The 144,179-nt window shown below is 41.9% G+C and overlaps 3 protein-coding genes across 14 annotated transcripts; 1 reads left to right on the forward strand and 2 right to left on the reverse strand.

Moving 5' to 3' along the window:
- Positions 1 to 1,436: 1,436 nt before the first annotated feature.
- Positions 1,437 to 73,867, forward strand: CCDC158 (coiled-coil domain containing 158). 12 transcript variants are annotated; one of them, XM_079769730.1, is made up of 25 exons: positions 1,437 to 1,550; positions 7,785 to 7,827; positions 14,208 to 14,347; positions 16,668 to 16,885; positions 18,188 to 18,297; positions 18,411 to 18,738; positions 19,094 to 19,170; positions 20,242 to 20,352; positions 23,015 to 23,129; positions 28,736 to 28,855; positions 30,296 to 30,493; positions 31,594 to 32,076; positions 34,913 to 35,102; positions 37,717 to 37,869; positions 40,981 to 41,093; positions 47,487 to 47,645; positions 49,965 to 50,057; positions 51,093 to 51,212; positions 58,161 to 58,321; positions 60,826 to 60,885; positions 61,735 to 61,794; positions 67,184 to 67,251; positions 70,109 to 70,267; positions 71,495 to 71,594; positions 73,633 to 73,867. In XM_079769730.1, exons 3-25 carry the CDS (start codon positions 14,281 to 14,283, stop codon positions 73,751 to 73,753), a joined length of 3,384 nt encoding a protein of 1,127 aa, XP_079625856.1. In that variant the 5' UTR covers positions 1,437 to 1,550; positions 7,785 to 7,827; positions 14,208 to 14,280; the 3' UTR covers positions 73,754 to 73,867. The 12 variants fall into 12 exon arrangements, 10 of the variants coding, with proteins under 10 accessions (XP_079625856.1, XP_079625858.1, XP_079625860.1 ...); XM_079769732.1 differs by having other exon boundaries at positions 58,161 to 58,315; XM_079769734.1 differs by having other exon boundaries at positions 71,487 to 71,594; positions 73,633 to 73,843.
- Positions 73,868 to 78,153: 4,286 nt separating this feature from the next.
- On the reverse strand, positions 78,154 to 82,420 carry STBD1 (starch binding domain 1; the record flags this gene model as incomplete). Its single annotated transcript, XM_079776059.1, has 2 exons — positions 78,154 to 79,962; positions 82,231 to 82,420. 2 exons carry the CDS (start codon positions 82,418 to 82,420, stop codon positions 79,118 to 79,120), a joined length of 1,035 nt encoding a protein of 344 aa, XP_079632185.1. The 3' UTR covers positions 78,154 to 79,117.
- Positions 82,421 to 93,511: 11,091 nt separating this feature from the next.
- FAM47E (family with sequence similarity 47 member E) lies at positions 93,512 to 118,974 on the reverse strand (the record flags this gene model as incomplete). The annotated part of the gene is made up of 8 exons (XM_079773651.1): positions 118,860 to 118,974; positions 115,889 to 116,258; positions 113,060 to 113,244; positions 110,789 to 110,999; positions 108,611 to 108,796; positions 103,236 to 103,385; positions 96,605 to 96,682; positions 93,512 to 93,577 (listed from the first exon to the last, which is right to left on the reverse strand). Exons 1-8 carry the CDS (start codon positions 118,925 to 118,927, stop codon positions 93,512 to 93,514), a joined length of 1,314 nt encoding a protein of 437 aa, XP_079629777.1. The 5' UTR covers positions 118,928 to 118,974.
- Positions 118,975 to 144,179: the final 25,205 nt, after the last annotated feature.

The following is a 144,179-nucleotide window of genomic DNA, read 5'->3' on the forward strand; positions in this document are numbered from 1 at the left end:
TTTGCTAGTTGCAACTGAAAAAGTTCTGCGTAATACACAATGACACCCGTCATGTCGTGGTTCTTTCTGGTTTCAGAGAAAGTTTCGGGAAGCTAGTGCTGACTCGCTGATACAGTTTTGAATCTTTTCTTTCTACTGCTTCCCTGCTTCCTTTTGCCTCTAACTTAGATTTACTACCACTTTCTTAATCAAATTCGTCCTTTCATGACAATCGATCGAACACAGCTCACAACTCTACTTTTTGTCTCTATATGAAACATTTCCACTGTTGGCGATTGAGTTCGTGTTGTTCTGTTACTGTGAATATGGCTCCAGGGCAGAAAAATATTTCAATCATATTGACTCTCCCATTGTCTGGCATGCCTGTACCACTCTTTTAAATGTCATTTGCCTAATCATTGTTTTGGCATCTTAGAAATTATGCATCACTCAATTTGTTAACATCACTTAAGGAAAAGTTAATGTGTTCTATTCAAAATTCTCACTTCTTGATTTGCATTTTTTATAGTAATCCCTAGCATTCTTCTCTTTGTCTTTGCTACCACTTTAAATATGATTTTTAACTTCCTGAATTTTTTTACTGCCTCTGAATTTAATGTTTCAAAGAATGAAAATGTCACTGGATTACATCTGAAAAAAGTTATAGTGACATCTAGTGGATCTTCTGACTAACTAAACAATCATTAAAGTAATCGTAGACAATAAATTATGAAATTGTAGGTTTGAAAGGTTATTTAGTTTTCGTAGAAAGTCTCAGAACCATCCTAAATAGACAAAAATCTACCTCATTTTAAAGTTTGCATAATCTCTCTAGGCAACCTCTCAGATGCAAAAAGAACAATCTCGTTATGTGTCTCCTTCTTAAGATTGAGGAAAATGCCCAGCAGCATAATGTGAATTCTGTGCACCTGAAATGGTCAAAGGGGGATTGGAGGAGCGGGTGGAGGAAGTGTCAGAGGTGAGGCCAGGTGAAGGCCGGACGGGCAGCGCCAAGGCTGGGCTTCACTCCGGGAGCAGAGCGACAGGGACCGGTGCAGGTTGGGAAGAATTTGGGAAGCTCCTTTGGGGAACAACTTCGAGAACGGCCTGGGGCGTGCGGGTGGCGAGCGCGAGGAGGCGAGGAGGCTGTAGCAAAAGTGAGAGGCCTTGCGGGGCACAGAGTCCGAGAGGAGCCCGAATCCTGGGTCGCTTCTGGGCAGAGCTGCCCGGATTGGAGGCCGGGTGGGTGCAGGCACAGGGCTCCCGGGGGCGGGGGGGCGGGACTGGCACTCGGTTGCCCCGGCGACGGCGTCTGGAGGGCGGAGCGCCTCCCGTACCGCCCCCCCCCTCTCTTCTAGGGGCCCAACTGCCGCCCGCGCGGGGGTGGGCGGGGCGCCGGGGAGGGCGGGGTGGGCGGGGCAGAGCCCAGCGCCCCCGCGGCCGAGGAGGAGCCGACCCCGCCGCCGCCGCCGCCGCCGCCGCCGCCGCCCGGTGGACGCAGGTGCGGCCGCCGCGCCCGCCGCGCCCCCGCGCGGCTGCGCCGGTCTCTTAGGATGAGGTGTTGGTTGCAGGTACAGAGGCCGCCTCGGCCCGGGGACCGGGCGAGGGGCGGGGCCTCCGGAGGAGCCGGAGCAGCGCGTCTGCCTTTGTGAACCGCCCAGACCTTGGTGTTTGTGGATTTACCGGAAGGTTGTTTTCGGGGCTCGCAGGACGCCCCGGGGGCAGTGGCTGTAACTCTGGGACCACCCGGCCATGTGCAAAGTATTCGATTTGGGGGCGGGGGCTGGGGGGAGGGAGAAAGAAACCGCGGATCCAGGCACAACATTGCCGTCCCCTCCTGTTCCTGCCCAGCCCCCGGCGGGTGGGGAGGACGTGGAGATGAGGAGGAATGTCCCCCACCCCTCGTCCCATCTGGGATTGTCGTGAGGGCTGTGCAGGGGCCCCGGAGCGCCCCCCTAAGGGACGCTGAGAGCCTGGCTCGGCCCTGTTGTCAGCACCCATCAGAAATGAGTCCACCCTTTTAACAGAACTCTGCTCCCAGTCCTCGCCCAGGCTGGACCTGGTTTTGTTGCTGTACAGGAAGGTCGGGGGAAAGTAGAGGAGAATAAGGGGGGGCTATTTCTCTGGGGGTTTTGACCGGCAACCACTTCTTACTTTGCCTGCACCTTCCACGTGTCCCAGAGACCAATGAGGCGGGGCTGTTTCTCTGCGTGTAAAGTTGGGGCTGGGGGTGGGGGTGGGGGTGGAGAGTGGTGGGAGAGGCCTGGTCCTCCCAGCTCTGTACTATCGATTCCAGGAGGGAGACTACAGATCTTGTCATAACGTTGCTGCCGTCTGTTTTTAATCTTATACAATTCTCTATCTGTGTTGTAGATAAAATGGTTTTTATGCCATAGAGACATTATTATACTCCCAAAATAAAACGAGGGCAGAAATCAACAATTTATTCTGTATGTGCGAAGCCCTTACTATTTCACAAAGAGGACTCAATGACGTCCTGTATGTTTGGGTCACTCACTTTAAAACTCCACAATTTATTAAATAGGACTGCTTATGAACTGCCTGTTCCCAAACTAGATGGCCCCATATTATATGATACTAGTGACCTGGTGCACAAAATCGTGCACGTTAAAAGGGGATTAATTAGAGGAAATAAATTAATATTGGTATTTGCCCTTTCTCTATAATAGAAGTGTCAGAGATGAAACAAAAATTAGTAAAATGTATATGAAAACCTTCCTCCTGTCAGAGTCTGGGGCGCACCACAGGACCCAGAGTCAAATCCCCGCCCACTCACATGCACCTCAAAATCACGTGAGACCCAGACCCGGCCAGCCCCCTCCCCACATTGGGCTAGATCCAGACCCGGCCAGTCCCATACTTGTCAAGCCCTGCCAGGCAGGGGGCGTAGCCTCAGGTCCCCTGGCCCAGCGCCAGGATGGGGGATATGGCCTGAGGTCCCCCAGCCCAGACCGGTGCGGGGGGTATGCCTTGAGGTCCTCCATCAAGCCCTGCCAGGTAGGGGACATGGCCTGAGATTCCCTGTCAAGCCCCGCTGGGTGGGGGGCATGGCCTGAGGTCCCCCAGCCTGGTGCTGGGGCGTGGGGAGCAGCCTGAGGTCCCCTAGCCCAGCACCAGGATGGGAAGCGCACCTTGAGGTCCCCCGTCAAGCCCCACCGGGTGGGGGGGCGTGGCCTCAGGTCCCCTGGCCTGGCACTGGGGGTGGGGGGGGGGTACAGCCTGTGGTCCCCTAGCCTGACACCAGGGCAGGGGGCACGGCCTGAGGTCCCTTGTCAAGCCCCACAGGGCGGGGGAGGGCGTAACCTTAGGTCCCTGCTGCTTGTTAAGGCTCCTTATGGGAACTTTGCCTCAGCTGTGGGTGCAGCCATCTTTGTGACAGAGTGATGGTCAATTAGCATATTCCTTTTTTATTAGATAGGATAGTAGGCTGAATAAGGGCCAAAAACATCAGGACCTAAGTTCTGGAAACTGTAATGTTATGAGGAAAAGAAGTCTGCATGTATGATTAAGTCAAAGATCGTGACATGCGGAGATTATCCTGGGTTACCTGGGTGGGCTCACAATGCAAGCACAAGTGTTCTTATAAGTGAGGGGCAGAGGGAGATTTGATAGAAGAGGAGAATACAGTGACCACAGAGGCAGAGATTAGAATGATGAGGCCCCAAATCGAGTAATGCCCGCAGCCAGCAGAAGCTGGAAGAGGAAATAAGTGGATTTCCTAGAGCCCTGCCACCACCTTGACTGCGGCCCTGTGAGGCTGATTCTGGCCTTCTGAACTGTAAGAGAATAAGTGGCTATTGTTTTAAGCCACCAAGCTCGTGGCAGTTAGTCACAGCAATTACAGCATGACCAAATACATATGGTCATGCTTATAAGTCACATAGAATCAATCCTGTATTGATGAATATTTTAAAGCCCTCCAGCTGGGGCAGTGACAGGTTTGATAATGGAGAACACTAAATATTTTCTTAAGTCCTGTGAACCAGAAGGAAAAAATATGAACAAGGAATTTGGTAAGGAGAAAATAAATTAGGTGCTTAGGAAAGAGGTAGTCTGGCTCTTAAAGTAAAATTTTAAAGTTTCAAATGTATTTCTATTAATAGATCACTGTATTTGCCCTGGTTTAGAGAATAAAGGTACAAAGTGACTTAGGCTTGGTCCTTCGCTGAGACATTATTGGAAGCCTTCGTACCAAGAGTTGCAGACACCTGGGGATTGAGTCCAGGCCTGGGGAAAAGAGGCCAAGCCAAAGTGCTTCCATGAGGGGGGTGTTAACATCTGGCTAATAGCAACCTCTGGGCATCTTGAAATGAAGACACTGTGGAGTTATCAGAGTGCACAGAGAAATCAGTGTTTCGGTTTAAGTGATTGATTTCTGGGACGCAGGCTGCTAATTTGCACCCCTGCTTTTGCCCCACAAACATCACAAAGAGAAGCCAATTCAATTCCTTCTTGAACTGCTTTCTTGAGGTATAATTTATATACCATAAAATTCACCAATTTTAAGTATAACAGCCAATGAATTTTAGTAAATTTACAGAGTTTTGCAATCATTACCACAATTCAGTTTAAAACATTTCCATCATCCAAAAAAGCCCCTATGCCCATTTTACAGTCAATCCCCATTCCCACCCCCAGTTCCAATCCACTTTGAATCACTGGACTACTTCAGAATTAAGTTTTAGTCCTGCTGGGCTACTCCAATGGCCTTATTACTCGCCTCTTCTTCTCAGTATATTGTCCACCCAGCTGCTGGAGGATTATATGCCCCTGATTAAAATGCTCCAATGGCTTGCCATCGCAATGAGAATAAACCCTGAAATTCTTAGTTTGGCTTTTTAAAGCCCCTGTGAGCTCTACCCTCTACCCATCTCCCCAGCAACTTCTCAGGATAATTTCGGGAAGGAAGTGATAAGCACAGCATTGCTTTGGGTGTGGTACACAGTTGGCTATCCATAAGTAGGCCTCTCATCCTCCCTTGACTACATGCAGCCTCCTTCCTCATCCGTCAGTGAACACTGAGCCCTTTTTATCCCAGCACCTTTGCATCTGGTATTTCCTCTTAGGATCTTCCCCGATCCTCTGTAGGGCTGACTCCGTTTAGTCATTCAGCTCAAATGTCACCTCTTCATAAATCCTTCCCTGACCTACCCTAAGTAGTTTCAACTTCATCTCTCTGTATATCGTGTTATTCTCCTCATTGCACTTAACCATTCTCCAAAATTATATTTTGATTTGTTTCTTTAGTGTCTCTCTTTCTCCATTAAACTGTAAGATTCATGAGGGTAGAAACTTGTTCTTGATCTTAGACAGCTCTATCTCTAGTATTCCTAGAAGCACTAATCATAGCAGTACAGTAAAGCATTGTAAAGCATCAAAATGCCAACAACAGTAATTAATAATTATTGAATGCTGACTGTGTGCCAGGCCCCGTGCCAAGTGGCTTGTATATGAATGATTTAATTGAAGTTTACTGCGTTTGATGTGGGAAGAGTAAGGGGAGCACATCCTCCAAATATTAAATGTCCTCCTCTACATTGAATTATTTTTTTCAGAGACATTGGATAGTTTTCATTCTCTTATTATTAGGACTAGAGGCCCAATGCACAAAATTCGTGAAAGGGCCTTGGCCCCCACCATAGCGGCGCCTCTGCCTTGGCCCCCGCCCACTGCGGCTTTGTCCAGAAGGAAGGATGTCTGGAAGGACATCCGGTCTAATTAGCATATTATACTTTTATTATTATAGATACTTATTTTAAAGACTAGATCAATGTATATTGCCATTAGTAATCTATTATTAAACCTCATTTTCTACATCCCTAAAAACTAAACTGTGGAGGATTTTGCTAAGAAGAAAGACTTTAGCAGAGTCTTAAAAGAGCAGGACATGCTGAGGACACAGCAAGTAGACCTTGATTGGGGCATAGGATATGTCTGAATGGAGATGAAGTTGGGAGGTTGTTAGGCCTGATTATAAAGGGTTTTGAGTGCTAGTCTTAGTTCACACCTTAATCTTTGAGCAAGATAGGACAAAATGGCTCTGATTTTAAAGGGAACTCTTAAAGATTGTGAGGAAGTGAAGCTATAAAGATCATTTTGAGGTATTTTATAAGGTCTGGCAAGAGTTTACTAAAGCATGAAAGAATACCAAAGGACCAAAATGAACTAAATAGCATATTCCAGGGTTTGTTCCTTATGATTTATGCGCACACTTAATTCTTCTTTGCTGAGTTAAAAGATATTACAGAGATAGACTCAACAGAGTATGGCTACTAATTGGATATGGAGTTTGAGTAGATGAAGAATAGATAAAGAGCCCTAGCTGGTTTGGCTCAGTGGATAGAGCATCGGCCTTCAGACTGAAGAGTCCCAGGTTCGATTCTGGACAAGGGCACATGCTTGGGTTGTGGACTCGATCCCCACTCGGGGGTGTGCAGGAGGCAGCCCATCAATGATTCTCTCTCATCATTGATGTTTCAATCTCTATCCCTCTCTGAAATCAATAAAAATATATTTTAAAAAAAAGATACTGAAATGTCCAACTTGGGAAATTAGTTTTATGGTGTTATCATCTGAGAACAGCCTAGAAAGCAGGTTAGATGGGAATGTGAAGAGACCAGAATGGTATAAGATGAATTTAAGATGGCTGTAAACATATATGCAGAGGTATTAAAGGAACATATATTCATTAAAATTTTTCTAAAGCCAGTTATTATTTTTTAAACAAATAGCATGAAACTTAATGGAAGCAGTGGAATTGTCTCTATCTGGCTTTGTTGTTGACTGAAATCACCTGTGAGACATCATCATATTTTTTAGTCATCTTTTTGCTAAATGTTTTCCATAGTAAATTATAGAATGTCCAAATTGGAGAAGATTTTAGAGATCTTCTAGTCCAGTGGTCGGCAAACTCATTGGCTCGCGAGCCACAGTTTGCCTACCACTGTTCTAGTCCAACACTTTGCCCTAGAGAGGACAGCCAGTGACAGTTGTCATCCCAACAGATGCTCATCTACCCTCAGCTCAAACACCTCACAAGCCTCACGAGGCGCTCTAGTTTTCAGAATATCCATCTCTGTCCTGACCTAGAATCTACTTCCCTTTACTTTTAATCATTAGTCCTAATTCTGCACATAGAATATTGACTCTGATTTTTTCAATGTGGCAACTGTTCACGTAGATTCCACTGAGATATTCCAAAAATCCTAGTTGTTTATCATTTCAGCTCCACTTCTTAAACTTTATAGACCTATTTCTAACCCGCTCACAGAGGTTCCTCTACCTAGTAACTTTTCTAACCAAGCACAAGATCTGTTGCCTGGTCAGCGCATCTCCAAAAAATAAAAGCAGGTCAGATGACATTTACGTGGTTATTTAAGTCAGTTTGGACTGTACCTGGAGAAAGATCAGGTTTGGGAATATACATATGAAAAAGGGGACCATGTGCCTACAGGTTTACTTGTGTTATCTTAATAATGCCAATAAGATCTGTACCAACAAAATTAGATTACACCAACAGGGAGCATATAATTGAACATGTTCTGTTGTGTAAACATAGCCTAGATAAGTGCCAAAAAATATACTTTCATAAACAAAATAAGCCCAAAGGAAAAAAATTTAAAGATTTTTATTGCTGTTGTTGTATATATGTGTTTTGGGTGTTGTCAAGATCTTAAGTGTTGAAAATGAACTTGTGAATTGAAATTTTTGAAAATAATAAATTTCAGCTAATTAAATATTATATATTAATAATCATATTTTAAAATACTTTGGGTTTTTTTCAGGTATTAATAGGATAAGTGAAAATAAGAATATCCAGATATTAAGGTATCTCTTGTTTTATTTTTATATTTAAGAATTGTGAACATATACAACTGATATACTTTATTATATATACTTAATCTGTTTTAGAAACTAAAGCCTTGAATTTGATGAATGCCTAGGCTGGAATATCTAAGATAAAGCCACAAGGGCTATATCTGTGATTTTCAAACTCTGCTCAGTGGAGCCTTCTGTATTCCATTATGGTGTCTTGGCATAGAGGAGTGTGTGTAGTTGGGACTCTAAAGATTTAAATAAAGACTTCTGCCTAAAAAAGTTTGAAAAAGACAACTTTAATCTTATTTAGTAATGGTGGAAATTGAGGCTCAGAGATATGAAAAGATTTGCCCGTGCTGTCACAGTTAACCAATGACAGAATTAAGTTTCCTGATTCGAAGTTCTGTACTTCTTCTGTTCTGCCTCCCTCCAAGATGGTATTGGTATTGTGTACTGATGAAGTATGATCTTAAATAGCTTAATTCTATATTGCATTATAATAGTTCCTGTGTTTACTCAATGCATTCTAAATCCACTTTCTTTTCTATTAGTAGAACTATATGAAACTTACATCTTCTTTATAGATAAATAGAAAGATATAGCCATTTATTATGGAAATGAGTTAGTATACTATTGTTATTCATGTTTTACTGTCCTATTATGTGGTACTATATACTTATTGATTGAAGTAAGGACAATATTAAGGCTGCTCATGAGTTATCTCAGTTAACTCTTATTCTTTTTAGTTATACACTCTTTATCTCCATCTTATAGTCTTATGGAGGTTAAATATTGTTTTCAAGGTCACACAGCTAGTGGATCACAGAGCTAGGATTTGAACCCTAACAGTCAATGACAACATCTAGAGAGAAAGAATGCGATTGAGAAAGCAGACACTAAAATCAATGTGAAGTTAATAAGCAATTAACATTAACTCAAGCAGTGAAGTGATGTTCATTAATGTTCTTGCATTTATGAGATATGTAGTATTGGGATCAATCTTGGGGAACTTTAGAATTTCCTAAGGAAAATACACCTGCAGACTGGTTCTATGAGATTATGGATCAATGTTATAAAATCCCAATAGGGTGAGAATGCAGACTGGTGCAGCCACTGTGGAGAACAGTATGGAGTTCCCTCAAAAAACTAAAAATGGGACTCCCATTTGACCCAGTGATCCCACTTCTAGGAATATATCCCAAGAAACCAGAAACATCAGTCAGAAATGATATATGCATCCCTGTGTTCATAGCGGCACAATTTGCCATAGCTAAGATTTGGAAGCTGCCTAAGTGCCCAACAGCAGATGAGTGGATTAAAAAACTTCGGTACATCTACACAATGGAATACTACGTTGCGGTAAAAAAGAAGGAATTCTTGCCATTTGCAACAGCATGGATGGAACTGGAGAGCATTATGCCAAGTGTGAGATAAGCCAGTCAGAGAAAGATAAATATCACATGATCTCCCTCATTTATGGAAAATAATGAACAACATAAACTGATGAACAAAAACAGATCCAGAGACAGATCAGACCGTCAAACCTCAGAGGGAAGGTAGGGGAGGGTGGGGGTAAAGGGGAGAAATCAACCAAAGGACTTGTATGCATGCATATAAGCCTAACCAATGGACACAGACAACAGGGGGGTGAGGGCATGAGTGGGGGGATTGAGGGTCAATGGGGAAATAAGGACACATATGTAATACCTTAATAAAGTAAAATAAAAATATCTCCAAAAATAGAAAAAAAAAATCCCAATAGGGGATAACCACACAGCCACCTTGGTCTTTTGGGAGTCAGGAAAAGGCTTCTCTGGAAGGTAGAATGGTTTGGCATTCTATGGGCTTGAGTCATTAGTTGATTAACATAACGCACATTATAAGTAATCTGTACCCAATCAAAATAGAGCATAGATTCTAAATCAACTTACTATAGAGACAGTGACATTCTATCACGGTCAGGGGAGCGGTCCACCTTGAGTAGTCATAAGAAATCAGGGTGAGGACTGTTCACATTAGGGAAAGGATAGCCACACAGCCACCTTGGTCTTTTGGAAGCCAGGAGAAGGGGTAAGAACCCAGGAGATACTTTAAAGCCCTTTAACTCAACTGTATAACAAAAACGAAAGTCTGTACATCGTTTTCCTCCAAAAGTCCTCTTGTTGTGGTCTGCGGTTTCTAAGGTCTTTTCTGCAACATTCCAATAGAATAACCAAGGTAGAATCTTTACCTAGCTATTACTTGTCAGAAATATAAGGCTCCTTTCACTGGGAATCTGGTCACAATTTAAAATCAGGCAGGATTGTTCATAATTAATCTTGGGCATTACCAGAAGAGGCCAAGATCTCATCTTTGTACTTTACTCAGAGATTTAAATCAAATACATGTAAATTCATGTTATGATCCCCATTACAACAAGTATAGCATTTTAACAATTTATGATTTATTGAGGCTAAAAACTTCCTTTTACCGGAAATCCTTAATAATTTAATAAGACTTATGCCTGAAATCAGGCATAATGTTTTAGTTCTTAAAGTGTAATGAAAGTAGAGGAACGCTAAATGATTTGACCAAACTGAGGATATGGTCAATCTAAAATAGTGAAAATCCGAATTCAAGTATTTTTAAAAGACAGATTTCCTATTGTAAAGTTCATAAAATAACAAGTGGCATTGGCAAGTAGAAGTACTAAGCATTTTCTTTACAAATAAATGTTTTGTAATTATTGTTTAAGTAACTAAATCTAAGCTTTCTTCTTTAAACTATTAATTTTCCAAGAAAAATATTTCCCTCTGAAGGTCTGCTACTCTTCAATGGCCTGCTGCCTATGAGTGGATACTGAATTAATGAGTTGATTTCATTCATCATCTTATGCCAAAGTAAATAAATGTGGTTTCCATCTCAGGATATTCTAAAGTCAAAACTTCTCCTTTCTTCTTTTCTCTCTTTTCCAACTACTAGTTCCAGTTCTGCTTATCTTGCTCATAGGTTCTGTTTCATGCTTGATACCAAAAAACTTTAGTATTAAGCAGCGTGGATTAGGGTATGATTGCCCAACACTGGCTATATGATTCTGCCTGTCCTCATTCCTTCATGCTTTTGATCTATCTGTAATTTGTGATAATAACATTACTCAGTAATTTGAATTGTCTTAGTGTTTTTCATCATCCTGAAGAATCCCCAAATGCATCATTTTAGTGGGTAAATAAAAGTATACAGTATACATTCATGATAAAACTTGTTTAAATGAGGGTTTTTTCCCAAATAACAATCTCTTCTATTTAGAACATTTAAGTTGCCTAGCAATCTTGACTAACATTATTATAATTCTTGACGGAATGTCTCCATACCTACTACTTATTTGCTAAAATTGATAGTATGGAACATATTAAGGAAGAATTTATCTAATTGTAGTTTTGGCAGATTGCATCTCAGTAATCAAAAGGGAGAAACTGTGAGTGAAATAAAAAGGAATTCTGTTCAATAAAATTCCCTTCGGCTCACAGGTTTTAAAAAAAACTTTTAACACTATGCTTACAATTATGTATTAATGTAAAAATGATAAGCAGTATGTTATATGTGATGTTCCTCTCTCCGTCACTTTGATGGTTTATGTATATATTTTGTGTTGTTTTCTTTTTTTTTTAAGAATCAGGATTCTGATTCATTCCTTTTATCTATTTTTCTGTTTTCTACCTCATTAATTTCTGCTCTTATCTTTATTGTTTCCTAGCATGTGCTTTCTTTTGTTTTACTTTTAATCTACCTTTTTGTGTTAGAAATTTAAATCACTTATTTTCATTCTTTAATTTTTAAAATAGAAATTTAAGGCTAGAAACTTTCCTCTTTTCACTACTTTAATGTTTCTCAGGTTCTGATGTGTAGGTTTTCATTGGCATTATTTTTCAGAAATTCTTTAATTTCTGATCTTATCACACAATTTATGTTTTCTGTAAGTGGTTGTGTTATATCGGACAATTATAAGTAATATCTTGATTACAGAATGTGCCTTTTAACTTGAAGTGCCCTTTGTCTTATGTACTGTCCTTTGGCTTGAAGACTTCTTGGTCTGGAATCAGGATTTTAATCCATGCTTTCTTATTTTTTTCATTTATCTGGCAAATCTTTATCTATCACTGTACTAATATCAGTGCCTTTTAAGTATCCTTTTGTGTACAATATAGAGTTGAAATTTTTAAAGAATCTATTTGAAAATCCTTTTATTTGAATTGGCAAGTTAAGTTTCTTCATGTTTATTGACATGTCTGTTATATATGGCCTAAATTCTGTCATATTATCTTTCTCTAAAAGCAATAAATTAAAAAGAAATACCGTAAAACTTGTCATATTATTATTACATTATTATTTTGTGTGTAATTACTGTATTCTATTTGCAGTATTTATTTTGTGTTTCTTCCTTATTTTTTCTTTTTAAAATTCTTTTGCCACCTGAGAAGTTTTTTTTTTATTCTAGTGATTACCTTTGCAGTAATATTTTTTTAAAATATATTTTATTGATTTTTTACAGAGAGGAGGAGAGTTAGAAACACCGATCAGCTGCCTCCGTGTCATCAGAAATGGCTACACGTGTCAGTGCTGACATGCGTGTCATAGGTTCACCATCACTGTTCTAGGTTGATTTTTCCTAGTATGAAAAATGTGTAAATTCAGGTCTTCCTTTATTTCTAGGGAACTTTCTTTGTTTATAGTTTTAAATAGTAGTTCTGTGTCATGGTTTTGATTTTCTTCTTCAGGGACACCAATTATGCTCACTCTCCTTTGCTTATCTTTCATTTCATTCACTTCTTCTCTCACCCATTGTATTTATTTGTCTTAGTTCTCATTCTCTTGGTTGTTTTCCTGATTTTCTTCATGCCTTTATTAACTTCTTATTACAATCCGTCCTCTCTCGTGTACTTTGTTATTTGGTGTTCATTTCTAATATAATTTTGTCCTTTTCTACTTTGTTTCATGACTTCAACCAGCTCTCATTTAATTTCTTTATGTTTGCTTGCTAGTTTTATTTGTTTCTTATTCATTTCTCTTGTTAAGTTTTACATTTTGATTCAAAGGTGATTTTTTATATCCCTAAATGCTTGTTTGAGAATATTTAGTTCAGTTTGGATTGTTGTGTTACTTTTCTTTGAATTCATGTTTGATGGTGGGGCAGCAAGTAGGTGGGGAGGTGAGGACAACTTTTAATCAGCAGAAAAGATTTTATTAGCATATTCTTATATTTTGTAGTAGTTTTGTATGGATGGGGTCTGCTTTTGTCTATTTCTGTTCATTTTGTGAACAGGATTCCTAGTTTGAGAGTGCCTTCTTCCGGGCAGTTTCTTTTATGGATGGTGATGGTGGAATGGGAGGGGTAGAAGGAGAGTTGGCATATCTTGCTTTCTTTTTGTATGTGATGGAATTTCCCCCTCATTTCCTCCTTTCCCTTTCTACCATGTCTCCAGTGGAGATCACCTCTTCTCTCCAGATCTGATTCTCCCCCTGAAACACTGCTTCTCTGAGGCTGCGGTTTCTGGTCCCTGCACACTTTCAAGCCCTAAGGCATAGCCAGGGCTATGGACTTCAAGTTCCAGCTTTTGCTTAGTGTCTTGGCTTTTTTTATTCACTTTCTTTTGTCTGTGCTTCTTCTCAGCCCTCTGCTCCCCTCTGCTCCTTTTGAGCCTCTCCTCTCCCATCCTCCATACCCACAGGCTTGCAGTGCTGGTAGGCAGACTGTGGGAGAAACTTTGGGAAATAATTTTCCTTTGCTTGCAGATAATTTGAAGGTTATGGTATTCCCTGTCTTCTAGAGATACTGAAGGGGTCCATGTGGTTTTATTTATTTGTTCCCTTTTTTGATTTTATGGTTGTTTTAAGAAAATTAGGGGGAGCTTTGGAATCAGACCACCACCATTGTTGCCAAACTCAGACGTCCCCTCTTGGCCTAATCTAAAATTATGAGCACTATTTGATATCAAAGAAGTTTTTCAGTTTATAATTTTCTGGTTTGTGACTTTTTTTTTTTTTACTAATTTGTGACTTTTTTTTACTAAGGAGATATTTTCTTCCATTATTTGATAATGTAACTTTATGAAAGAGACTTGAGAGAAAAACCTCTGTTCCCAACTAGAGTTTTAATTATTATAATAACTAAAGTATTAGGGTGTTGTTGTTTTTTTAGGTTTTCTTTAATAATCCTGTTAGCCATCAAAATCAACACTTTTTACAATAAGATTCTATTCATTTTTTAATTTTATATAATACAATTTTTGTATAAATATTTTCCTGGTGAAAAATTATTACTAAATTTCAAATGTGAACAAAGTCAATTCCGCTTCAATAAATATTTTCACATTATACCTTATCAACAAATATTGAATCCCTGTCTTTTATAGATAAGAACTAAAAGAACCTAACAGGGAAGCATTCATATTTCAAGATCTCTAAGAAGAGGCAGCAATATTTAATATGGAAAAAAAACCTTGTGAATCACATAATGAAGATTTATCAAGTAGTGGCATCGCATCCAATGGAGGTATATGTTCTTTATAAAACAAAGTGGGAAAAATAGAATTAAGCAGTTTCGTATTCATTCAAGCTACTGCTTTTAGTATGCTTAACTGTTCGGCACAGACCTTGGCCATGAATGTTTTTCATATTGTTTATAAGTCTACTTTTTGAGAAATTGTTTACTCTTTTAAAATAGAATATCTTTTTTTTTTAGCATATGTTAACATTACTTTTTTGGCTTAGAAATTGTTTTCATGTTGAGGTACTTCAACACAGTCCATGTTTCCCTAAACACCTTCTCTTCCTTCATCGACTCTTAAGGCAGAATTCTGTATCATTTTGACTTCTTTTCTCTTACCAACCCTCACAGCCAGTCAGTTACTAAGTCTTGTTCCTTCTATTCACAGAAATGTATCTCAGATTCTGATGTGTAGTGTTTTCATTGGTATTATTTTTCAGAAATTCTTTAATTTCTGTTCATATAACACAATTTATGTTATATCTAAATGGTTGTTATAGCAGACAATTAGAAGTAAAATCTTTTTAAAAATATATTTTTTATGGATTCTAGAGAGGAAGGGAGAGGGAGGGAGAGATAGAAACATCAGTGATGAGAGAGAATCATTGATTGGCTGCCTCCTGCACACGCCCTACTGGGGATCAAGCCCACAACCCAGGCATGTGCCCTTGACCAGAATCAAACTTGGGCACCTTCAGTCCACAGGCTGATGTTCTATCCACTGAGCAAAACTGGCTAAGGATAGAAGTAATATATTGTGGAATGTGCCTTTTAACTTTAAGTGCGCTTTGTCTTATTTAATACTAGAGGCCTGGTGCATGGATTTGTGCACCATTGGGGTCCCTCAGCCTGGCCTGCAGGGATCAGTCTGACATCCCCCAAGGGGGATTGCAAAAGGGTGCAGGCCAGGCTGAGGGAATCTACTGGTGCACAAATCCCTGCACCGGGCCTCTAGTATGCATGTAAAATCTTTGGTTAATCTCTTCCCGCTCTCCCCCTTCCCACCTTCCCTCTGAGATTTATCAGTCTGTTTCCATGCCTGTGCATTGAGAATCTGCTCCCTGGTGGCCAGTGCATGTCATAGTTACTGGTTGAATGGTCGAATGGTTGGCCGGTTGCTTAGGCTTTTATATATATAGATTCTTTGGTCTGGAAATAATTGTCCATGGTTCTTGGCACCATTCTTTGGACTGCTGGGTCTGACTTTGAGTCTGTCCTTTTGCATGAAAGGTAGCATAAATTTTCAGCTGACTGCTTTTCTCAGCCTGCTTATGGAATGGCCTCTTACCGTCACTCACTGTCTCTGTCCCTTAGTGCAAGCCAGCAGTGTGTCTTGAATATAATTCTCTAAAACCTCTATGGGTCTTCTGTGAATATTCCTGGGTTTCACTCTTTTGGTTTTTCCTTTAACTCATTGGTATTTCCTTAGAGCACTCTTCTTGATCCTCTTCCCTTTTCACTCTATATACTATCCCTAGATGATCCTGTTGACACCAAGGATTTGCTAGAATTCATATGCTGATAATTCCCAAATCCCAATTTCTGAAGCAAAAATTCACTCCTGAACTTCAGGTCCATGTTCAGTATTTGCAAACCAAACATCCTCATTGGATGTTGATGAAGCCCAAAACCCAAGAGAAATACTTGACACTTTCCTCTCTTTTACTTTTCACATGTATTTCTCAAATCCATGCTTTTGTTTCTATCACCACTGCCTCTCCTTTAGGGCACACTCTTGCTATTTCTTGCCTGCATCATTGAAAGCCTTTTCCCATGTGGATTCTCTAACTTCAGTTTTATCCCAATCAATGCATTCTCCACACCAAAGCCAGAAAACTTTTTCAAAACACAGATCTACTTATATTGACCCCCTACTTTCAAATCATTTAAGGATTCCTCAGAGCTTTCAAGATGAATCCAAACTCCCTGGTATGACCCCACAAGGCCTTCATGATCTGTCCTACATTTTCATTTTAATACCTGGCCACTACTTTCCTTTCACCTGGAATATGCCATGCTGTCTTAAGTCTCCTTGCCAATAATTATGGTGCTCCCACTATCTGGAATGCCCTACCTTCTCTTGTCCTCCAGACAAGGCTCATTCAGCTCACGCATCACTTGATCACCATCAGGTAAAACTCCCTCCTTCCTGATCTGCTCCTCCTCCTTTTTACCATGTGCTCCTCTCTCAGAGGTACTTTCACTTGTCTATTTGCCTCAGGAGACCTTGAGCTCCTTCAAAGTACAGTAAGGGAATCACCTAGGATAATGATTGCCACAAAATGATTTTAGTAATAAGTTAATTAATTAATTCTTTAATATTTAGGTTCTTCAAGTCCATTTTTTATGTCACCTATACGTGGTACAATAATTGAAAACACATCAGCACCTGGGATTGTGACACAAATTCCCTTTTTCCCTAAATATGAAGTAGAACCTGATCCTCACAGGAAAGTCATCCCTTACCCTGGAAAAGAACACATCGAACGTGTTTTGGAGGAATATTCACATCAAGTCAAAGATTTGCAGAAAAGACTAAATGAAGTGAGTTGCAATCTTTTCTTTCAGTACCTGAAGCCCGTTTGGGAAGATAGTGAGGCAAAATGCCTTGGAATAGAACCTAAACTTTCTAGAAGAAAAACTTACTGGATTTATTGGTTAAACTTGCTAATTAGGCCTATGCCTTCTATTTCAGTATTAAAGGTTGGATTGATGAAAAGTCTACATACTAACTTCTGGGAATATATCCTAAAAACTTAAAACACTAATTCGAAAGAATATATCCACCCCTATGTTCGTAGCAGCATTGTATACAGTAGCCAAGATCTGGAAATAATCCAAGTGCCCATCAGTAGATGAGTGGATAAAAAAGCTGTGGTATAGCCCTAGCTGGGTGTCTGTCAGTTGGAGTATCATCCCATACACCAAAAAGTTGTGGGTTTGATTTCTGGTCAGAGCACATACCTCGGTTGCAGGTTTGATCCCCATCAGGGCACATATGGGAGGCAACCAATTGATGTTTCTCTCTCCCATTTATCTCTCTTTCTTGTTCTCTCCCTCCCCCCCTCCTCTCTTTCTTCCTCCCTTCTCCTCTCTCTAAAATCAATAAAAACATATCCTCTGTGATGATTAAAAAGAAAAGTTGTGGTATATTTACACAATGGAATACTACATGGCTGTAAAAAAGAAGGAAATTTTACCCTTGGGGACAGCATAGATGGATCTGGGGAGTATTGTACTAAGTGAAATAAGCCAGTCAGAGAAAGACAAATACTATATTACCTCACTTATATGTGGAATCTAAAGAACAAAATAAACTGACAAACAAAATAGAAACAGAGGCATGGATATATCTAGAACAGACTGAAAGATGTCAGAGGGGAGTGGGTCTGGGTAGTGGTGGGTAAAGTGTGTGTGTGTGTGTGTGAGAGAGAGAGAAATGGGGGCATCTGTAATAGTGTCAACAATAAAAATAAAGTTAAAAATTAATAATATATAGATTTTGGAAATTACTAAATTTGGCCTATAGTCTTCATATGTTCCTCTAATGAAGACTAATTTAACAATAATCAGATGATGTATTATAAAATTGTATACCTGAAACCTATATAATTTTATTAACCAACTAGAGGCCCGATGCACAAAATTTGTGCAAGGGGCTTGGCTCTCGCAGCTGCGGCAGCTTGCCTCAGCCCTCGCAGCCCTGGCTTTGTCCTGAAGGTCATCCGGAAGGTCGTTCGGCTGTCCGGTCTAATTAGCATATTATGCTTTTATTATTATAAATGATACCCCAATAAATTTAATTAAAAAGAAAAGACTAATTTGCATGGCATTTTATTTTTTCAGAGCAATGAATTGCATGAGAAACAGAAGTTTTACTTAAGGCAGTCAGTCATTGATTTACAAACAAAACTTCAAGAGATGCAAATGGAGAGAGATGCCATGGTGGACATCAGGTTGGGATCTGTTACCTGAAATTATTTTAGAGCTTTACTCTTTGTAGTATATTACTACTTGTGTGATTATGAATTTTATCAATATTATTTTTTCTCTTTTATTTATTTTATAGACGAAGGGAGAGTCAGTCCCAGGAGGATTTAAGAAATCAGCTTCAAAATACAGTTCATGAACTTGAAGCTGCTAGAAGCCTTAAGGAGGACATGCTGAATGATAGCAACACACAGATAGAGCAGCTAAGAAAGATGATGCTTAGTCATGAGGGAGTGCTTCATGAAATCCGATCAATCCTAGTTGACTTTGAACAAGCCTCAGGCAAGAAAATATATGAACACGACAGCCTGTCTACTATCCACTTCCGCAACATGGGCTCAGCTATTAGTAAAATCCTAAGAGAATTAGACACAGAGATTTCTTATCTTAAAGGGAGGATATTTCCAGTAAGTGGTGAGAACACTACTTCAATTTTATATTAAAATTTATTAAGACAATAGTATTAGGCATGTAATTTTTTAAATTCTTAAAAGTAAGTTCTCATTTTTGTACTCTAAAATAATGGAGTTGCTTCCACAATGAACTCTTATAATAAAGGGAACTAGCTTGATTGACCTGTAAAGCTTCATGAGAGTATAGCCAAAGTAAAAGATCGAATAACATACAGTGACAGAATGTATCCAGTTTAAGTATTACTTCTATTTGCATCTTTTTAAAGCATTCCGTCAGTTGAAAAATCTTTAAATTTTCCAAGCTTTAGACTTACTGGTTTCTAAATCCATATCTCCTTTTTATAACCAGGTAGAGGATCAGCTTGAAGCACTGAAATCTGAATCACAGAACAAAATAGAACTACTTCTTCAACAACATCAAGATAGGTAAGTGCCTGACTGAGCTAGAAAGTCACAGGGAAACTGAACAACAAGTCTCCAATCTCTCATCAGTAATTGCAAAATCTAAAAAACTCTGAAACACAGAAATTTATTTTTCATAGGTTTGTGGTGAATTGTTAAAGAAAAAAATTATTCTGATACTTGTTAAAACAGTAGGGAAGGCCCAGCCAGCATGGCTCAGTAGTTGAACATCAACCTATGAACCAGGAGGTCACGGTTCGATTCCTGGCCAAGGCTTATGCCCGGGTTGCAGGCTCAATCCCCAGTGTGGATCCTGTAGGAGGCAGCCAATCAATGATTCTCTCTCCCTCTCCCTTCTTCTCTGAAATCAATAAAAATATATTTTAAAAAATCCAAACACAACACAAAACAGTAGGGAAGATTTTATTCAAAACTATTGAAATAGGAGTTTGCATTAAAGAGATCAGGCTCAGCTGCTAGAACAAGGACAAGCCAGGATTCATAGCAAGAAGCAGGGTGAGGGAGTCATTGGGTGGAAGTTGCCAAGAGGATACATCAAGGGTGAGGGGATTCTCACTAAAGTAACTTAGCAAGATTCTTACTAAGGCCAGGCATATTAAGGAGGTGGAGGGAGGCGGGAAGGCCTAGTTAAGAAGCGGGCTCAGAGGAGCCTGACTAAAGTTTGGTCAAGGAGAAAGCCTTTGTCACTCATTTGTTGGCAAATCTGACCTGAGCTAATGTAAAGCTTTTTATCGCCTTTATGATTTAGTGAATATTTTAAAGCCTGTTATTGCATTAGAAATATGTTTAGCCTATAGGACACTTCCCTAGACCTCTCTGGGGATGTCATATAATATATAGTCCTTATAATTTATTACCTTTTGTAAAATTTTTTAAAATTCTGAATTCCAAAACCTAGTTGGTCCCCAAAAGATTTAGATAAAGGACTCTATATCTAACTTAGACACTGGTAATAAAAAGAGCAGCATATTCAAAACCAAAACAAAATTTGAGAGTACTGAAAATTATTTGCATAATTTACACGCATAACCTTCTGTATCATATAGCAATCACCACTTTTTTTTTTTTTTACAGGATTGAGCAGTTAATAAGTGAACATGAAATAGAAATAACAGGACTCACTGAGAAAGCTAGCAGTGCTCGAAGTCAAGCCAATAGTATCCAAAGTCAACTGGAAATCATTCAGTATGTGTGTGCTAGGGGTTTGAAATTGAGTCATAATCTTCATTTTAAGTTTATTTTCTGCTTTGAGTTGTTTTTAAAATTGCTTAATAATTGATTTCACAAGAAAGTAAAACTTTTATAACGTTTAAATGAATAGAAACGATACTTAACATACAGGTAATGTTATATGACCATATCAGGGGTATTATTATAAATATTTGGACCTTTTGGGATTGGATGTTTTAAATATTGTTCATATTGTAACTGACAGTATAAAACAAATACATGTGTGTATAAATATATATAAATAAAAAGTATGTATATGCATATAAATAATTTTATAATTTGAGCTTATGTGTTGAAACTTTATATGGACATTTTCAATTATACACAAACATAAAGAGAGAATAGTTTCATGAACTCCCATCTACACATCACATAGCTTTAATAGTTAACATTTTTTAGCTTTTTTTTCTTAATTTTAACTTTAATTTTTTAACTATTTATTGTTGAGAGTTTTACAGATGTCCCCTCCCTTTCCCCTCCCCATTTACCCCCTTCACCTGGATGCCACCCCACCCCAGGCCTTCACCACCCTATTTATTGTCTGTGTCATGGGTAATACATATATGCATATAAATTATTTAGTTAATCTCTTCCTGCTCCCCTCCCTTTCCCCTTCCCTCTGAGATTCATCAATCTGTTTCCATGCCTCTGGTTCTATTTTATTCATCAGTTTATTTTGTTCATTAGATTCCTTGTTCATTTATTTTTATTTTTTAGACTCAATTGCTGATAGATATGTATTTACTGCCATTTTATTGTTCATATTTTTTATTCCTTCTCCTCCTCCTCCTCCTCCTCCTCCTCCTCCTCCTCCTCCTCCTCCTCCTCCTCCTTCTCCTCCTCCTTCTCCTCCTCCTTCTCCTTCTCCTTCTCCTTCTCCTTCTCCTTCTCCTTCTCCTTCTCCTTCTCCTTCTCCTTCTCCTTCTCCTTCTCCTTCTCCTTCTCCTTCTCCTTCTCCTTCTCCTTCTCCTTCTTCTCCTTCTCTAAGAAGACCCTTTAACATTTCATGTAATAATGGTTTGGTGGTGATGAACTCCTTTAGCTTTTTCTTGTCTGTGAAGCTCTTTATCTGACCTTCAATTCTAAATGATAGCTTTGCTGGGTAGAGTAATCTTGGTTATAGGTCCTGGCTTTTCATCACTTTGAATATTTATTGCCACTCCCTTCTTGCCTGCAAAGTTTCTGTTGAGAAATCAACTGACATTCATATGTGCACTCCCTTATAAGTAACTAACTGCTTTTCTCTTGTTGCTTTTAAGATTCTCTCTTTGTCTTTAACCTTTAGTATTTTAATTATGATGTGTCTTGGTGTGGGTCTCTAGGTTCATCTTGTTTGGGACTCTGTGCTTCCTGGACTTGTATGTCTGTTTCTTTCACCAGATAGGGGAAGTTTGCTGTCATTATTTTTCAAATAGGTTTTCAGTTTCTTGTCCCTCTCTTCTCCTTCTGGCACCCCCATGATGTGAATGTTGGTACATTTGAAGTTGTCCCAGAAGCTCCTTACACTTTCTTCAGATTTTTGGATTCTTTTTTTTATTTTTGCTGTCCTGAGTGGGTATTTTTTGCTTCCTTTTATTCCAAATGCTGATTTGATTCTTGGCATCCTCTACTTTATTGTTGATTCCCTGAAAATTATTCTTCATTTAAGTTAGTGTATATCTTCTGACTGGTCCTTTTTTATGTTGTTGAAGTTCTCACTAAGTTCCTTGAAGTTCTCATTAAGTTTCTTGAGCATCCTTATAACCATTGTTTTGAACTCTATATCTGGTAGTTTGCTTGCTTCTGTTTCACTTAGTTCTTTTTCTGGAGATTTCTTCTCTTCTTTCATTTGCAACATGATTCTTTGTCTCTGCATTTTGGCTGCTTTCCTGTGTTTGTTTCTTTGTATTATGTATAGCTGCTATGTCTCTTGGAATTGGCAGAGTGGCCTTGTGTTGTAGATGTCTTATAGAACCCAGTGGCTCAGCCTCCTGTCACCTGAGATGGGCAGTCTAGGAGTACCCCTTTGTGGGCTGTGTGTACTGTTTTGTTGTAGTTGAGTCTTGATTGTTGTTGGCATCACTGGGAGGGATTGATCCCTAGGCCAATCAGCTGTGTAGGCCAACTCAATTACATGGAAGAGTTGATGTGCAGGAGATGTCTCTATGGAACAGGACTTACTTCAATTGGGCTGGGACCCCTTGTTCCTTATGGGAGGCCTCTGCAGCCAAGATATCCCTCCCAATTAAAAAAAATGCCACAAGTGGGTTTCAGAACAGCCTGTTCTGTGCCTCCACCCCTCCTATCAGTCTCAATGCAGCTTCATTAATTCTCTAGTTGTAGGGCTTCCATTCCGCCAGATTTCAGGTGGTTCTGAAGGCTGGTTGTTCTGTGGTTTAGCTGAAATTTTGATGTGGTTGTTGGAGGTTGCGAGTACTGCATTTACCACCATCTTGGCCCTCCCCCTATCAATGCATTTTTGAGCTTTAAAGAAGCAATTTTGGAAAACAAAGATGATCAGCTTAGTAATGCCATATAAAATAGCTAGTGGAAGTATCTAAAATCTAGAGTGTGCTTAGGTATCACACTTATTCTTAGTTTGCTCTTTGATTTTATTCCCCCTGTAAACCCTTCTTAGAGAACAAGCAAGAAACCAAAATTCAATGTATATGCGTCAACTCAGCGAACTGGAATCTACTGTTTCTCAGCTCCGTTCTGAATTAAGGGAAGCCAAAAGGATGTATGAAGACAAGGTGAGTTTAGATTTTGCCTCTCTGCTTCCAGAGGTTATTATACACATAATCAATTATATAGTGTTGATAGTTTATTTTTAAATGTGGAATCAAAGTAATCATTTCAAATTAAAAATACTTTATAAGATGGATGCCAATTAATTTTTATTTTAATTGTTTGCTCACATTAATTCATCTTAGAAAAATGTTTTTGCATACTCTAAGTAAGTTTTCTAAAAAATAAATTAAGACTAAGGCCCTTTTATTTGCTTTTACAAGGCTTAGGTTTGTCATATGCTGGTTCAGTACCAGCTGCTCTCCTCCTACCACTCTGTACTTTAGGGGCTACCTCCTCTCTTACTTTAACTCCTACGTATTCATCACTGTGCGGTTAGAAGACTGAATTAACTTTAATATTAGTCTAAATAAAAAATAACTAGGAAGTTAATTCTTCATCTCTCTTTATATAATTCCTCTTAAAACCAGATATTCATTAATGTTTTACTTATTTATTGATTTTTCTTCCTTTTTTTCATTGATGTTTTATATTGTTGTTCTCTCTCACGTTTCATAGCTAAAGAGAAGTGTTCATTATCATTATCAACCATTTTCTAGATCTTAGGTTTTTATTAGTTTCAAGCATTTATAACACAGTAGAGACTCTATAAAACAATCAGAAAGCTGCCATTCAGAGAAGCACGTGTTCTTTTTTCCTGTGAGAAGGGTGACCAAATACATACCTGTTTGCCTGGGACAGTCCCAATTTACACCTGCTATCCCAGTGTCCTGGGTTGTGAATTCCACCTTTGTCTCCAAAGTGTCCCAGTTTAGAAGATACATTCCATATATAGTCATCCTACCTATAAGATAACATATAGTTATAACCATCACTTTTAGCAATTTCTCACACCCTAGGTTATTGGGAAAATATAGAGTATAAGGAAGATGCCAGATTTCCTTTATAAAATTAACCCAATTCTACAGGATAATAGTTCAAGAAAAAAAAAATCTTCTTATGGGAAGAGGCAATTTAATATTGTAGCACTGATTATTCCACCATTTGCCTTCTTTTGAGCACCCTTCATTTAATTACCACTGTCACCCCTGTGCTGGCCACAGGAGGGGGCTGTTTCTCCTAGTTTCTCTGATTCAAGCATGTAATAGAAGATCTTGACCTTAATTTCCAATGGCACAGCTAAAATAAGAATGGAACATTTAGATATGACTTTATTAAAGTCTAAACAATAAAGAATAATATGAAACTATATAATCTCAGTTATGAGATTTGGATCCTCTAGATGAGGGCGGCACATTGGCAGAACTGAGCGCTGACAATATGACAGCTAGGGAGGAATTAGGATCCTTGTTGTGTTATATCCAGTACAATAGCTGTTATTTATCACTACTCAAGTCATTTTGAACAGATTAAATGTTCATTGTTTATTGACAAATGAAACCCTTTGAAAAGTCATGAAGTATTAAATAAAACTCTTTTTTTCTCTTACATGATTTGAAATTGCTGTAGCTTTCCATTGTAATGTCTCTTGAAGAAAGTATCCCTTCATAAGCTAATATGCATACAGACTGATACATAACATCATGCTGCTCAATTCCAAAATGGGCATGGTGGAAACTTTTAGTAGATACTAAAATATACATCTAAATAATCCAAAAATAGTTTCTGAGTTTTTATAAACATCTCTTTGGCATTATAAAAGCAAGCATAAACATCCAGATAAATGATGGGATGAACTTGTATGAATGTTTTGAGGTCATATAGACACAAACATGATATTAGAATTATTGTCTTATTTTGTTCTAATGTAAACAGAAATTTTGACAATCTTAAACAGTCAACGTTAATAGAAATAAGGGGGCATATCTGATTAATTAATTTAACACAGACCACTGGGATTTATAATGCAGCATTTTGAATCTAATTTAGTTGGCACCTAATTGATGGGTAACTCGAGTTTCTTAATAGTAACTGCCTTTAGACAGGGAACACTGAGATGGTTATCCTGTTATGTTCACAGAGATTGGAACATATTCTGGCCTGAGAGGCATTAGTGCATGGTATAACTGAGCTAAGAAGATCAAACAACTTAGCAATAAGATTGCATTTGGGGGTCATGAAAAATGTCATTGTTATAAACTGTTTTTGTTATAATGAATTGAATATAGAATCTAAAAAACACAGATTCTTCTGTTTAATTTATTTTCATGTACCTTGACTTTACATACTAAAGCCTATTAAAACTTTAAAATCTATTTTATTTTTCACTGCTTCATTGCACATTTTAGTATATACTGTCCCAATAACAACAAAGAAAAAAAGCATCAAATAAAATGATACATAAAAGTTGTGATTAAAAGTGAGACTTGTTGAAAAAGAAATTTATAAGTGTGTGTAGATATTATATATCAATATATTTTATGAGAAGCAGTATTAGCATTTTTTCCTGAGGCCATATTCCTTCAGATAAAAAGTATTTATCATTTTAAAAAATTGATGACGTGACGGGTCTGAACAAAACTTTTCCAACTAGAATGCATAAATTATGAGAAAACTTGTTTAGGAGGACATTGTTTCTCTTCAGATTAATGAAAGTATTTTCATATTGATAAAAGTAGAAATTATGTTTTGAAAAAAATTTTAGACATAGCTTTTGTAGCTTACAAAAGTGTTTTACTGTAATGCTTTTTTCTATTCTTCTCTTTCTATTTTAGGAGAGCCTCCAGAATTCCCCTTTACGAATTTGGACCAGTAGAAGCTGTCACTATTGGCTCTGTAGATTTGGCTTTACTCTTAACTTTCGCTTTTTTACAACAAAAATATCTCATAATCTTGATTATAAGCTGATTTTTCCTACTTTGGAAGCATTTGGGGCTGAATTTCATACTCAAAAAGCGAAGATTTAGTAGCACTGGCTGGAGCTGTATACTGGGCAGGAAGATTCTGTGCAAACCTCTTTGCATAGTTCTGCCAATGCACCTCATGCTGACTGCAGCACCCCTTATTATCCCAAATCTGTGTTGTTTTGAGCACAGAAAACAAAAGATCCAATTCAATATGATTGGTAATATCTCTAAAATCACTGAACTATTAGAATGAGACCCCAGTACTTATTGGCCAGTGATCAAAAACTAAGAGATTAATAGATGGTGAAAAGGAAAACCAGTGCTGCTATTTAAAAAGAAAAGAAGAAAAAAAACCTTTATTACATCTCAGATGTCAGTATTTATTATGGACATTTTAAAAGGCTTGCTTTATAGTGTTGTTGTTTTTTTTACAGCTGTTTGTATCAGCTCAGCTGCTACATCAATGGTTTTCCCTTTCACTCTCCATTCTTCTTTTTGATTGATTTATTAATATAAATATTTTTATTCTAAAAAGTGAAAGGTAAAAGCAGAGCTATAGCAGCTGAGTCAGTACTGACAACTACCAAAAGTTCCTGCAGGGGTCTGGAGGAACTGCCGATACTTAACCTTAGACGGAAAGATAAGGCTTGGCTCTTTTAGTTTTGGTCTCATACATTTTATCATCTGGCTTGATGTTATCAAATGGTCATCCAAATATTTTTTTAAATGAAAACAGACATAAAATAACAAGTTTTAATTTAAGCTTTTAAAGCACATACACGTACAAATACTGTGCTCAATGATAGAAAGGGTTTTGTGCCAGGCTAGCTATGAGTGGAAAATGGTTTAGTCATATAAGTAACTTTTCAAGTCGAAAGTGTTCTTATTAAACTTATAGCTCAAAATATGGTTTCTTTGATTGTATTTTGTTCCCAAAGATAGATGGGAAATATAGAATTTTAGCTATATCAATACTGTTCTTCTCATGTGAAGAAGTATTTAGAAGAAGAATTGAAAGGAATATGAAAGATCAGGAATATCTTTTCAAATTATAGATGAAAAAAATTGAGACTCAAAGAGGTTATGTGACAGAACCTGGATCAGAACTTAAGATGTTTGACTCTTAGCCTGATCACATTGACTCTCTGATCACATCTGTTGACCCAAAGTAAAAGCTAGTGTTTTTTTCCCTAAGTATTCCTAGAACCTGTATTAAGTGTGTGCTAACTTAGTCTTTCCTAATAATAATAGAATTGAGGAGATTATATAAACTGGTATTATTCACTCATTTTCCTTAGGAGGCTATTTGTGCTACAGAGGTTGAGTTGTGGGGCTTTTTTCTATATATGCCCCATAGGAGCACAAGGGTGAAAGTACTTTATAGGATTATTAGAATCTATCAACACGTTTCTATCCATAGCCTAATATTTTATATATACCTAATTCTTGTGAAATACTTTTTATATATAACATACAACCAAAGTTAAAACAAAATTTTAAAATATATCCAATGTAAATATTAAAATTTACATTCCAATTCCTATAGGCTGTGATACTACTCTGTAGGAAAATGTGAAACTGTTTGATAATCCTATATTAGTACTTTCTTAAGTCATATATATATGTGTGTGTGTGTGTGTGTGTAGATAAAGAAATATAACTTCTGTGTATGCATACTCATTTATCAATGACATAGTTACATTATGTGTGTATAATATGATTAATAAGTATGTGTAGAATTAATAAATGAAGATCTTAAATGAACCTAGTCTAGGTAAAAGTAGTCATTAAGAAAAAGTTAGTCTTGCTCATATGTTCTCTAAGAAGGTTTAATCACAGTGCACCATCCAAACCCATCAGTAAGTTTTATTCTTGACATAGAAGTTTTGGAAACCTGTTGAATAGATGCCTTAGAAGTAAGAAGAAACATATGCTAGTAGTATTAGTGCAGACATGAAAGATGTCTTATCGCTGGAAAGTAGATGATGAAATAGTATTGTAGTATCACATTAAAGATTAGCTAACATTACATAACACTAAGTAGCAACATGTTCTTATCAGTTTAATATCTCAGTATCAAAATTATGAATTTCTGTGGCTCAACTAAAATCTAAGCTGAGCCTCCATCCTCTGAGATCTTAACCTCTTAGCCTACAGGCTGTTAACAGTGATGAGCCTTCCAGCAGGTCATAGAAATTCATGGTCCACAGATCAAACAGCTGCCCTGTCTGTGTGGAAAAAATACACCTGTAACAACCCTTTAAAATTAGTGTTTATCTCATTTTATAAAGAAAATTAGGATGGGAATATATAATATGTGTACAAATATATTAATATAGTATATAAAATCACCCTTTCATAATAGAGTGACTATATAATAATGACAGTAACTAAAAACTTGTTGCCATTTGTTATTTTATATTCAAATCCTTTTATTACTGACACGCTGATTTCTGCAGCAAAATAATTCTTCTAACTATAATACATTTTATTTATGTAGGCTTGATGTATTTATGCCACATCAAGCTTCCTTAAATAGCAAATGATAGAATACCTATTCACAGAAGCTAAATTTTGAATGTTTCATTTGGCTAATTTTATTTGGCCAAATTCTACATAGATCTTAAGTTTAGAAAACTTTGCAAACCATATCACAATAAAGTTTTGTTTTTGCCCCCTAAATAATATTCGCTTTCCGAATGCTCTATTTGTTTTGTGTTGCCCACTGACGTCGTCAGAGTGCTTGATTTGTGCTTCCCTCTCAGATAGAAGAGCTGGAGAAGCAGCTGGTCCTTGCCAACTCAGAGCTCACTGAAGCGCGGACGGAGCGCGACCAGTTCAGTCAGGAATCTGGGAATTTGGACGACCAACTTCAAAAGCTGTTGGTGAGATTATGCTCTAAAATATCACTGACATTAATTCTGGGAAGGTTTTCACCAAAATATTTCACAAAACTAGTTTCATTTATAAAATTACAATTTTCACAAAATATTTGTGCATACATATAAAATTATTCAAGTTTTGCATGTAAAATATAATATTCTACATTTTACCTTTTTCTTCTTAAGTAGAACTGTCATGGCTTAAATGTTAAGTGAAGCTGATCTTCAAAGAACCATAGTTTTCAACTAGATACTACATTCTGCTAAACTGAAGTAGTGTTAAGTGTTCATTTTAAAGCAAAATAACATTTAAAACACATACAAATTATGTATATAGAAAATTTGAATGGAAATTTAGGTTAACTGTTTTTTAAAGAACGAAAAGGGAACTCTGATCATTGTAAACCAGCCTCTGTTAGAGGTTCTGTAGGCTGAGAAATTGGGGAGAAGGAAATGTTTGGTACCCCTTTGTGTGATCCAGCGGGACAGTAGAATACAGTTCTCTCTTACTCGCCAACCCCTTTCTAGGGAACAGTGCTCTCCGCTGGTAGCTCCATTCTTCTTAGGCTGACACGGGACTTGAGCATCACCAAAGGTAGAGCTGGCAACTGTGTGTGCAAAGCTCCAGACCTGGGGATGATCTTTCTCTTCTTTCCCTCCTATTGCCTGTTTCCAATCCTTTCTTTATATACACCCAGCGCTCCAAGCAAATTCCCCTCCAGTCCCTTCTTCCTAATCTCTGCATCTCCAAACTGTCCCCAAGGTCCAGATCAAAGCATTTTGATCTCCTTAGTGATTTCTCTCAGCTAGTCCTTAGCTCTGTCTCTAATGAAAAACCACTTGCAGTTATTTGTGTCTCTTATCTTTCTCTTTGGGTGATAAGTCCTTTAGGAGCTATGAGTCCTTGTTTCTCCTACTCTGTTGAGTTTTTGCTAACAGTAGATAACACTCTATAGAAGGTATTTTTGTTAGTAACTGAAGAGGGAGGTAATTCTATTCACAGCCCAACTGCTATTCCAATCCTAGTACAGGACACTAGTCTGCATTTCTGAATCAGTAATCCAAATTACTATTGCTATTCCCTCAACCTTTTAAACATTTACTTATTACAGGAACACACTTGATGTGAAACATAATATCTTTGTTAGAAAATTCAAAACTTAAAAACAGATAACTTTAAAAATCTACTGTGTTTTCCTTTAAATTACATATTATTTGGGGTCCAGTACATTGAGATTTACTTGTAATGCTAAAAATTACAAGTAAGCAAAATATCAATTTATTTTTCTAGGAAATGTTCATAATCTAGCTATTAAAAAGGAATCTAATTCCAAAATCAAAGTATTCTCAAATCACATAAAAACTCCAAAGATGACATAAGGAACATAGAGTTTTATTTTTATTATTTGCTACTAAGGGGTAAACACACCTCACTTCTTACAGGCTGATCTCCATAAGCGAGAGAAGGAGCTGAGTCTGGAGAAGGAGCAGAACAAGCGTCTGTGGGACCGGGACACCGGCAACAGCATCACCATTGACCACCTGCGGCGGGAGCTGGACGACAGGAACATGGAGGTGCAGCGCCTGGAAGCCCTCCTCAAGGCCATGAAGAGCGAGTGTCAGGGCCAGATGGAACGGCAGGTCAGGCAGGACACGGGACAGCTTCTCCAAATGGTCTCTCGGGGGTGAGGGGAGGATGTATTTTATGTCTCATTGGTAAAGCTTTAAAAAACACACACACATGTATGGGCCTAAAATAGCTCTAAAGTAGAGCTGTGGCTTCTATGAGCAATATTTTTGACCACTTATTAAATTTAAAATGCTAAGCTTTTTCTCATTTTTGTCCATTGTTGAGTAATGAAACTCCCGTCCAGTTGCCTCTTTCACCTAGAATTTGGTACCCTAATAACTGCTTATTTCAGAAAAGCATCAAACGATAGGGAGAATTAGGAACCGCCGAGTGGAAGGTTTCTAGGAGAAACCTCTGGTTTTGTTTTTACTTTTCTCCATGCGGATTGAGACTGAGCCACACACAGGACGGTGCACTCCAGGTCAGTGCACGGTGGGGAGATATGGGGCACTCTGCTAGGAGTGTGGCCCCTCAGCACCGGGAGGACATGGTTCCATTGCCACTTACTGCCACAGAGACATAAAAAGCACCCACAGATGTAACCTGCCCGAATGTGACAGCAAACCAAGGGGCCAGCCTTAGCTGAGACCCAGCAAAGCCATCTTCCTATGGCCTGGCCCAGTCTGGGAAAGAAGAAAGATGAAAGAAGCGATTAGAATTTAGAATCTTACTCTTTTCCTAACAAGGACCCGAGAATGTGAATGTATGTTGGATAAAAGCTATTCACTTTTCCCTAAGAGGTGGAATTAAAGAGCAGATTGATGGGAAATAGAAAAGGCAGTTATCTACAATCCTACCACGCTTCCCCCTGTTGCCAGTGTTAACTTAATTTAAATTGGTACGGAAAACATCCTCAGAGGGCTCTTCCTAAGATCCCCACACTAGAAAACCATTTTGGAGGAACATTAATATTTAATTAAGGCCTCTCCACCTTGGTCTAATTAATACATGTCAGTCTATGATCTATATGGAGTTCTGAGAGCAAAATGATTTGAGTTGGTCTAAGTAATTATTATCCGATGAATGATTTTAAGTTAACTTGTTATATCTCTTGAGGTTACCACTGCCTATCTGCCCAAATCCATGAAATTCTTTTTTCTTTAACAATCAGATGGCAGCAATTCAAGGAAAGAACGAAAGCCTAGAAAAAGTGTCCTCCTTGACCGCTCAGCTTGAATCCACCAAGGAGATGCTCCGCAAAGTCGTAGAAGAGTTGACAGCCAAGAAAATGACCCTGGAGAGCTCCGAGAGGACCGTGTCGGACTTGACCGCTTCCCTCCAGGAAAAAGAGAGAGCCATTGAGGCCACCAATGCGGAGATCACCAAGCTGCGCTCCCGGGTCGACCTGAAGCTGCAGGAGCTGCAGCACCTGAAGAATGAAGGGGATCACCTCAGAAACGTGCAGGCGGAGTGCGAGGCCCTCAGGCTCCAGATGGCCGAAAAGGACAAGGTGATCGAGATTTTGCGACAACAGATCGAAAACATGACGCAGCTGGTGGGCCAGCATGGACGAACTGCCGGTGCCATGCAAGTAGAAAAAGCTCAGCTTGAGAAAGAGATTAATGATCGGAGGCTGGAACTACAGGAATTCAAGGTCTGTAGAGTTTTTTTGTGGTGTAGCTTCTGAAATACCTTTCCCCCATGAATAAGTCTGACCTAATTTACTGAAAAAGGGGTTTTGTAAAGACAGTGTGTAGACACTGAAATTGTTTGAAATTATTTGTGTCTATTTGCATCTGTGTGTTTTTTGTGAGAAAGGAGCCATACTTTCATTAGATTGCAAACAGAGTGGACCAGTAATGTTTCAGAACTACCCATACAAAAGAAAAAATTCTTCTTGAAGCTTTTCCTGATCCCACAGTTTAATGTGTGTTTTTTCCCTTTTCAGACAGACCTAAATGTGAACCACATCTCCCACCACTCAGTAACTGGAAAACACTGGACTGTTTACTGAATCTGTAAAACAAAACAAAAACAAAACAACAAAACCCCAATAACCTTACTGGGTTACTTGCGGCTTAAATGAGAAATTTTATATCAAACACTTAGCTTAGTTCCTGACCTGTAGAAGATGTTCAGGAAATATTAGTTCCCTTCGCCTGTTCCATTCTCTGTCTAAATCTTATTTCACTTTGCTTGTACCCATTATAACCTGGATCGCTTTCTATACTATACTGCACTGTGTGTGTGTTTAAATAGCAGTGTCTCCTCTTCCCTGTAAGACTCAGACTTCTTCAAGCAGGTACACATCTTATTCATCTTTGTACACCTGCCCCATGTCTTTGTGCCTTTCACCCAACAGATACTCAGTAAATAGTTATCAAAATTTTAAATTATTGAGTGAATTTTTTAAAAATTTGATTTTCTAAGTTTTGTATCATCTGTATCTCTACCTTGGTAACTAATAGGAGACAAATCAAATACCATTAATTCTTTTTCCTTTTACCGTTATTGAGATGTAATTGACTTGCAGCACTGTATAAGTTTACGGTGTACAGCATAATGACTTGACTTACATTTATTGTGCAATGATTGCAACAGTGAATTTAATTAACATTTATCATCTCATAGATACCAAAAAGGAAAGAAAACAATGTTTTTCTCCTTGTGCTGAGACTTTTAGGATCTAACATCTTAGCAATTTTCAAATACACCATACAGCAGTGTTAACTATAGTCACCATGCTGTACATTATATCCCCAGTACTTATTTATCCTGTAACTGGAAGTTTGTACCATTGGACCCTACTTTCACCCAGTCCCCCTAATCACAAATCTCATATAAACTTTATTTTATTTTTATTTTTTTTAATATATTTTATTGATTTTTTACAGAGAGGAAGGGAGAGGGATAGAGAGTCAGATACATCGATGGGAGAGAAACATCGATCAGCTGCCTCCTGCATACCCCCTACTGGGGATGTGCCCGCAACCAAGGTCTATGCCCTTGACCAGAATCGAACCCGGGACCTTTCAGTCTGCAGACCGACGCTCTATCCACTGAGCCAAACCAGTCAAGGCACAAATCTCACATAAACTTTAGGTGCCGGAGTTTCCTTATTCTAAAAATAAGGCCAACTATAGATTATTATCTATCTTATGGAGATATACAAGTTTATTGCATTAAAATTAGAATTTTCTAATGTTAAGCTTTTACTTAATTATATCATAAGAACTTTTTAAATGGCCAAACTCACCATGAAAGAAACTTTTAAAGGCATCTTAATGGTTAACCCTTACAATGAAAACTTTAGAATAGGTTTACAGGACATATTAGAGGAAAAAAGATTATTATTCCACCTTCTTATTAAAGAAAATAGATGAATTTCTGGTATTGTTAATAGTACAAACAAATGGAAGAATCCTAGTGAGTCTTACACTTTAAAAAATAAATCAATTTAATCTTTACAAAAACCTTATGAGGTAGGCACATTATTATCCGATTTTACAGATGAGGAAACTGAGACATGGAGACATTAAGTAACTTGCCTGTGAGCAACACTACCTTGGGATTTTATCCTGTGCAGTATAAGAGTGAATATGACAGGTATCCCTCAGAGATATTATGGGTTTGGTTCCAGACTACCACAGTGAAGTATCACAATGAAGCAAGCTGTAATCTTATTGCTGGTGTAATCTTATCTTCAATTTGTAAAAAACACAAAATCTATGAAGCACAATAAAGTAAAGTGCAATAAAATGAGGTATGCCTGATTATATTTAAGGCCAACAGGCCTTAATTTGAAGGGACAATATGATGACCAAAAGAGTAAGTTTAAAAAAAAGTTAAGTATAATCAAAGAAAAAAATACACCCACACTTTTATATCTATACCTATATCAATATTTGGAGAAATATGCACCAAACAGTAGAAATTCTTTTGACAAAAATAATTTTATTTTAAAATGGCATTTGTTTAGAAGCTTCTAGGCTGCCTCTGTTCACTTGAAATGTAATGTGAACCACATATATGATTTTAAAGTTTCTAGTAGACATGCAAAAAGAAACAGGTGAAATTAATAACATATTTTACTTAATATATCCACAACATGGTGATATTTTTATATTGCAATCAATATAACAAATGAAGATATTTTACATTTTTTAAAAATGTAAAGCCTTTGAAATCTGGAATATTTTACATTTATAGCACATCTCCACTTAGATTAGCTACATTTTAAGTACACAGTAGTCACATGTGGCTAGTGGCACAACTACATGCTGAATTGACAACTAAGGTTAAAAGGTAAAATATTGCTTTTTTCCCCCCACTTACTCTATTGATACTTTATAATAAAACACAAATTTAATGTCCTGGGAAATAGTGAAAAGCCATTTATATATATAGGATATTAAAACAATGTGTTATAACTATATATGTACATAATTTTAATTTCTTACTCTACCCATTGTATTTATTACTATATTTAGATTTTAAAAGATAAAAAAGATTCAAAGATACGAGAGCTGGAGGCCAGAGTGAGTGACCTGGAGCTGGAAAAGGTGAAGCTGGTGAATGCAGGCTCTGAGCGGCTCCGTGCAGTGAAGGACATCAAACAGGAGAGAGATCAGTTATTAAACGAGGTGAAATCTAGTAGGAATGACTTAAACAGCCTTACAGGTATGTCACTTCAGTTCAAATTCTGCTAAAAACAAAAACAAACAAACAAACAAAAACTCTATCAGTGAAGTCCAATGTAGACACTAGGACTATTGCAAAAGAATAGTTCCTCATCCACGCGACAAATGTGGATTAATTATGAGGCCTCAGTGGAGGATTTTCATTGCCTGAAATCTGATACTTCTCCTTGAAGAGCTTTCATATCTTGCACTTACTAACTGTACTTTTTAGTCAGCCCTCAGAGTACATAAAATTCTTTGCTGAATTTCCAAGAGAAGGGTGAAGGAAGTGGAAACCTTGAGTTCTTTGAGTCACATATCTTGATTAGAGGTTTAATGATGTAGCAATATGTGTAAACAAACTTATGCAAATTTTATGAAAGGAAAAATCCAAGGCTTTAAATTTAAAAATGAAATACTTCTTGTTCACAATTAGTATGGTAGAGGCATAATTTGCTTCACACACAGGCACACCACACAAACATATCACTAACACACCATACATACACACACAGAGTCAATGGTTCCTGAGCATTTACTAAGCCAAATACTGAGAGAGGCCTTATAAGCACAACAGTGAGGCTCCCAGATAGTTGGTAGTCAGACTATATGGAATGGGTTACAGTACAGTGGCTGGGGCACATTGGGTGTGTGCTGCGTGCAGATGCAGAAGAGAGCAGAGAATCAGCCTCCTTCAGGAGGTGTCATCTGTGTAGGTTTGAAGAGGGAAAAGGAAATTGGCAGGTGAAAAAGAGATGGGAGGACAATCCAAACAGAGAGAACCTTACGGGCAAAGCCATGAAGGCATGAAATAACATAATGTGACCTCAGAAGTATTTGTTGGAGTAAAAAGCCTGAAGGAATGAGGACTAAGAAATGAGGCAGAATAAATAGGCAGAGCCAGACAATGTGGAGCCAGCAAAGGGGACTAAGTAAGAGATTGTTGTCATCAAATTTACATTTTAGAAGAAGAGTGTCAGCAGTAAATACAGAAAGGCAAGACTAAAGGGACAGGGGCCAACCAGTCAAAGAGGATTTTTCGAGTTCCCAGAGTTCCCGGGAAAATATGATGAGAACTTGACCTAAGGCAATGGCAGTAAGAATGAGAGAAGGAAGAATTCAGAATATTTTGGGAGATTGAAATCAACAATACTTAGTGATTGGAGGGGTTGTGTATGGGTTCAGGTTTTAAGTTTGAATTATTGGGAAAACAATGATACCAACAACTGAGAGAGGGAAACTGGAAGGAGGGTCAAGTTTGTGGGCAGGAGGGTGAGATGCAGTCAGTAGGAGACAAGTTCCAGGACATCCACATGGAAATGTCTGGGTAGACAGATCTCACCAAAGAGGTCTTGGCTCTGTCTGTTTCCTATATATGTAAATCTATTGATGATATATAAATATCCTATATAATAAAAAGCTAATATGCAAATAGAACAAACGGCGGAACAATCAGTCTCTATGACATGCACTGACCACCAGGGGGCAAATGCTCAATGCAGGAGCTGCCCCCTGGTGATCAGTGTGCTCCCACAGAGGGAGTGCTGCTTAGCCAGAAGCCAGGCTCACGGCTGGCCAGTGCAGCAGAGGTGACGAGAGCCTCTCCCACCTCCACAGCAGCGCTAAGGATGTCTGACTGACGGCTTAGGCCCTCTCCCAGTGGGGAATGGGCCTAAGCTGTCAGTTGGACATCCTCTGAGGGCTCCCAGACTGCGAGAGGGTGCAGGCCGGGCTGAGGGACCCCTCCCCCCCAGGTGCATGAATTTTGTGCACTGGGCCTCTAGTATAAATATAAATAGGTAGTTTAGTGTATGTGTGTATTCTTGTATTTGAATGACGAATGCATGCCAGGTATTTTGATAGTTACTGGAGATGAAAATTCAGATAAGACACATGATAATTTCAGGTTACTTATTGTGTCATGGAGATCTATCTACCTACAGATGATGGTTAAATCTATTGTAGTGAGTATGATAACCCCCCAAAAAAGGTATAAGGTGAAACAGATGTGAGTCAGTTACACAGGTAGGAGAAAAGCAGTGAATAATAAGTGGGTAGAGGAGGAGGATCCACCAAAGCAATTTTAAAGAGTCAGATACCTGCAATTGTGTGTGTACATACATTTAATGTCTGCAACAAATCACAATATAACTAAATGAAGTCTCTTACAGCTCTAAAATTATGTAATCACTAGAGGCCCAGTGCACGAAATTTGTGCAGTCAAGGGTGGGCATGTCGCTCAGCCCAGCCTGCAGCTTCTCCAAGTCTGGGAGCCCTCAGGGGATGTCCTACTGATGGCTTAGGCTCACTCCAACAGTCAGACATCCTTAGCACTGCTGTGGAGGCGGGAGAGGTTCCTGTCACTGCCGCTGAACTTACCAGCCATGAGCCTGGCTCAGGGCTTCTGGCTGAGCGGCACTCCTCCTGTGGGAGGCAGCTCCTGCATTGAGCGTCTGCACCCCGGTGGTCAGCGCATGTCATAGTGACCAGTTGTTCCACTGTTCAGTCGATTTGTATATTGGCCTTTTATTATATAGGATTAGTTACAAGTAAAATATACTTCATAACAATGGGATAGGAAAAAAGTAACTATTATTGACTATCATGTTCTACAGAGGACTACGAAGTCTTAAAAAGGAATTTTCGAAACAAAAGTGAAGAAATGGAAACTACTACAAATAAGCTGAAAATGCAATTAAAATCTGCACAGTCTGAACTAGAACAAACAAGAAATACATTGAAATCAATGGAAGGATCTGATGGTCATGGTATGCTCTATTCAATTTTTTTTTTAATTCCACTGATCTAGATTTATTAAAAACACAAACCTGGATACATTGCCTGTCATCTCTTCATGTGCCATGTGATGTGAGAGAGATAGCAACAGGTATCAATGATGGGTGCTATAGAGCAGTAGTTTTTACTCGTTTTTTTTGGGAGGGAGGGGAATTTTCATGTGCTTATGTACCTGAATCTTTCCCTGTAGTTATTTCAATAATTTCTAGCAGACTTCCATGCTTATAAATGCCAATTAATTGTTTTTAAGGCTGTGTTGATATAAATACAAGTTACTGGTAATTTTCATTCAACCCCTTATTTTTCATGTGTTCATTATCTATAAACTATATATCTGTGGCTAATTGTCAATTCCTGGGAAGGAGCCCTGGAATTGAACTGCTAGGATGAGGGGTCCTTCTCACCACTTCGACCTGTTCCCTTTTTACCTTACTGCCCATATTAGTTCAGAGAGAGAAGTTTACTGTTTCATATCATTCATATTTTTGGTTTGGCTGTATTAGCTGACAATAAAAATAAATATTTATCTAAGTAAAGTCTACATTCTTCCATTTCTCAATATTTTTAATGGCAAAAGATTTATTTTTGTGCTTGCTTCAGCAGCACATAGGCTAGAATTGGAACGACACAGAGAAGATTAGCATGGCGCCTGCACAAAGACGGCACACACATTTTTGAATTGTTCCATATTTAGTGTGGTTCTCAGAGGCTCAGCTCTTTCTTTGCTGGTTCACATCAAGAAAATGGCGGGGTTTGGAGAGGTCACTCAGGAGGCCCATTTGGGGTCTGTCCCCTCTGCCAAGATAGAGTCCCTGCCTCGGGGCCCTCAGGCATCTCCACAAGGGCCTCTGTCACATTATAATTACTAAATTAACCAGGTAATCTTGAATTTGTATTCAAATGCCTATTTTCATTGATTAAAATTATCTTAAAATATAAAAGATTTATATAAGAAAATTACCTTTGAAAGCCAACCATGGTCCACTTAATCAGACCAGAATTATTTATAGTGGTAAACCAATGATGTCAGACTTTTTATCTATTAGCATATCACTCTACTGTGCCTCTGATAACCCTGTTTTTGACAGGTTAGCTATAGGAACTATATTCATTAGCATTCTTGTTTTTAAAGAATACTTGTTCCTTTTTCTTTTTAATCTCTAAGCTATAACTGGACCTGACTCAAAGCAGTGGCATTTTCAAACCTCTCTCCTCAGTTGACTATAGCGAGCCTGTGTTTGAATTTCCAAGCAAGGAGGAGCTTTATATAAATTTTCAGTGGCCTGCCATATTCTAAGTATTCAGTGCCTATTACCTGTACAAAACATTCTCATTCTGTCACCAGTTTTACTAAATTATCACATATATGCTTATGCTGCCAACTTAACTATTGAAAGAATAGTGAATTCCAAGCACATAACAATAACCATGGGAATAAAAATGAATCGTTTGTGATATCATTGGAATCTTTTATTTTTAAAAAATATATTTTATTGATTTTTTACAGAGAGGAAGGGAGAGGGATAAAGAGTTAGAAACATTGATGAGAGAGAAACATCGATCAGCTGCCTCCTGCACATTCCCTACTGGGTATGTGCCAGCAACCAAGGTACATGCCCTTGACCGGAATCGAACCTGGGACCTTTGAGTCCACAGGCTGATGCTTTATCCACTGAGCTAAACTGGTTAGGGATCACTGGAATCTTTTAACCTTTTGCACTCCTATGTCGAGTGTGACTTGACACGGTTAGCATCGGTAGCAGGAATCGAGAAAAAAGCAAGTGAGTGCAAAGGGTTAAAAGATCACTAACAGTAGATGTCTTATGTGGTATTTGAAATCTGAGTTTCTAGAAAAATTATTTTAGTAAAAATATTATATATATTATTTATTATTTAACTATATATTTTATGTATGTGTTTCCTATATGTGTAAGTGTGCCTCACTAAGCATGGCCATGGGTGAACCTGAGGGTGGGGGGAAGGTGAAGGATCAGAAAAGACAGACAAGGAAATACAGCTGGGGCTGGGTGGATCTCTAGTGCCTGGATAAGGACACAGAGAGACCCAGCCTGCAAACCGAAACTTTATTTTATGGTCAGAGCACACAAAGCAAAACAAGGGAAGAGGTCAACATGTTTACAATGTTCTTGTGAGTTTCACTTTGTTTTGGCAGCACTTGCTGCACCTCCCATAGCCCATTGGCTACCTAGGAAGGAGCTAGGGATGACTATAAGGTTAAGCTTAATTATGCTAGGAGGGCTCTGCCCTCCACGCTGGAACTTGTTTGTGGTCCTGCCACAGGTCAGTCCAAGGCTTGACCCTATAGCCACTCCCTACGTCTACGTATGAATTTGGTCAGTATTATTTATTACCATTGGAGATATGGCAAATTATAATTGTCAATGAAATTAATACCAGTAACAAGGAAATCACAAAATATTATACACACGCGCGCACACACACACACACACACACACACACACACACGAGGCCCAGTGCACAAAATTCATGTACTGGGTGCAGGGAGGGGGGTGATTCTCAGCCCAGCCTGTGCCCGCTCACAGTCCAGGACCCCAGGGGGATCGGGCCTAGGCCAGCAGACATCCCTATTGCAGTCCAGTGCTCTCACAGTCTGGGACCCCTCACTCCTTACCACCCACCTACAGCGGAGGCAGGAAAGGCTCCTGCCACCACCGCTGCGCTCACCAGCCGTCAGCCTGGCTTCTAGCTGAGCAGCGTTCCCCCTGTGGGAGCACACTGACCACCAGTGGGCAGCTCCTGCATTGAGTGTCTGCCCCCTGGTGGTCAGTGCGTGTCATAGCTACTGGTCGTTCCGCTGGTCATTCTGCCATTCATTCAATTTGCATATTAGGGTTTTATTATATAGGATACACACACACACACATATAGTTTAAAACCGAGTAATTGCTGAAAATTGTTATACCTCAATGTTGTGAAACTGTCCAGGTGCCTTGGAGAATCTTACTTGTCACCTTCCCATAGTGTTTAACCTTCTCATTATAGTAGCCTCTCAAAATTGAGAAACTTAAAACTAAGACAGAGTTTCCTTTCTTTTTTCCCAGCTATGAAAGTGGCAATGGGGATGCAAAAGCAAATCACAGCTAAAAGAGGTCAGATAGATGCCCTTCAGAGCAAGATACAATTTTTGGAAGAGGCAATGACAAATGCAAATAAGGTAAGTCCCTGCCCTTGGGATGGGGGAAGCCAACATGTTCACTCATTAATATACTAGAAAACAGAATAAGACAGAGCAGAGACTAAAAAGTACAGTGGAGAAGAGAAAAGAGGTTACTTCTGACTGAGAAAGTGAGGAAAAAGTTCCTGAAGGAACCAGATCTCAAAGGAGCTAGATAAGTGCAGGAAATGGGCAAAAGGACATTCCTGATAGAGACAGGAATGATTATAAACAAAGCACCATTCTGTTGTAATGCAGCATGTGTTCCTAAAATTACTGTGCTATACAAACTGTGCGAGGAAAACCACAGGGCTTATGGAAACAATGGGATGAGAAGCACCACACTGACAAATTTAATCAGTGACACACAAAAAATAGGAACCTAATGAAAATGGTAGCACAGTATTACACATATTCAATAGTAATACATAAATACTACAGCAGCCATGGCCCCTTTCCTTAAAAAAATACCAGAAGTTTCCTTGTAGAAGTGTGCATCAGAGGGTAGCAGCTTATGAGTTACTATGAAGGGGTAGAAGGTAGCTTCTCTATAATACCTGATGTGCTTGGATGTGGCTCATAACACGGGGTAAACGGAGGTAGCTTATAGATAGTTGTTTGAACAGTGCATGTATGCTCTTTGTATATTCCTATGCAGATTTGTTTAGCTGGGTGCAGTTTTCTGCATTGATCTAATATTTCTCATAAATGAAGCTTCACATAAGTAAATGAATGTGAAATTTGTGTTATGCTCAAATGTTTCCTGATAATACCACACTTTGGAACAAATTTACATTTTTAACAGAAGAGTTAGAACTGACTGTAATGGAGGTGAGAATATCAAGAGCATAAGTAGAAAATAATAAGTGCAACTCAAGTAATTGTTTTCCCCCTACCTAAAACAAGCTGTTGAAATACTTTTTCAGAATGAGGCTAAATATTAACAAACTAGAGGCTTACTGCACAAATTTGTGCATGGGTGGGGTCTGGCCGGCCTGGCCCCAATCAGGGCAGATTGGGGCCAGGCCTGTCAGGAGGAGGAGACAGCAGGAAGTTGGCCATCCGCCCCGCCCCAATTGGGCCTGATCAGGGCTGGGCTGGCTCGGGGGGGGTGGGGGGAGAGGGGAGGGCCGCAGGAGGTTGGCCGGCTGGCCCCATCCCCTGATCGTGCCAGTTTGCTGGCCACAGTGGGCATCATAGCGACTGGTCATTCCAGTCATTACGGCGTTCTGGTTGCTGGTTTTATATATATATATATATATATATATATATATATATATATATATATATATATATATATATATATATATACATACATATATATATATATATATAATATATATATATATATATATATGTAAACATTTCTTTGTTCTTTACCACTTTTTCTCCCCCCTTTTTTTCATCTCACATTTTTTCTTTCTTCATCCATTACTTGCCTATTTGAAACCTGAAGCAGTGCTATGCTCATCCTCCCTGAGGGTACTTAGGGCATTTAGAGCTACTGCCAGAGATGCCTGCCCCGGCTAAAGGAAAGCATTCATCAAAAGTCCCTTCAGAAGGAAAGGAGGCAGCATGTAAAATAAATTCCCCTTTCTTTTTGAAACCTTTTCTGCTTGACTAATCAGAAAAGGAATAATTATTTGCATTTAAAATGTGTATTATAGTGGTGGTATGGTCTGTCTTATTTACATTAAACATTTTCTCTATGAAAAACATATTTAAAGAAATATAGACTCAGTAAGTTGAGGTCTGTGTTTTAACTTGGCTACTATGCATTTCTTTTTGTCTACCTATTCCATGATGGTTTTTAAAGGAATGAACTAATTTTAATGAAATTTTGTTGAATACCAGAGTATACACTGAGTGGCCAGATTATTATGATCTCTGAACGCATAATAATCTGGCCACTCAGTGTGTGTGTGTGTTTGTGTGTAGTTATATATATATTAGAGGGCCTGGTACATGAATTCATGCATGGGTGGGGTCCGGCCAGCCTGGCCAGGGGGAGGGGACATGGGCGGTTGGCCAGCCTGCCTGCTGGTTGAACTCCTGGTCGAGGGGACAATTTGCATATTAGCCTTTTATTATATAAGATATACACTGAGCGGCCAGATTATTATGTGTTCAGAAATCATAATAATCTGTCCACTCAGTGTATAAGTATATCAGTAAGCGATATATGTATATCAGTAAGCTCATTCTCATCACTGGATTTGAGGGCAGGAACTGTGTGTCCCATTTCTTTTTATGTTGGAGGGCCTTGTGAAATGAATAGTCAACCTTGAAGCAAAATAGAAACACATAGCTTTCAAATAAATGCATCTTCTTTAAATCTCTTCTGCATTTTAAACAAGTTTCAATAAAATTTGGTATATGGTTACTCAATCTCAAATCACTATATACTTTCTTTTTATGACAACATAATAATTACATATTTTGTGAGTTGTATCAAGGATTTATTAAGCCTAGAAAAAATAATAATACCAGTAGTGATAAAAATGAGATAGTACATGGTAACATAATTCTAGCAGTTCCCAACTCTAAATTAGAAATAATTAAGTGATATATAAATTCAACTGTATTTCAGATCTTTATGTAATCCTATATAATAAAACCCTAATATGCAAATCGACTGAAGGGCAGAATGACCGGTTGCTATGATGCTCACTGACCACCAGGGGGCAGACGCTCAATGCAGGAGCTGCCCCCAGGTGGCCAGTGTGCTCCCACAGGGGGAGCACTGCTCATCCAGAAGTAAGGCGAGTGCAGCTGTGGTGGCGGGAGCCTCTGCCGCCTTCGCTGCAGGCGGGCGGTAAGGAGTGAGGGGTCCCAAACTGCGAGAGCCCCAGACTGTGAGAGGGATGTCTGACTGCTGGCTTAGACCTACTCTTCCCAGTGATCGAGAGGTGGACATCCCCCGAGGGGTCCCGGACTGCGAGAGGGCACAGGCTAGGCTGAGGGACCACCCCCCCCCAAAGTGCATGAATTTCATGCATCAGGCCTCTAGTAGTTTTATATTTTCTTTTTTTATATATATTAAGACATTTAATTTATTTATTTTAAATTTAAATTCTTTGTTTAAAGTATTACATATGTCTCCTTTTTCCCCATTAACCTTTCCCCAGCCACTCCCACCCCCCAGCATATGCCCTCACCCTCCTACTGTCGGTGTCCATTGATTAGGCTTATATGCATGCAGTCCTTTGGTTGATATCTTACCTCCCCCCCCACCCTCCCCTATCTTCCCTCTGAGGTTTGACAGTCTGTTTGATGCTTCTGTGTCTCTAAATCTATTTCTGTTCACTACACTATATTCCACAAATGAGTGAGATCATGTGATATTAATCTTTCTCCAAATGGCTTATTTCGCTTAGCGTAATGCTCTCCATGTCCATCCATGCTATTGCAAATGGTAAGAGTTCTTTCTTTTTTACAGCAGCATAGTATTCCATTGTGTAGATGTACCACAGATTTTTAATTCACTCATCTGCTGATGGGCACTTAGGCTGTTTCCAAATCTTAGCTATTGTAAATTGTGCTGCTATGAACACAGGGGTGCATGTATCCTTTCTGATTGGTGTTTCTGATTTCTTGGGATATATTCCTAGAAGTGGGATTACTGGGTCAAATGGGAGTTCCATTTTTAATTTTTTGAGGAAACTCCATACTGTTTTCCACAGTGGCTGCACCAGTCTGCATTCCCACCAGCAGTCCACAAGGGTTCCTTTTTCTCTGCATCCTCACCAGCACTTGTTCTTTGTTGATTGGTTGATGATAGCCATTCTGACAGGTGTGAAATGGTACCTCATTGTCGTTTTGATTTGCATCTCTCAAATGATTAGTGACTTAGAGCATGTTTTCATTATGTCTCTCGGCCTTCTGTATGTCCTCTTTCGAAAAGTGTCTATTTAGGTCTTTGCCCATTTTTTGATTGGATTTTTTATCTTCCTTTTGTTAAGCTGTATGAGTTCCCTATGAATTTTGGAGATTAAACCCTTATCAGAGATAACATTGGCAAATATGTTCTTCCATGCAGTGGGCTTTCTTGTTGTTTTGTTGATGGTTTCTTTTGCTGTGCAGAAGCTTTTTATTTTGATGTAGTCCCATTTATTTACTTTCTCTTTAGCTTCCATTGCCCTAGGAGCTGTATTGGTGAAGATACTGCTTCAGCATATGTCTGAGATTTTGCTGCCTGTGGATTCCTCTAAGATTTTTATGGTTTCCTGTCATATGTTTAAGTCCTTTATCCATTTTGAGTTTATTTTTGTGTATGGTGTAAGTTGGTGGTCTAGTTTCATTTTTTTACATGTATCTGTCCAATTTTCCCAACACCATTTATTGAAGAGACTGTCTTGACTCCATTGTATGTTCTTGCCTCCTTTGTCAAATATTAATTGAGCATAGTGGTTTGGGTCGATTTCTGGGTTCTCTATTCTATTCCATTGGTCTATATGTCTGTTCTTGTGCCAGTACCAGGCTGTTTTAAGAACAGTGGCTTTGTAATACAGCTTGATATCTGGTATTGAGATCCCTCCTACTTTGTTCTTCTTTCTCAGGATTGCTGAAGCTATTTGGGGTCTTTTTTCATTCCAGATGAATTTTTGGAGAGTTCTTTCAAGGTCTGTGAAATATGCCGTTAGTATTTTAATGTGGGTTGCATTGAATCTGTATATTGCTTTGGGTAGTATAGACATTTTAATGATGTCGATTCTACCAATCCATGAACACGGTATATTCTTCCATTTGTTTATGTCTTCCTCTATCTCTTTTTCCAATGTCCTGTAGTTTTCTGAGTACAGGTCTTTTACCTCCTTAGTTAAGTTTATTCCTAGGTATCTTAATTTTTTTGTTGCAATGGTAAATGGGATTGTTTTTTTAGTTTCTCTTTCTGGGGGTTCATTATTGGTGTATAAAAAAGCCATAGATTTCTGGTTGTTAATTTTGTATCCTGCTACATTGACAAATTCATTTATTAAGTCTAGTAGTTTTTTGATGGAGTCTTTAGAGTTTACTATGTACAATATCATGTCATCTGCGAATAATGACAATTTTACTTCTTCTTTTCCAATTTGGATGCCTTTTATTTCTTATTCTTGTCTGATCGCTGTGGCTAGCACTTCCAGTACTATGTCGTACAGGAGCGGTGAGAGTGGGCATCCCTGTCTTGTTCCTGCTCTTAGGGGAAATGGCTTTAGTTTTTCCCATTGACTATGATGTTGGCTATAGGTTTGTCAAATAGGGCTTTTATTATGTTGAGGAATGATCCCTCTATTCCCACTTTGCTGAGAGTTTTTATCTAGAAAGGGTGTTGGACTTTGTCAAATGCTTTTTCTGCATTAATTGATATGATTATGTGATTTTTGTCTCTCAATTTGTTTATGTGATGTATAATGTTTATTGATTTGCAGATATTGTACCAGCCTTGCATCCCCAGAATAAATCCCACTTGGTCATGGTGTATGATCTATCTAATGTAATTCTGGATCCCATTTGCTAGAATTTTGTTGAGCATTTTAGCATCTATGTTTGTCAGGGATATTGGCCTGTAATTCTTTCTTTGTAGTGTCTTTATCTGGTTTGGGGATTAGGGTAATACTGACTTCATAGAATGAGCTTGGAAATGTGCCTTCCTCTTGAATTTTTTGGAATAGTCTGAGGATAGGTTTTAGTTCTTCTTTGAATGTTTGGTAAAACTCCCCTGTGAAGCCATGGGGACCAGGGCTTTTGTTTGCTAGAATTTTTTTTTTTATTACTGCTTCAATTTTATCAGTAGTTATTAGTCTATTTAGGTTTTTGGATTTTTCCTGATTGAGTTTTGGAAGATTGTGGTTTTCTAGGAATGTGTCCATTTCGTCTAGGTTGTCCAATTTGTTGGAGTAGAGTTATTCGTAGTATTTTTTTTTACAATCCTTTGTATGCCTGTGGGGTCAGTTGTTACTTCACCTCTTTCATTTCTGATTTTGTTTATTTGGGTCCTCTCTCTTTGTTTCTTTGTGAGCCTGGCTAGAGTTTCATCAATCTTGTTTATCCTTTCAAAGAACCAGCTCTTGGTTTTATTGATCTTTTATATATATTTTTTGTCTCTATGTTGTTTATTTCTGTTCTGATTCCTATTATTTCCTTCCTTCTGCTTACTCTGGGCTTTTCTTGTTGCTCTCTTTCTAATTCTTTAAGTTGTAGGGTAGATAATTTATTGCCATTATTTTCTTGTTTTTTGAGATAGTCCTGTAGAGCTATGAACTTCCCTCTCAGGACTGCTTTCACTGTGTCCCATAGATTTTGGATTGTTGTGTTTTCATTGTCAGTTGTGTTTCTAGTTTTATATTTTCATCACATCTCAGCATCTACATCAGTATGTTATTGCTGATATTTTTCTCCTCTTAATTATAGGAAAAACATTTTCTAAAAGAAGAAAAGAATAAATTAAGCCAGGAATTGAGTACTGTTGCAACAGAGAAAAACAAGATGGCTGGAGAACTAGAAGTCCTGAGGTCTCAGGAACGTCGTTTAAAAGAAAAGGTTGCAAATATGGAAGTTGCTCTTGATAAGGTAGTTATTTACTAAATATATAAAGTCATCATCTACTAAGTAGCTATTAACTAAGTAGAATTGTTCTGAATGAACACTCCATGTTGATAGGAACCAAATCTGTATTATAGCTCAATCACCTAGCAAACTGAAAAAAAAGAACATCCTATAGAGAAGACTCTTCTGAGGTTTAAGAATACAGTAATATACAGTTATAGAGGGACTCAGCCTCCCCATCCAGAGACACATTTGTTGTGGGGCAGTGAATCAGCCACAAGTAACAACATTTCACAGACTAGTTAAATTGGCATTCTTCAAGAGCAAGGCACCTGGCTTCGAATTCAACATGGTGGAGAAGTCAGATCCTGAGCTCACCTCCTCTCACTGACACCAAAACTACAACTATGTATGGAACAGCTATCTCTGAGATAACCTGAAAACTGGCAGAACAGATTTTCTATAATTATGGATATAAAGAAAAAGCCACATTGAAATGGGGAAGAGGGGTAAGACTAAGTTTAGTCAGGACCTACCCTAACCCCCATTCCCCATGCAGTGACTCACAAGTGGGAGGGATATCACAACTGCAGAGGTCATCCCCAAAGAGTGAGGGGGTCTGAGTAGCCTGGGGGACCTGCACCACAAAGAGGAGTCGCTATAACATCTGGCTTTGAAAACTGTCAGGGCTTACGTCTGGGAGAGACAAAGGGCTAGAGGAAACCCAGATTGTGCTCTTTCTGAGTCCCGGGACAGAGGTAACAGTTAGAAAAGCACCTAGGTCATACATGAAGGTGATACATTGACTAATTTGAGGGTGTGTGCTGAAGGGACAGGGATCTGTTGGATCTCCTGAGTCAGAGGTGGGAGATGTGGGTGGGGGATGAAGGGAAAGCAAAGGTGAGAGACATAAGTAAAGTTAGAGTGTCGAAAAAATTAAAGGGAAGATATCCTGCAACTTCTAGGAAATCTCCACCAATGGAGCAAAGAAAAAAAAAAAGACCTCTATTTTTCTGTGAGCACCAAACCAAACTGGGTTGGGGTCTCAAACAATTCGCTCATATGATTGCAAAGACAGACAGAAACTCCTGGATTGGAGAGCACTCCCCTGAAGGCTCCCAGATTGGAGAGGGTGCAGGTCGGGCTGAGGGACCCCCCCCCCCCCCCCATGCACGAATCTTTGTGCACTGGGCCCCTAGTATCACAATAACTTTGTACAGTGACCGATGGATAGTGTACTTTTTGTGGTGATCACTTGGTAAGGAGTATAAATGTATAATCTCACTATGTTGTACACCTGAAACTAATATAATATCGTATGTCAACTATACTTTAATTAAAAGAGCTTTACATTTCAGGAAAAAAAGAATACAGTTATAATGTGTACTTTTTACAAAATTATCTTTTTCAAGCTAGCACAATCATAGAAGTAAGGTATAAGATGTAAGATGCTCCTGGTGTCCTTAGTGAACTGAATAAATAAAATGTCTCCAATCTAACCACCAAAAAATGACTTGAACACTAGGTAGAAAACAGTCAGTTAATATAATATCCATAAAATGAGAAAGTAATGCTAATATCTGGTACTTTGTGGGTTCCAGAAGATGGAAGTAGAAAACTCAGTGTAAATAAGAGGATCTATGACACTATTAATAATTTTCCTGTCACCTGAGAACACTGGAAGGCTAAAAATTTTCCCAAACTAGTCCTTGATTCTTAATAAATCAGAGCTTTCATGGTTAGATAAAATGATGTGTGATCTTTTTATCTATGCCAACTTTGATCTTAAAACATGATCTGTTGATTCAATTAATTTCAGTTGTGGTTATTTTATTTGAATTGTTTTTACATTGTTAGAGTCATTTGCTCATTTTATTCTTAGTGCATTCATTTTTTGGAGTGCCCTCCACATACTAAATGCTATGTAAGTGCTGGGGATACAGAGGAGAAAGACATGGCCTCCAGTTCTCTGTTAACTGGATTATACAGATAAAAAGATAAATACAGTGTGCTAAGAGTGGGGACATTTCCTTGAAGAGATGGCAGCTCTGCATTTATAGGTTAACTAGAGGCCTGGTACATGGATTTGTGCACATTGAAAAGAATTTAATTAGAAGAAATATTTTAGAGGCTGGGGAGGGACCACAGGAGGGCTCCAGGGCATGTCCGGCCTGTCTCACCCAGTCCCAATCGGAGTGTCTGCCCTCTGGTGGTCAGTGTGCATCATAACGGCTGGTCACATGGTTGAACAAACAGTCAGACACTTAGCATATTAGACCTTTATTATATAGGATAACATAAAATTGCATGGAGGATAAACTGTATGTGATTGCTTGATTGTAGGCATCTTTGCAGTTTGCAGAATGTCAAGATATAATACAACGTCAGGAACAAGAATCTGTGCGTCTGAAACTTCAACACACTCTCGATGTAAAAGTAAGGTCTTTTTTTTCATCATAGATAGTAGGGTAAGCAAAATAATGCCTTTGTTTGATATACTTATATTTTATTTATTACCTTAGATACATTATAGGACTGGCCCTACAATCCAGGATGTAAATGACATAATATGCAGAGAATTTTGAATTGAGAAAAATTTCATGTAAAAATATATCTCTAGTTATGACATTTTTAATTATTAGATTTTAGATTTATGTAGACTAGATGAATGGAAATGTTTTCTTCACTATTTGATGTTTTCTCTGGGGAAAAGAAAGATGAAATATTTAGTGGGATTAATGTTAACATTTATGTGTACTTTCAACATTATCTGATACTAGCAATTATAAAACCTGTACATACCTTGTTACATGCTGTACCTCCCCTTTTCATATATAGTAACAAATTGAAGCATCATGCTTGATGGTAAGCTCATAATAAAAGTGGCTGCCTTGGCGATACCTGAGGGAGAGTTTGCATACCGAAGAGTCAAGCAAGTGCAAAGGCCCAGAGTGCAAGTGTGTTTGGCCTGTTTGGAGAATAGCAAAAATGATGTAATTGTCATGCCTAGGACATTGCTCTTTAAAAACAGTACATTTTCCACTGACATATCTGTCTATTTTCTAAGTATATTTTAAAGTTGCAGACTTACTTTAAAGTCTCAGTAGTGGATACTTTCACAGCTAGAACACTCCTGCTGTAGAGGATCTTTCTCAGTATTATGCCAACACTAGTGTGGAGTCTTTGGCAAAATTTGGGAACCAATGTAGTGGCATAACATGCTAGGTGTGTCTTCATATCTGGAAAGCTTTTATCAATCAGAAATGTGAAGGCATCTTCCTAAGCACATGCTTAATCTTCGAAGGGTAACTTAGACACCCAGAATCATCATGCTTAATACAGTACTTTGGTTTATAACTTTGTAGAAGTTCAACATGTAAGACTGAAATTGTGTTTGAAAAAATACATTTTGATTTCACAATTCAAATTGTAGTTGACAGTTATTTTGTTCACATCTGTGTTTTTCCCCAGGAACTTCAGGGCCCTGGGTACACCTCAAATCCTTCTGTGAAACCACGTCTTCTGCAGTCCTCTGCCCGTTCTCACTCTAATATGCCGTCTTCTCAGTCTACGGCCAGCTTCCTGTCTCATGTAAGGACTGGTCCTACAATCCATGATGCAAATGACATAATATATAGAGAATTTTAAATTGAGAGAATTTCATGTAAAACTGTATCTATAGTTATGGTATTTTTAATTACTAGATTTTAGATTTATGTAGACTAGAGGAATGAAAATGTTTTCTTCACTATTTGATGCTTTCTCTGGGAAAAATAAATATGAAATAGTCAGAGGGATTCATTTTAACAATAATTGTTAAAGTAAGTTATTTAATAGCCTTTTGTTCAATCACAGGGATTTCCAGATTACAAAGCAAATTTTGAGATAGCTAAAATAAGCATCACTTCAAATGCCAAAGGCAAATTACTGGCATATTTAATACTCTACCAAGATGAAAATTATTCATAAACTACATGTGAACTTATAATCATAAAATATTAAGAACTTTGGAAATAGTTTAGTATAACCTTTTGTACTTTTAAAGCTCAGGGGGAAAATATGTGCAGTAAAATTTAGGAATATTCCTTTTTAAAAATATATATTTATGGAGCCACTAGTTCCCTGCAACCTGTATTCAGCTCCACCTCTAACAAAATGAGACTTATTCCATAAGTACACATGAAAATCAATTTCATTAATTAACAGTCTTATTGTATGTACTAGAGGCCCGGTGCACGGAAATTCGTGCACTGGGAGGTGGGGTCCCTCAGCCTGCCCTGCCCCCTCTCACAGTCCAGGAGCCCTCAGGGGATGTCCTACTGACGGTTTAGGCCCGCTCCCGCAGTCTGGCCTCCCTCTGCAGGAGGCGACCGGGCTGATCAGGGGAAGGCACCACCCCCATCACACAGCTGCTGCTGCCACTGCCGGCCGTGGTGGCTGCGAGGCCTGAGCCCTGGGCCTTGCAGCCGCTGGGGCTCAAGGCTGCTGTGAGCCCCAGGCCTCACAACTGCTGTGGCTTTGTCCAGAAGACGTCCGCCCTAATAAGCATAATACCCTATTATTAGTATAGATAACAACAATATCACCAGTGACCTACCAGTTATTCTACCTGAGCCATTTAAATGAGTATATATTCTGTGAAATGACTAAAAGTTGAAGTGGACTCTTCTCACACACTTAAGATGTGTGTACTGAAAAATAAGCAATCACACAGCAAATAATAGAACAGTCCATCAAACAATTGAATAATAATTTATTATTATTTTTTGGGGGGAGAGATAGAAATATTGCTGTGAAAGAGAAACATCAATTGGCTACCTATGGGAATCACATTAGCAACCTTTTAGTGCATGGGACGATACCCAACCAACTGAGCCACACTGGCCAGAGCTAGAATAATCCTATATAATAAAGAGGGAATATGCTAATTGACTTGCACACCATCTCAAAGATGGATGCGCCCACAGCAGAGGCAGGGTTCCCATAACACAAGATGGCTGCACCCACAGTGGAGGGAGGGGTTCCTGTAACCAGTGATCAGCAGGTACCTGAGGCTGCATGGCACCGGGCCAGGGCAGGGGACCTGAGGCTGTGCCCCCCACCCAGCGGGGCTTGACGGGGGACCTCAAGGCATGCCCCCTGCCCTCGTGCCGGGCCGGGGGACCTCAGGCTGCGCCCTTTTCCCCGGGCTGGGGGACCTGAGGCTGTGCCCCTCCCTCCCCACCCCCACCCCCCGCGCTAGCCCAGGGGACCTCAGACCACGCCCCCTGCCTGGCAGGGCTTGACAGGGGACTTCAGGCCATGCCCCACGCCCCGGTTCTGGGCCAGGGGACCTGAGGCTGCACCCCCTGTCTGGCGCAGCTTGATGGGGGTGGGGCCAGCCGGGTCTGGATCTCACCCAATGGGGGTGGGGCTGGCCAGGTCTGGGTCTCACGCAATTGCGGGAACTGGACTCTGGGTCCCGCAGTGTGCCCCGGACTCTGACAGGAGGAAGATTTTCATATATATTTTACTAATTTTCTTTCATCTCTGATACTTCTATTATAGAGAAAGGGCAAATAGCAATATTAAAATATTTTCTCTAATTAATTCCCCTTTAATGTGCATGAATTTCGTGCACTGGGCCACTAGTAATATTAATATTAGAGGTTAAGCATGTTCTTCTCTCTGAAGACTAAACTTGGAGATGGGCAAAGGAAGGGCAGGAGACTGCTGCTTTTTGTTTTAGGTGATTCTTATAAAAGCCTTTTACCTTTAAAACTATGTACATGTTATACTAATAAAAATTTATTTAGACCCTTCTCTCCAAAAAAACCACACAAATCAAACAACAACAAAGAATATCTGACCAGGAGTCATTGGGACCTTGGAAAGCTGGTTAAATATGTTGTGCCTTGCTCTTTTCATCTCTAATGAGGAGTCTGGACTAGATCTCTAGGGTCATCTAGAAAGATTAGCTCTGAAGTTCCATGACTTTTCATTACCCTAAACCAATATTGTAGATTTTGCCCAGCCATTTAATATATAGACTCTACTTGATTGTAAAGAATCTCATCTATCACTGAAAAAGTACCAGTCATATATCTATTAAAGTAAACTTTTAAATAAGAGTTCTAACAGCAAAAATAAACTATATTTTCTAAATGGACTGTCAAGCATTCTATATACAATTAATTCCTTCTCTTAAGAAATATAGTATATAATTTTACAAAATAAAAGTAACATACATTCTTTGTTTTGCTCATTAATGTGTCTGCCTCAAGCACCTAGAACAGTATCTGGGCACATAATAGGTGTTCAGTACATACATTGTTCACATCTGGATCAGCTGCTTTCTACGCTTGCTGCACGGTGGGCTTTTTGGATTTTCTTCTACCAAAATCCAGGGAATTCCTTTTACCTTTTTTTTTCTGGTGTTCCCCGTCCCCACCTTTTTAGGTTTAATTACCTTCTTGGTTTATTTATATCTTTGTTTTCATTGAGTATACAATGCAGTGGCTTCCTCTGAAAGGGTTATTTCATTCTCTATATTTTAAAACTTTGTATGTCTGAGAAATACCTTTATTTTTCATTTATATTTGATGTCAAAATTTTGTTGCTGTTGTGCCACTTTTATTCCAGAGCCTTTATCCCTAGGATTCATTTCCGATTGTTTATAGTGGGGAAGGGGTCCGTTTTATCTTCATTGTGTTGGGTCCTTAGCAGATTCTTGTTTTCTTTTGCTCTCAGATATCTTCTTGTATCATTTCTCTGATCATTTTCTTCCTTCATTTTCTCAGTTATTTCTTTCTGGAGTTTCTATTAGTCACCTATTGGAACTCTTACATTGATTCTCCAATCTTCTTTAATTTTGACTCCATTTTCCATCTCCTCATCTTTTATTCTCATCTTTTGGGAAATTTCTTTAACTCTATTCCAAACAACTATTGAAATTTTTTCTGATTTTTATATATTCTTTTAATTTCCAGGAGCCCTTTTTGTTCTTTAAATCTCTTTATATAGTTTTATGATATTTTCTCGTTTCTGTTTAAGAATATTAACTTCAGTTTTTCAGTAATTTCTCTGTTGCCTGAATTAGTCATGTTTCTTCAAATTTATTTTTTTCTGTTTGTTTTGATGTCTGCCTTTCATGTTAGAGACTTTTCTTCGATTTTTGGAGACCACTGGCTGTCCTTTCCTATTTAAGATGAAGGCCCTAAAAGCTTATTAAAATAGCTCTTTGAAAGTTGATAGGATTTGTCAACTAGTAGATGGTTAGGTATTCCTTTTTTATTGAGGGGCCCCAAAATTATCTATAGGTATGTTTTTGTTTTTGTTTTTCTTGGTCTTGTCAATTCCCCAATCCATCTGCCAGCATTCTGAGAAGTGAGCGGGACAGGGAGTATGGGCTGTCTGTCTATTATGCAACCTTACTTAATGCTCATATTTTCAGTTTGCAGCCTTGTTCCTGCTATGCCAGATATCCCTTTGAAGCTTCAAGTCCTTTAGTCAACCTCACCCAGAGATTAAGCCTCTGAATTCACTTAGGGGAAACGAATGAGTAATTACCTAATTATATGGGGAGGTCATTTGGGATTCTAACAGCTTCTCCCATAGACTTTTACCCAATCCTTCTATTTTGCTACTCTCTCTTACCTTGGTCTTCAGGAACACAAGACCTCTACTTTCTGAGCCTTTCTAGAATACTTCCAATCAGAGCAGGTTGCTTCTTGTTGGCTACTTCTGTGCTGGTACTTTAAATTTTAGCTTTATTTGTTCCGATAAATCAGTTATGAAATGATCCACTTGCTTTCCATCCCCCAACTTTTGTTATCATTACTCATCTAATATTACCTCTCCTTTTCCTCTTTATCCTTGTTAATCCCTTTAGTGTCTTTTAGTGGGCTTTAGATAGAGCAGAAATAAATGCCAAGTTTATCTTTAGAAGTAGAATCTTACTGTTTGCATTGCTCTGCATTGTCCCTTCATTTATCTTATGTCCTTTTAGTCTTCTTGTTCCATGATTCTAATAGTAGCTGAGATTGACTGAACACCAGCCACTGTGCAAAGTACTTTCTGTAGATTATCTAATTTATTCCTCAGAACTACCCACAAGAGTGAGTGCTGATTATTCTACCTATTTTACAGATGAAGAAACTTGGCTGTTGGAGAAGCCAGGTGACTTACAGAGTTCACACACCGAAAACACAGTTGTGCCAAGATTTAACCAAGACAGCCTGAGCCTAGAGCCTGTGTTCTTAATTTCTGCTTCTCTATACTACCCCACCGAATGCTGTTTATTAAAAAAATAATTTAAATAAATGATGGTATAGATACTGTATCTAAAATACTGTATTGCATTAGGTTTTTGTGAAGGAAGATTATGCCATTTTAGAGCCTCAAAGGCTTCTAAAATTATCCAGTTGATTCTCCCTGTGCTATAGGTGAGAAAATGGGAGAACCAGAAAATGTATATTATGTGATTTGGTCTAACCTCAAACACCTGCATATGTTTGTATGTGTTATAGTGTATATATGTACATACAAATACACATGTGATTGGTAGGTTGACATCAAAGTATTTCATATTAACATTTAGATAAAAGCAATTTTAGCATATAAAAAGAGACTATTTCCAGGATAGTATAATTTTATTTCTATATCAGATTCTATACACATACACTATAATTTGTACTAGGTGGGCTTGATCTTTGTCACTGAAGTACCCATGATGTGGGCAAGATTTTTAGTAACACTTTATAACTTTTGTTTCGTACTCACTCATTCCTAATATATAGTATAAATAATATATATATACATTCTAAAAATATATTTATATTTCATTTTTATTACAGTCTTCTAACAGGAATACAAGCATAAGAGATGGATTTGGGTCAGACATTCTCAAAATAGAATAATCTAATTCAAACTGAATGAGATCAAGCTTTTATTTTTAGCTTTTACATTTATCTTCTATCTTTGGAGAATGGAGATAAGACCAGTTGAGAAGCAAACAATCTCCCTAGACGTTTCTTATTTCACATCATAACCATAAACTTGCTTGTAATGACTCAAGGCCATTAAAGAAAACAGCATTTGGAGGAGATGAAGATGTATTAAAGATCTAATTTTAGGAATTATTTTGGAACAAAGTCTAACATACAATGTAACAGAAAACTAATCAAAACACAAAATAAACCTTAAGTTTAACAACAACAGTATAAGCTTATATTCTTACTTTGAAACCTAAAGCTTGTAGAAGTTTTAGCCTGAAAATGTATGGCCTCTAGAAATAGCCTCAATGTGTATTCTAAGGGTCAGAGGACTGGGGTGGGAAGGAACAGGAGTCTTGGATGGTCTCCAGTAGTTTCAGGAAGAGCTTATGCTTAGTTATTTCTTTACCAGCCTGACTGGAGTCATATTTAAAGAATGTTTTAGAACTGTCCATTTCCTAACTATTTTCTAATTTTAAAAAGTATATTTTGCTTGTATTAGAAATCAAAATATGCCCCATGTAGATTAAATAGTAAAGTATTAAAAATGAATCAATAAAAGAATTGCAAGATACACAAACATTAAAAGGGGAGATTCACAATTTTGACTAAATAAAGCTTAAATCACAAAACCACAATAAACAAAATTAGAAAGGAATCACAACCTAGAAAAATATTTCCAATAAATAAAGAGTTCCTATCACCCTGGCTGGATGGCTTGATTGGTTTGGAGCATCGTCCCATACACCAGGAAGTTTGCAGATTCGACTTTTGATCAGGGCATATAACTAGGTTTCAGGTTTAATCCCTGTCAGGGAGCATACAGGAGGCAACCAATTCAATCTCAATCTCTCTCTCTCTCTCTCTCTCTCTCTCTCTCTCTCTCTCTCTCTCTCTCTCTCTCTCTCTCTGTCTTTTCTTTTCCTCTATCTCTAAAATAAATTTTAAAAACTTAGTTCAACCCTAAAAACAGTATTGAAATTATTTTGCCTGAATGTTGCTAATATTTAATGACATTGTCTGATGTTCATACTACACTGTTTAAATTAAAAAATAAAAAAGGTTTTGACCTAGTTGGTTTGGCTCAGTGGATAGAGCATCAGCCTACAGACTGAAGGGTCCCTGGTTCAATTCCAGTCAAGGGCATATGCCCGGGGTTGCGGGCTTGTTCCCCAGTAGGGGGCGTGCTGGAGGCAGCCAATCAATGATTCTCTCTCTTTGATGTTTCTATCTCTCTCCTCTTTGAAATCAATAAAAATATATTTTAAAAAATAAAATAAAAAGGTTTAAAAGTGTATAATTGGCTCCTATGCATATATTCTAATTTATAAATATGTGTGCATATATGTATAAATAAGTATACACACATTTTTAAGTTGGATATGGCCCTATGTTGATGATTGATTATTTCTGACTATCAAGATTACTGATGATTTTTGTTTTCCTCTTCTCCATAATTTCTATTTACCAGTTGAATTAATTTTATAATAAGAAATAACAGCATACAAATCTGGAAAAAAAAAACAAAACCCAGAGTGTCTTTGTTGTGTACATTGCTTTATTGCAGCACTCTATGAAACCTAACGCCCTGAAGGAGGACCCCACCAGGGACCTGAAACAGCTTCTACAGGAGCTGAGAAGTGTGATCAACGAGGAGCCCGCTGTGCCTGTGGGCAAGGCCGAGGAGGACGGGAGAGTGCCATCCCTGGGAGTCGCGTTTGGGTCTGTGTAAGACCGAGTGTGCTTCAGGGTGGGGAAGCTCCTTTCCCAGTGGTTTGCCATCAAGTTGTCTGTACTATTCTCTAGGACAGTGATTTTCGACCTGTGTGCCACAAGAATTTTTAAAATGTGCAATCGGACTATTTAGTCAGGGGCACTGACCTCTTTTCCCTTAGTTTGTCAAATAGAAAAATGACAACAGCCAACAGCAATAGCCATCTGGTGTGAATGAATCAAAATTATATCTAATTTTTGTCAGATTGGTAAAAATTTAAAAATATTTTTTGGTGTGCCGCAGAATTTTAATAATTAGTTTATGTGTGCCATCAGATGAAAAAGGTTGAAAATCACTGTCTAGGAGGTTGAGGTTTAAATAATTTTCAAGTGTATTTGACATTACTAGGGATAGCAATATGAAAGTGGAGGAGTTAAACAAAAGTAAAATAACTTGACATAGAAAATAATATAGTTACTCTATTCAAAAAGTAATCAGGGTGAGGCGTTACCCAAAGTTACATTTCTATGTAAATTTATAGTTCCCAACAGATTTCACATCCATAATCATTTTTAAAAAATATATTTTATTGATTTTTTTAAAAATATATATTTTATTGAATTTTCAGAGAGAGGAAGGGAGAGGGACAGAGAGCCAGAAACATCAATGAGAGAGAAACATCGATCAGCTGCCTCCTGCACGCCCCCCACCAGGGATGTGCCCGCAACCAATGTACATGCCCTTGACCGGAATCGAACCCGGGACCTTCCAGTCTGCAGACCGACGCTCTATCCACTGAGCCAAACCAGTTACGGCTATTTTATTGATTTTTTTACAGAGAGGAAGAGAGAGCGATAGAGAGTTAGAAACATCGATGAGAGAAACAACCATCAGCTGCCTCCTGCACACCTCCTATTGGGGATGTGCCTGCAACCAAGGTTCATGCCCTTGACCAGAATCGAACCTGGGACCTTTTAATCAGCAGGCCAACGCTCTATCCACTGAGCTTAACCGGTTAGGGCCACATCCATAATCTTATTTGATTTTCTCAACTGTTTGAGACAACACTAGGCAGTATTTATTTTACAAATGAGAAAAACACATGTTTCAAAAGGTTGACTTGTCTACAGCCACATAGGTGAAGCTAAAACTAGCACCTTGGGAACTATATACCTCTCCAGGTATAAGCCAATAGCAAAGGCCTTGGTTCCCTAGGTATTCATGCCAATGACTTTTATCAAATTAATAACAATTCAGATCCAAAAAGGATTCAACCACTTTATGAACCCTTTCTTATACATACCTACAGAAATAATGAGATTTTCATATTATTTTCAGACTGTTTTAAAATTTTACTGGGTATTGTTATTAGATTAACTGAAAGCATTTTAATATGGTATATACTATATTTTTAGTATTATAATACTAATTTTATGTGAGCTGTTAGTACAACAACATTATTGCCATAGTCATTTTCTGGTTATATGACAAATATCTAAAAGTAATACTTTCTGAAGTAATATTTATATATAAACAATCTCCAATTTCTTAATATGTCCAATTAGAATATATTAACCAGAAGTAGCAAAATATTAGCTGGATTTTCCTAACTTTTCTACTAATATTATTATTTTAATTATTGATTTCAGAGAGGAAGGTAAAAGGAGAGAGAGATAGAAACATCAATGATGGGAGAGAATCATTGATCGGTTGCCTCCTGCACGCCCCTCACTGAGGATTGAGCCCACAACGTGGGCATGTGCCCTTGATTGGAATCAAACTGTGACCTCCTGGTTCCTAGATTGACACTCAACCACTATGCCACACTGGCCGGGCTAATTACTATTATGAATAGTAATAGTAAAATGTTAGTAGTAACAGACAGTTACCTAGGATAGCATTGTATACTCTGAATCACACATTAAAAACATTCTATTGGCCACTCCATCAAAGAATACTTACTTGTGCAGAGCACTGTTATTTTTGTTATAACTCTTCAATATACCTTCTAAGCCAGGGCAGATTATTAAGCTCATTTAACAAATGAATAAATTTAGGAATAGACTGAGTTGCTTCCTTCTAGGAAGCAAAGAGGCAAAGCCAGGAGTAAAAGTCAGAGCCCCTGGCACCCAGCACTCATCATTCCACAAGGTTGCCATGATTTCCCTGGTGGGGTTTTCATCACTTCAGCCATTGTAAGCTTGACTATATTATACTGTATTGAATATGAATATACTTGGTCCCTGCCCTTAGAGAATTTATGTTCGTTTGCTGTAATCCGACAAATGACCTTTTCATCAAAGCATAAACTCTGTCTAAAACTTTTAAGAAAGAGTCCATGGGATGAAAAAGCATTTTTGAGTTGATGAACTTTGCAAATTTTGTTTGGAAGCCTAAAATCTACTGTTGTGCCTTGAAGAAAAGTTAAATACATATGAGCAATGATTATTCTAAAAATACATGGAATCTGGAAATTGTTCTTTGTATAATTAACTGAGAGTTATATTTATCTATACAGAGATGATAGAGTAAGAGATTGCATTACTGAATCAAGCCTGAGATTAGAGATGTGCCATAGGTAAGAAGAATCTGAGATTCTGAATTTAGATAATTTTCTAAGAATTTTATATGTGACTAGGTAATTTGGGAATTCTGTTTGTATAGTTTACATGGAAATTGATGGGCATTTTGAGCTCATTGAAAGAAAGCTGTTACATAGTTTAACTGAAACTAAAAAGGGATTTCAATTAAATATACTACAGTAATTTACTTTCTAGAAATCATTTAATAGGCATGCTTTTGCTTATTTTAATTTTTGCTACTGTTCACCATGTAGCAAAACTTGTGTGCCACATATTTACAATGGCTTACATCACTTTTGAGAGGAAGGCAGTCTGGAAGTAAATGATAGCAATCTCAATATAGGATTATAAGAACCTCACTGAAAACAATCCTATTTTTGTCAATTATTGATGGCTGAATTTTTAAGTGGAATCATAAAAAGAGCATAAGGAAATGAAATCCATGACCCCTAATTAAAGACAACTTCTGAGAAATGACTTTAGCCATAAAAGAAAAAAAGGCTAATATTAATTTGTTACTCATTTTAGACACAGGCCATTGCTTGCAGATTTTCCGCAATTCCTCACTTTCTGCTGCACTAAGTACATGATCCCTCAGGCTGACATTTAAGCATCTCCCTGTCACCAGCCTGCTTAATCCAGACAGGCTACTCCTGATTCCCATTTCTTTTTGTCTCCAACTTTTTCTCCATACTCTTTCCTCCACCTAGAAAAGCCAGTGCCCCAGTCTCATTCTTTTGAGTCTGTACTTGTCTAAAAGCAATGTTCAGAGGAAGAATTTTATTTTATTGCCAAGTTAAAATAACATCGTATAGTCTTTAATTTCCCCATCCCTCTTCCAACAGAAGCCACAACTCATTAAGGGACTCCACCGAAGGCAGCAAATCAAGTGAGACATTCAGCAGGTAAGAAATGATCTGACCAGCCCTGACTTTCAGAATATCCTCTTTACTACTTTTCATTCATTAACTCAGGAGATCACTAACTGCCATGACGTGCCACACTCTGTGCTAGGTCCTGAGACTGACAGTGAGCAAGACAGACAGGGGCCCTGTCCTCAAGTTGCTTAAAATCTAAGGTCTGTTTATTGACTGACTGCCTGGGAAAAAGTTTACTTTTTCTATAAAAAATAGAGATATCAGAGCCCTTTTATATTATAAGAATATTAAAATGAACCCTACTGTTTCATTTCCAGTTGAACAGAGGCTCATTCATTGCCGTATCTTCGGCACCAAGCACCTGCCACATAGTAGCCATTCAGTAAATATTTGTTTAGTGAATAAATTAAGACATAAATATTTTCTTATTGTCCCTGCTACTTGATTGCCAGGGCTGACCGGCAGACCCTGAACGACGGAAGAATGATGACTCTGACACGTTTCTGTGAAAGAGAGGCTCAGGGACTGCTTAGCTATCGCCACCAAGTAGTCCTGTTCGCCTGTCTCCTTTGGCTTTTATTGTAACAACAGTTTGAACTAAAATTAATTATTAGATACTATTAGCAGGGTAAGCATTCTTGATAAAACACATGCGTCCTTTAAGCAAGGATGTTTTAAGTGTAAACATAAAGATTCTAGTAAAATACCTGGGGTGTCGAACTTGTTTGGAAAAGTCAAGGTGTAGGGGCTGCCACCTTTGGCAAGGTCCCCCAGAGGCCCCCGACCTTTCGGAGAATCCTCCTTACAGACATTCCAACCAAGTCCCATGCTTCCCCACACTTGATCAATATACAATGAACTTGAATCTTTCTAAGTATATCTTTCTGTTAACCTAAAGGAAATGAGATTTGATTTTACTTCTCACCTGGGTGTGTAACACTGCATTGTTCCTATTAATAATATCTGCAGCTATCTATTGCATATTTTTATATTTTGGGGCTATTTCAGACTTACTACATTAAGTCTACCTAACCTATGACATAGGCATTATTATCCCCAGGTATAGGTTAGTAATGAAGACTCAGATTGCTTAAGCAACTTGCCAAGATCATGCAGCTTATAAACAGTAGAGTCACTTTTGAACTCAGGTCTAGCAGGCGCCTGAGCTCCGGGAACCTGGACTGAGCTGCCAGGGAAAGAGCCTAATCCTGGGCATGGGCACAGAGGGCTGCTTCCCTGAGCTAAGTAAAGCTCTGCTGTAGTTTTTCCAAGACTAGAACAATCTGCTTCCTGCAGCAGCGATGTGTTTGTAAAGAAGAGAGAATGGTGAGGAAAAGACGGGCCCTAGTCCCTTCCAGTGTTCAAATGGGAAGAAGTGATTTTTAAGTATTTAACAGAAGCTCTGAAAAGTATGATGCATAACTAGAAAATTAGAACTGCATTATAATGCTCCATGCTATGGCAAATGGGCCATGTTTTAAACTCACAAATAAGTGAGAAAGAATATCACAATTGCTGTTTACCTCAGCATTTCACTGTAGGTGCAGCACCTTTTCTTTAATCAACATCTTATAGTAATGTTTCTTAATCTAGAAACTTCTATAGCCATATAAACTAAATCAATACATTCCACATACCCAGACCAGAGTAGAATAAAAAAGAAATAAGTAACTCTCGTATTTGTGCTTGAATTAATCTGACTGAGAGCAACATCTCTCAGAAGTTTGGTGGAGAGTTGACTTTTCTTATAATTTAAATAGAGGCCTGGTGCATGAATTCGTGCACAGGTGGGGTTCCTTGGCCTGGCCTGTGATCAGGGCTGATTGGGGGCTGATTGGGGGCTGATTGGGGCTGATCGGGGCTGGCTGGCCAAGGGATGGGGGTGCTATGGCAGGTTGGCCTGCCGCGGGAGTTTGGCTGTGGGAGCTCACTGCATGAGAATCTGCCCCCTGTTGGTCAGTGCACATCATAGCAACTGGTCAACCCGTCCTTTGGTCAACTGGTCATAATGGTCACTTGGGCTTTTATATATATAGATAAGCAACATTATAAGAAGGTTTCTAATATAGGCTTCATAATATCTAGCTCCCTTTTTCACATTTCCATGTGGATGTTTTAATAAATGAAACATAATGACCCAAAGACTATAATACTATTTAATAAAAGCCTAATATGCTAAGCATCTGGTTGACCAGTCATCCATTCAGCCAATCAAAGTGTAATATGCTAATGATATGCTAAGGCCGCTCAACTGCTTGCTGTGACGTGCACTAACCACCAGGGGCAGATGCTTTGACCAGTAGGTTGCTGGGGTCTGGCCAGTTGGGACTGAGCAAGATGTGCCAGACATGCCCTAGAGCCCTTCTGTGGTCCCTCCCCAGCTGGCCAACCTCCCATGTCACTCTCCAGCCCCAATAGTGCACCAGTGGGGTCCCTCAGCCTGGCTTGCATCCTCTCGTAATCCAAGACCCCTCGGGGATGTAAGAGAGCCAGTTTTGGCCCCATCCCACAGGCCAGGCCGAGGGACCCCACTGGTGCATGAATGCATGAACAATAAATAAAAATGGCCATTCCACAACACTATTCCCCTACAGCTCACACTTCTGTTGGCACAACCGCTTTCCCAGGCATCTATGCTTAAATCTTAACATTATCTTTGATTCTTCTTTCTCTCTTGTCTCATTTGTCTAGTCACCAAATCTTAATAATTTTTACTCTAAAACAGCTCTCACATCCATTTTCTTCTTGGAACATCCCCTTGAACTGCCTGTATTAATTTCCTATGGCTTCTGTAACAAAATTAGTGGCTTAAAACAATACAAATTTATCTGGAGGCTTAAATCAGTTCCACTGAGCTGAGGTCAAGATGTTGTCAGGACCATACGCCTCCAGAAGCTCCCAGGGTTAATTCATTTCCTGGCCGTTTTCCAGCTTCTAGACCTTCCTTTCTTGCACTCTGACTTATGGCTCCTTTGTCCATCCTCACAGCTCACAGCATAGCATCCTCAATCTCTCTCTGCTGAGACTGTCCTATCATCTTCTCTCTATAAAATCTCCCCCTGCCTCCCACTCAGAAAAAAAATTCAGGGCCCATCCAGATAATCCAGTAGTCTCCCCGTCTCGAAATCCTGAATGTGACCACATCTGCAAAACCTCTATGCCATATAAGGTAACATCGGGAGGTTCTTGGCATTCGGATACAGCTATGTTCGGCAGCCATTGTTCAGCCTAGGCCTTCGGCCTTTCTGTATGGACTATTGTGGTGGCCTCTACAGTGTTTAGTGTGGATGTTTTTCAGTCTCTGTTCTCTTGCCTGCTCCAGTCACTTCTATGCATCAATTTCAAATCGGTCTGCCCAAAGCACACCCCACACTATATCAGTTGCCCAGCCCCAACTTCAAAGGTTCCCCACTGCCTACTGCAGCAAGAGCAGCTCTTTACCCTGGTCATTAAGGCACTCACAATGAAGCCATGGCCTTTCTTTCCAGGGCTTTTCTCCTAACATAGCTATTCTCAAACTTATTGGTGTCAGAACCCCTTTGCACTCACTAATATCATTGAGGGTTCCAAAGAGCTTTTGTTTACCTGAGCTCTTTCTACTATTGCCATTTAAGTATTGGAAAATAAATTTTAATTTAAGCATTTTTCAATGTTAACACATTGCGGACCAGTAGTTTTATTGCTAGTTTTACCCAGTGGCCAGAGAAGTTTCTATTGAATGAGTACAAAAAACATTTTACATAAATGTTAAAGGCATGCTTTAAAATTAAATCCCCATTGCATTGTGAAGTTATTTATTACATGTTCTTACAAGCTAATATCTTTTTAAAGTATGATACTTTGTAAAACACTGTGTAATATGAAGTGGAGAATTCTCTTAATCTGTCCGCAATGTGTTAAGATATTGATATTTATTTATCCTATATAATAAAAGCCTAATATGCTAAGTGTCTGGTTATCCAGCCGTCCGTTCAACCAATCAAAGTGTAATATGCTAATTATATGCTAAGGCTGCTCAACCACTCACTATGATGTGCACTGACCACCAGGGGGCAGATACTCCGACTGGTAGGTTAGCTTGCTGCTGGGGTCCAGCCAATTGGGACTGAGCAAGACAGGCTGGACACTCCCTGGAGCCCTCCCACGGCCCCTCCCCGGCTGGCCAACCTCCCGTGTCCCTCCCTGGCCTTGATCATGCACCAGTGGGGTCCCTCGGCCTGGCCTGCACCCTCTCACAATCCAGGATCCCTCAGGGGGGCACATTGATGGTCAGGTAGTTCCATCTATATAATAATAGCCTAAGTGATCATTATGGCGGAACCACTGGAACGACCAGAACAATCGGTCACTATGATGCACACTGATCACCAGGGGGCAGATGCTCAATGCAGGAGCTGCCCTGTCATGGTCAATGCGCTCCCACAGCGGGAGTGCCGCTCAGCCAGAAGCTGAGTTCACGGCTGGTGAGCACAGCAGCAGTGGCGGGAGCCTCTCCCACCTCTGCAGCAGCGCTAAGGAGCAGTGAGCCGAGCCGTTAAGGAGCGAGCAGGCAGGCAGTAAGGAGCAAGGGGTCCCGGACAGCAAGAGGGCGCAGGCCGGGCTGAGGGAGCTCCCCCTCAGTGCACAAATTTTATGCACCAGGCCTCTAGATTAAAAATAGCAAAGTGTATTGCATGTTGCCATAATAATTTATTTTATTATAGTTATATTTTCAAACAAAAAATCATTGAGAAGGCATTGTTTTCCAATTTAATGCATGGCTTAAAAAAGATAGCTGGATTCTCCTGCCTGCATCTGCATTTTCTTGGCTATGATGTCAGATGTCATGGAGCCTCTGTGAAACTCACTGTACACTTGTAAGAGACTGAGAGTTAAAAAGTAAATGTCTTGGTATTATAGTGAAAATTTCCAAAGACCTATTGACCTCACAAACCCTGCAAGGGAACCACCTTGAGAACTGCTGCCATAATATTTTCCTACGGGTATGCGACCCACAGAGCTCTGTGGGTTTTGCAACTTACTGAGTTAAATGAGTCTGATAGTTTTGTAAAGTGATACTACTATTGCTAAGAGAGATTTTTTTCTTTTTTAAATAAGTCATTAAGATCTCATCTCTTAGAATCCATGAGAGAAAGATTTGCATTTTATAGCTCCTATTACACAAAGTGAATTTTCTAGCTGGGATTATATACTATTACATTTTCATTTGGCAAATGTTCCTGGGCACTGAATGCAGAGTGCAACTTTGGGTCTCCCTCACAGGGTTTCCTAGGACTTTGGCAGGTTTGGGTAAGGACTGCCACCTTGAGTTCATATTTTAAGCCTTCACTTTTGCCTGCATTAGCTTGCTTCTGCCCATCAAGATTAGCACTGTTTTTGAAATGGAGTGTTTGCATGGCCATTCTTATGCTTCCAGAGAGCCAGTCCCATTGCATGCAGGAGAGCTGGAAGATCCCTCGAGCTGCTTTACATTCCCCTCGACAGGTGAGCTTCCAATGAAAGCACTGAAACCGGCTGCTTAACACCCTACCGTGGCTCCCTGTTTCCATGAGGATACAGGCTAACGCTGTTACAGTAGCCTGCACATCCCTGTGAAGCCTCTGGTCTCGTTCCTACTGTCCCCCGTTTCCCACTCTGCTTCATCCATCCTTGAATCGTTCTTGAACATCCCAGGCAGCTTCTGGGCAGGGCCTTTCCACCAGTGTTCCTCTCCGTTGTAACCCCTCACCACCTTTGGAGCCTTTGCTCAGATGTCACTTTCCCAGTGACACTCTCTCAATCTTATTTTAAACTGTTACCCTCCCACACTCCTAGTGCCCCTTATTTTTTCTTTTATTAAATTGCACGTATTTTAATATGCTATGTAACTGACTAATTTATGTTGTTCATTGTGTGTCACTCCTGCTAGACAAAAGCTGCACAAGGGCAGATGTCTCTAAGACAGTGGCTCTCAACCTTTCCAATGCCGTGGCCCTTTAATGCACTTCATCATGTTGTGGTGACCCCCAACCATAAAATTATTTTCGTTGCTACTTCATAACTGTAATTTTGCTACTGTTATGAATCGTAAATATCTGTGTTTTCCGATGGTCTTAGGCTCTACAGCAGCGATTCTCAACCTGTGGGTCATGACATTGGAAAGGTTGAGAACCACTGCTCTAAGAGCTCGGTTGCCTGATCTATCTCCCAGGCACTTAGAACCTTCCCGGTGCATAGCAGGTGATGAATTAATACTTACAGAATTGGTGAAAGGAAAAGGAGAAGAATTGAGACAGATGGTTCTCCATATAATTTCCAAAGACTAGTAGACAAAATATTCTCTATAAATATAAGGAGATCGGGAAGAGATTGAAAGATAACATAATCTGTTGAAAAGCAAAACGGCATAACTCAGACTAAAAATGGAAAAGAAGCCCTGTCCAGTTTGCTAAGTGGTTAGAGCATCAGTCCACAGACCGAAGGGTCGCAGGTTTGATTCCTGGTCAAGGGCATGCAACTCGGTTGCGGATACGATCCCAGGCCCCATTTGGGCGAATGCAGGAAGCAATGTGTCTTTCTCACATTGATGTTTCTCTCTCTCTCTCCCCACTTCCTCCTCCCCTTTCACTCTAAAATTCATTGGAAAAAATATCCTCGGGTGAGGATTAAAAAACAATAAAAATAAAAACGGAAAAGAAAAAAACGATTGAAATTTCTTTTTTTTTTTTTGAAATTTCTTTTGAGAGCCAAATTTTTTAAACTTAAACTTCTTCTAACGCCACTTCTTCAAAATAGACTCGCCCAGGCTGTAGTATTTTGTGGAAGAGCCACACTCAAGGGGCCAAAGAGCCGCATGTGGGTCGAAAGCCACAATTTGCCGACCACGGCCCTAGAGAAAATTACACAAAAGGAATATTTAACACTAAGAAGGATAAAACATAATTATAGAAAATATGTTAGATTTGGAAGGCAAGGGCAAATAGACACATAATCGGTACTTCTATGAAAGACAAGATAAGTGGGGGAAATGAAACTGTGAAAATGATGGTTACTCAACAAAAGTATAGCTATAATTCTGAACAGTGATAATGTAAATAGGCAAATTTGAGATGTGAGGTGAACAAGATAGGAGAAAAGTTTTTAAATTGTCTCTTTTATAGAGAAGTATATATATAAAATCAAAATAAAATATTCTTTAATAAGTACAAACTCAATTTATAAATCTTTAACTTGTGATAAATCTTTTAAGAACTAATATTTGAAGAAAAAAGCGTTTATTTGAAATTTAGCAATTTCTTCATGTTTACTTCACTTCTGTGTCTTATTGTTGTTTTATGCAAGAGAATACAAGTTATATCTTTGCCTTATTAGATTAATATAAATGATTGCTTTTACCTTTTCATATATATATTGAGTACTTTAGAATACGTTAACTCCATTCACTGTTCTTCCAACTTATATTCAATTGTTATCACATATTTTCATTATAAATGTAAATACCACAATGGATAACTTTCATGTTTTGTACAGTTAATATTCATTTAAATATACCCACATAGTTACACTTTATCTTCTATCTGATATTATTTCACTTATGCCTTTAATGTTCCCTTTAATGAAGTCTTCTGAGGACATATTTTCTCAGTTTCTCTTTTTCTAAACTTGTCTTTATGCTCATTTTTGAAGAATATCTTTTGCTGAGTATAGAATTCTAGGGTTGACATTTTTCCTTCACTTTGAAAATATTCCATTGTTTCTACAAAGAAGTCAAATCTAAATTTAATTGTTGCTCATTTAAATGTAATTTGTCTTTTTTGCCCTTCTGGCAGCTTTAAGATTGTCTTTGTCTTTAGTTTGTTTGCTTTTTAGCAGGCTTTATTGGTATGTCGAGATATGGTTTTCTTTATATAGAAGAACCTGTTTGGTTTGTGCAGTCATGCTGTGTGAATCTGAGCTAGTCTGTGCTTCCATTGTCCAGACCTGTGGGTTCCACCCCAAGCCCTGGGTATCTACTAGGACAGTGGTTGGCAAACTCATTAGTCAACAGAGCCAAATATCAACAGTACAACGATTGAAATTTCTTTTGAGAGCCAAATTTTTTAAACTTAAACTTCTTCTAATGCCACTTCTTCAAAATAGACTCGCCCAGGCCGTGGTATTTTGTGGAAGAGCCACACTCAAGGGGCCAAAGAGCCGCATGTGGCTCGCAAGCTGCAGTTTGCCGACCACGATACTAGGATATTCTTTCGCCCTCCACCCATCATTGGAAACATTTTCTCATGAAAGTTTGACTTTTTGAGAGGTATGGTGTACTATTTTTCATTAAATCTGTGCTTTTACTTTTGTTCTTGCAAAATTTTAGTAAATCCATCTGTGAAAAATTCAGCTTCTCGGTCATTCCATTCTTCTCCTAAGAAGTCTCCGGTTCACTCCCTCCTAACTAGTTCGGCTGAAGATTCCATATGTTCCACATCTCCATATAGGTCCGCCAAAACTATCCGTTCAGCTGATTCTGTTAAAGGTAAGAATCACCTGATATCACTGATGAGATTAATGGACTTTCCTGCTCTGGTAAACTGAAAGTTCCTTTTTATAATCAGAATAAGATTTTATTTGGTGTTCTTATATGCAAGTTCTGATAGCTAGCTGTGCAACTTAAGTGGGTCTGATTTAAGTAATAGCTATTGTGTATACACACATGCACACACCCCTTAGTAAATATACATAGACATATGTAAATATATCTTTCTTTCTCTGTCACAAATAAGGATTTTTTTCTGTTTATAATAAGATTTTGGGTCTTCTTTTCAATGTTGTGACGTCTCTTACTTACATTCTCTGAAATCCCAGCCCTCTTCAGTCCGTGCCTCTGTAAATGCAAGTGTCCATCAGGCAAACTTATCAGAATGTTCTCATTTTTTATTCTAAGTTCTCTTTGTGTGTGTGCTAAGACAGACGGGAAAATGTTTGATTTAGAATAAGTGTCTGATAAATACGTGGATGTTAAATAAATAAATGTTGGATTGAACCTGAAATGTTTTTCATCCTCTGTGACAGTGATGCAGAGGACCCAGGCTCTAGGGAATCATTCCCATTGAAAAGGGGTAAACTAGGCAAGTTGTCACATCAGAGACTAAGACTAAAATTAAAATCCTGAGATTGCCAATTGAGTATATTTTAGAGATTGACAGAACTTAGCATCCTTATTAGAGAATAGCTTGCATGTATCTAGCCCCTCCTCAGTTACTCCTGCCTCATTTATTCTCGGCTCACTGTGGCCAGGTGAGCATCCAGGCTACCCTCTTCCATCTTATAATCCCTCCCTCATTCAGGGGACAGCAGCTAAAATGCACACTCGGCCTCACACACCTTCAGGAATGTCCCCAGTGTCAGTATTAAATCTTGCTCTTCCAACCAAACCCTAAGTTCGTGGAACTCTAAGGTTTGTTATGAAAAGCTGTCGTTTACAATGGAGAATATATCATTAAACAAAAAGTATTTCTCTCACTCATCCCATTTAATGCTGTGAAGTTAAATAAGAATTAAATCAGTTTGGTTTAAAACAAAATAAAATAAGTTAGCACTGCAGTATTTAGATAAGACACTTATTTTAAAATAGGTTTTCATAGGTTAAGGTTTTCATTATTTGAAAGGAAAGGTTGTTTAACCTGTAATTGGAAGATTTCTAAAATATATATTAAATAGATTTTTAATATCACATCTAAGCAATTTTCTAATAGCTTCACAGTCTCAGCCAATAGAAACCACAGGAAAAACATGCAGAAAGCTTCAGAACAGACTGGAAAGCTTGCAAACTCTGGTGGAAGATTTACAGATGAAGAACCAAGGTACAGTTACATTTGGTGAGATCTTCCTTGCTCAAAAGCATACCCCCTTCCCTTCAGGTGAAGCCTCCTATCTATTGGCCCGCTGTAAAGCATCCTGAATAAGCAGTCTTAAGCAAAATATAAGGATCTGAACCACGACTAAGCCCTGGATTAACTGTGTGACCTTAGGCAGGTCACTTAGTCCCGCTCTACTGTAGATAAGCATGTGTGGGGCATGATTGCGGTCAGTAGCCAGAAAACAAAATGGCAGGACACGGCCTCCACGGGGCTTTGGTTAGCGTGGACCATACGCGATTATGCCACAGGCGGCTCTGACTGTGGAGCAGCCCACTCTGTCTCGCTGCTTCACTAATAAACTCTCCCGCTTTAAAGAAAGAAAGAGAGACTGTGCCACATAAACAAACCACCTATAGATATACTAAATGTACTAAAGCTGTTTGATGAGACGTTATTGTACTCCGCAGATCAGAGGCAACATTTAGGCATAAGTTCTAAGTGGATGTGCCTGTGCATATGGGAGGATTTGGCTATGTTCCCAGGGGTTTGGGAGGGCTATCACGCTTTATGCTTTTCTGACATAAATTCATGAATCCTCGAGCCCCTTTTCAGAGGGAAAGTCATTTTGAAGTATACATGTCATTTCCTCTTCCCAGCTCTAGAGAAGTAAGTTGCAGATGAAGGATAAATGTTTTTCTAAGAACAAATCCTTATAAATTAAATTTAACTTTGTTAATAATCATCATTACTATTAGCTCTTATTGAGCATTTCCAGCTGTGTGGCAGGCCCTGTTCCCAGAGCTTTACTGATGTTTTCTCATGTGAACCTCACAACAACTGGGACGTGGGCACTGATGTTATGTCATTTGAAACTGCAAGTAACACCACAGTCAGTCAATAACTTCTGTCACATGAGTAGTAGAGCTGGGGCTTGATCTCTGTAATTTCTAACTCCGAAATCCACATGTTTTACCAAATTATTATTAAGAAAAGATTCCAGACCCCTATGATGATCACAGACCCTGTGGAGATAAATGTCAGAAAATGTTTGATTTTAAGTTTATTGTGAGCTTTTCAAAGAAGATGCATTATCTCCTTGGCTCCATTTTTATCATACTTTGATTTATATTACTGGGTTTATTTGAGTAATGCCACCATTTAATAGTTCAAATGAGAGACTTGTTGCATTTGTTTAAAAATATATAAAGACCTTTATATTGGCTACATTGGATGGATGGAATGTCTCTTGGAAATTATGAAACAAATGTTTTTTAGAGAATTTGGGGAATTTATCAAAATTTAAAGTGCACATATGCCTTGGCCCATAAATTCCATTTCTAACTATTTATTCTATAAGAAGTAATTCTACAAATGCACTAAAATTTAATGTAACAGGAAATACTAATTCTACAAAAGCATTTCCTGTTACATTATTTATAAACAAAACTAGGAAAACAACTTTTAAAAATGTGTTTACTAACATTGGTACATCCATATAATGGAATACTGTGCAGTCATAACAAAATGTGAGCTGAACTGGGAAGATGTTAACATTTTGTTAAGTGAATAAAGCAAGCTACAGAACAAGTTATACTACATTTCTATTTATGTAAAGAAGAAACTCTGTGTGTGTGTGTGTGTGTGTGTGTGTGTGTGTGTGTACGCAGGTACACATGAAGATATTCACCAGACTGTTTACAGTGATGACCTCAAGGGGGTGGGGTCAGCAGATGAAGGGAGCAGAGACAAAGACTGCATCTCTGTATACTTCTGAGGTGTTCAGATTATTAACAATAGTATGCATTACTTCTATCCTAATAATTATTGTGCTCATTAAAATAACTAACCTAGTAGAGATTTATCCTTAGCTCTGTTCCATAGCATATCTTTTCAGAAATATACTACTTTGCATTTTTAAGAACTTCTTGAGCTCAGAATGCATGTATTCTACAGTAGCAAGCTGACCTTTTAAAAAGCACATAATAGAATTAAAGCCTCAGTAAATGTTGTTATTCTAACTTTGTTTTATCAACATTTTCAGCAATGTCTTCAATGATAAGAAATCAAGAAAAGAGAATTCAGAAAGTGAAAGACCAGGAAAAAATGTTACTAAAGTGACACATTGCTTGCCTATTCTTTACAGAGATATGATGCCCAATTAATTGTGGTGTTACTTATAAATAGTGCCCTGCAAACTTTTTTCTTTTTATGTGAAATTTTAATTAAAGATATCCTGTCTTGTAAACTCTATTTTGAAATAAAATATTCTTGAATGCTCTCCCAGTAAAACTTCAAGCAGTACTCGCTAGTTGTGAAAGTATTCATAACTTAAAATGTATTACTTTGTGCTAGTGTGTTAGAATAATTATGCTTTTTTAAATTTTTTTTTTGTTTTTTACTGGTGCTGAAGCAATAGTGTGTGTTTTTTCTCCCAACTTAAAAAATAATTTTTACATGGAAGTGAAAGATGTGGTATAATGCCCGGAACAGGGCAGACTCTGACACATGACAGGAATTCCTTCTGTGACCCTGAACTGTTTGTTCTATCATTATCAGTGGCTGTGATCAGACAACAAAATATTGGGCCCCTGATCAAGACTTCCGGAAAAGTTTCTCTTTGCATATTAATAACTATAAAGAAAGAAGACATGTATTATTCTTCAGTCAGTAGGTAACTTCTACGGATTGAATGGATTCAGTCTGCCTTAATTAGATTTTAACAAATTAGGGGTTATGTATGTGGAGCGTTTCTTAACATCAATAACCAATTCTCTGTGGACACCGACTGACGTCCTCCGAGTCAGCTCAGTTCTGACACTATCTGGAGTTAAGGTCAGCTTCTGCAGATTTAAGGACGCAGTCTCACAAAGCTGCCTCCCAGTGCAGGTGGCAGTTGAAAGGCCCAGATCACCGTACTTTTTGACTGACAGGTTATAAAGCGGGGGTTCCCACACCTCCTCCTGAGTTTCAGTAATTTGCTAGAATGGATCACAGAAATTATGAAAGTGCTTTAGTTACTGTTACTGGTTTATCATAAAGGAAACAATCAGGAACAGCCAAATGTCAGAGATGCATAGGGCAGAGGGTGCATCTGGTGCAGGAAGCTTCCACGCCCTCTCAGGGTGTGCCCCCCTCCCAGCACATCAGTGTGTTCACCCAAAAGCTCATTAAATCTCCTGACAATCTCCTGATGTAACAACAGGGATACATTCTGAGAGATGTGTTGTTAGGTGATTTCATCATTGTGCGAACATCACACACATGCATAAGAAGATATAGCCCACTACACACCTAGGTTATATGGTGTACCTATTGCTACAAGCCTGTACAGTACGCTACTGTACTGAATACTCGAAGCAATTGTCACACAATGGTAAGTACTTGTGTATCTAAACATAGAAAAGGTATAGTGGAAATATGAAAACTATGATATAGAAGATAAAAAGTGGCCACCTGTGTAGAGCACTTACCATAGACAGAGTTTGCAGGACTGGAAGTTGCTCTGGGTGAGTCGGTGAGTGAGTGGGGAGTGAATGTGAAGGCCCAGGACTACTGTCCACCATTGTAGACTTTATAAACCCTGTACACTTAGACTACACTAAAATTATAAAACAACATGAGAGTAAATCAAGCACAAGAGAAAATGATGCAATCAAGAGATTTAGTAAACACGAGATGAGGCTGCTGCCAGTGTAACAGGGCATACTGTTTTTCAGTGAACTTTTTGTAAGTAGAAAGAGTACATTCTACAGTGATGATAACAAGTATAGCGTAGTAAATACTTAAGCCAGTAACATAGTCGTCTATTATTATCAAGCTTTAATAATTGTATGTGCTGTACTTCTATACAATTGGCAGCATGGTGGGTTTGTTCACACCAACATCACCGCAAGCACGTGAGTTATGCTATGATGTGAGGATGGTTACCACCTCACTAGGTGACAGGTATTTTTCAATTCCATTATAACCTAGTTCTGTCCTTTGGTCCATGGTTGACCAAATCATCTTTATTGGGTACTTTACTTATTCAAGGGTTTTTAGAGCTCATTCTCCTGTCTTCCACCCCGTCACACAGACTAGTGGGTGGGGCTGAAAGTTCCAAACCTCTAATCACCACTACTTTCTGGTGACCAGCTTCACCCCAGGGCTATGTAGGGACTCCCCCATAAATCGCCTCATTAACATAAACTCTGGTGTGATCTAAAGGGCCTCACTGTGAATAACAAAGGACAGGTCTCAAGAAATCCCAAGGGTTTAATGAGCTCAGTGCCAGGAACCTGGGACAAAGACTAAATATATTTATTATACCATACTAGTGGCCTAGTGCACGAAATTCATGTATGAAGGGGGGGTCCCCTCAGCCCAGCCTGCACCCTCTTCAATTGGGGACCCCTTGGGGAATGTCAGACTGCCAGCAGTCAGACATCCCTCTCACAATCTGGAACTGCTGGCTCCTAACCGCTCACCTACCTGCCTGCCTGATCACCCCTAATTGCCTCTGCCTGCCTGCCTGCCTGATTGCCCCTAACCCCTCTGCCTGCCTGCCTGATCTCCCCTAACCTCTCTGCCTGCCTGCCTGATCAACCCTAACTGCCTCTGTCTGCCTGCTTCATCACCCCTAACTGCCCTTCCCTGCCAGCCTGATCACCCCTAACTGCCTCTGCCTGCCTGATCACCCCTAACTGCCCTCCCCTGCCGGCCTGATCTTGCCCCCAACTGCCCTCCTCTGCTGGCCAATTTGGTTCTGATTGGTCAGTTTCTATGCCAGTCAGCGTCAAAAGCTTCGCCTCCTAGGCAGCCATTGGCTCCTCACAGTTGACCCAGATTTGGTTCTGATTGGACGGTTTCTATGCCAGTGTCAAAAGCTCTGCCTCCTAGGCAGCCATTGGCTCCTTACAGTTGACCCAGATTTGGTTCTGATTGGTTGGTTTCTATGCCAGTCAGCGTCTCTGGGCCTATCAACAGGAACTGCTCAGAAAGGCAGGGCTGATCAGCAGCCCTGGTGGAGGCCTGGAGAGAAATGGAGGCGCGGCTGCTGGCCCAGCCCAGTGAGAGAGAGGCAAGTGCTGATCAACAGCTGCCACACAGGCTACGGATCAGACCCTGCTTCTCTCTTCAGGCCTCTCTCCAGGCCTGATTCACAGCCCCCTCAGCAGTTAGTGCTGGGTCATTGCGCCTGCAGCTGCAGCAGTCAGCGCTGACTGCAGGACTGAGTTCTTGTTGGTCAAGCCTCCGGTTGTGACAGACCCAGGGTTTTTATGTATTAGGATTATACCACATGTGTGAACCAAACAAAATGAGACAAGAAGAACATATACCAAAATGTTCCAATTGTGCCAAAGACAGCAGGGGCCATGTGGCAGAAGGCTGGCTGTCCCAGACAGTCTGCACCCACTCCTTGCCTGGCACAGACCTCACTGAGAAACAGCTGCCCAGCTGGAGGCTGTCTCCCAGCCCGCTGCCCTCTACCATAGGCACCGTGCTTGTGGACAGAACAATATGTGTCACTTTCTGGCCAAAAGTCCTAGTAAGCCTTCGTGGTTTCTCTTCATTTCATTTCCCCTTCCGTGGGCTGGCTACCGAGGGCAGGGAGGCCCCAGGGGACAGTAGGGTAGAAGGATCCTGGTGACAATCTCTGCAAGAGCTGCCCTCCTGGCAGGAAAACCCAGTGCCCACTGTTTATTTCGTGAGAAGAAATAAACTTGTTGCGGCAGCCTTCTTACAGGGATGGTGCCTGTGCAGCGGCGGGTGCTAGCCTGTCCAGTACAGGTAATAAACTAGTAGGGCATATGGACTCCCCCACCCCCGCCCCCGCCACACACACACACACACACACACACACACACACACACACTTCATGTTTCTCCTCTAAATGACAGTGTTAGTGCTCTAAGCGATTCAAGTTTTAATAAATTTTTAAAAGATGAAATGTGGTATTATAAGTATCTCTTAAATCAATTGAATTTACTGAAAGATTAACTTTCATTTCATCAGGTAATGATAAAATGGCTAATAATAGAACTCTAAGGATTTTTATTATAAATTGTTTTATCTTTAATTTTACCAAATAGAAATGCTTGGGCATTCTGGCAGTAACAGGAAATGCCTCACTAGTAGAATGTTGAATTCATTATGAAGTATAAGAAGTACACAGCAACTTAACATAATAATGCTATGAGCTAAAAAATCAAACATAGCTCTTTAAGCACTATTTTCAGTTGGGTTTAAGCTTTTTTCTGCAAAGACCATCTGTAACCAAAATTAAACAATGTTTCACCAAAAGGTGTTACACTTATTTAAAGTTGTTTTAACATATAAGAGTTCATTTTCAAGTACAGGCATGCATATTATCCCTCCAAAAGTACAGTTTTACAAGAAATATTCTAAAACTTTGTCTCCAAAGGGAGGAGAAAAACAGACTTCCGTGCCTCCTGATGTTTGCTTTTTCTCTGTTTGTTATTAATGAAGGAAAACATTAGTATTTTACATCAAAGCTATTATGGTACCAAGATTTAGACAAATAATCCAGACATTTAATAAATATAGTAAAACTCTGGTTTTATTTTTTTTTGTTATAATAGCCAAGTTTGATGTTTATTTCTTCTCAGAGCAAAGACACACTTCTCTCTCATTGGCCTGCTACATTTGGTTACCCAAGACAGCCACCGATATGAAAGGAGAGGGGAGGGGGTGAAAGCATTGCTGTGGGACAGCCCACCGGTTGGTCCTTGCCGTGGGCACAGATGATTCCACAGCAGCCCAGGAGTAAACGATGGGTGTGTCCCTCCCTGCAGTCAGGTGTGCCTGCCTGTACCTCCCAGTGCTCTAAGAGCCACCATGCAGGCCACCTGCTCAGCCCACACCTCAACCCCATTTCTGTTCCCTTTCCTCCTGGGCTGCTCCTGATGATGGACTCTGATTAGGCCCTTCTTTCTACACTAGCCTTCGATCACACGACAGAGACATACTTGCTACCTTCATACCAGGCAGGTAAAATCAAGCCAAAAACACGGGGAAATCTCATAACCTTCCTAGTCACATCTAGTGACCAGATGTTTTCTGCTCACAGTTCCATATGGTGGTAACTATTTTTAAACATGAAGTGTATAGTACATACATTAGTAAAGAGCACGTTTCTCCAGCTGCACCACGAGGACATCAACTTGTTCTGCTCCCCTGGTTTAAGGATCACCCAAAGGCTCAAGCTTGAACCCTGTGCAGCTGGTTAGCTTTTGTGCCCCCTGACCAAGCTTAGCCTAGTCACTCCCCAAGAGGACCACGCCCTAAAGTATGGATGGGTCAGCATAATCCATCCATCACTGCCACAGAAAAGCCCACACTCCCTGGAAGCATTATCCACGCATGTATTTCTGCACATTAAACAAAAGCCACTAGCAAATCTGAAACCACTCGGCTAACCTTGGGAGTTACACTTCCTTTATTGCCAATTGTTGAGTGTGCTCCACTCCACAGCCTGAGCCCCTTCCACACTCTGCAACAGTTCCTTCAGCACCCTGCGAGCCGCATCAGTGAATCCCCCAGCACTTGTGAACCAACGCATCCTCGCGGCCAATTTCCAGCAGCCTGTTGCTGCATTCTTCCCAGCGAGTAATTTCCCCGTTCTCCACCACCACAAACTTCCACTCCACCACTGTCTCTGCCGGCAGGGAGACAGAACGAGACCAGAGCCCCCCCGAGCTGTACTGGAGGGGGAGGTAAGAGGTCCACCTCCCAAGCCTCTCATGGTCTCCAGTTACTGCAACGAACTGCACCCTAGTGCGTGTGATGTAATGGACCTGGAACCTGATACTAACTTGCTGAGGCTCTGAAGTCATCACTACTAACCGTTTTGTCTTAACAACCACTTCCTGACCACTTGCTTCCGCAGGAGTGTTTCTGCCATAGTCCGTTCCCTGGCTCGGGCTTAACGCTGGGGCCTCAACACTGCCACCCAAACCGATATCCCCCCAAGACGAGTGCCTGGACACCATCTCCCAGTCCTCCGAGTCCTGTCTGTCCAACTGGGCAAGGCTCACGTCGTCTGTGCCGCTGTCCACGAGCAGGCTGCCAGAAGGCAATGTCTCTGCAAAACGTGGAGCTGCTTGAGCAGGTGGCTCTTGTCCTTTTTGGAATCCCCATTCTCCTATATGAGATTCACGACTTTCATTGCCTGACGCCTCTACATAGCCTCCGGCCGCAGATGGAGCTAGAGACTGTGTGTCTGGAAACCATCCAAAAGGAGCATGCTGTCTCGAATTGTCACTGTCACCATGTTCTCCAGGGGGACTCTGCGGTCTCCACGCGGCTTCCTGCACGCTGCCGGGGCCTTTGGTCTCTGAGACCAGACACCCATTGCTTTCTTGAAGATGCTCTATAAAAACAGAATGTGACAGTCAGTTCTCATGAGAAGAAATGGAGCTGGGCTGAGACAACAGGTTTAGACATGGAAGATTTTGCCACCAATCTATATGCAGTTCACAAAATCTATCCCTACTAACATCAAGTACTTCACCAACCTAGTTCAACCCTGACCCAATACTGTCTGTGTGCTAAGAATATGCATGTGTACCCAACAATAAAAGGCATGTCCGGAAGTGTCGAGGAAGTGGCAGGTGTACAGGCCGAAGTGTACAGGTCCTCACCGTCCGCATTCCAGGCCATGCTGCATGTACCCACGCCAGGCTGTTCGGCTCCTGTTGTCAAAAGATGTACAGCCTGTGGAGCGAAGGGCTGGATGGCTACCCTACAACCCGCGGAGTGCGCTCGTGCTCTCAGGAGCTGCGGGCAGCCCAGGGATCCGCGCTCACAGATGCTGGCAGCTGCCGGTGGGAGAACACACAGGACGGCAGTGCCGCATGGGCAGGAGCTGGGGGCAGGGTGGTAGAAGAGGGCTGTTCTCTCCTTGCCAACCCCAAGTGTGTCAGGAAGCTCTTCAACACACCATTGGCTTTTTACATCCCCTCACACTGAATGCTTTAAAAAATGTTCTTTACACAATCCAAGCTCTCTAAAGACTCAGTTTCCTTCTTGGTCACCTCCTTGATAGTCTAAATTGTTCCCTACAAGATCAAAATCTCCAGTCATACAATCATCACAGATGGGGTTTTTTGTTTTTTTGTTTGTTTGTTTTAAGATTTTTTTAATTTTTTAAATATATTTTTATTAATTTCAGAGAGGAAGGGAGAGGGAGAGAAAGATAGAAACATCTATGATGAGAGAAAATCATGGATCGGCTGCCTCCTGCACACCCCCAACTGGGGATTGAGCCTGCAACCCTGGCATGTGCCCTTGACCCGAATCGAACCCGGAACCCTTCAGCCTGCAGGCCAACACTCTATCCACTGAGCCAAATCAGCTAGGGCTGTTTTAAGATTTTTAAAAATAGATATTTAAGAGAGAAGGGGGAGGGGGAGAGAGAAACATCAGTGTGAGAGGGGAACATCAATCAGCCTCCTGCATGACCCCAGTGGGGATGGAGCCCGAAACCCAGACATGTGCCCTGACTGAGAATTGAACCAGCAACCTTTCGGTGCACTGGACAAAACCAAACCAACTGAACCACACTGGCCAGGGCACAGATGGTTTTTTGTTTGTTTTGTTTTGTTTTGTTTTGTTTTTGAGGGGTATGGAAGGGTGTGAGGGAAGGTAGTCTTTAATTTTCTCTTTAATGGTGGGATTGGAAGTAAGACGGAAACAAATATTACTCTAAATTCCCCCAATCTTTCCACCTGAAACACAGGATCAGATCAAGGAAAATGAGCTCTCTGCTCACCCCAAACCAAGGCAGGAAAGGCACAGGGGCAGACCTTCAAGTTCAGATGTTATCGCTGGCAGGCTGGGCAGGCAATGGAGCCTCGGCCAGGAGGACACTGGAAAGTAAGGTCTCCGGCCAGGGCTCCTACTGCGCCTGGCATGCCCTCTCCAAAATGTAGAGATTTAAACCTGCATGCAATTCTACTCATCAGAGTTGGGTCCCCTATTCAGTACCCTTTTTAAGTCCTTTCCCCCGGGGTTGGACAGCCCTGCGCTGCTGTGGTGAGCTTGGGGGAGGGCCCGCAGAGCCTTCATGGCCAGAGTCCAACCTGAACTTTGCCTTCCAGGCAGAAGCATCCAGATAGCGGGAGGTGCTCCCAAGCCCAGCTCTTCCACGGTGGCGTGAGGCGTGGGAGGACCTGAGCCTATGGGACTGAGACTGAGAAAGTGTCCCTGCTCCGTCAGAGGTTGAAGAGGGTTGCATGGGTCCCCCTAAACCTCAGCACTCCTTTCCGAAGTCCCGGAGGGGCGCCGCCACTGCGGCCGCCCGCACTGCACCTCGCGCCGCTGGGCAGAGCCCATGCCCACGAGAGGGACAAGGGCAGGTCCTCAGGGTCCCTGGGGACAGAGGCGAGGCGGGGCGCCGTCCCTGGAGGCACCGCCAGGGCACCCCTAGGGCTTCGGGAGAAGGCGAGAAACCTGTGCGGTGCGTGCGCACCGGCAGGGGAACTACTGGGCGTGGGGAGGGCCCTAGCCCGGGTGGGAAAGTCCGTCCCTGGAAATGAGTGGGCATTTTCGTCCCTCCAGGTGGGCATGTTCCTCCCTCGGCGAATTTCAGCGCCCTTGGCAGGTCTGCCCCGGAGACGCGGAGAGGAAGGTACGGCACCTGGTTTGGTGATCGGCTCCCGCCTGGAAGGTCCCGGGCTCAGTCCGCTGCCGCCACTCTGATCGCCTCCGGGCGACGCAGCCTTTCCCAGAGCGGCGTCCCCCTTCCTTCCCTTGTCCCGCAGCAGCCAGATCAACAGCGCTCCGGCCAGACCCCCTCCGACCAGCAGGGCGGACCAGACGGCGCCCATGGCTGAGAGGCCGCAGCTCGGGACACGACGGCCACAGGGACCGGGGCTCAGGTCACGAACGCAAAGCCACACCCACCCGCGCGCTCCAGCCTGTTACGGCCCCAGTTGGCCGCACTCCGCGCGGAGCCCAGCCCTCCGCGACTTTCCCAGCCCCGCCCCGCCCCGCCCCGCCCCGGGCTGCAGCCCCTCGCCGGGCGGCTCAAGCGCTCTGCTTTCCAGCTTTTGGCATTTTCGACTCCGCCAGTGGCTGGGCCGAGTGCTCTGGGTGCCCCGTTCCACGTGTGTTTCACGCGCGTAAAGAACCCAAGTGTGCACAGCCACCGCGCGCAAAGCCGGTCCAGGCCCACCGCCCCCGCTTCTCACGCCACGGCCCGCTCGGCCAGCCCTGCCTCGGCCAGCGCCCGGCGCCTCGGAGCCTCTCCGCGTGGACCCTCGGCAGCAGCGCGGCCAGCTAGAGGCGGGAGCTTCCCGGGACTTAGACACCGGAGAGGCCGAGGTGCGGTGGCGCGCGGGACGGGGGCCCGGGCTGGAAAGGTAAGCTCAGCGCGCGGGTGGGGTGAGCGGGGTGCACTGCAGGCGCATTGAGAGGAAACCCGGAGACGTAGTGGAAGCTCTATTCGAGCACCAGTTGGGGCGCTTAGCCTCCCCAAAGCCTCAGCCTCAAAGGACTGGACTGAGAGCCACCCATCTATAAATGCCAATCATCTCAGCCACTTCCAGTCGTTGCTGCTTCCTGGACCTCTTTTCCAGGCGTGTGGTTGTTGCAGAATGAGGTATGGACTGGATGTTGCCCAGGGACAAGCTCCCACAGGTGGGCTTATTAATAAAAATGGAAGCCTTCTTTGTGGATCGCTAACGTAGGCATTCGATTCGATCCCCACAAACAATACCACCCTGTGAGCTAAGGATCATGCACATTTTTTTTGTTGTTGTTAAAAATCAAAGTTCAATCTAGCAAATTTGAAGACCTAAATGGCTTTACTGAGTGATGTATGAGTGGGGCAGCACCCCACCTGTCCACTAGAAGGGCACTGGGAGGCGTTGTGCAAAATCTAAGTGTCTCGTAGGGAGGAGCGTGGGGCAAGGGAGCTGTTATGGAATGAATGAAAAGTTCCATGTATTCCCCGTCTGGAGCATGATTGTCATCTTCTTTCTATGGATTCCATATGCATTTTTAATACAGTGCAGATGTTTGTCAAGGTTTCATGTTTTAAATTAATTAGGGATTCAATGATAGACTTTTTAAAGACCTCTAAAGTTTAAGACCACTGACAGCCACCCATACATCTCACTTCAGGCAGCCTTAAGATAACAAAACCAATTTTGAGATGAGGATGAAAATAGTGAGGTGGTAGTAAAGCTATATTCTTAAGAAAATGAATGTCACTATGAAAAACAACATTCTCTTTGTGGACAGTGTCTTTTATGGACTCTACCTCTGTTATGGAACCTGACTTACTGCTGCTTAAATTTAAAGCTGTTATAGATCTAATTTTTAGAATAAGGACTTTGTAGAAAAATTTAGATTTGTTCTGTATTATTGTCAAACTAAAAACTTGATGCCATAGGGTCAAGGTATGTGTCCTTGATCAGAATTGAACCCGTGACCCTTCAGTCTACAGCCCAATGCTCTAGCCACTGAGCCAAAATGTCTAGGGTACCTTTGCATAATTTCAAGAAGAAAGATTGGAAAGTTACTTCTATGTTGCTAGTTAACTTGCAATTATGTCTTACATAATATTTTAGGAGCCATAATGTAGTGCCCATGTTCTGATTATTATTCTATTAAATATATTATAAATAAATAAAGATATAGATGAATTTTTAAGCTATATATTTATGTCCTAGAGGCCCGGTGCACAAAATTCGTGCAGGGGGGGGGGGTGTCCCTCAGCCCAGCCTGCAACCTCTCCAATCTGGGAACCCTTGAGGGATGTCCAACCTCCCGTTGGACAGGGGAGGGCAGTTGGGGGGGACCAGGCGATTGGACATCCCTCTCACAATCCAGGACTGCTGGCTCCCAACTGCTCACCTGCTTCTGCCTGATTGCCCCTAACCACTTCTGCCTGCCAGCCTGATCACCCCCTAACCACTCCCCTGCCAGCCAGATAGATGCCTAACTTCTCCCTGGCCAGCCCGATTGCCCCTAACTGCCCTCCCCTGCTGACCTGGTCACCCCTAACTGCCCTCCCCTGCCAGTCTGGTCGCCCCTAACTGTCCTCCCCTGCAGGCCTGGTCACCCCTAACTGCCCTCCCCTTCTGGCCTGGTCACCCCTAACTGCCCTCCCCTGCAGGCCTGGTCCCCCCCAACTGTCCTCCTCTGCAGGCCTGGGTCCCCCCCAACTGTCCTCCCTTGCTGGCCTGGTCTGTCCCAACTTCCCTCCTCTGCCAGCCTGGTCACCCCCAACTGCCCTCCTCTGCTGTCCTGGTCACCCCTAACTGCCCACAACTGCCCTCCCCTGCAGGCCATCTTGTGGTGGCCATCTTGTGTCCACATGGGGGCAGCCATTTTTGACCACATGGGGGCGGCCATCTTGTGTCTTGGAGTGACGGTCAGTTTGCATATTACTATTTTATTAGATAGGATTCTTCTTCCTCTTTAACCTCATGCAAGAAAAGATTGCTCACTCCTGGTGTAGAGTGATGAGGACACAACAATGAAAAGCAGCTTTATTTGCGGGGCCACAGGCATTAAAGAGAGTGGGAAGGAAGAGTTAGGGAAAAGAGGGAATTGGAACACTTGTTTCCAGAGTCAGGTACAGAAGGTGGTGGGAAGTAGGGAATTGGAGTGTCACTCAACAGCATTTAAATGGATAGAAGACTGAGAGATTTGGACTTGCCATATAAAAGGTCAATGCTAACTCTGCAGTGTTTGTAGGGGTGGGAGTTCAATTTCAGAATGCTGAGGTGTAAATGGGGTGAAGGCTGTGAAGTCCATCTTTGAGTTAGTTCCTTCCTTGAGAAATCTGGAAGCAAAAGGGAAGAGAGAAATTAAAGTGTTGCTTAAGAACAGAACAAAGCGCAAGGGAAGTTCTTTCAGAGGGAGCGCGATCTGGGCATGTCTGTAGGCAGGAAAGAGCCCGTGGTGACAGAGCCTGAAGACGTGAGAAGAGAGGAAACACTTTCTGGGAAGTCCATAACGGAGAGGAAGCGATGGGTCAGCACACCAGTGGAAGGGTTGGCCTCAGACGAAAGAGGAGAGGAGACGAGAAAGGAAATAGGGTTGAGTTTTAAGGAAAGCAGAGGAGGTCGGCAACAGCCAACTGGGAGAAGAGGTGCCCTTTGGGAGACCTCTTCCTCCCTGAGTCCTGTTGCATTGCCCCCTTCTCTGTCATTCCCAGGGCCCTCGCCCCCATGAAGGTCCCTAACTCTGTCCAGACAACACAATGGCTTCCTCATTTACCTCCGCACGAACCTTCCCTGTGGCTGTGATCTACTCTGCAACCACTCCTGATGCGATCCTCCTAAAGGACAGCCTCAGCAGGGCATCTCCTCTGCCTTCCAGGTTCAATCCAACCCCATATTTACCTTCAAGGTGCCTGTGACACAGCCCCAACGACCTCTCCAGGCCTTTCTGTCACCATTTATCTGCCCTCAGCCAAAGTGGGACTCTCCCCTGGAGCCTTCACTCATTAGTCTAGACATTTCCTAAAAGCCACTTTCTTCCATGAAACTTTCCCCAGCCTCCAATCCCACCCCATGGCCCCCAAACCTCAAATCACTATGTCATGTTCTTTGAACTCTGACTGCATATTATAACTCTCTTAGAGCAAAATATGAGATTTTCTCTTACACTATAATTATTTCCATAGTTCATCTCATTCCCATACACACACACACACACACACACACACACACACACGCCTAATATGCTACTAGTAAGTGTCCGACCCGTCGACTGCTTGACCAGTTGCTATGACGTGCACTGACCGCCAGGGGGCAGATGCTCCAACTGGTAGGTTAGCTTGCTGCTGAGGTTCTGCCAATAGGGACTGGGTAAGACGGCCAAGGGACCCCACCTGGCTAGGCCAAGGGACCCCACCTGTTCATGAATTCGTGCACTAGGCCTCTAGTTAGATTATAAATTTTTTGAGGGCCAGAGTTTACTTATTCTTTGTATGCCCTGGAATACAAAGGCTATTATCTAACAGGCCTTTTAATTTTCTGTTTTCATTGAATACCTAATATATACTGGCACTGTGCGAAGTGTTGTATGGGGATTATCTCATGTAATACCCTGAGAGCAATAATCTGCCCAAGGGCATACAGCTGATTACTGACAGAGCTGGGATTTGAACTCACTATTCTCACTTCCCAAGACCCATGCTTGGAACTCTAGTTATACTGAATCCTAATGATCATTAAACCAAATTTCAAAGCATAAATTTTGGAAGTGAGTGTGCAAATTTGAATATGTGGCAGCAGAGAACTCCTCTGGTAGTGTTCCAAGATTTATGGTGAATTTCAGCCTTGCTCTTGATTTGTAATTCCTCTCTCCATGAGCCCTGGTGCCCTGGCCTCATTAGGGAAAGGCACTCACCACCACCAGCACCTGCCCGCTGCTGTCAGGCCTCTGGCTCCTGTTACTCCTCGTCACATTAACCGCAAGTGAAACCTTTCTGCAAAGTCACATGGAGCTACCCCGCTTCGGATTTCAGAGACATTTTCTCGCTGCAACTGTTTGCAAATGTCTGACTCATCTCAGTTCCAGAATAGACTCAAGGCTAAGGCCTCTTATGCTAAACAATGCAACCTACAGAGGAAAGCAAACTCTGTGCGGGGAGAACGTGCTCATTTTACAGAGAAAACAGTGAGATTACTACTTTGTACCACATCAAATGGTGGACTCCAGATAGAATAAAGTCCTAAATGTAAATGGCAAACTACGAAGCTAACAGGGAAAATTCCAGGAGACAATCATGGTGACACTGCATAACATAGGAGGTCAAACGACGTCTTGGTTTCATCAAAGCAAAGCTGTCTGGTCAATGAAAGATGCCACAGACAAAGTTAGCAGGTAGATCCACATGGGGAGATGGTTTTAGTGTTATTAAAACTGACAAGGGATTAATACAATATACACTAATAAAAGAGAAAGATGCAAATCGACCGTACCTTTGCGACGCCCACCAGCCAATCAGAAGTGATTATGCAAATTAACCAAACAAAGATGGCATAATTTGCATATGCAGGCGCTGAGCAGCCGGGGGCAGGGTGGGACGCTTGCATCGTCGCCCAGAGCGGCTGGGTCGGTGTGGAAGGCCTGCCATGGCGACGATGCAGGCCTTCCACACCGACCCAGCCGCTCTGGGCCTCTGGGCAGCGTGGGAAGGCAGAAAGGCGGCTCCAGACCAGAGCAAAAAGGCAGCTCTGGCTGGAGTGAAGGCAGTGCTGGCAGCCAGGGGAAGAAAAGCCCATTCTTGCACGAATCTTCGTGCATCGGGCCTCTAGTTAACTATTATAAACTGACCAGAAAAAAACATGAGCTCTAGTATAAGTGGACAGGAGACGCTTTTCCCTGGTGCCTAGAATGATGCCTGGAACATAAAAGGCCCAGTAATTTTTAGTTAAATAAATGAGTGGTTAGCAAAAAGATGCAGAAATGCTCAAATTCACTGGTAGTCAGATAAATGAAAATTAAAACAGTGATATTCCACCATTTTACATTAATCAGAAAGGCAAATATTAGAAAGAAAATGCATGCTCCAGGTAGAAAAATAAACAGCTACAAACAATCTGTAGAACAATCTGGAATAACTTTGTGAAATTAGGTATGTCTATACCCCAGGACCAGCAATTCCATCCCTGAACAGGTATGGCCCAGAGGAAATTTTGCAGAAGACTCTAAGGAGGAAACATGATGCTGTCTGGAGCAACCATTAGTTCAAGGCCACCTAGCTGCCCATCCAGTGAAATAGCTAAATAAACATGGTAGCTGCCTATGAAATACTAAGTAGTAGTTAGAACAATGAACTAGATCTACACATAGTAATGTCATTAAATCTGAAATGCATAATGGTGACTGAAAGGTAAGAAACAATAAGATTTCTAATATTTATGTCGATGGAAAAGCATATACACTTACCATAACCCCACTTAAGTTCCAAAGATACATGCATACATATTCAAGGCAAATTATTAACTAGATTAAAAAGTGTCTTCAGTGGGCAAAGGGATGGTACTGGGCACTGGAATAAAGGGGGAATGAATAAATAACCAGAGAAGGGTTTACTCAGACCAGTAAAGGTAATAGTTCTGAACCAGGGCTTCTCGAACTTAACCAGGCAGAGGAAGCATTGGAGATGTTGCTAGGTACAGATTTCTCCTCAGTAATTGGGGGTGAGGCCTGGATTTCTGCTTCTCCAATAAGCTGCCAGTCGATACCGCTGGTCTGTGGACTTCGCTGTAAGTAGCAAGGACACTAGGAGCAAGGTTAACTCGGATCCGGAAGGTGGTGTCAGGGCCTCCGGAGCAGGGCAGTGCGTCTAGAACACACAAAGGGAAGAGCCAGGAGGTGACCGGGCTATCCCTGCTTCTTGGAGTCTAGTCATGGCAGGCCATGCCACACACACCAACTCTTCAACCAAGTGGGAACGATTCAAATGATTGCAGTAAAGAACAAAAGACTCCCGGTTCCCACCAGGTGCAAACTGTGACTAAAAAGAAGGTAGATCAGAATTCTCCTCAAAGAGGTCTTCCACAAGCCCCCTATCCAAAGTTACCCCTTCACCCCCTTAGCCAGCTGGCCTGCCCCGTCACTCTCCATCCTGCACCCTCTCTCCTTGCACAGAGATCACACATGCACCATGACCTAAAGGCTCTCCTGATCCCAGTAAACCTCTTGAACACCTAATCCCATTTTGCCATTTGCTTCATGACAGATTCAACCTAATGCAGGCTTCCTCGTCAGAGAAATTCTCCCTATTCCCCTGTGCTATGAGGCTTTTCCCACCTTGAATGAAGACTGCAATGAAGACTGCAATTTGTATAAATAACTTGGCAGGAGGTTGGGGAAACCAGTTCTCTTCAATCTTCCCCCCTAACATCCCTCATTGCCTGAGTCCTAGCAGCAGTAATGTGCTGGAGACAGCTTCTATCATCTCACAAAAGCCAACTTAAATTTTAAGGAATTTAGTTAAGTTGGTTGGTAAACACAGTCATTATTAAACATTCTTAAAGTTAAATAAATTATATTAAGACCAAAGGTAATTAAACACTCAAAAACTCACCAACGCCCATTATTACACAGTGCGGACCAGTAGTCTTACTGCTAGCTTTACCCAGTGGCCAGATAAGTTTCTATTGAACGAGTACAAAAAACGTTTTACATAAATGTGAAAGGCACGCTTTAAAATGAAATACCCATTGCATTCTGAAGTTATTTATTACACGTTCTTACAAGCTAATATCTTTTTTCAGTATGATACTTTGTAAAACACTGTGTAATATGAAGCAAGAATTCTCGTGATCTGTCCGCAGTGTGTTAACAACTTTCCATTATCTTCCATTATCTATACCCCTGAGGTTATTTACATCTCTTATATCTGGATGTTGGAACCAATGTGTAATGGTGCTCTACTTGCACTTCTCTCTGGATTTTGGAGGCCAGATTTAGATGTGCTGTTTCAGCTCTTTTCTTTGGTAACCTGAGAGGTTGCCAGCTTTGAGGGCAGCCTGGAGCAAGAGAAGGCTTTTAGCTAGTCCAGAAAGCCATGCCCTCTGATCCACGAATCCAGTGGGCTTGGCGCACCTGTGGCACACAGGCGCGTTGGCACCCTCAGAAAGCAAATCAGAGTGCGGGCCCCCAGGGGTTTGCAGCTGAGCCAAGAGCTCTGTGGCGCAGAACTGTTTTCCTTTTGAGAAACGAATCTGGATGTGTTGCTTGGCACCAGTAAACACAGCCGTGTGTCATGAGACATTAGGTAACCAAGCAATTGGTGCTCATCATAACCTGGGGGTCACCTGATCCACCAAGTCACAGAATCAGCTGCCATCGAGTGTGCGTGCACAATGTGCCAGGCTGTCTTCTAACCACTTCACTTGTAATGTTGCCTTTCATCCTCCCCACAGTTATTGGTGATAGTGCTGTTATTGCTATCATCCCTACTTTAGAAAACTGGCACAGAGAGGGGGTAAGCAATTTGTTCCATGATCATATAGCTCCTAAGTAGCGGAGCTTGATCTGAACCCAGGCCCTTTGGCTCCAAAGTCTCATTACCAAATTATACTGCTTCTGATGATCCAGTGCAAGTTTTCTATATGGGACTGGGCTTGATCAGAATCTGAAGACACAGCAAATGGCATGGTGTGCTCGCTCCTACCACCCTTCCATTGTTCTCCAGACTGCACATCTGACCTGGGGGCGTCCTCAAAGTCCAGGTGACTAAACAGACAACCAGCACAGTGTGATGGCAACAGCACAAGTGGCCTGCCGCTATGCTGTACCCCAACTCAGGGGGGCCCTGAAGAACAACTGAGAAGGGACATTTTGCAGTAAACAAAAATGTTAAGTATTTCACCCTGATGACCACTTGGTCTGAAAAGGAGAAACGGTCTGAGGTGTATATGTCAGTAGCTGATCGGTTTAGCTCAACAACCAGAGACTTGGAAGGACGAAGAAGGTAGAGCTGGTGACAAGCATATTAGGGGGAAGCGGTATGCAGGGGGCCTCTCAGAATGGGTCCAGAGTATGAGGGTATTTGGTTCTTTGTGAATAACCAGGAAAAGGCCTCCCCTGTGGAGGGAGCACTCAAGAAGCAGGTGCGAAGGCTGGCCTGTCCTCTGTATCTCAGCCTGGCTTCTTTCTCTAGGCATTCCGACGGTGCCCAGTGGGCATGGAGGCAGAGATGCAGGCTGCATGTGGCTTCAGCAACTTGGATTTCCCCTCACCGAGGCTGATCTTGCTACTGTTTCTGCTGAATATTTAGTTGTCCAGCAATTGGAACCAAATTTGAGTTCCTGGTTTGAATTAGGCTTGAATGCAACAGAGCCAGGGAAAGAAATGGATTCTCTCCAGACCACCACTGCCAATATGCCATCTTCTGCTCAGCACTCAAATGTCAGAATCCTGGTGCTGAAGGCCAAAACCCTGCCCCAGCTTGCCTGGTAGAGATGGATGCCTCCTCCTCCGGGCCTGCAGGAGGAGCAGCTCTCCCTTGTGGCTCCTGTGGGTACCAAACATAGGAGCATGTGTGATGAGTTGAAACATCAAAGGAGTCTGGGAAAGTTGGCCTTACTATAATAGAAACTTATCCTGGACCTGGATTCTCTCTCCTGATGAACAAACTTCTGCACACACCAACCTTCACAGACTTCTGAATGCTTATTCACCACCATAGATATTTCACCCAACATTGGTTCTTGCTAAGAAACTAATTTTACGGCAATGGGCTCACACTATGGGGTTCGTTGCTTCTATCATGTACTCCATCACCCTCATATCTGGCCTCACAGAGAGTATAGTAAAGACTCACAGAACTAGCTGTCAGTCCAGCATACAGATTATTGAGATGGGCTCATGACAGACCAGTGAGATGAGAGGTCACCACCCAGAGACTTCATATTTGAAGATAAATAAAACTGATAAAACTCAGAGACACAAGATCATTTTACTAAATTCCTTTTTGATCAAATTATTCAGAGTGAGTTTCATAGAGAAAGTCCTAGAAGGATATATTCCAACTAGAGGCCCGGTGCATGGGATTCGTGCACTGGTGGGAGGTGTGGCCTATGGGGATCGGCCTGCTGTGGGAGCGCCGCTCATCCTGGTCAGCCAAGCTGCTGTGGCCCCACCCTCTGAGCCGCTGCTCCCTCTGTGGGAGTGCACTGACCACCAGGGGGCAGCTCCTGCATTGAGCGTCTGTCCCCTGGTGGTCAGTGCACGTCATAGCGACTGGTCAAGCGGTTGTTCTGGTCATTCTGCCTTTCGGTCGCTGGGCTTTTATTATATAGGGTAACTGAAGAGTGGTTATTGTTGACTCCATAGGAATTAAGTATTTTCTACATTCTTTTTGTTAGTCTATATTTTCTAATTTTCTTAACATGAGCATTAACATGTTTATTATATTTTATTTTTATTGTTGACATTACAGATGTCCCCCATTTTCCCCCCTTTGCTCCCCTCTACCCAGACCCTCTCCCCCTCCTCTGGCCCTCGCGACATTGTTGTCTGTGTCCACGGGGCTATTCATATATGTTCTTTAGCTATTCTCTTTACCTTCTTTCATCCATCTGCCCCAGAGCATTAACATTTTTTAAAAATATATTTTTATTGATTTCAGAGAGAAAAGGAGAGGGAGAGATAGAAACATTAATGATGACAGAGAATCATTGATCAGCTGCCTCCTGCATGCCTCCCACTGGGGATCAAGTCCACAACACTGGCATGTGCCCTGACCTTGAACCCTGACTTCCTGGTACATAGGTCGATGCTCAACCACTGAGCAGCACAAGGCTGTGCTGAGCTGGGGTGGGCTGGGTTGGGCTGGGCTTGGCCAGAGCATTAACATTTTTAATAAAAAATAATTCTAAGGAATTATTTTAAAATGTATGTCATCTTGAGTTTCCATTAAACTTTATGATTTATGGCCTTACATTATAGGTACACAGTTATTATCAAGACTAAAATGCTTTAAAAAGGAGGAAAACCTCAGTAAGCTTAATTCAAAATGAAAGAAAATTGTAAAGAAAGAATAAAGCAAATATTCACTCAAAACCAGGGAAAATAATACTCTAGGAAAAAGCAATAGAACAATTCTACTTTTATTATAATCTTATTTATGTTTTACAAATAATTGATATAACTATGTTAAATTTATAATGCTACAAATATCTAAGAAGACTATATATGAATATTGATCTCACAGTTGGCAAAAATATATAAAATATTGATTAGCAAAGGCAGAAGGCCACTGTGGAATGTTCATAAGCATTAGGTATAAAATATATGGATATCGTCAAGTGAAAGTTGTAAATCCATGGTGGGACACTCATCATAAATTTTGCGTATGTTCAGTGAGAGAGAAAAATAGCCAAATGCTATATAGTAAATAAAATCTGTCTAATCATCTTACTAAACTCTTCTATGATGAGTTATTTTCCAGGAGTCTTATTACAATCACAGTTACATTCCTTCTTGGTATTTATGTTCTCCAGGAACTGAAGAAAAAAAAGATGAGAAAAACTTAATTAGATTGGCAAATAAACATTGTACAGTCCTGCCAACAACCACAACCATACCCAAATTCACAATTTCAAACTCTATAACACATATCCTCATAGTACTCAAAATCGCATGTTGATAATTAGACCATGATAGATGGTGAGCTTTGGAAGGTAGCTGCACGACATCAGAAATACTTAGATCTAATTTACATTTCTTTGGTGTCCAAGACCAGCCCAGCCCAGCTCACCCCAGCTCAGCACAGTCTTGTGCTGCTCATCCCTGCTATTAAGGCCTGGTTCTTATCTGTGTAGCAGACTTAATGAAGCTTGGGTAATGCATAGAGCAGATAACCCAGCAGCAGATACTGGGATGTGTATATAAGTATGTATGCTCATATAACACATGTGAATCTGTATGTTATACACAGTGTACATAGACATTATAGGAGTTAAAAGAGAATGAATTTTCATACCTAAGTTTAAAGAAGTAATGACAGTTTGTGTGTGTGTATATGTGTGTGTGTCTGTGTATATATTTATATGTGTGTGTATAAATATATGTAAACTTTAATAGATTCCCTCCTCTCTTTTAGTCAAAATCTTATTGATAAAGTAGAGAATATATAAAAAGCCAGCGACCAGAATGCTGTAATGACCAGAACAACTGGTCGCTATGACGCCCACTGCGTCCAGGCCAGCAAACCAGCCAGATTGGAGGGTGGGGCTGGACAGCCAACCTCCCACAGCCCCTTCCCACACCCGTCCCCACCCCAGATTGGCCCCCCATCCCAATCAGGGGCAGAGCTGGCCGGCCAACCACCCATGGTCCCTCCCCCAAACTGCTGGCCCCCGATTGCCCCCCACATCCCATTTTGGGGTGGGGCCGGCCGGCCCACCTCCCACATGGCTGAACCCAACCCCCATCAGCCCCCACCACCCCAATTGGCCTGTGGACCCTCCCTGATCAGCCCACAGCCCCTCCCCACAGCCAGCCCCGCCCCCAATCAGCCCCCCCACCCCAATTAGGGGTGGGGCCCGCCCACCAATTGCCCGTGGCCCCTCCCCAATCCCTGATGAAGTCGTGCACTGGGCCTCTAGTGTAAGAATAAAAGGCTTGAGTGACAGGTGTTCTCAGAGGACTCAGATGTAGCCAGAAATGTCATCTCTCTTTAGTTACTGCAGCTAAAACAGTATAGCCAGAATGTCAGGCATGCTTCCTTTTGCCCAAAATTGAGCTAAATGTTCATATACAGAATGGATGAAACCAACAGGGGACAAATCAGAATGGAAAAACAAAAAAGTTTTGCCACTAAGAATGTTAAGATAGAACTATGAATCATTACAACATCAAGAGCAAATAAAGATATTATATAGAGTGTATATATAGATATATATGTAAATATACATCTACATAGATACATAGTCATGGCAAGAGGAATATATATATAGAGAGAGATACATTTCTATATCACAAAATTATACTTATGCTTAAGTATACTTACATATATAAATATGTAATCATATTGTTATAGAAGACCAGAGAAAAACCAAGCCATGCTTAGAGAAAGGGAGTTACATTTTATTATGCGCAGGCCCAGAGAAAAATGTGCCTTTCAAATTCTGGGCCCCCCCACATGGAGGAAACCTTTCCTATTTATACTTTTCTGAGCTCTTTTGTCTCCCAAATTTGGAATGAGACTTCCGGGCCTTCTGGGAAAGAAGGCCTGCATGCTGGGAAGGGGCCATGAGACCGTATCTCAAGGCCTGGCCTGGTGTCAGCACTGACAACTCTATCTGGGGCATGGTCCACGGCCTCTCTGGAATGGGAGTAGTCTTATTTCCCTTATTATTTAAGCAAGCAAGCATTTACAGAAGCCAAAATAGCAGGGTTAAACTTTCAAACCGCAGTTTTTATATAAGATGGATGCTTCAATATAATTATGTAATTATATAAGCATATTTTATATATCATATGTATAAATATACTATTGTGACCTTATACAGAGATTAGTTAGGTTATTATAAGTGCATAAATGTGTATAAGTACATTAAAAATATATCATTGATGCTGAAAGCTAGAGGAGAAATTTCATCCCAGCTATGTAATGGAGTCTTTTAGCCCCACCTCTCCCTCAGTTGCTAGACCTCCCCTCACCTTGCCTAATTTAACTTTGAAATCAGTCTGGATCTGAGCCAAGTCAACATATTTATTTGTCAGTAAGTATAAGCTGTTGTTAACTCTTGGGAAAAAAGAAATTCTGTATCCCATTTCCCAGAACTTGGACCGTCTTGGCCACATGGCCTCGAGGCCGCTGCGGGCTGTGCACCCAGAGGACACTGGCGAACATGTGACTTATTACCAGCTCTGTCTCTGGCTGGGCTGGTGCAGAACTTCCTGCTAAATGGCCCAACCTCCCACTCCACCCGTTACGGCGTCTTCCAAGGGGGGCTGCTCCACGTGGGAGGCAGCTTTGCAAGTTAAGGGAGGGGAAATGACAGGCAAAAGAGAAAATGGGAAAAAGACAGAAGATCTTGGTGGGCCCCAGGAAGTGAATTTTTGCACTGGTCTGTTTCCACACGAGGCCGACAATGATGGTATTGTCCATGCCAACCCCATTTTGTCCTGATACAAGCCACAGCTCTTGGTCCTTAGATATGGAAGCAAAAGAAGCAAAGGAAACTTAAACACTTCCTAGAGAATTCGGAGTGTTTTAGTAGCTGTCAGAGTTTGCATGGCATATGCCCTGTACATAGTTCCCTTTTACGTTGGTCCCGTTAAGGCCAACCTCAAGGCAGGTGCATCAGCAGGGAGACAGCACCTCTGACAGCAGAAACCGAATTGGCAGAATAAGAAGAGAAAAATGCCAAATCCTATCTCTTGGCTCCTGTCTGAGGAAAAGCATCTTAGCTCTTTCTCCCAGGGGCCTGAGTCCTGGTGTTTTGATTTTGTCAGGGTGCTGAAGCCTTCCTATGAACAAGTGAGCCCCTCAGCAGGTCTTTCTGAAATGACCCTTTACTCACAGTTGGCATCCTGTAGCCCTTCCTTAGAATGAAATTCTTAAAGGCAGCTGGTCCATGAAGTTTTGCAAACTCCTCCTCCTAAAAGAAAGGTCACATTTTAAATTAACAACCAGCAGTCAGAAGCTTGATTTCATACTTGTCCTAATTAGAAGCATTTGACTCTTTATAAAATACCTCAGGTGTGTAGGTTACATTCACAAGGTAAAAATACAAAGGCTTTCAAAAGATGTTCAACTTTCTCTCATTTCCCTACCCCTTTTCTAACCCCTATATTAAGGATAAGTCATACATTTTAGCAATTAGACAATTATTGACCTAAAATGTATGGAATCTAACCAATTTAAGAACAATTGTGATACTATGGTTTACATTATTCACAAAGATATATGTAGCCCTATGTTCAATGCAGCATTATTTACAGTGGCCAAGACATGGAAACAACCAATAAATGATTGGATAAAGAAGATGTGGTGCATATATACAATGGGATACTACTCAGCCATAAGAAAAGATGAAATACTGCCATTTGGGACAACATGGATATATCTTGAGTATATCATGCTAAACAAAATAAGCCAAATAGAAAAAGTCAAGAACCATATGATTTCACTCATATGTGGGATATAAAACTGAAAGCAACAATGGATAAACATGATAAAACAAACAAAAATTCATAGGCCACAGACAGCAGGGGTCAAATATATGGTGATGGAAGGAGACTTGACCTTGGGTAGTAAATACAATGCAATATAAGATTATGTATTATAGAATTACTAGAGGCCCGGTGCATGAAATTTGTGCACGGGGGGGGGGGGGAGAAGTTCCCTCAGCCCAGCCTGCACCCCCTCCAATCCGAGACATCCCTCTCACAATCCGGGGCTGCTGGCTCCTAACTGCTCACCTGACTGCCTGCCTGATCGCCCCTAACTGCCTCCCACCTGCCGGCCTGGTTGCCCCACGCAGCCTGCTGTTCGGTCGTCCGTCCAATTGTTTTGGTCATGACGGTCCCTGGCTTTTTATATATTAGGATATTTTGAAACCTATACAATTTTATTAACTAATGTCACCCCAATAAATTTAAATATGTATTTGCTTTTCTTCCTATAACTGGCAGAAAGCCCCTAAAACCCTTGGATTTCCTAAGTGATAAGAGCCACCAAGGTGAAAGGAGAGCCTTTTGTTATCCATAACAAACCCCTTTCAAGCACAGGGGCGTTTATATTCATGAGGTGATTTTTGTGAGCCCATAGGTAGTCCCATGAAGGGGGCTGGTTGCCAGAAGAACCAACCATGTGAAGAGAGAGTTGACACTTTCAGCTCCACCCCCCAATGGCCAACCATCAATCAGACCTGTGTAATGAAGCCTTAATAAAACCCCAGAAGGATGAGGTTGAGAGAGCTTCCAGGTTGGTAACCGTGTGGAGGTTCTGGGAGTGTGGCACACCTAGAGAGGGCATAGAAGCTCCATGCCCACCCCATCCTACATCCCTTGTCCTATGTATCTCTTCCTGGGATACATGTGGCTGCTCCTGAGTGTCCCTTTTATAATAAAACTAGAGGCCCTGTGCACAAAATTCATGTATGGGTAGGGTCCCTAGGCCTGGCTGGCGATCAGGGCCAATCAGGTTCCCTGCCTCCCTGCCCGCATGCCACCACCACGCAGTTCCCCCCACCTCCCCGCCTCCTCCTTCCCTCGCCACTCACATGCTGCCATTGCGTGGTTCCCTGCCTCCCTGCCTCCTCCTCCCCCCTCACCACCCACGCACCCTGCCTCCACCACTGGTTGCCTGCCATGTTCCGTGCTGCCCCCTAGTAGTCAGCGCATATCATAGCAAGCGATCGAACTCCCAAGGGGACACTTTGCATATTAGCCTTTTATATACACAGTATATATAGTAATCTGGTACATAAACTGTTTTCCTGAGTTCTGTGAGCTGTTCTGGCAGATGATCGAATCTGAGGAGGGGGCTGTGGGAACCTGCAATGTATATAGCCAGTTGGTCAGAAGCACAGATAGCAACCTGGACTTGAGATTGGCATCTGAACTGAGGGCAGTCTCATGGGACTGAGCCCTTAACTTGTGGGATCTGACTCCATCTCCAGATAGATAATGTCAATATTGCATTAAATTGTAGGACACCCAGCTAATGTTCAGAGAATCAGAGAATTTCTTGGTGTGTGGGGGGTGGAGGAGGGCAGCTAACACATTTGGTGACTAGAGTTGAGAGTGGTAGAGGAAGAAACAGAAGTGTTTTTCATATTCAACAGTATATTCACAATTTTTAGATCTTAACTCCAAAAGGCATGGTTATCAAAAAAGACTTGATCCAGTCCCAGTGTCTTTGGAGTATTCATGCATTCATTTGGTTTTTCCTTTCATTTATCTAAATTTAAAAGTTGGATCGATAAGATTATATCATTGTAATTCAGTTCTTTAAGAGCATTTCACCTTCCAAACAAACTCAATCAGTAGCAGTCAAAACTCATATTATCAGAAAGACAGCCATGTCATCATAGTGACTGTCCCTTACTAGCACAACCCTGCACCTGTATCTTGTGAACTGGGGTGCCATAGCCAAGTGGCCCCCAATTCACAGCTACACAGGCAAATCAATCTTCAGGTATTACAAAAGTGTGACTTATAAAAATCATTATAGAACGACTCTGTTGCTTTGAATCCTTTTTGTGTCTAAACTGTCTGATAAACCATCTTTTACTGTAATCATTATATCAGTCATATTTCCAAAATTTATATATTACTTCTTTTACTAGATTTTGTTGTAAAAATAAAATATTTTTGGAAAATTATTTGTTTTTAACAATTAGTCTTTAAGAATGTATTTCTAAAAAGAGAACTTCTAGATACCTTAAAAAGTTTTGTAACAATTTTTTCTTTTATTTAATTGAGAATGGTTTGTTATATTTTTAAAATGCAAATGAAATAGTTTTATGTTATGTATTAAATTCACATAAATTTAGATAGGCAGCTCCAAAAACACACACCAAGGAATAGTGCTGTAAATTATTTACATTATTATTTTTTTTTAATTTCTTTATTGATTAAGGTGTCACATATTTGTCCTCATCCCCCCATTCCCATCCCACACCCCTCCCCATGGATGCCCCAACCCCCTGTTGAACTTAACCATTGGTTAGGCTCTTATGCATGCACACAAGACCTTTGGTTGATCTCTCCCTTCTCCCCCCACCCTCCCCTATCCTCCCTCTGAGGCCCGATAGTCCAATCGGTGCCTCCTTGTTTCTGGTTCTGTTCTTGTTCATCAGTCCATGTTGTTCATCATTTCCCCTAGATGAGCGAAATCATGTGTCACTAGAGATGTACTTATAAGAATTGAATGTGCGACGGGCAATAATAGTTATGCTGACAGGCAAAAAATCAGTCTGTAGTGAGTTTCTTTCTGGACCAACAGTTCTTTTGAGACCCAATATCAATGTCCACCAGTTCCTTATGAGTACATGTCGGCACTGACCCCTCAGCTCTGGATGGTGGACAAATGGTGATAATGCAGGTCCGACTCCCTCTGGTTTGGTCTCGGCCGGACCCAGGGGGGGCACGGCTTCACCCGGATCCAGGGGCCCACGGCCTCGCCCGGACCCGGGGCCCAGGCTCACCCGGATCCAGGGGCCCGCGGCCTCGCCCGGACCCGGGGCCAGGCTCACCCGGATCCAGGGGTCCACGGCCTCGCCCGGACCCGGGACCCAGACTCACCCTGACCCAGTTCCCAGCCTCACCCGGACCCAGGGGCGCGCAGCTTCACCCGGATCCGGGACCCAGCGGGGTTTCGTCTTCTTGATCCCATTTCCTGTTGGTCAATTCCATCTCAGTAATTCCTTCGGCCATTTTCTCAGAGCTCCAGGGCAGCCGCCGCAGAACTCGTTGGGCGGCGGGCTCGGCAAAGCTCCGGTGTGCCCGGTGCGCGGCAGCGGGCTGGTCCGGGGTGGCTGCGTCGGCCCTTGGGTCTGCAGCGGTGGCCAGTCACCGAGCGTGCGCACCTGGCCGCTTCCGGGGTTTTGAGATTCTTGAAGGACTCGGAGGTCAGCCAGCGCGGAGTCTCCCACCCCATGACTCCCAGGGGCTCGTCTGTCCGTGCTCGGCAGCGAGTGGGGCCTTCCCCTCAGCCGGAGACCGCCGGGGGAACTGCGCCGAGCACGTTCCAGGCCGCCACTGTGTCGTCTGAGCCGTAGTTCTTAAAGTGTGATCTTTGGGTCGCCGGCATCAGCATCATCCCGAGTACCCCTCTCTTTTATTCTAGTTGTAGAGCGTCTGCTCAGTCAGCCCTCCGGTGGTTCTGGATGGTGTCTGCTCCGCTCTCCCGTCGTAGACTCAAAATTGTTGTGGTAGGCAGCAATCAGGCTTCCGCCCTATGCCTCCATCTTGGTCTTCCTTTGTATAGTTAAGTCTTGATTGTTGTTGGTGTCGCTGGGAGGAATTGTCCTCCAGGCCAATTGGCCGTGCAGATCCTCTGTGTCTATAAAGGAAGAGTTGCTATGTAGGAGACAGATTTATGGGCCGGGTCTTGGTGCAGCAAGGCTTTGGCGCTCATTGATTCTGCCTCTGGAATGTGTCCTTTATGCGAGTGGTTGAAATCTGGTGTCATCTCACACCGACCACTAGATGCCCTCGTTTCTGGGTCTCCAATGGTGTGTAGGTCAGCTACTACCTGAGACCACTCAGCAGGACTTACGGCAAAAACTGCAGTTTCCTCCTCCTGTCTGAGCGTCCCTAGAGCAGTCCGACTAGAACCGCAGTTTATCTGGTCAAGCTGCCATAGGGCAGGCCACCCACATGCAAAAGCCGTTGCTTGGAGCCCAGGTGTGCCTGCAAGACGTGCGGGGCGGACCTGCAAAACGAGCGGGGCGGGTCCCAGGGCGGGGCGGGTCCCAGGGCGGGGCGGGGCCTCAGGGCGCCACCAGGCCATGGCGAGGCGAACCGCACTGGCTGCAAGTCTGCTTTTTCTGTTTTCCACGTTTCCAAGCCCCCTCATTCCGCACTCCAGCGCAGCAAACACTGATTGCTGGGCGCACCTCCACAAGGAAGTCACTCCCATTCTCCGACAGGAAGGCCGAGAGTCCAGCCTCTTCCCGCAGGCGTCTGGGGAGCTAATCTCCCCTAGGGTTGGAACAAAAGCCACAAGTCCCTTCCCCCGACCCACGCGCCTCCGCACCTCAGCTTCTCCAGAGTTCGCTCTTTCCTCTTCTCTCTTAGCTGTAAATCCACCATTCAGCCAGCTCTCCTGTGGTTCTGGGTGGCAGACGCTCTGTGCGCGGCGAAGTTCCTTTGTTTAACTTTGAAATTGCTGTGCGCGAAGTTCCTTTGTTTGACTTCGCTGCCTTCTTAGTTCTCCTCTCTCAAAATGGCTAGAGGACTTGAGTGTAAGACAGGAAGTCTTAAGAATCCTCTAAGTCGGTGTTGGCGGTCTCCGGGGCCCCGAGGATCTCAGTGGGGAGCTGGGCCAGGTCAGTGACGCGGGTGGGCCCGTCTCGCAGAAAGATGGTCTCTTCCTTCACCGAGAGCCGCTGCACCGAGTCCGCGGCCGCCGCCACAGCAGCTGCCGCGGCGCCCACGAGCTCATGGCCCCGGCTGCGGTGCTGGCTGAGAGGAGCCGCCGCCCGGTCTGGGGAGACGCGAGCAGGAGTCGCTGCGCTCACCAGTCCATCTTTTAGTTGTTTTTCCAAAACTGCCATGCGAGGCAGCAGATCAGCCGTTCACCTCCGCCGCCATCTTGGTTTCCCCCCCCAATTATTTACATTATTATCTCCCATCTCAAAATAAGAATTTCATGGCCAGTACTAGAAAAGATTAAAATGACCATCCTTCCTCCAATCTAAAGGAGGCAGCTGATGAGTGATTTATGAATGAATGAGTAGCCAAACTTGTATAGCATTTTACTTTTTCAAAGTGTTTTCACATTGAGATCTGGGAGAAGTTTGGGGCCTATTGAAAAAGGGAAGTGTTTGACAAATATTCTCATTAGAGTCCTGCACAAGTGTTGTGTCAACATCTCCAGTTTTCAGGACTGTAGTGAGGATCTTCTTTCCATTAGATACCTGTACACAAGAGATCAGCGGGCAGAGTTTATTTATAGTAGAATTAGAGCATATTTTTGTTGTTTGTGATATCCTCTCCTCTCAGCTCCTGCAACTTTACTGAATTGCATAAAAGAAGTTTCCTGATTGCAATTTTGAAATTCTTTAATATTCATTCACTATGGATAAAAAAAATTTAAAAAAAAATAGGCCTCACATTGTGTTACTCACAGAGAACCCATGACATTATATCCATTCTGAGTACTGAGGTGGTCCTACCTGGTCACAGCACCCTTTGGACAGCCAATTTATCCATGAACCCTGGACCAAGCATGGTAGAAGTACAGTGAGTGGTTGCCCCATCTTTGGAGATATTTCTGTCCACCATGAAGCCAGGAAATTTTCAGTCTTGCTTATTAGACATTCCCTATCTAATGACTTGGCATTCTCATTGCTGGATTCCCTATATAAACTATGAGACTTTCAGAAGCCTCTGCATTATCCAGAGACTCCACCTGCAAAATGAGGTTACAGTTGCACTGATGTTTAGTTCAGATGATCAAATTACAGCATACACACATACCTGTTTCTTCTGCTCCTTTTTTAAATTCTCGTCTGTGTGTAAGGCCTTGGGGTCAATCAAAGGTTCATCAGCTCTTTGTCTTTTCCACAGTTTTGGGTGCAGATACCAGGCTCCATACCGCATCTTCACATGCTTTGGTTTACAAGTATTCTATGGAAAATAATGTAATTCCCAGTTTCATTAGGTTGTTTGTTGTTGTTGTTGTTGTTGTTGTTGTTGTTTTGGGGGGTCATTTTGATAAAAATTTAGCTTTATGAGAGCAATATCAATTATTTTGAATTTATGATTTATCCTTGCCAAATATTTTATGAAGCTTCAGTATGCTTTGATTTACAAAGGTAACATGAAGAGTTTGAGATTGAGAAAATAATGTGGTGGTTAAGCATGGTCTTTGGATTTAGAGATATCTGGTTTCAAATCCAACTTCCTCCACTTAGCAGGTATTAATGTCGATGGGCAAGTTACTTAAATTCTTCATCTGTAAACTAAGATAGCAGTATCCACACATAGGGTTGTTGGGAAGATTAAAGGAGAGAATTATATAAAGCAGCTAGAAATCATGTAAAAATCACGTATTTTATTAAAGAGTAATGACCTTAAACAACATTCAGTCAACCAAAATGCTAAGTTACTAGCCCAGCACTGTGCTCAGCCTCGTAAAAATGCTATCCAACACCCATCTCTTGCCTCTTTAATTAGAAGAAAAAGCAGGGCCCTGGCCATTGTGGCTCGGTTGGTTGAGCATTGTCCTGACTCAGGTCAGGCACAGGCCCAGGTTTCAGGTTGGACCCCCAGTTGGGTGCACACAGGAGGCAACTGATCAATGTCTCTCTCTCCCTCTCCCTTCTTCTCTCTTTGAAATAAATAAAAACATATTTTTTTTAAAAAGAAGAAAGAGGAGGAGGAAAACTAGATGCCATTCCTTTCTTTCTCCCATTTCTCAGTAGTGCATCTGTTGGTTCATAGCTGAATACTATGGACACAGTAACCACATATTGTCTCATCACGAAGGGCAGGGGGCGGGGTTCTAATGCTTGGGAGCGACAAAGAAGCAAGAAACACAAAGATCTGGCCCTTCTCTCTTCTCACATTTAAACTATGAGGTGGAATGTGTCAGGCATCAAGGGTCCAGCCAGATGCACCTGCCTAAAGCAGAGAGGATGGAACAGGACAGAGGGAGGGAAACCCCTCTCCTCAGAGCTAGATTCACATTGTGATCCCTCCATTCCAAGCATACTGACCTGCCGGTTTCTAGAGCACGCCCTTCATGCTTTTGCCTCTGGGCCTTTGCACTTATTATTCCTTCTGCCATAATGCTTTTTACTCAACATACCCACGTGACTTACTCCCTTTCCTATTTCATGTGATCTTCTCAGTAGTATATTTCCTGACCACCCAGTTTAAAAATTATAACCACCTGTCTTCTTTCCCTGCCTCATCTTTCTCACTTATCACCATTTGAAATGCTATATATTTTTCCGATTGTTTATCTCTCCTTTCACCCTCTAAAATGCAAGCTTCTGAGATTGTTCTGGGCTACATCCCCTTGGCATCTAGAACAATACTTAGGGTAGAATAGGTGCTCAATAAGTAATTGTTGAATTAAAGTCTGATTCCTTAACTTGGGCATTACTGACACTTTGAGCTGGATAATTCTTTGTAGCACCCCCCAAATTGGGATAACCAAAAATGTCATCTCCAGACATTGCCAAATATCCTGGGATTGGGGGGCAAAGTCACCCTTGGTTGAGATCCACTGAATTAAAGGAAGGAGGGAAGGGAAGCGAGGGAAAAAGGAAGGAAGAATTACTGAGTCTACACTATGTTATGTTCTTGGGTAACTGGTGTTCTCTCAAGACTCAGCACAAACATAGTATCTTCTATGAAGCCTTAACTGTGCTTGGTAAAACTGATTACTTCCTCTGTCCTGTACAAACCATGACAACATTTCACTGTAGTTAATCATTTACCTGTTGATCCTACTAGACTCTAAGCTCCTTAAGTGCAGGAGATAGTCCTTCATTTGCTCCCAGCACTTTTTGGCACATAGTAGTAGATGCTAAAAATTGTTTTTTGAATGAATGTATAAACAAATGGATGAATGAATATGCTGGGGTAATTCATTCATAGAGGCACATAAGAGGCACAGATGGCTGTGAGAGATTAGCAGTAAGAATAAATTAATGTCAATCAAAGGACCAGGAGAAAACCCATGGGACAAACTGTCATGTAAACTGTGCCTAAAGAGAGATACAAGCATGTAGACATCGGAAGAGGGGTAGTTCAGGCAGAGAGAATATTGTGAGCAGAGGTGAGATAGTGGGAAAGCTCAGAGTTTTAAAGAACACCAAAGAAAAGAGTATAGCACGCCTGAGAGAACAGGGGGTAAAAAAAAAAAAATACACATGGGGACTTCCATTCTGGAACAGGGTAAACAGATTTACCTTCCCACCTGCAACAAACAAACAAACACAAGCAACCAACATAGTATTTTTTTTTAAATGTGTTTACGACACTGGACATCAAATAACAAAACACAATGATCCCTGAGAGCAGGAAACCAACACAATAAGCCCCGCAATTGACACGGCTCACTGCCTGAATAGTTTGCAGGCCACAGAGCAGGGAGAGCCCAGGAGGAGCCCAGTGGACTTTGAGTTGAGGAGACAGCACTGAAAATCCAGGAAGATGAAGGCAGCTAAAGTTTGCAGTCCAGACTGCAAAGAGGGAGTTCCAGAGTCTCTCTGTGCACATGTGGGAGGAAACTACCAGAGGTCCGGGAAGAAAGCAACCAAAAGGATCAGAGAGAACAGTGCCCAGCATGCATGGGGCAGGGACAGTGCCCACTCCCTCCTGAGAACCTAAGGATTCACAGGACACTGGGTAGAATACACTGGGTCCTGCCTCAGCAATAGGGAATCAGCTGTAGACTGACCATTACTTTGATCCTTCACAACAGATCTTAAAAGCAAGATCCAAAGGATCAAACTTTTCCAGGTAACTTTAACTATACCCTAGGACAAAACTCAAGTTTATAAGAACACAAACATGCCCAGCGCCCAATAAGATAAAATTCACAATGTATAGCATCTACTCAAACATCACCAGGCATGCGGAGAGGTAAGAAAACATAATCCACAATGAGGAAATAAACCAAGGAATAAAACATACCCAGAAAAACAAAGATAAGGATGACAGAAGATTTCTCATTGGAAACAACTCAACCAGGAAGACAGTGAAGCGACATCTTTAATAGCAACTCACACAGAACCAATAGAGATGTTAGAGTTAGCAGACAAGAACATTAAAAGAATTATAATTATATTCTATAAGCTCAAAAGATTAGGTAGAGACACAGAAGATATATATATTTATTTATTAATATATTTTTTATTGATTTCAGAGAGGAAGGGAGAGGGAGAGAAAGATAGAAACATCAATGATGAGAGAGAATTTGGCTGCCTCATGTGCCCTGATCGAGAATTGAACTTTGACCTCCTGGTTCATAGGTCGACACTCAACCACTGAGCCACACTGGCTAGGCCAGAAGATACATATATATATATATTTAAAACCCAAGTTGAACTTCTTAAGATGACAATTATAATGTATGAGATGAAAAATACATCGGATAGGATTAACAGCAGGTTAGACATAGCAGGAGGGAAAAACATTAGAGAATTTAAAAATATAGCAATAGAAACAGAGAGAAAAGATAATAAAAAAAACTGAACAGAGCAGCAATGAGATATGAGACAACTTTATGCAGTCTGATAACATGTAATTACAGTCCTGGGAGTTGGATTGAGAGACCAAAAACTGTTTGAAGAAGTAACAGTGAAACTTTTTCCAAAAGTGATGAAAATTATAAACCCATGGATCAAAGAGACTCAGCAAACCCCAAGTACAAGAAATATACACCAAGGTATGTAATAATCACATTAATCAAAAACAGTAACAAAGAGAAAATGTGAAAAGCAGCCAAGGAATAAAACATATCCAAGAAAAACAAAGGTAAGGATGACAGAAGATTTCTCACTGGAAACAACTCAACCAGGAAGACAGTGAAGCGACATCTTTCAAGTTCTGAAAACAAACAAGCAAACCAAACACTGGGAACCTAGAATAATATAACAACAAAAAGATCTTGAAAAATCTAGGCAGACTAAGGATGTTTTCAGACAAACAAAAGCTGAGAGAATTCGTCACCAGCAGAAGGACCATGTGGAAATAGATTTTGAACTTTTGCACAGTGACCCTCCATCTGCCAGTCAAAAGTTCAATTTTGGCAATAACCACAGTGGTTTATAAAGAAGAGTTTGTGCAATTATTTGTAAGTACAAGGAATTGAGCAATTTCATTCAGCCCACATTCAGGATAAGCAGGGGTTCAGGCCCCAGGTGTGACGGACATAATTTCTCCAGCAACAGTTTGCATTTTACCCTTTAGAACAATAGAGGAAAATGGAAAATTTAAAGAGTTGATATCAGTGATGGAATGCATAGTTTTCATAAACCTTACGCAATAGAGTTAGGGATAGAAAACATGTGTGTAAAAATAGGTGAGTCGATTGTGTTAGATTGTAAAGGACAAGGTTAATATGTCCAAAATGTGGGAAATATAGTATGAAAAATGATGTGTAAAATACAGAGACTAGCTAATGATAATATATAGTTTTTCACTTTTAGAGAAAGGAACTATCTCCCCACCCCAACTCCCATTTAGGCACTCAAGTCTTTGTTGGATTGGCACATTTGACCTGTGTATATATTTGCAGAAATACATTGTGTAAAAAAGTGGAAAAGTTCTTAGGGGCCCACAATACTTCCCTTTGGAACATAGTGTGTTATTTTCCCTCTCTGATACCTTGTTCTACCTTCACAGGAAATTGTTATTGGGAAAATGAGCAAGTTATTAATGATGAGGCAAAGCATGCGATCACGAATGATGGTGTGTGGTCAGTTAGACTCACCTAAAAACTCAAGAATTCTTTGGACATAAAATGAACAGTGTTCATGGTCATTAACTGCAGCATTTTACTATTGCAATAATAAACATTCATATATATTTCCACTGACAGGATTTCAACATACAAAACACATAAAGAGATTATCTCAACCTAGAAAACACATAGAATACTAATGACTCTTCAGATATTAACAATGATGCCAATTGACATGTCTTGATTGTATAACTGACTTTGTTATATGTATTAAATATTCACTCACTTAACAAATATTAAACATTTTTAAAAATTCAAGAATTCTACTGAAAAAGACTGGTGCCCCTTATAGTACCAGAATTCAAGAAAAGTTAAGATTTTAATGTAACTTTAATTTTCTTTGATTTTCAGTCTTCTCCCCTGTTGTAATTACCTTTGGTTTCGGCTCTAGTTCCTGGAAAAATTCTGACTCCTGCTGTTTCTTGAACCCCTCTCCCTTCTTTAGTTCCCCAGGTATCTCGCCAAGCTTCAGCGAGTGGAGCACATTATGGCTGACTTCCCTCTCATAGTTAACATCAAATTGCTTCATGATGTACTCTTCATCAATCCTCGAGCTTCCCTGGAAGAATATCACATTGCATAAGTCAAGGACAGATGGTGAAATGCTCCTTGCTTTCTTCTTTAATCTAAGGGAGACATTTGACCATGGCTGGAGAAGAGGTAGTTTGGAGAAGGAGAAAATGCTCAGTCAGCATTCAGTGAAGACAAGAAGTATAGTTGACCCTTGAACAACAGGGGAAGGGGGCTTTAGGAGGGCTGACCTCCAGCACAGTTGAAAATCCTATATAGCTCTTGACTCCCCGAAAACCTAACTACCCTTGGTATTTGCAGGGAGGGGGCTGTGAGTGGGAAGGGAGGAGGGTTGGTTCTAGGACTTTCCCATCACACCCCTCACACACCCCACAACTCCCCAGCCTACCCCACGCCCTGCAACGCTCAAGTCCCTTCTATAAAATGGTGTGAGTCAGCCCTCCACACCTGGACTCCCAACCATGGCTAGAAAACAGTATGGGCACTTATTTTTTTAAAATCTGGGTATAAGTGGACCAGCACTGTTCAAATCATCTTGTTCAAGGAGGTCAACTGTATTTGGGGCCTGGAGGACTTACAAATGGAGATTTGTAAGAGACAATTTAGGACCTACAAGAGGGAATGAATGGGCCTGGGGAAAATTCAGTCTGTTTGACCAAAGCAAACTTCTCCAATCCTTTAGAGCAGTGGTCGGCAAACTGTGGCTCGCGAGCCGCGATTTGCCGCTCTGTTGACTAATGAGTTTGCCGACCACTGCTTTAGAGCAATGACATCCCTAGAGGTATTCTCCAGACATGTCTAGAAAAGTGTTTGTTCTGCTCGCAGACCCTTATAAGAGAAGCTGCCCCATCAGGGCTCCCACTGAAGAAGGCAGTTTTAGTCAACCACATTTTGTGCACAGAACAACCCCTTCTGCTGCCTTCCCCGGCCACAGCAGGTGGGAGTGGAGATGGGTACATAAAGAGTAGCTCATCAGTAGGCTGACCGTTGACCTATGATGTAGCTAAAAAATAGCTTCGATTTGAAGGGTAGCAGAATATGCCACTCCAAAATATGCCTCTGGCATAGGAACTATTTTGAGTTGATGGTCTTGAGACACAGCAGACAAAACAGGAAAAGCTCTGGAAACAGGATAGAAGTTACCCTTTTGTAAGAGAAATTTACATTTATGAGGGAAATCTCCATTTGTAAGGGTGTCTCACTCTCTGTATCAGGAAGAGAAGGAAGACTCTAAATCATAAGAAACGCTTATCAATGGAGAAGACACACACTTAAGTCTGCATAGCAAACCTTCCTCTAGTTTACCTACTTTTCCTGGTGATCTTCTTATAACTGGCTCCCCACACACTTCTTTCTTTCGTCTTGTGCTGAAGATGGTCTTTAAGCCTGAATTCTAAGCCACCTGGGAGAGTTACTCATTTTTCCTTGGGTATTTCCCATGTATATATGATGTATACATGTTAATTAACTTCTGCTTATTTTTCTCTTGTTAATCTGAATTTTGTTATAGGAGCCCCAGAGAGAACTTAGGAGACTAAAAGGAAAGTTATATTTTCCTCCTCTACGGACTCAACACAATCCCACTTTAGAAAATATAAACTGGGGAACACAGCGAGAATGAGGCCATTAGCAACTGAAGCTGATGTTGGGGTGACATTCATAGAGAGGAGCCATGAAATAGAGTCAGGAACATAAAGGGAGGAGTAGCATCGAAACCAGGGTGAAATAATAATGAAGCAGAAATATAGCAAGCAGAGTCAATGAGGTAAACAATAAAAGCATGGAAGGAAAGTATAAGCTAATGCTATGGAGGAAACACCACAGGGTGATGTGATGGGACCCGAGGGAGCAAAACAGGTAAAGATGAGACCTTGGTCATAAGGGACTGAAAATAAGGCTTGTCACCTATAGAAAACATTTCTATTACAAATGGTGGGAAAGATTATAGTCAAACACTGTTTTTTAATAAAAATAACTTTGAATGTGACTTTAAAAGTTGTAAGTATTACTACTAACGTACAATCGAAGCAGCCCAGTCGCAGAAGTCTCTAACTGATTTGCGGGCGTTTTCATACGGATCAGGACCATCTTTGTGGAGCGAATCCGTTTCACTGGGCTTCTCTTCATAAAGCGATTGGTATGGCTTCTTCTCTTCAGAAGGCAATCGGCGTGGCTTCTTCTCTTCAGAAAGCGATTGTCGTGAATTCTTTGACAGAGGAGTCTTCTTGGGACTAAAGATAATGGGATCATCAAAGTATTACAATATGAGCCGCCATGAACCCAAATGGATTTCGAAAGGTATCATGGGGGAAAGGAGATCATAAAACAAGTATTTCCAACCGTTTCTTGCAAGCTCACACTAATTTTAAAATTTTCAAAGATTCCATTCCTATTATCAATAATATAAAGAGAATTATATCATGATTAGTTATAACAATTAAAGCTTATATAGCATTTTACCATTATAAGGTGATTTTTAAGATTATGAGTACCAGTTATTAAGACATGTGCCAGGTAAAAGCGTAAATTGCTATGCTTGGAGTCTGCCACGGCCTCAGACAATCTTGACAAGTAGGAGACATCCTTGACCCCCTCTGTCCCTCATCCCTAAAACCTAGCCTATTAATAAGTCTGATGGATTTTAGTTCTGTCTTCTCTGGACTGTTACAAAAGGCTCCTCACTGGGGTCTCTGAATCTTCTCTTAGGATCCCCAACCCTTAATCCCTAACCTTTTCTAAACTGCAGCCAAAATAGTCATTTCAAAATATAAATCTGATCATAATCAGCCACTCTTCGTCCTTGATTATACCCTCTTCAATGGCTTCTTTTTTCAGAATGGTGATACGTTTACATGCCATAATAACTAGCTAATGGCCAAGAATTTAAAGATGCTCCCAGGGCCACACTGACCCACGCTGTTGGAGTCTCCAAGGGGACCCCTTCACATAACACTGCTCCCTCCTCCCCACCCAGGTTCTGAGCAACTTGAAAAATAATGCAAGTTATTACTGACAGCAGCCACATTGGAAGACATGGGTTTAAGTCCAAGAGGACTTGCTCACTGAAACCCAGACATGGGCAGACTGGCCAATCCTGTCCTGAGCAGGGGGATTCCCTCGAAGGAAGAAACAGAGGAGAGAACTTGATTCCCAGTGAAAGGGCAGAGTTGAGAGGAGTATCCTCAGTTGTTCTCCCCCAATTTACCAGGGGGTACACCCAGGGGCCAGAACAGTAGAGTTCCGGTCACCTTGTGTCTCAACCTCACAAACATGTAGAATTTAATACAGTGCATTTTCTCTCACGCCGCCTCCAGGTGGGTAGCTTGTGCGACTGGCCAAGCTCTCCATGTCCCTTCCAAACACCTGGCCATGGTTCTGGGCCCTCTGGCAGTGGTCGGGGTGCTGTGGATGGGCTTCTCCCTAGTACACCTACGCTCTTCGGTGCCTGCAAGGGACACCAGTTAATTTCAAAAGTCAAATGCATATCCCAAATCTACTTACGTCAAGTATACATATCTCATTGCATGTACATTTTTAATTAAATATTACATGAGTTGGGAAAACAAGAGTTGTTTCTATGGAAATCAAGCTCAGTGCTTTAGAAAGATTCAATGAAGGTGTCATTACTGCTGCGATTTATGCAAAAAAGATGACTTGGAAATCCAAGCAGTAGACCTCAAAAAAAGGCTTTATATTAAAAGATAGAATGTGAATGCAGTTATGTTCTAGGGCAGTGGTCGGAAAACTGCGGCTCTCGAGCCGCTGTTTGCCGACCACTGTTCTAGGGTAAAATAAGATGCTTTAAGTACTTAATTGTTATCTTTTACAATTCCCTATATTAACTTTTTTTTTGCGGGGGGGGGGGGGGGCGGCTATCCAATGAACTATTGGTCCCAATCATGTGACTAAACGGGCTTCTGCCATAAATAACGCAACGAGCCATTGTGGGCCAATTAGTCAGGTGTCTGCAGTGTATCTCTTCTCCAGCAGCTCTCACTGAGTGAGGCATGTGAACACGCTCGTGTCTGCCCCACTGCTGGCTAATTAATTAACACCATTAATTAAAAACCACTGTTTAAAAAAACACACACACACACACACACACAAAAACCACTGTTTAGAGCAGGACTCAAGGCCCCTTTCCCTTCTCCTTGGCAACTTGGTTACTTTTGCTTCTCTAAATTATTATAAAAATGGGGAGCTTTGAGAAGGAAACTCCTAGAAGGCTTCATCAGGTGACAGGAATAAGCGAGGGGTTTAGAACAATACTTACGTTTAGAACAATACTTACGGCCCCAGGGAGGCTCGGGTGGGACGTTTTCCAAGCAGTTTTGTGGGTTCCTTGGGGTCTTGGGTGGGACATTTTTCAAGCAGTTTTGTGGGTTCCGTGGGTTTTTTCTCGACACCCTCACAATGAGCCCATGCGTCCCCCAGTTTCTTGTCAGGATCCAGCACTTCCAGCACCCTTTTTAAGAGCTACACACAGAAAACAGTTTTGGTGGAAAGAAAAATGTGCTGAGAATGGGGCCCCCCTTGATTCCAAAGCAGAATGGACCACCTCGCCCCTTTGCTTTTCCTTTCTAATCAGTCAACACACTCACTGGCTTCTGTGCAGACCCTGTGCTGGGTGCCAGGTAGACCTCCATCCCCTAGACATTAGGTAGGCAGCCTGTGGACCAAAATGGGAATGGGAATATACTGGTCTGCCCAGGCCCCATCTGCCCCCCCCCCCCCCCCCCCCGAGGACTTCTAAAGAATTTCTGTAGTTTTTGACTGTCCAGCATCCATTCTTCCTCCTATGAATGACAGTATCTAGATTTTTCTTTGGAGAGCCATCTCTCTTTCCACTCTCAGACCGAATGGTCTGAACTGGCCTGACCCCATTCTCACGCCACAGGCAGGCCAATCCTATCTGGACTAACCCGGTGACTGGTTTGACTAGGCACAGAACCCAAGTTGGACCCACAGGAATTAAGATACGGAATTTTGCTGAGCCTGTGCAAAAATAAATGCTCTTTTTTGGGGGGTTAGAATTTAAATCTAAGAGCTGCTGATGGTCATCACAGCACCATAAAAAGAGATCTGGCCTCAAAAAAAAAAAAGCCAACACACCTAGTTGGGAGGTCAAACATGGAAATAAGGGCACAACCCCATGAGCCATCTGAGGGTATGAAAACAGTCTGTTTGCCATGATTCAGAAACTCTGGCTTGCAGGAGGCAGTGCAGGAAAGCCTTGGGTGGAAAATAATTGGTTAGAAATTCCAGGTGTCCTTTCTCGAGACTTCTCTGCCACGGATCATTCATTCATTCATCCATTCATTCATTCAGTATGCACAAACATTTACTGAGTGCCTACCATATGTCAGGTATGGGTAGTACACGGTAAAAGACACAAAGTCCTGGCCCTGTAGAGCTTTTATTCCAGTGAGGAGCCCAGTGGCGACAAGTGCTATGTTGAATAATAGGCCGTGGTAAGGACTAGAGCCTGAGAGCGGAAGGGAACTTATTTTAATCAGACTAAGTAGGAGGCATTCCAGCAAAGATCTGAAAGAAGTGAAGGAATGAGCTAGGCAGACATGGGAGGCAAGTATCCCAGACACAGGCACGGAGAGCTGAACTGGAAATGTTTGTAACGTTCACAGACAGAGCAGGCAGGGGCCAGAGTGGCTGCAATGGTGAGAGCAGAGCAGTAGGCGGCCGGGTCGGAGGGGGAGCAGAAGAGAGGTAGGCAGACAGCAGAACACACAGGGCCTCTAAGACAATGGCAAGCACTTCCCTCTGAGTGAGCAGGGGGCGCTAGGGGCTTTCTGAACAACTGTCATGCTCACTGTGTAGGAACAGGCTGCAGGGTGGGAGCAGGCGCTGCTAGTTCCCTGCCCAATACCCATTCTGCTCTTGTGCTTTAAATCTGAAACGTGTGTTCTGTGTTGTGTTCAACATTGCAATGCCAACCACGAGACTCAATTTCTAGACTCCCGGACATGTAGGTGAATGAGCTGTTTACTGAAAGGCTATCACAGCTGACCTCTGAACAGCACGGGGATAAGGGGTGCCAACCCCCGCACGGCCGAAAATCCACATAGCACTTTTGACTCTATAGTCAGCCCGTAGCATCCGTGGATTCAATCAACCGCAAATCAAAAACAGTGTTTTAGGTCCATGGTTGGGAATGGGAACATACTGTTTTCTATATGCAGTTGGTTGAATCTGCACAAGCGAAACCCATAGCTAGGAAGGGCCAACTGTATTTATTGAAAAATCCCCGTATAAGTGGACCTGGGCAGTTTGATCCTGTTCAAGGGTCAACTGTATTTGCCTAATTATAAAACAGTCAGCTGGCATGTACCCTTTAACCTTTGCCCCTTACCCCCTCTTGTTTGAAAGACTGCATGCCTTTGGAAGCCTTTGGAGACACAAGAACTAGAGACAATAGAGTGGTGAAGGCCTGGAGGGGTGGGTGCAGGGTAGAGGGGGCCAATGACGGGGGGGGGGGGGCGGGGGGGACTCACAAACAAATAAAGGGGGCATCTGTAATACTTTCAACAATAAAGATACATTTTTAAAAATGCTAATGTGGTAGTTTAGGACTTTCTAAATTAAGATGCCAATCTGCAATATCCAATGAAAACTAAAGAACTAGAGACATATGCTGAGGATTACGGAGCTGCCGCCCACCCCTAGCCTGACAATTTGGTGAATTTTCCCTGTGACCTTTCTGGTTCTCCTGTGCCTTGTGCCCGTCAGTTAGTAAATACCTACGGACACCTCCCAAGACCAGGTTTAAGTGGCACAAGTAAGACTGAACAGTCCCACCACCCCGTCACATTCCTCCCCCAAAAAGTCCCAGGCAAAGTAGAACCTTCCAGGGAAAAGAAGTCGAAGGTTCCCAGTTGCTGGACTTTGGTAAGTTGAGCAGCCTCCCTGGAAGCAAAGGGAAATGCTGCCGGAGGGAGGCCGCTCCAAGCCCCATGAAAACTCTCACCCTGGGGAGACACTCCTCTCCTCCTCAGGGGGAACGCCCGCCCCAGCTATCTAAGGAGAATTCTCTTCTGGCCACCCCCCCCCCCCGCCCCCGTCCCCCCTCCGTGAAGGCCCGCCCACGCCGAGGACAGGAGATCACCTCCTGAGGCATGCTTTCCTCCAGGTCGGGGTAGGGAGCCAGGGGGTGCCGGGTCAGCTGGGCTTCGATGTCCTCCAGGAACGCCTTCCGCGCCCGCTGGGCTGCCGAGAGCCTGGAACACAGGGCTGCGCCCTTGGGCAGGTAGCTCGGCCTCTTTGTGGGGGGAGGTCGGGGACCTCTGCTGTACCTCTGGGGGGCAGAATGCTCCGGAAGGCCCCGAGTGATCATATTCTCACAGGAAGGGCAGCCATTCCTGAAGTCATCCAGTCCCTTTTTCACAAATACCCACCGTTTGGTGTTCATGAAGGTGGGATGTAACTGCATGTACTCATGTTTTGTGGAAAATTGGGAAGGCAAATTCTCTTTACACCTGAAAGAGAACATGCCCAGCATATGGAACCACAAGGAGCGGGGTGGGGGAAGGCTGAGTTAATCACACTCCTAGTTCATGGCCCGTTGTCACTGGTCTGTGTACGGCCCCTCTCCTGTTTTCCTTCTTCTATGTAATGCCCGTATTCCGCTCTCATCACTCTCCCCTGCATCAGCAAAACCACTCTAACGGATTGGTAATGCACCCTTTTGTTTGCACACGTTCTTATAATGCCTGTGTTATCCTTTCGTGTGCATGTATTCTTAATTTACATACATGGTACTATTTGTTTACCAAGCCCAATATTATAAAGGCCTGTTCATGGCACTATGTGTAACTCTAATCGTTATTATCAACTGCTGCCACCACAGTCCATCTGTCCACTCGCTTTGTAAAGGGCACTCACCGTGGCGGCCCCTTCTAGCACTCCTGCCTTTCCGTTTAAGGCCGTGGTTCTCAACCTTCCTAATGCCGCCACCCTTTAATACAGTTCCTCATGTTGTGGTGACCCCCAGCCATAAAATTATTTTCGTTGCTACTTCGTAACTGTAATTTTGCTACTGTTATGAATCGTAATGTAAATATCTGTGTTTTCCGATGGTCACGACCCACAGGTTGAGAACCGCTGCTGTAGAGCCTAAGACCATCAGAAAACACAGGTATTTACATTACGATTCATTAACAGTAGCAAAATTACAGTTACGAAGTAGCAACGAAAATAATTTTATGGCTGGGGGTCACCACAACATGAGGAACTGTATTAAAGGGTCGCGGTATTAGGAAGGTTGAGAACCACTGGTTTAAAGGGAGACAGTGCAGTGGGAAAGCCTGGATCCCAGGGACAACTTGCCACGAACTAGCGGAATGACCTTGGTATTTCATTTAACCTATATTATTTTATGTATCAACATCCTAAAAAGAACAATATCAAAGATATGGAGAACAAATTAATGGTTGCCAAGGGAACCCCTTTAGTTGTGCTACCCCTTTCAATCATCATTCCTTTCCCACCCCCAGCCCTTTGCAACCGCTAATTCCTTGAGATGAGAAAACAGTTTTGTATCTTGATGTGTACATATGACAACATTTTACAGAACCATACACACAGGAATGCAAGTAAAAACTGGTAAAATCCAAGTAAGGTTTATAGTCTAATTAATACATTGTGCCAATGTAGATTTCCCGCTTTGCCAATCCTACCTAATAAAAGGGAAGTATGCAAATAACCATCACTCCGCTATGCCCACGATTGGGCCGGCGGCAGGCTGGGGGCAGGACTTGGGGTGGCCAATTGGGCTGACAGGATGAGCGGGGGGCGGGGACTCCCGCCGGCCCCAACTGCGGGAGGACCAATGGGGCCAGTGGAAGGCACCGGTGACAGAACTTGGGGTGGCCGATTGCGTGGCTGCCAGCACCAGTTTTCCGCCAGCAGCAGTTTTCCTCTGGCCACCCGCCAATCAGAGCGCCTCCTGATTGGAGTTCCTCTCGGGGTGGCCGATTGCGCTGCGGGAGGCGATCGCGCTTGAGGGAGGCGCTCCGATCGGCGGGTGGCCAGAGGAAAACTGCTGCTGGCGGAAAACTGGTGCCTGCAGCCAGGTGAAGGAAGGTCTATTGCACGAAACTTCGAGCAACGGCTTCTAGTGTATTTATAGTTATGTAAGAAGGAACCAACCACTAGAAGCAGCTGGGGGAAGGGTACCTGGGACCTCTGCACTGTTTTTGCAACTTCTTGGGAGTCTATCATTGCTTCAACACAAAAAGTTTGTCAATAAAAAAAGAAAGGGAAACGAGTTTGAAAATGGGCGAAAAGGGAATTCCCAAAGAGCTTATAACTGCTACCATGTGTCCAGTACATACCGCTGCTTCACCTGTACTCTGTCCGTTACTCCTCACAACAATCCCATACAACGGAGTGTGCTGATTGTCTCTGTTTTACAGCTAAAACTGAGCCCGCCTAAGGCCACCGTGCAGGCCAGAGGCGCACTGGCCCTGGACTCCAGCCTTCTTGACCCACGTCGCCCAGCCTCCAAGAGCGCGGAATTCCATTCTCATAAACTCAAGGAACCAGCAAAGGAAAACAGCCCTGGCTTCTGCCCTGTGGCTAGGACCCCAGGCACTCAGAAAGGCAGCGAACCGCCCTAGGACCCGGGGCTGCCCCCAAGCCCAGGCTCAGCTCGCCCCCGGGCGGCCAGCGGCTCCCGGTGCAGCCTCCGCTCCCGCGGGGCGCGGGTCCGGGTGGCGGCCTCGGAGAGGGGTGCGCCCACACTAAACCAGGCTCCACAGAGGGCTCTGGGGCCATCAGGTTCCCCTCTGGGGTTGGTATTTTAATCTGCATCCCCTGGGGGTCGTAAGGATAACAGGAAGAAAGCGTCCTTGGCGATAAACAGCGTCGAGCGCTGGATATTTTTTATTATAAGCATTTATGTGCTGGGGACCTTGAAGAGGAAAGGCAGGCCGGCCTGCAGCCGAGCTCTGAGTGGCCCCCCGCCACCCCCAACCCCATCCACCCTCCTCCCCAGCCATCCCCCTCTGGCCCCCGGCCCCCGGCCCCGCCCCAGCCCGGGCAAGAGCGGATTCCCCACGCGGTACCCACGCGCGTACCAGGGCCTGCCGCGCACGCCGACCCTGGTCAGCGGAGTAGGCCTCAACATTCGCCTGCGGTCGGTCATCGTCACAGCGATCGATCGCGGCGACCGCTGAGCCTTGGGCGGTAGCGCCGTCCGGTGCGTCTGGTTCTGGGGTCGCTAGGAGACCGCACCACAGCGACGCGCGAGCTGCCCGGGAGCCCCCCCTCCTCCCCAATCGCGGCCCTGCACGCTCCACCCCGCCGCACCCCGGGGTCTCCGGCGCCCGCGTGTGGGGGACCGAGGCGAGGGAAGGGAGAGGACCAGGTCCTTGATTTCATTGTGTTTTAGCCTGTTGGGAAGGCGTTTTCATCTTCCCACTGAAACTTATCTGTAAGCTGGGCCGGGTCTATTTTGCTCACTACCTTTTCAAAAAATGTTTCTTGAAGGAAAGGAAAGAAGAAGGCAGCTGGAGAGAGAGCCTGGACGGAGAGGGGAAGGAATAGACCGACGTCTCCTGGTGAGAAGGCCTTTTAGCACGAAATGCTTTCCAGGGGCCTTGGGACTGCCTGGGCATCGCAGCCTCTGCCACCGTGGGCTGCGCACGGCTGTGAGTCACCAGCCGCTTTCCAGAGTCCATTCCCGCGTGTGTTACTTGATTCTTTTGCCTTGACCCACTTCCAGCAGGGCAGCTACCCTCTCAGCTGGCCCTGGTAGGCAGATGCCCATGTATATATATGCCCATGTATATATGCAGGAGTATCCTTGGGTTTTGCTCATTTCTCTTGCTTACTTCTGGAGCGCTTCTGATTTAAATGTTAAGCATTGCTTCCAGAGAAAATAGCAGCAAAGCATTCTCCTGTCTCAAAATTATGGCAGTCGTTACATCGTGTCTGTTCTGAGAGAATATGTTTGTAGTCATTTCAGGATGTCTTCTGCTTTTCAGACTCTTTGGCAGTAAATTGGTTCCACCTTTGGGAAGCCATCAGCCATCTGGATAGTATGAAAGGTGTCCTGAGTGGTATTCGTTCCAGTAGCTTCACCTGCGAGTGTTTAGCTGCCTTTTCTGCACACAATGGAGGGGCCTGGAGTCCCACTGCCTGGCTTAGGTGAATCCTCGCTCTGCCACTTATTAATGATGCACTCCTGGGCACGGTTACTTAAAGGTTTATAAGCTTCATTGATTTCTTACTCTGAAAGTGGGAGAAATAATAGTTATTGGGGGATTCAATGAGATAATAAATGGAAAGCACTTAAAACAGTGCTGGCAATACAGAATCCCTCAATAACTGCCAAGTACTGTTATTACCTCAGCTGTGAACTGGGGATATTTGGTGTATTTGCCAGGTCTACTTCATAGAGTTGTAGGAGTCCGTTAATGGAGAAAGTTACAAATGTAATCATTGTAAGGAGCCAATGACTTGTTTTTATTGTTCGATAATATCTTTGATACAGTTTGATTGATTGCAAATTCAAGCTTCATTACTTTGAGGAAGTAGGATTTCTCCAAAAGACTGAGGATAAAGATCATCTCCATCTTGCTCCTAGTACCGTGCCTGGCACACAGTCGGTACTCATTCAGCAACTAGTGTGTGTTATGACCATGCTAGGCACTGGGGATGCTAGGCAATGGAGAATTAACAGACTTAGTTCTTGTCATCTTGGTACTTAGTTTCTAGTGTTTGTTGCATGAATTAAGAAGAGCGCACCTATTTTCATGAATTTTGCATTCTCACAGGATATTTGCTATGTGTAGTAATTTTGTCTCCATATCTGGCAGGAGACAACTAACATTTTTATTTCACCACATTCCATACCTTAATTATAGTTATTAGCCAGGAAATCTCTCTCTCTCTCTCTCTCTCTCTCTCTCTCTCTCTCTCTCCCTCTCTCCCTCTCTCCCCCTCACTCCCTCTCTCTCTCTCTTACAACACAAAGGTAAAATGTGTTGCATATAATCTAATGAGTAGATATTATTTAACAATGAGGATGATGATGTTCAGGTATTTTTCTAGCATTATTGCCAGGTAGTGTGACCATTTCATTTCCAAATAAGATTACTTAAATACCTATAACAGGATTGCCCAAGCTATTACTGCATCTTTCTCATGAAAGAATTAATTACTCTCTGTAGCATTATAAAACATACTCAGCAATACTTAGTTATCAGTACTTTCCAGAAAAAGAAGCATTTGAACAACAAAAGCAACAGGAGGTTAAACTGAGACATTATAAAGTGGTCCTGCCTTGGCAGAGCCCTTGGAATCCTCCCTGCAGGACTATCTTGAGCCTAGACAATCTTACCCTCAGCCTAGTTCTTACAGAATTTCTACTGATGAATTCAAAATGGGCATGAACTTGCCAAGAAAAATAACAAAATCTATGAGGAAACAAGACACAATGACTAAGAGTCAGTAGAAACAATAAAAGACAAAATCAGATTGTAGAAACTTTATGTATTGGAATGTTCAGATGTAGAATATAAATACATGTGATTAGTTATGTATAAGCATATATGTTTATATACATAAAGTAAGCATGCTTAATATGTTTAGGAAATAATAGAGGGAATTGAAAATATGAGCAAAGTGTAAGAAGCAATTTTTAAAGATATATTTGAAAAAGAACTACATAGAACTTATAGAAATGAAAAATATCGTTGCAATTAAACTCTGTGGGCTGGTTTACAATAGATTAGATCAGCTCAAGAGAAAATTAATAAACACAGATAGCTCTGAATTAATGCCTGGAGTACAGCAAAATAAGTAAAGAAATAGAAAATATGAAAGATTTGGATGAAAGAGTAAGAAAGTTTAATATACTTCTAATCAGATTTCCATAAGAAGATGGTAGAAAGAATGGGAAAGAGGCAGTATTTAAAAATATAATGGCTAAGAATTTTCCAGACTTGATTAAAGATACAAATCCTCAGTATCAGGAAGAACAACTGACCTCAAATAAGATAAATAAGAATAAAATCTCATATAGCATTTCACCATGAATACAAAAGACAAAAAGCTGACATCAGAAGTAGCCAAATAGAAAAGATAGATTACTTACAAAGGAACAAGTAAGTAGACTAAAGCTAACTTCTAAAGCAGTGATAGAAGCCAAAGACAGTAAAATAATCCAGCTTTGAGTGAAAAATAACTATCAATTTAGAATTGTATATTTAGCATAACTATCTTTCAATAACAAGGCTCAAAAACACTTTGGCAGAATTTTATCAACAACAGACCAAAACTAGACAAAATTCTAAAGGTTGTACTTCAGGTGAAAGGGAGAAAATGACTATTATAAAATACAATAGAATGTTGAAAAAAATATTCTTTTAAAAAGTGGATTGTATAAATTAATAATAATGTCTACTTAGTGGAGATTAACAAAAAATATTTTTCTGGAATACTGGATTTTTTATTTAACTGGGAGGATGATAAATATATTGATTAGAGAAGTATAAAGGAAGATGTATCAGACATATATTAACCAAAAGAAAACTGATATAGTTATATTAATATTAGACAGAATAGAATTGAAGGGAAAAAAGATAATTAGAGATATATAGAGATTACTAAAGATTATTATGCATAATGGTAAGAAGTTCACTTCACACACACACATGTATACACACTAGACAGAGATATACAATTATAAATTTATATCTAATAACATGGGTTAAAATATAAAAAGAAAAATTGATAGACCTATATAAAAATTGATTAATACATTCTAATAGTAAGATTTTAATACAACTCTCAGTAATATATCAAAAGGACCCAAAAAATTAGTGAGGACCAAGGATTCAAAGCTTGATATAATGGATATATGTAGAACTTTGCATCCAACAATTACAGAAAACACATTCTTTTCAAGAACATTTAGAAAATTATATTTGCAAGTTCATAAAGCAAGTTGCAACATATCTCAACTGGTATCATTTAACTCACACACACTGATAACAATGTGTATACATAAAAGCATTTATTTGAAAATAAAACAAAACACAAATAACTTATAGGTGAGGAAGATAACAAAATGGAAATTTAAAAATAAATGTAAAAATATCAAAAATTGTAGGATGCAGCTAAAATGATACTTAGAGTGAAATGACCTTAACTTATTAAACTAAAAAAAGAGGAAAGGTTAAGACCTAAATAAATGGAAAGACATCCTATGTTCATGGATTAGAAGACTTAATATTAAGATGACAATATTACCCAAAGTGATATACTAACTTAACCAGTCAGCACATCAGATATTCGGAAACAACCCATTTAAAAAATAGGCGAAAGACTTGAATAAACATTTCTCCAAAGGAGATATTCAAATGACTGGTGAGCACATTAAAAGATGCTCAACATCATTAGTCATTAGGGACATGCAAATCAAAATCATAGTGAGATACTGTTTCACACTAGGATGGCTATAATAAATAAACAAAACAGCAAGGATTGGTGGTGATTTGGAGAAACTGGAACCCTTGTGCATTGCTGGTGGAAATGTAAAATGGTAGAGCTGCTGTGAAAAACAGTTTGTCAGCCCTCAAAAAGCTAAACATAGACTTAACGTATGACCCAGCAACTCCACTCCTAGGTATATACCAAAATATTTAAAAACAGAGACTCAGATATTTGTTCATCAATATCAATATCAGCATCCTATCTAATAATCCTATCTAATAAAAGAGTAATATGCAAATTGACCTCACTCCAATACATAAGATGGCTGTCCCCATGTGGCCAAAGATGGTTGCTCCCATGTGGACACAAGATGGCCACCCCAAGATGGCCAGCAGGGGAGGGCAGTTGGGAAGAACCAGGCCTGCAAGGGAGGGCAGTTATGGGTGATCAGGCTAGCAGGGGAGGGCAGTTGGGGGTGACCAGGCCGGCAGAGGAGGGAAGTTTGGGGCAACCAGGGAAGGGCATTTGTGGGGGGGGGACCAAGGCCTGCAGGGGAGAACAGTTGTGGGGGGACCAGGCCTGCAGGGGAGGGCAGGTAGGGGTGACCAGGCCTGCAGGGGAAGGCAGTTAGGGGTGACCAGGCCTGCAGGGTAGGGCAGTTAGGGGCAAACAGGTTAGCAGGGGAGCAGTTAGGCATCAATCAGGCTGGCAGGGGAGTGGTTAGGGGGTGATCAGGCTGGCAGGCAGAAGTGGTTAGGGGCAATCAGGAAGGCAGGCAGGCAAGCAATTGGGAGCCAAGCAATTGGGAGCCAGCAGTCCTGGATTGTGAGAGGGGTACCAGATTGGAGAGGGTGCAGGCTGGGCTGAGGGGACCCCCCCCCCATGTGCACGAATTTCATGCACTGGGCCTCTAGTTATTTATAATAACCAAAAGTGGTAACAACCCAAGCGTCCATCAACAGACAAATGGATAAACAAAAAATATATATGTATGTAAGGGAATATTGCACAGCTATAAAAGGAATGAAATTCTGATACATGCTACAACATGAATGACTTTGAAAGCATTACATTAAGTGATGTAAGCCAAATGCAAAAGAACAAATATTATATGACTCCACTTATATGAAATATCTAGATTAGACAAATTGAGACAGAAAGTAAGTTAGAAGTGACTAGGGACTAGGGGGTGGGAGGAATTGGGAAATATTGCACAATGGATAGAGTTTACCTTAGGGATGATGAAAATTTTTGGAAACAGTGGTAATGATCGCACAACTTTATAAATGTATTAAAGCCACTGGATTATATACTTAAAATGCTATATGTTGTGTGTATTTGCCACAATTTTTTTAAAGTTACAAAAATAAAAGTTTTGAAAATTAATGAGCAACAATCCAACTTAACAAATTGGAAAAGTTGCCAAAGAACCCAAAGGAAAGCCCTGGCACCTGTGGCTGCATTCGGGGATGGGTTCTGAAGCAGAAGGCACTGGCCGGGAACTGGGGGTGAGGGAGGGAAAAGGCAGGGTATTTCTCTCTCCCTCGCTCTCCAAGGAGATGTCTATATTTCTGTCTTCTCTTTCAGTTCCCACCAGGCAGCCCCCATAGGTTCCAGCTTCCATCATTTTGAGATGTGCTTAAATTTCAGACTTAGTACTTAAAAAATGTAAAATTTCTCATTAATATTTTATGCCAATTACATGTTAAAATCATAATATTTTGATATGTTGGGTTAAATCATATATATTATTAAATTTGATTTTATCTGTTTCTTTTTATGTCTTTTTCCTTTTTAAAATATACTACTAGAAAATTTTAAATTACACATTTGGCTCACATTTGCGACCTGCGTTATTTTTCGATTGGAGAGCATAGCTTTTAGATGATCTCCATACTGCATCCCCATAACAACCTTATACCATAGACTGTTTCCAGGTCTGTTTTATTGAAACTGCTGAGCTGTAGAGACTGGAAGTGACTTCCCAGCCTTATTAAATGGAGAGGCTATAATCCAAGGGGCTGTGTGTAACAGGAGACTCAGGCTCCTGTTACAAGTAATTCCTGCAGTTTCAATGTGGTAGAGCTTTCCTGCTATTGCTAATCTCTGTTACCTCAGATCCTGTTTGATTTCAGCTCTTCTTTCCATCAGCTCTGTAACCTACTGCCTGCATTAAAGTCCCTTGGTTCTACACAGAGTGGCTTTCGTTTTCCAGGTAGGACCCTGACTGTTTCATATCTTATTTATGACCCAGCATTTCCACTGCCTGGTACAGGAATGCAGAGGAATTCTTATCCATAAGAAAATATGTATTTAGATATTTGTAGCAGCATTATTAGTAGAATTGGTGAGTTGAAGGCAATATGCATGTCCATTTCTATGGTGAACATGGGTAAAAATGGATGGAAAACTGGGCATCAGTTAGAAGCAACAGTCTAGATATATACTCAAAAACATGGTTAGACTTTTTAAGGTGAGGTGCTGATGAAGAAAGAAACAGAATGAGATTTTTGTGTAAATGAATAAGCAAGGGCCTTGCATACCCACTTGATAATGGAGTGCCATGAATTAAAAAATAAGGTTAACCCATATGCTGTACCTGAAGTTGAAAAAAAATAAAAGTTGCCAGAAAAAGCGTTATTATGTGACACTGAGACACACTGTAGATTATGAAACAACTAGAGGCCTGGTGCATGAAATTCATGCATGGGGGGGTTCAGCTCGGTCTGCAACCTCTCCAATCTGGGACATCCCTCTCGCAATCTAGGACCACTGGCTCCTAACCGCTCACCTGCCTGCTTGCCTGATCGCCCCTAACCGCTCTCCCCTGCCAGCCTGATGGCCCCTAACTGCTCTCCCCTGCTGGCCTGATCGCCCCTAACTGTCTCTGCCTTGGCCCCCGCCACTGTGGCTTTGTCCAGAAGGATGTCCAGAAGAAGTCTGGTCTAATTAGCATATTACCCTTTTATTAGTATAGATACCTGCTCCATAGCCAACCAAATTAGTTTGCAGTAATAACAAAAGCATGGGACAGATGGTGAAGCAAGGAGCCAGAGCTAGTGACAGGTAGTGGATAAAGCAGAGGTGTTTCGAAGTTCTGTGGCAATTTTACATGCTCCTAGTTGAAGAGGATTCTGGGTCCTCTGATTTTCTTGTCAGTTGCACTCAGACATGAGCTGAGATTATGATTTGTAGTCTTACAACTGCTTCATGATTTCAAAGGTCAATTATGGCCTCAAAGGCTAAGCTGCTTTCTCAAGTGGAGTTCAGATTATGGTCAATATATGCACTAAGAAATTAGAAACAAGGAGCATTTGGAGTGTCTGAGAAAGGACTTGAATTCTCACCAGTGTGATTAAACTGAAATAAGACATCCCAATTACTACCGAAACAAAGAAACCTGGATAATGGTGCATACACTGGGGTGAATCATTTAATGTCTGGCTGTTTTCATTATTTTCCTTTAAAATTCATGGGATGCCTGGTTGGGCATGGCTCAGTGGCTGAGCATTGACCTATGAGCCAGGAGGTCATGGTTTGATTCCTGGTCAAGGGCTTAATCTCCAGTGGGGGGTGTGCAGGAGGCAGCTGATCAATGATTCTCTTTCATCATTGATGTTTCTATATCTCCCTCTCCCTTACTCTCTGAAATCAATAAAAATATATTTTAAAAAAATAAAATTCGTGTGATAACTATAGGGTGACTTGAACCTGAATAGCCAACCTGACAGGTTTCTGTTGGTTTGGGACAATTCATTCAAATATTCTTTAATCTCTCTAAACCACTTCATATATGTACAAATTTCAAACTGATTATTCCACTCTGTTTCAGTGTCAGAGCTAGCATAAGAGTGCTAAGAGCATTGGCGCCAGGCGCCCGGATTTGCATCTGGCTCTAAAATTTACCAGCTGTACCACCTCAGGGAATCACCCAACCTATCTATGTCTCCATGTCCTCATCTGTAAATATGAGAAGAATAATAGCACTTACCTCATTGGATTTTGGGGGGATTAAGTGAGTTATCACATGTAAAGTGCTTAAAACAGTGCCTAGCTGGTAGTTAAGCCCCCAGGAAATATTAGGATTATAATTTAGAGGATATCTGAAATGGGGATTCTAAATCGAATCATTTGATGAATTTCAGTGATCTGTGCATCTGTGATTCTTAAACCAGCTTGGTGAAATAGCAGGACATGGTATCGGGTGGTATTATGAACATGAAAACCACTTTTTTCCCCCCTCAACAGCTGAGCCCTTAAGTGGGAATCCGTGTGGGTGCAGGTAACTAGCTTCATGATCTCGGGCAAATTATTTAATCTGAGACTCACCCAGTTTTTTTCAAATGTAAAATTGAGATACTAATACTTCTGTCACAGGATTACTGTAAAGAAAGGAAAACATTGGGAGTGCCTACCACTGTCCCTGGCATACAATAGAGGTCTCCCCCCAATGCTCCCCTTTATTTTATCAAGGATAGATGGCTTGAAAACATATTTTAACAACTATTTCCCTAAAATAAAATGTATCTAATTTAATGTTACTATTTAAAGCAGCCACAAGATAATTTTAAAGACTAACATTCCCCAAAATGAAATAATAAAGGGTCATCATCTTAAACTATTCATTTAAATTCCATCGGACCATTGTATATAAATGAAAACTATTTACACATATACACAAGAAAATGATTCAACTATTGTTTAAGTGACTTTATCACTTAGCATTTTAAAAGAAAGTTTCTAAGTTATTCCATTTGTATGTATTGAGCATTTCTTTGCGTCAACATTTTAGGGAGGCATAAAAACAATTTTTCTTATCTGAATGAGGCTCCTTGCATTTTGTAAAGGTTGATATGAGAGCCCCAGCAAGTTTTGTCCCTCCTTGTAAACCCAATTTCTATTCAGAATACTTACAAATGGAAGTAACATTCAGTGAACACATATATAATGCCAGGTACTTTATATGCTTCTTCTCATTTAATCCTTACAACATCTCCATGAGGTAAGTACTATTATTATTTTCACTTGATAGATGAAGAAATGAGGATACAGAGAGGTTAAGTAATTTGCTTAAGGTCACACAGCTACTAAGTGATGGAAGCAGGATTCAAACACAAAGAGACTTGAGTCCACTGACAGTGTTGAACTTTTTATGTGAGCCCTGTGCTCCCAGAAAGCAGTTGAGAAATCTTCCCACCTTTTTGTGTTCCAGCTAAGCCACAAAGGACCATCTGCCTGTCAGAGATAAGGCCTGGCTTTGCCCTTCCTCATGACTCTTGCATACCTGCCTCTACGAAACCCTAGGTCCTCATTTTTGTTTTGAGATGTTCATTCCTTCCCAATGAGCATTTTTCCCGATGCAGTAACCTGAATAAAATCATCCACTTAATGGCCTGGTGTGTTTTGTCTTCAGACTATAAACTTACTAAGGACAAAGTCACATCCTTTAGAAAATGAAATCCAATTTAGATTTTACTGGATTTCGGTTGTCAGGTGCCTATTTTGGTAGAATGGTCCACATGCATTTCATCCAGTCTCTCATAATCACTTCATGTGAAAGAGAAGCTGAGGGGGTAGTTTGCTTTAGGAGCAAATAGCCCTGCCTGCCTGCCTCCTTCGCTTTTTATTGTAACAACAGCTTGAACTAAACTTAACCTCTAGATACAATCAGCAGGGTAAGTATCCTTGAGAAAGTACATGCTTCTACAAGGTCGGGTCTTTAAAGACTAAACCTAGAGATTCTAGCAAAACACCCAGAGAATCGGACTTGTTTGGAAAAGTCAAGGTAGGGGCTGCTGGCTTGGGCAAGGTCCCCTTAGAGGCCCCTGACCTTTCAGAGAATCCTCCTTACAGACATTCCAACCAAGTCCCGTGCTTCCCCACAATTTCAGACATTTCTACCAACAGGGAGGGAAGGCAGATACCTGAGCAGATGTGAGGTTAAGTCAGTTCAGAGGAAAATAAGACTGTTAAAGCCGATGGCTGTTGCTGAAGGAGGGAGCCAAAACAGATTTGAGGTTTTCAAAACACAACTCCTTTCACCAAATCAATCAATCTTTCTCTCCCTCCCTCCCTCTCTCTTTTAAAACTTCAGCAAATACAAAGGTTCTCAATAGACAGCTTTAGCCAAATTCAACCAGCATTTGTATCTTCTGTGTCTCTCTGTATTGCTTCCTGGGGTAAAGAAATAAGCAAAACCCATGTCTTGCTCTCGTCGAGTTCACACAGAAGTAGAGCTCACTTCTAGGTGTATTCCACCCCAAAGCGCTCTTGAAAGCACACTGGATGAGGACAGCTACATATGGAGCACTCTAGAACAGTACTTCCTAGTACAGGGATGACCTAAAAAGTCTCATCCCTCTTGAACTAGAATCCCTAAATTCCTCCCACCTCAGTCAATGGTTTGATATTCAACTTTCAGCAAACAATAAGAACCTACTATGTTCCAGGAACTCCTCCAGACAACTGCAGAAATAATCTCATGGGTGAAACTTTCTGCGCCTTGGTTTCTCCATTTGCACCCAGTGTCAAGAGTAAGGTGCACATGCAGCACAATAAAGGCTCTGTATCCTCTTCTGCAGGACACTCACTTTCAATTTCCACAAAGCACATCTCGAGGACACACAGCAAAGATCTTCCTCTCATCTGTGTAAGTAATAGTACCACCATATCTGGTACCCTCAGTATCCAAGAGTTTACATTCATCCATTCTTTCCTCAGGATCCAGAGAAAAACTTTCTTTTTCTTCTCATATTACACTAGGTGGTAAACAAAGCAAATTATTTTTACAGTGTCCTTAGGGGCAATTAAAAAAAAACCAACACCTTCTTAGTGAAAATGAATTCGAGAAATCTCTAGAAGAGGGGAATAAATATTGGTAAGGTCATTCATTGGAGTACTTACGTCATCAACAGTAATTATCTAGATTTCTGTTTCTCCTGTGTTACAAAAACCATTTGCCCATTTACAGACACATATCATTTCTTAGCAAGGCCTTTAGCTTCCTTCACTTAGCGTTTATACAGTCCTGATTATTGTTGTCATGCTTTGAAGTCTTATTTACATTAGCAATGAGTTATTTCTATCAGAAGCTCTGCCTGCTTAAGAGGCAGTTACTGATCAGAAACAGTTGAGACGGACAGAAGGCAGACATGGGGCAGGCACATCTCAGGTATCCCGGGGTCTGGCTGGTTCTCTCCCCTCCGCCCTGCCCAGACTGACCCGTCGGCTTCCTCCAAACCCACTTGCCATTCCTGCCCTTGAACTCCACTCCTGCCTCTAAAACTATTTAGTCCAATTAGCCTCTTGGAAGGGTGGGTACAGCTTCACTGGGTACTGGGGGCAGGTGAGTGCTCATCATAAGGGTAAATGCAAGAGGAAAAAAAAAGAATTTTCCCTGGTTTAGTAACAGGAAGAGACTCCCCCTCCTCTGCTTTTCGTTAGAAAGCTTGTAAATGTAAATTCTCTCTCTGTCCCTTTGAAATGTATGTAAATCTCTTTCAAAGCTAAGTGAGTCCCTTGCCATCTTCACGATCCCGGAATGTCTTTCTCAAGGAGTTGGAGCCATCTCTTTAGATGTAGTCATCAAGAAAGATAACATGCCTGTACCTCGCTTTCTGTGGGAGGGTGGGAGCAGCTGTCTGGCTCCAAGTTGTAAAAATATCTCTCTCTTGTCCTAAAGATACAGAAAGTTTTCTTTTTCCGATGGATCATTGCCGACACAGATGGCCACCCAATTACCAAGCAAATAGAGGATGAACTATGTGTGACAAATGGTGCTGTCAAGCACTCTCACGTGAGAGCCCGTTATTATTCATTTTGAGAGCATGTATGGAATAGGCTGTGTCTGCCTGGATACATAAACGGGTGAGACTTTTTTCTGTCTTTGCCATCTCTTTAGCAGATTGCCTGTGGTGCTGGTTTAATGCATATTCAATAATAAAACTGTTTCCTTTCTCTTTTGTGGAGAGGTTTCCAGGTTGGCAGGAGATTTTATTTTTAATTGCATTTCCTCAACACCATCAGAATCTGGGAAGACAGGACATGACGGAGTTAATGCCAGTTATCCCAAGGTCAAGCCTGAATGTTCCAGGACACACTGCTCACCAGTGGTCCAGAGAGACGCTGGGAGTGGGGGGTAGGCCAGGGACACTGTTAAAGTGCAGGTGCATGTGGGCTGAGAGTGAGAGTGGAAAGGGCAAATACCAGTTCTGAGGTCCATTGGAGGAGGGTTAGGAATCAAGGTCATGACCCAGCCTTGAAGGGTTATGATCTAGCTTGCTGTGTTTCCCACATGTTAGGATGCACATGGATCACGGGAAGTTCTGCAAATGTTGGTTCCTCTGGTCCAGGGTGGGCCTGAGCTTCTGTTTCTAACAAGCTCTTCCAGGCGGTTCTGATGCTGCCTGTCCTGGCATCACACTTCGGTAGCAAGAGACTAGAGCAGTGATTTTCAACCTGTGCATCTCACGGCACACATACACTAATTACCAAAATTCTGTGGCACACCAAAAAAGTTACGTTTTTTGCCAATAGGTATAATTTTGATTCATTCTCACTAGATGCCTATTGAGTTGGCTCTTGTTTTTTGTTTGTTTGTTTGTTTGTTTGTTTGTTTGTTTGTTTTTACAATCTAAGGGAATAGATGTCAGTGCCCCTGACTAAATAGTCAGGTAGTGCATGTTTTAAAAATTCTTGCGGCCCGGCCAGTTGTGGCTCAGTGATTGAGCGTTGATCTATGAACCAGAAGGTAACAGTTCAATTCCCAGTCAGGGCACGTGCCCGGATTGCGGGCTTGATCCCAGGTGTGGGTTGTGCAGGAGGCAGCCGATCAATGATTCTCTCTCATCATTGATGTTTCTCTCTCTCTCTCTCTCTCTCTCTCTCTCTCTCTTTCTCTCTTCCTCTCTGAAATCAATAAAAATATATTTAAAAAAATTATTGCAGCACACCCGTTGAAAATCGCTGGAGCAGAGGAAGAGTGTGTGTAGGGGGGTCAAGGCAGGGAGGAAAATGAAGCAGGAAACAGGCCCACGCTGGGAATGGGAAGCCAGCTGAGAGGCCAGCGGAGAACACTGAAGGCCCGAGGGCAATCAGAAGTTATGCCGAGGCCTCCACGGAGGACTGGAGCACTGGAACTACCAGGACACTTTCTGCTCTGAGCCTGGACCGACGATACTAATTCTGGATTACCCAGGATTCTGCTGTCTTCTAACAGGAGTCGGCCTGCTTCTGATTAATTCCGCTCAAAATTAGATGTTTGGCAAAATATAAACAGGAGGTGTTATGTTACCAAGACACCTCCAGGATGCAAATGACTGAAAACTCACTATAAATGTACCAAGAAGAAAACAGCTTTCTTTACTGAACCCTTTATCAGGAAAACTGTCCGTGTTTAAGGGAACCCTTGGATAAGCCACTCGTAGGTTGGAGATGAGACTCCCTAAAGACCAGTCTGGAGTTAAAATAAAGTGCTTCCAGCGCGGACAGGGCTTTCTTTAACCGACGGGGTGTGCACATGTGGTCCCAGAGCTGACGTTGAAAAGAGGCTGGCCTCCACAAAGCCTTACCTTTGATGGTGAACAAATCTGTGATAATATGGTCTTCAGGGTGTGACAAATGATTGCTAGCCTGAGGCACCCACCTGTCTAAGGCTGACCTTGCCAGAAAGCTCTTGTGCCCCAATGATCCATTGCCTTGCATCATTCTGGACCCTCCCCACCTGCCTTTCTTCTGAGCTTCCAATTGGAAACCCCGACCAAGACCTCAACCAGCTGCTCAGCCGGGGTCCTCCATGGTGGGAATATCCACAGCCAGGTGGATTCTTCCCCTGCCCAGCCCTTCCAAACAGTCTTTATATCTGTGAAGTCCTTAGAACAGAGCCTGGTATATAGCAGATAATATTTAACTTTTGATCAGACAGTACATAGAGAATTTGAAAGGCTTTCAACATTAGCAAGAAAAGGCTGGGTTTATGCTATAGATCCCCTGGAGAATCTGGTGATTCCACAGGAGTTGAGAGACCCCTTCAGGGTAGGGGGTGGGGGAGAGGAAAAAACTATGCAGGGAATCAGAGAGACATCTCTGGAGGTCCACAAGGTGGGTGATGTCTGGAAGGGCTGGAGACTCAATTTGCAAAGTATTATTTTGCACCTTCTGATGGGGAAAATGAGACATTTGGGGGGGGGGGCGCGCTAGCAACTTGAATCTGTGCCATTAACCTAACGCACATTCTTATTAGCCTATAATATAGCCACTGCCCCTTTAATTGTCAGGTCCTGCAAGACCTGTTTACTCCCATTTTAGAGAGGCCATAAACCATCCCCAGGCAGTGTTATCAGTGCTGGCACCAGGCCATGCCTTTAGTTGTGGTCTCAAGGTCCCAGCACATGGGGCTCTTTAAGAACTTGCAAAGGGGGCCAGAAAACCCTTATTTGGTAGACAAAGGGCTGGAAAAATATAAAAGGGGAGGGCTTTCTCCATGTTTTTGCTCAGAATTAGAAATCTTTCTCTGAGTCCGCCAGCGCAATAAACAGTGTAACTCCATTTCTCTGGGTGTTGCTTGGTTTTTCTCCGGTCTTCTGTAACACTTCTACTGGTAATATTAAGATTTTATTTCAAGTAAAGGATTGGACCGCTCAGCCTTTCAACCTTCTACATAGAACTCTGACAGTACATTCGACTAGCATCCTCCTCCTCCTTCTTTTTTTTTAAACACTGTATTGAAGTACAATAGACATACAAAGAGCTGTACATATTTATTGTATACACCTTGATGAGCCTGGAGATAAGCATACACCCATGATCACCACAATTGTGCCATAAACATACCCTTCTTCTTCAAAAGTTTCCTCCCACCCTCTTTAACATGATTTGCTGTGTCTGATATTTAAAATCTGCCCTCTTTAAAAATTATAAGGATACAATACAGTCTGGTTAACTATAGGCTCCAGGCTGTCCAGTAGAGCTCTAGTACTTATCCACCTTGTATAACTGAAACTTTGTAGCCTTTGACTAATATCTCCCTGTTTCCCCTCTCCATAGCTCCTGGCAACCACCATTCTACACTCTGCTTCTCTGGGTTTGACAATTTTAGATTCCTTGTGTAAGTGGTATCATGTAGTACTTCTCTTTCTGTGGCTGGCATATTTTAGTTAGCATAATGCTCTCCAGGCCCGTCCAGGTTGTCCCAAACGTCAAAATTTCCTTCATTTTAAAAGCTAAATAATATTATATCGTGTGTGTGTATCTCACATTTTCTTTATCCATTCAGCCATCAATGGATATTTAAGTTTCCTCCATGTGTTGGCTATAGTGACTATAGTGAAGAATGCTGCAATGAACATGGGAAGGCAGATAGCTCTTCGAGATCCTATTTTAATTCTTTTAGATGTATACCCAGAAGAGGGATTGCCGGATCCCGTGGCACTTCTAGTTTTAATTTTTGGAGGAACCTCCATACTGTTTTCTCTGGTGGCTGCAGCAATTTACACTCTCATCAGCAGTGCACAAGGGTTCCCTTTTCTCCATATTCTTGCCAATATGTGTTATTTTTGTTTTTGTGTGTGTGGTTTTTTTTTTAATAATAGCCAAAGACTATTAAATGTTTTAAATGTGCAGTTTATTTTTTACGTTTCACACATAGCAATTAGTATGCTGGGTAGATCCCTTGGGGCTTGTCATTTATTGTTAAAGAGTTGGGCACTAATTCTACAGTATCACCCATGTCTTAAGGAAGAGGCGTTACGTGTAAAGGAAAACTCACAAAACCAGGGTCAAGCTGCTGGGCAGTGTATGTTTTCTGTTTCTAGAGGAGAAAGCTTTCTGTCTCCTCCCCTAGGCCCCCTCCCCCCAATGGATCTCCTTTCCTGTAGGGCAAGTGTGAGAAAGTGGCCTTGGCCCTGTTTGTAGGGAAATAAACATATTCCTAATGCCAGGTCGTTTGGTAAGGGAGGGAGGATCAAGAGAGAGAGAGAGGGGGGGGGGGAAACATTGATGTGAGAGAGACACATCAATTGGTTGCCTCCCACACACGCCCCAACCAGGGACAGGGATCAAAACTGCAACCCAGGTACATGCCCTTGATCAAGAATCAGACCTGTGACCCTTCGATGCACAGCTGACACTGTAACCACTGAGCACACCAGCCAGGCCTAGGGTGTTGGTCCTTTATAGAAGTCGATCGGGAATGCCAGCTGCCCTATACCTGGGGGCCTTGGGGAGGTAAGGAAGGCTGAGGGAAGTCACCAGTCCCTTGGGAAGCTGAGTGTGGATGCTGCCTCTGCTGAGAGAAGGACAGAGCCTTGGGTGCCAGGTGATGCCAGGTGAACACCCAGAGTGGTTCTTGGACAACAGAGAATGTACCTATGGCTGGTTATTCATTTCATTTTCTCTCTGGGGAAAAAATGTGTTAGAACTTTCTAGAATTCTCTTACTATTACTGAAATTTTCAAAAGGTTATATCATTTTTGTTGTTGTTAATCCTCACCCAAGAATGTTTTTTCATTGATTTTTAGGGAGAGTGAAAGAGAGAGGGAAAGACAAAGAGAAAGACATCGATTAGTTGCACCCTTGATCAGAATCAAACCCAGGACCCTTTGGTCCGAAGGCCGATGCTCTATCCACTGAGCCATACCAACTAAGGCTGTCTGTCCTTGACAACCACCAATCAGTTTTAAGTCTCCAAGGATTTGCTTATTCTGGATATCTTACAATACGTGACCTTTTGTGTCTGTCTTCTTTCACTCAGCATACTATTTACAAGTTCCATCCAAGTTGTAGCACGTATCAGTACTTCACTCCTTCCTATGGCTGAATACAGTTTTATTGGATGTATACACCATATTCTGTTTATTCATTCATGGGCTGATAGACATTTGGGTTGTTTCCATCTCTGGCTATTGTGAATAATATTGCTGTGAACGTTTGAATACAAATATTTGTTTAAATATCTGTTTTCAGTCATTTTGGATCTATACCTGGGAGTGGGATTTCTGGAAGGTAGGGTAAGTCTATGTGTAACTTTTTGAAGACTGTGATTGCTATCTTTGTCTCTTCTGGTTGAATTACAGATGCTGCTCAAGCTAGTTTGCATTGCAATTGAAACAATCACTTGTCATGAATATTCTGAAGCATTCTTCATCAAGGCTGAAAAGAGACAGTGTTTGTTGTTTATCAGAGAACTGGAAATGTTTCTAAGCCAACAGTTGTAAGATTAACTGAATAACTATCTTCTTTGAAGTTGGATCCACTTTGGGATAATCCTTTCAAAGAGGTTCAGGGCAGGAGGTCAGGGTGATTCGTGGCCAAGAGTCCTATGGGCTTACCTAAGTTAGAGGTGAGGTGCAGGTCTGATCTTTACCCTTCCCATAGTCTACGCCTTAATCCCCAGCCCTAACCCTTGCCTCATTCCCTGCTATCTGCTCTTCTCCACCACCAGGGCTGACAAGGACTCTCCTGACCCTCAGGCAGGTCTTCCTCATCATTCATTGTCCCCTTCTCCCCACCAGAGACAGATACTGAGTAAACTTGGCTTTCTCATTTAAAGCAACCGCTACCCAGGCAAAATCATTAAAGAATAACTGTAAACTCTTATGTTGTTTATTTAGCCCTGATTTCATAATGTGCAGGAATCATGATCTGCAGGAATCAGACTGCCCTGGTATTTCATAATATATTGTCGTTGCCACACTGAGTTAAATGGCTATCTAAACACTCTACTCAAGCCCTGGGCTGTGTGGTTCCGTTGGTTGGACACCATCCTGTGCATGAGGAGGTTGCTGGTTTGAGTCCAGGTCAAGGGCACATGCCTGGGTTGCAGGCTCAGTCCCTGGTAGGGGCATGCAGGAGGCAGTCAATCGATGTTGTGGTCTCACATCGATGTTTCTTTCTCTCTCTCTCTAAAAATAGCAATAAACCATTCTTTAAAAAATAATAATAAACACACTACTCAAGCTTCATTTGCTTCTAGAAAGTACCATCAAACTACTTCAAGTGAGAACAGAGGAGAATACTGTTCACATCAGAGCATGCATTGGGAATTACACTTTTAGCACCTTGAGGGGGAGGGGAACCTGCAGCTTATCTTATCCCTGGCTCACCATTCTAGTCCAACATCAAGACCAGAAGTATTCCTTCTCTCAAACGACTAGTGCAAATCCACTGCCCTTCTTGGTCGCCCATGTCACCGAGAATGTTGGTACTGCACAGCGTTTTCTGTCAATGTGCACTCCTTTTTCCTGTTGCTCTCAGAAAGCACGAGGCCAGACGCCCCAAGAGGCGGTTAAGAGGCTGAACCCGGCTGAGTGTCTGATGGGCTTGGGTTTCAGTCCTAGCTTTGCTTCTTCTTCTTCTTTTTTATTTTAATATTTTTATTGATTTCAGAGAGGAAGGGGGAGGGGGAGAGAGAGAGAGAAACATCAATGATGAGAGAGAACCATTGATTGGCTGCCTCCTGCATGCTCCCTACTGGGGATTGAGCCTGGGCATGTGCCCTTGACCTGAATCGAATCGGGGTCCTTTCAGTCCGCAGGCTGATGCTCTATCCACTGTGCCAAACAGGCCAGGGCTAGCTGCTTCTTACTGGCCATGCGACTTTGGGTTACTTTGTCAACCTCTGTGCCTCAGTTTCCTCATCCTTAAAAGAGAGGTAGAGCTTCTCCTCCATCGGGCACTGCGAAGGTTAAATGGAGTAATGTGAGCCCAGCGTCCAGCACAGTGTTTGGCACGTGTACAGGCAGCAGTTATATTGCTGACACATTAACCACAGTGCCCACTCTTTCTTCTCTCCTCCTTGCTCCTCTCTCCCTCCTCCCTCCTCCCCCTATTCTGTCAGTTAGAAGAGACTATGCTCATGGCTTCAGGGAAGGGAGAAGAAGAAGAAAAATAGGTTATTTCTTCCTACTTGTGTTTCAAAAGTTCTGCATCTTCAGAGGAACAAAAAGAGAGAAGGATCTGAAGAGAGGATTCTCATTTTCCTACAACCGCAACAAAATAAAACCCAAACCAAACACACTAGAAATATATTCCCCTAGCTCGGGGTACAAAGATAACAATGGGGAAGCCATAGGGTTTCCTGGTTGGAGGGGGCAGAAGACAGGGTCACGGACCACGTCACAGCCTCCCTCTGCCCTGGCACGCGTGCGTGTGATATCATGTACATGGTAAAGAAGCTCTAGTCCAGAGAGCTGTAACTTGTGTCCTAAAGAAGTTCTGTAAACGCAAGAAGTTTGGGGTGACTGGGAAGGTCAGAAGGGAGAAGGAAAAAGGTTTTTCTTATGGATCAAGGTTAAGAATGCTCCACAAACATTTAGAAATAACAAATATCAAATCACTCGGGTGTGATGGTACATTTTATAGATCACCTACAAACAATAGTACGGAAGCCAAGACATTTAGAAACCTCTTAGAGTCTGGCCGATCACAAAGTAAGCAAGGCCCAGGCCACTTCCATTCATTTGTAGGCCCCTGGAATATTAAAATAATTAATAAATAACAAAACACGGTGTTTCGGTTCTCTATCCTGGTGTAACAAACCACCCCAAAACTTGGTCATTAATACACATTCATTCATTTGCTCCCAGTTCTTCAGTTGGGCGGGGCTCAGTCGGGAGGGCTTCTCATCTCTGTTCCATGTAGCATATGAGCATGTTCATCTGGGAGTTAGATGGGCTGTGACGTCCTCCAGTCATCCTCTAACCAGTGGTGCAATCTGAGCTTCTACATGGTGGTTGGATCCCAAGAAGGTAAAGGGAAAAGCTGCCAGGCCCCTTAAGGCCTCGCCCTGGAACTGGCCGCTCCATCAGTTCCGTCACACTCTCTTGGTTGGAGCAGGGCACAGGGCCGGCCCAGACCTGAGGGGAGGAGGACAGACACCTCTGACTGGAGGCGCAGCAGGAGCCTGCAGAGAACCGAGGGGTTGCTGGCGGTCATATCTGGAGACTGCCTCCCACACAGGGTTGTAAAAATGGTGGTGTTTACGTTGAACACATGAACACTTTTAACATCAACGTGCACGATGACTATATGACGAACCTCCTTTAAGTATAATATCAATATTCTAAATGTAAGGTGGGGCCCAAAGAGCCCTCTTGCTCCCCCCTGTCTTAGCGTCTGTGAAGGAAGGTCTCTCTCTCTCGTTCTGAGTCCTGAATGATTGTGTAATTGGTAACAGGCACCAACAGGCATTCATTCCTAAGGTAAGGTGACCAGATCGTCCCGCTTTTGGCGGGACAAAACCGATTTTTAACAATTTGTCCCGCGTCCCACGGCCTTTTAAAAAAGTCCCTATTTTTGGAAAGAATCTTTCCAAAAATAGGGACTTTTACAAAACGCCGTGGGACGCGGGAATCTTTCAAAAAATAGGGACTTTTTCAAAACGCCGTGGGACGCGGGACAAATTGTTAAAAATCGGGACTGTCCCGCCAAAAGCGGGACGATCTGGTCACCTTATCATAAGGGCACTTGTCCCCTTCAGAGTCTTGTCCTTCGGATTGTAGGCATAGTGAAGCCATAGGCCAAGCATGTCAAACTCGTGGCCCGTGGGCCGCATGCATCCCCCAATGAATATTTTTGTGGCCCAGCCAATATAACGGTATGTAAGAAACGTTTTAATAAAAATTTTGTAACTTAATTTTTACAATATCCTGTTATACATAATTATTAATAATGAACTACAACGTTTGCTAATGACTGATTACTATAATCAATGCTGCATTCATTTCCCTTACGCACCTTATGCGCAGGCGCACCATTTCTCTCCACTAATACTAGCAGTGAATATTTTAGCAGCCGATTGCCAAGTCATTAGTCTTGGACTGACTTGTTTGGTGTGCGCAACAGGAATCGGCGACAGTTCTCTGCTTTCTTAAGTGAATTAGACAGCGAATATTCCGGCTTGTCCTACTATGCTGAGGTATGTTGGCTATCCTGCTCCAAGATTCTTAAACAATTCTGGGACTTGAAAGAAGAAATATGTCAGTTCTTAATAACTAAAAATCAAGACACAAGCCTGTTTTTTGACACAATATGGCTGCAAGATTTATCTTTCATGGTTGATATAACAAAACACTTCTATGATTTAAACTTAAAACTGCAAAAAAAGGATCAGATTATTACAAACATGTGTGACCCAGTCAACGCATTCAAATGTAAGCTAGTTCTTTTGGAAAAGCAGTTGAAAAATGAAGATTTAATGTACTTTCTGACATGCAACATGAACAAATCAAGTTTAGGTGAAACTGCATCGTATAAAAAGTATGCAGAAAAAATTTTAAGCCTTAGAACTGAATTTAAAACAAGGTTTGCAGATTTTAAATTTTTGGAAGGCAAGTTTTCTTCGACTTTTTCAATAAACATAGAATCAGTACCTAATCAAACGCAAATGGGGGAAATTGAGATCCAGTGTAATTCAGACTTGAAGGCAAAATTCAGTGCAGTTGGTGTGCCTGAATTTTACAAATATTTACCTGCCAGATTTGAAAATACTCGAAAATTCACATGTGAAATTATTTCCATGTTTGGAAGTACTTATCGGTGTGAGCAGTTATTTACAATTATGAAAGGAAATAAGTCTCCTGTCAGATCCAGAATGACTGACACTCACCTTGGGTCAGTTTTGAAAGTAATCATTGCGAACAAGATTTCCCCCGAAGTAGGAAAGATATAGCAGAGAAGAGATGCCAAGTGTCGGGAAGAAAACATTAATTTTATCCTGGCCCTTGTTCCTTTTTTTTGTATATGCTATACTTTTCGAAATAAACCTACGTTTCTATGAAAATTGAAGCTTTTGTTTTTTTGCGGCCCACATAAACTTAAACCTTGTTTATGTGGCCCGTGTTAGCCTTTGAGTCTGACATGCTTGCCAGATTGTCTCCTGATTGTCTCCCTGCCAGGGCGTTAGCCCCCCTCTACCTAGTAGAAGCACTAATCTCCTCCCACACAGCCTGCCCTGCAGAGTCATCAGTCTGCACCTGTCATGCAGCAGCCACTCCCTGTGTGGAGAGGTGGAGTGTCACCTGCAGGGTGAGCTGATCCTGTGACGCGTCCTGTGGATCGGAAATGAGGAGGGGCTCGGGGTAAAGTCCCTGTCAGTAGCTGCCCTGGGGTGGGGGAGAAGATGGACCTGAACAGGCAGACAGCCAGGCCAGGTGCTAAAAAGTCGCATCAGCTCCTCACAATGAGACAGAAGTTACTGTGGGATCACACAGACGGCTATTTTGGGGACATAAGGTTGTTGTTTATTCAGTTGTTTGGATTTTCTGTAATTAGGTCCTTTCTGTTCTCTCTTATTGTTTAATACTTTTTTAAAATGCTAGTCTGGTCAGCTGTGCTAAGAGGAACCAAGAAAGAGGTTTTTGTCCAGTTTGAACCAGAGTTTTAAAGGGGAAGCAGCTTACCAGCTGCCTGACAGTGGGAACAACAGAGTGGTGTTGCCCAAGTGAGGGCACCTCAGGGGGCAGGTAAACGGGGGGGCCACTGGGTTGGCAACTCTTATTCAGAAGCTCTCCCCACACAGAGATGAGTTTAGCAAATCTGGGCCTCTCCCTCCATCCCAAGGTCTGTTGCTCCCTCGTGGACCAGACAAGAGGCCAGAAGGGACCTCGATGAACAATGAGAAGGAAGACTGAACGGGGATTGGTGGCCCAGGGCTAGAGCAGGTGGGTAACGATGGAGTTTGCTCCCAACAGTCTTAGTTGGGAGAGGGGGTTCAACTGGAGCCGGAACTGCTAGGTGCCGCATACTCAGGCAGGCAGGTGACCGAATCATCTTTTTTCTCGTTAATGAAGGAGAGAGGACACACAGAGACTGCAGAAGACGCTCAGGAAGGGGACGAGTGAGGATGAGTGGGCGAGCACGGCCGCTTAAGCACATTGGGGCACAGGGCAGAGCTTAGCTAGATAGCTGGGACCTACAGCAGAGATGGGGCAGGGTCGGGGTCAGGAAGGGATGCCGCTTGTGGATAGGTGAAGTCGGGGAACCACCCAGACACTGTGGCCACGACACTTGGAAGACTTGAGTCATTCCAGACCCCACCCAGGGCTGGCTCTCTGGGGCTGCTGCTCAGCTGGGTAGAGCTGGAAGTGGGCAGCCACGGTCACTGCCAACGTCCCAGGCTCAGCCCTCCCCTCACAATCTGCCCCAATTATCTAAAACTGAGTAACGCACTACGCCAACATTCAGTGGCTTAAAACAACACCCCTTTCTTTTGCATTTCGGGCAGGGCATGGAGGGCTCACTCTGCTCCATGTGTCTCCGGCCCGTGACTCAAATGGCTGGGTCCCTGGAGGGCCAACCAGGCATCTCTCCTCCTGCAGGCTCCAGGCATCTCTCTGCGGTCTCTCCTAGGTCCTCTCCAGCACGGAGGTCCCAGGATACCTGGCTTCGTAGTGGCTCAGAGCTCCAAGAGCAACGATTTCCAGAGGCCCAGGCAAAAGTTGCAAGACCTTTGTCATCCAGCTTCAGAAGTGCCAGGATATGGTGATTTCAGCCATCTTCTATTGATGTAACCAATCACTAAATGCAGCACAAATTCAAAGGAAGAAGCGGTAGATCTCACCTCTCCACAGGAGTCTCAAAGGACTTGCCGCCACTTCTAACGCATCACAGCATCTCACCGAGTCCTTAGCAAAGTCCCCCAGCTGAAGTCCCTGTCCCCAGACTCTCCTTGATGGCAGCTGGGAGGCAGCAATGCTCAGGGGAGACGACGTGAGGGTTTCATAGGCCACGAGACCTACTACATTCTGGTCCAGGCAGGATCCACCACCCAGCAACTGGTTGGGCTTGTTAGGCTACTACTTGTCTGGTGGCGCCGTGGTTTCCTTGTGTGTAAAATGCGAATGCTACTACTACAGTGGCCAAGGAAATGCCCTGCTCCGATCTTCCAGTGCAGAGCATCACTGCCCAGAGGCTGGGCTCTGAGATCTGTCCTCTGATATTCATCGGTTGGTGCCTCGGCCAGTTTCCTAGGCACCAACTGCTCCTAGCCCACGACTAAGTACTAGAGCCGATGCCTGGAAGGTGCTGGGCTCCTGAGAGAGGCCAGTCTGGCTCCTGGACCCTCCAGGGCCTTGCTGAACTTTCTTAGAGCTGCACTGTCATATAAGATGCTTCCTTCCACCCAGCCTTCCCTCCTTGCCTCTCTCCTTCACAAGGGTCACACCTGCAGCCCAGGTCCGGCTCTCTGTCCATTTCCCTCCTAAATCCCTTGCACAGTGCTCCTGGCTGGCACTGCTTCTGAGGGACTGGGACAAAGAGCCACAAGTTCACAGGGCTGCCGTGGATATTAGACAAGCGGGTGTATGTAAGCACCTAGCCAGGGCCTGGCTTATAGTTGACATTCATTCCACTAATACTTCCTGAGTCCCTGCTGTGTGCAGGCTTTAGCCCGGGTGCCTGGGAGATCCTGGTGAGCAGAGCTGATGACAACGTCAGGGCCACCTGCTTGAAGCTGCTTGCTGACTCCCACGGCTGAGAGATAAAGTCAGATAAAGTCCCGGACTCTTCTATGGGACACAAAGAGCCCTTCAAAGCCTGACCCCGAGGCCTCTCAACACCTCCCACTCCACCTGCTGGGCCCCTGAGCCTATCATCAAAAGGACCTTCCTCTTTCCTCCTACAATCTTGCTCTTTCACCCCCACCTTTTTCTTAGCACACCTTTTCTTCACATTGGAATGCCTCTTCCTTCCCTTGTACACACCCCTCAGGTGACAAACCCTTACACATCCCAACAACCCAGTTCAACTGTGGGGTCCCAGGTCACAGGTTTGTTGCACAATCTCAGCACGCACCTGTAAAAGCACGGTGACACAGCTGCTTTAACAGTGTCCCCGCTAACCTGTGAGCTTGTCTAGAGCAGGGGCAAGGTTGTATCCATCCTGAATACCCAGTGCTTGGCTATCCGCAGAGTGGGTGTGTGAATGAGCCTGTCCTGGGCGACTTTTTTTTTTTTTTTTTTAAT

The sequence above is a fragment of the Cnephaeus nilssonii genome, assembly GCF_951640355.1.
Source record: "Cnephaeus nilssonii genome assembly, chromosome: 1".
Lineage (NCBI taxonomy): Eukaryota > Metazoa > Chordata > Mammalia > Chiroptera > Vespertilionidae > Cnephaeus > Cnephaeus nilssonii.

Excerpts from the sequence above, each read along its gene's own strand:
- CCDC158 (XM_079769730.1), top strand. The coding sequence starts at position 14,281 with ATGGAAAAAAAACCTTGTGAATCACATAATGAAGATTTATCAAGTAGT. Across the intron at positions 35,103-37,716 it reads TGACTTAAACAGCCTTACAG|AGGACTACGAAGTCTTAAAA; the intron begins GTATGTCACTTC and ends CATGTTCTACAG. Across the intron at positions 67,252-70,108 it reads CTTTACATTCCCCTCGACAG|TAAATCCATCTGTGAAAAAT; the intron begins GTGAGCTTCCAA and ends GCAAAATTTTAG.